Source organism: Armigeres subalbatus, chromosome 2 (assembly GCF_024139115.2).
Source record: "Armigeres subalbatus isolate Guangzhou_Male chromosome 2, GZ_Asu_2, whole genome shotgun sequence".
NCBI lineage: Eukaryota > Metazoa > Arthropoda > Insecta > Diptera > Culicidae > Armigeres > Armigeres subalbatus.
In genome coordinates, this window is record NC_085140.1 from 1,418,010 (window position 1) to 1,562,188 (window position 144,179).

Sequence of the window (144,179 nt, forward strand, 5' to 3'; positions counted from 1 at the left end):
GAGAGAAGGGTGTATGTCATCTAGCTTTCTCCATTCAAAATTGGCTACAACTTTCCATAATTTTGCTAGCAGAAGTTATAACATTTGGCACTGTCATCCTACTGACCATCTGTAATTTAAGAGATTAATGATCAGTACTCCTGCTGGAAGAAGAAAATTATAACTATACAACACAGCTCACGCTAATCACTTACGAAACTCGTTTTTTGCTGGAAGCGAACTCATCTACTAACATTGACGTTTGCATCGATGTTTACATATTGTTATAAAAAAACAATGAAAACGCAATGCTTACTTGATCGTTTTTTTGAAAATTAGTTTGACTTTACATCACAAGTTGGCGCTTCTGTTGAAACAGTCTGTTCGCCAAAAGATTGTATGGGATACTGAAGAGTGGACTATCTTGTACTTAAATATCTTTGCTTCTACGTGAGAGATCGGATATCAGTTGTAAAATCAAATATTTCATCGATTTTTGTATGATGAGCCACGGAAAAGCACCATTGGAATTACGACTTGATGGAGTGGAACTATTGGTAAATGTTGGTTTGAAGCGGTATTTGAGAAATGAAGGCGTACTTCAAGATAAAATTTGCAAAACGACTTATCTGCTTTTGTAAACAAAGATTGAAACGACGATTTGACGAATCTGACAACTCTCCCACGCAAACCAACACCATCAATAGGTAGGTAAAGGATGCCACTTTACAAAATCTTTGTTTACAAAAGCAGATAAGTCGTTTTGAAAATTTTGTCTTGACTTGTAACATATTCTGAGAAACTCGATAGACTGGTGGAAATATAGTGCAATCAGTTGACAGAGAGAGCGAAGTATATGTTAATTGATGCGGGACTCGATAAGAAATATTGGCCCGAAGCGATATCGACGAATTGTGACGACAAAACTCCTTTCGAAAATGGAACGGGTTCAAGCCGGATACAGGATACTTCAGAAGATTCGGTTCAATGGCGTGGGTTCGAGCACCAGATGCAAGGAAGGGGTAAGCTCGTGAAATGATGTTTGTAGGCTACACAAATCAGAACCTATCGTATCGCTTTCTGGATTTGAAGAATGATTGTGTTGTAGGGTAAAATGCCCAATAGTGGACCCTCAACCAATAGTGGACCCTCCAGACATTTTTTCATTATTACAGCACAATGGAAACATTTTGCTATGAAATTCCATCGGGAGAAGCTACCTTACCGTCCTATGATTTGATTACATGCATTGAAAATGCTATGGAAAGTAAAATTAAATGATTTTTACCATTCTATAAAAATTAACACGAGAATGTTCATTAGAGGAATATTTTGGGGGTCAATAATAGGGAAGAAGAACGTTTCGAAACGAAACATGAAAGTCAAATGAAGTATCGACTATACGGAAGCAACTTCTATTATGGACCCCCAGGGGTCTACTATAGGGCAAATTCAGTCCGACTTTACAATGTTAATTTCAAAGAATAATGTCGAGTATTTGAGTGTTTTATGTATGTATCGTGAAGAGGAGATGCAGAGCTTGATATTAGATATCACGCAAATTAATATTTTGAAAATTTCCACTTCTTATGCCAGGAAGAGCAAAATTTCGCTACTAGGGGGTCCACTATTGGGTATTTTACCCTAATTAGCAGTTATGCTAGATACTCTACAATACCATCATCCTAAAATTACTGATCAGCAGGAATCAATTATCATATTGGAGCCACTAGTACCTAGTTTGAAGATATTTACAGGTCAGGAGGAGCTTCTACCTATGACAGTTCGAAACAAGCCGATGATGACAGTGTGCGATCAGAAGGTAGTACGGAACGTCAAGATGACACGTTGGGTTTTGAATCGCTTGAAGCTCTGCCAACACTGCAGCCAATTTCTTCAATAAAGAACAACACATGAAAAGGAAGAAATGGTTTATCCCGGTAAAATTTTACATACCGCTATTTATTGTGTTCACATAACATGATAATATAATTCAATAAATGAAGCAATTGCTTTTCATAATCTATCATTGATTTGCATATATTATTGATAACAAATGTAAAATGCATTCAAAATTTGTTCATTTATAAATGTATTTATAATATTTAAATCGAATTTAGCCGTTTTCAGTATTTGAGTCGATGTTTTGGCTGCTTGACAGGTCTCTTGCTCGATTGGCTGCCTTTTTTGACAGTTCTATTGGCGGCACATGCCAATCCGCGTTTCTCTTATCAAGGCCTCTAGTTTTTATATTCTTATTATGCTTCAATTGTCATTTTATAATGCATGTCTGAAGCGAATAAATAAGACAAGTTACTCCGCACTAATATTTTACATTATTGTGCTCCGATACGCAACGTTTTATGTATTCACGGTTCCACAGTCTGCCGACAAATACTTCCGCCTTACCAACAAGCATTGGCCAAGATGGAAGCGAGAAAACAAAATGGAGCCCGGGTGATGCTTTTTATTTCACCCGGCAAGGGATATAGGACTTCAATTTTAAAATGCTTATAAAGCGTTAAAACACATTTTAACCGAAAATATTTTGGTTTTACGGGTTAGAAATTTAAGTTACTTTAATATGTCATCACAAAAATTGATTTTTTTTATTAAAAAACATGTGCAGATAAGTAGCCTAACATATAACTCTATGTATTTGAAAGTTTTCAACATATCCCTGTAAATAACATTTTAGAAGAATTGTAAATTATACTTCCTATATTTCACCATGTTGAAAAACAGTGATTTCACGCACACGTCCGTTGTCACTAGATGGCAGCAGCGCGGCGTCAAAGCGAATTTGTTTACTTTGTTCGATAGGTAGACGGATTGACTGTTCAATAGGTAGATTTAGCTTCACTCTTTGCGCAACTATTGTCTATCCGGATAAAAGCTAGACCGCTTTTTATACCGAAGTTGGATTTTTCTCCAGATACAGGCAACTTTCCCAACTTCGGAAACAGTGCGCTAGATTCGCCTAAAGATGCGCTAAACAACGCATCAATTAGTTTGACAGATAAAACTTCGGAAGAAAGTTCGGTCCGGAAGTCCCGACTTCCGAATTCTAAGTTGGTGCTACGCCGACAATATATATAATATAGCAACATTATAACCAGAGACCGGCGGAGTGAAAAACGGTTGAAATGGCAACGAATGAAAATGCATGAAATCGTGATAATGATACTCGCAGCACTTGAAATTTTTGCTTGCTTCTTATGAATGCAAAAAGTAAACAAGCCGAAATGGAACCGGTTCGATTGGAAACAAGATGGCGTCTTCGCCGATCTCTTATTCTAGTATTCCTAATTCTGGGATGATCGACCCTCAAACTGAAGTTATCATACACCCAAAAAAAATCTGCACATTGTTTCCACTCGAAAAAATACTTAGATTTTTTTTTTCAACTGAAATTCACGTAACTTTTATAGTCGTGCCCTTCTAAAATTATTATCATAAAATAATGTGATAAATATAATGCATTTATTAAGTAATAATGAGTAAAGTACAGTGAAATCCCGATTCTAAAGCCCCAAGGGTGAATTTTGGGGTGATAAAATAGGAAATTGTCACATTTTCGAGATTTTTTTTTATTTTTTAAATTTGTTTCACAAATAGTTTATGCCTTGAAAAGGCAAAATACGTAAACGGAACCCGTAATTTCTTGTCGAAAAGGCTTAAAAAATCTTGACAGGCACTCAGAAATGATTCATACCACAGGCGGCAAAAGTTATTTCACGAAAATCATTGCTGTTCGCGGTATTATTTTCAAAAATATTTTTTTTTATAAGTGTGGGGGGTTCCAAAATCGGGTCGGAAACGTGATAAAATCAGATCGAAAACGTAAAAAATCGGAGGTAGACAAAATCTGGTCAATACTGTATAATATATTTGATGAATACAGGCATACTTCGATAGTACGTACGTACGTGTAATCTAAGCATATTTGGATTTGATTATAGTACACAACGGATCAACAAGACTCAGATTTTCCTTGTAAATGTGTGGCTATTTTTTACGATAATGGCATTTGTAGGAACAATGTTTTAAAGATATGTTACACATTGTAGGGGAACTGTTCCGATCTCACTGAACATATATTCATCTCATCGCGAAACAAAGAAATACCGCACCAATTTCGTCCCTTCTTTTGTCAACATGTGTGCTCACTGCTGAAAAAATTCACATACAATTAAGTGGTGGAATTAAATGGGACTGTACAAACTCGTCTTATGACAAGTGAAATCAAATTGCTTTACATTGCATTGTTTTTGATGAGATGAATATAGGAACCATGAGATGAAGTCCAGGAGCAGTTCCCCTACATAATTATGCATGCTACTACAAAAAACGTCGATTGGGGGTGATTGATAGATGACTACATTTTCACGTCACGCATTTTATGGTTTTCCCCTATAGATTTTATAAAAAAGAAAAACTTTAAGGTTGCCCTGAACTGTCACTGTCGTTGCGACTCTATTGGCTCCATTGATGCTTTCTCACCAAAGCGATAAACTGCCAGTAGTAGCAACAGCCGTATCGCGTTGTTTTGGAGGAATCTTCATTATGTTTCGTAATTATATGAGTACATAACACTAAGATGAATACAAAGATAACAAGAAAACTTGTTTCAAACATTAACTAAAGTTATGAAAATTATTTTAACTAAAGAATAACTTGGTAAATTATTTTAATTGTTTCGTCTTTAGAATCGTTTTTGCCTTTCTCGTACACCAAGGTGTAACGAAAAGTCTATAATATTATATTATGTTCACTCCAAAAGGGAATTTTTGATAATCGACTCGACTAAATGGAAAGTACTAAACTCGTCTTAGACAGAAATTCCACTAAAGAGCTTAGATAATTTTTCTGAAAAAAATACTTTTTTTCTGAAAATGTGGGTATTCATCTTTATGAAACTAAAGAATTGCTCCTAAGCCCCCTAAACTTATTTTAGAATTTCTCCTAGATTTATTTCAGATACTCTTCTAGGAATTCCTCCGAGAATTTCTCCAAAAAATCCATTGGAAAATCCATCAAAAAATCCTCCTGGGACTCAAACCAGGAACTCCATCGTGAATTTCTTCTGCAATTACTTTAGAAAATTCTCTAAGAAGCCCTTTAGAAACGTTTTCGGATACTCCCACAAAAATAATTTCGTAAATTCTTCCTGAAAAAGGAACTTCCCAGGAGCAGTTCTTGGAGGAATTTTCTGCAGAATAACTTAAAAAAAACGAATTTCCTGGAAATTCTAGATGAGATTTTTAGGGCAACTTATAAAGGGATTTCTAGAGGAATTGTTGAAGTAATTTCCGGGATTATTCTTGACGGAATTTTTGGGAGAATTCATGGAGTTTTTTTTTTGTAAGAGAAAGTGGGAGAGTTTCTGGAAGAATTCCAGAGTTATTGTATTAAGACATTGTCGCGAATTTCTGGAAAAATTTCGAATTTCTGGAAAATCCTGAAAGACTTTTTGGATGATTTTTTTTTGTTTAAATTTGCGGATTGAATATCTCATGTTAATATAGCAAAAATATAAAATACATATGTACCATGATAAATGTCAAATTTTGTACAAGCAATTGCCGGCGTAGTCTTTCTGGGCATTTGTAAACACTAGGATTTCTAAAGTTCCACAATTGATGACACTAAAATATAGCCGCAATAAAGCAAAATGTCTTATTAGTATCGGGAAACAAATATCAGGTGATTGTGGTAATTCATCGAATGATGAGCAACTCAGCAAAAAAGTTTTATATGGAAGATGCGATTTGAACCTTCAATGGCTAATATCTCAGTATGCGAAAAAATGGCATGGAACTAATATGCCAATGGGGGCAGTGTATTGCAAACAATAGTGTTTATGGGATGTTAATAGCCCGCTGTTTAATATACCTTCTGTAAAATATGAGGTTTGTGGTCTCGATATCTATCTCAAGGTGACTTTTTTAAAGCATTGGTCCAGTCACAAAATCCCTGCTCATAATATATAGCCCGTAGTAGATTGCATGATTCCAAATAGGGTAATTTGATCGTAGTTAATAATAGCTTATTCAGATAACGAGTATTTACGAGGTATTTGACGTAACATCATCTTTCGTTTTAATAAAAATGAAGTGGCCTGTGTTTTGTATCTGCATAACATGAAAATAACTGGATGGATTTTCTTCATTCTTCAGTTAATATTTTCGTTGTAATTTCCCAACTCACCCTACTATTGTATTTCAACAATTTTACAACTTTCCTGTTAAATTTGCTAACTTTTTGTAACACAGCTTACCTCAAGAAGAATCGATTAGTGATAAAATCTTGCAAATCGGCCCTTGCGTTTGCAAGTTATATTGCCTCAAAGGAAGTGTGAACTCATTTTTATACACAGAAAAAGATTATGAAATACCAATGTAATGCAAATAGAATGTAATGCATTAATTTCAAACATGCCATGACCAACTGAATAACTTGTTGCAAAATCAAATAAATATAGAAACTAAATTGAAATAAGAGCTATAATAATATTGAAAACAAAGTTCACTGAATGTTTTTATAATTCAACATAAGTTAGACAGCACGATTTCTATTGGTCCAACAGGCCCCGCCCTTCATCAAGCATGACTGAGCAGTCATATCCAAAGAGTAGGGAAGTAGTACCGGCAATTGGGTTTGTTTTTGAAATCGAAGTAAGAATGAGAGAAATGGAAACTGAGTATGAACGGTGAAGATGAAGTGTGTGAGCGTGACAACTATATTCAACTTCCTAGCTTTTCCATTCGATACCTACCCTATGCACGCGTGTTCGGTGAATCTTATTCAGTTTCAAACGGAATGTTCGTATAGGAACAACTTCGCGTGCTTCCGTCGCAACTTTGCTCAGAAGATTGATGTGCGTTTTAAATTTAAAGTGTTATTGTTGAAGATCGTATCGTGAGAGGCTAATGAAAATGTTAATATTTTCTTTAGTTGTGCCTATGTGGAGATGATAGTTTCCTAAAAAGTGAACCGTGGCTGCATGTTTAGTGTATATCGTGGCTCAATATGATTGATGTGGGAGTGTATGGAAGCCATGCAATGCACGCAAGTGGTTTTCAGAGCAGCGATTTAGGATCGGATGGATATCCTTATTTACCATCAAATCATCACCATCATCACTACTACCATCAGCGACAAACATCATCAGCCGTTAGCTGCAGTAACCCGACGGAACCAACTGTCTTTACATCTCAATCAGTTAACAGTACAAATAATGCAGTTGTCAATAGTTCGACAAACTCGGTTCCACAGCAATATTCCCATTCTCATCTTTATAGTCCTTCTGCTAGCGAATATGGAATTACGACTTCAAATTCTCCATCAGATCTTTATTTTGATAGTGAAACACAGAACATGTTTTATAACAATAGTGCCCCCACTGGACCCTTTCAGCAGACAAGAATTATAAGTGCCGATAATGGTCTAAGCTACACTAATCTAGATTATATGTATAGTCAGCAAGACTGTGGAGAAAGCATGGCGGGTCAAGAAAATAAGTTACATTTACATCGCTATAGTTCGTTTAGTGGCATGTCAGCAATAAGTGATAATTCGAGTGATCACCAGTTACACCATTCGATTCCAAATAATTCCTGGCCTCATAATTTGTATCCAGGAAATAATTTACTTCATGGGCAGCAAAATTGTTCCGCTGGATATTCTACTAGTGCAAACTTAGATTCGCAAAGTTTGAATACTACTCGGTTGGAAATAGAGGCTAAAATAAGTACCGTCGGCAATAGTAATGTGACTGCAGCTTGCGAAAATAGCCATTCTGTATTATCAACACGACATGATTCAATACAGCAGCAAAATCAACCAAATGCACCGACATATAAATGGATGCAAGTCAAAAGAAATGTGCCAAAGCCCCAAAGTAAGTGACAACATAAGAATTGTAATAACTGCATGTTCAATGAGTAAACATTTACATTTAATATTTCTCTACGTGCTTATAAATTTTCAATAAGTTTCATTACTTTATCAACTAGCGAAGCAAACAGCTCATAAAACTAATTTTGCGGAAATGCTAATAGCCTACTCAGATTACGCCATTTATGATAATAAATATCTTTATGAAGAGTAACTTGATGGCAATTTCCATACATTCAATTTTCTTTCTCATATTTTACACGATAATTAATATGATAAACGGCGTAATCTGAATAGGTTATAAGGTCGTATTTTTCGGTTTCAATTTCTAAATGGAATACACACAACGTTTCAGTACAAACATATCAAAGCAATAAGCATCTACTTTTAATTGTTTTCTATACTATAGACTATAGGATCATTCCAAAACCGAACTTTTGATAGAAGGCCCGGAGACCCATAGTGTTATATTGTTATATACCAATCGACTCAGCTCGACGAATTGTGTGTGTGTACGTGTTTTTTTTTCTTCCTAAGCAATGGAGGGGGAATCTGCTCAACAGACATCCTGGGTTGTCCAGGAAGTGCGGGGTTAGGGACCACCTCCAACAGCAAATGAGGGAGGCAGGACTACATCCCCGACCCGCTAAACCGTTTCCATTGCCGCCAAGCCCATAGTCCCTTCGGTAAAACCAGAAAGTAATGCTTCAAAGGAGAGCGCCAGTGCACAACGCACCCTCGAGGTTAGCTGCGTGTCCTTGCAACACCGAACATCGTGACTCGCTTTTTTAGAAGAACACCATGGTATCGTACCAGCGCATTGCCGGCTTTCCAGGTGACCTTACTACGCCCTGTGTCCTCGGAAGGTGGGCAGGGTCGACTTCGAGCCTGCCTCCCTCTGCACGACTGGTATCAAGAATGATGATGCCGCGTGCACCCCAAATTGACCTCTCTGCGACAGGGCCTATTCGCCAACACACAGAGGGACTTGCCGACGCGGTGCCTACGCCTGCCCCAGCCTTGGCGAGGACCCCTTTCCGTCCTCGGGCTCGGAACCCGCCCGGTTGACCGACGCCGCGAAAGCGACGATACCATGTTGTTCTTCGCGCGGCCACTTGTTCGATAAAAGGATCGAGTTCGACCACAGGGAAAAACCACCGGTATGACCCATGAAGCCGACTCCGAACCCTTGGACCACCTCTTGTTTGCGCCTGAACTAGCCTTCCTTGAGTCCACGCGTCACCTTCTGCGTAGCTTCGAGACGATTTGGGCGATAGCCGATAAAACGGCGTTCCAGTCAACTTCATCTTTACACATCCTCCGAACTAGGTTGTCCGGGGTAGTGTCCAGACCACATGTGGCAAGCATGTGGTCACGTATTGCGCGAAAACGTGGGCACACGAACAACACGTGTTCCGCCGTTTCCTCTAAACCTGCGCACACCAAACACTCGGGCGAGGCCGAGCAAGCCAGCTGCGTTACCTGCACTGTGATTTTGCAGCACGCTTAAACGTCGGGCACATCGAACCCCCCATGGGGTGCTTGTTGTTCACAGCTTTGCTGGAACAATTCAAACAATTTGGAGGGTTCGTGCAGCATTGTGCCTTATGTCTCTCCAATCCGCATTCCCATTGCGTGTGCCCCGGTTCCAGGCACTTGAAGCAAACTTCGGGTTGCTCGTATATGCCCACAGGGCACACCGACCATCCCACCTTGACGCACCCTAACTTGACTACCTTGGATCCGTCCGCTGCAGATAGCCGAACCAATGCTACCTGTGTTCATGCCGGACCTTTCCGTAGCCGAACGGCTGCGGTGGGCGTCTCCACTTCACACTGTCGCCGCAGTGCCGTGACGAGCTCTTCAACTTCGGTGATCTCGTCCAGGTCGTTAACCCTTAGATTCACCTCCGTCGTGAGTGCCCTCACCTTGACCGTCACGCCTAGGACTTCCTCCGCCAACTTCTTGTTGGCGGCGGCCTTTTGCGAGACGCCCCGCTTCAGCTCGAGGATCATCTCGCCCATCCGGGTACGTCTTATTCGACGTACGTCGGCGCCGAGTGCACCGAGCTTGACGTCACTCCTCATCGCCTTCAAGACGTCCGAGTACTTGGCCTCGTCCGCCGTGATGACTAGGGCTTCGCCCCTGGGTCGATTGGCGCCTACCCTAGACTTCTTGCTACCCTCATTCGCCTGGGCCTTTGTTTCGGCCCTTGACGTCTTCGGTTTTCTCTTGTTCTTGACCAGGGTCCAGGAGGCGTCATCCCCCTCTATTTCCCTGGTCTGGTGCGGCTGAGAACTCTCAGCCTGCCGTAACCCCTTACCACCGTCTTTCCTGGGTGGACGGACCTTTCCAGGTCCTTCCTCCCCCGGTTTTGGAGGTACCTGGCCGGGGTTCAGCTTCCCAGCCCCACTACCCTTGTTCGGGGTAGTAACCCTCCGCGTTTTGGAGCGGCCCCAGGGAGCTCATCCCCTGGAGACTGTCTCCCCCGTTTTTGTGTCTGCTCCGTTGGAGCAGTCACCCCGACGTACCCGCAAATACTTGAGCCTCAGTCTGGGTAGACTTTGGTACCACCGTCTTCGCTGGCACGCCTTCGGTCGATTCGACCTTGCCCGAGTCCGCGAATCCTTGGGCCTCAGTCTGGGTAGACCTCGACTTCACCGATTACACGGGTTTACACTTGGCCGTCCCAACCGCCCTCTCCAGCTTGGCGTCCAGCATCGACTTACGAAGTTTCTGCAAGCTCCTCTTGAGTTCCTTGCTGATATTATGCTTCGATGACGCAAAGTCGATGATGGCGTCCAGCTGTTCCGTCGCCACCTCGACGGCCGAAAGCCCATCGGGTTTGCGGTTCATCGCCTCCACAAGCCATGGGCCGTCAATAACCTCTACCGGCGTTTTTTTAGCCGAGAGGAAGGTTGAGTGACCCACGCTGGCGCTGCGCACTGAGCTGCCGACTATTGCCTCTGGCCTCCTAGGCGGAGACCTGAACAACCCACCTCTTGCGAAGGGGTTGTCGCCTACTGACTTGGTTTTCCATTTTGGTCCCACGAGTTGCTCGGGAAAAGAGGTCCACCACGCCAGAGCCCAGCATGACGCGGTAAGGGACAATTACTGTGGAGGGTGCCCAGGTACCCCATAGGCTCCGTTAAAGGCCTAGCTTATTATTTCACCCCCCTGGCAATGCATCCCCTCGGCACGGGTCGCTTGACGCCTTGGGGTTAGGGGTTAGGAACGATGGTCCCGGTCTAACTCGCAGTGGCCATGGGAAGGGGTCGTCAAGCCCTTGGACAAAGTCCCTGCTGCCCCCGAGCGTGCGTGTGTGTGTGTGTGTGTGTGTGTGTGTGTGTGTGTGTGTGTGTGTGTGTGTGTTGTGTGTGTTGTGTGCGTGTGGATGTGTACAAAAATGTGAGCCACACTTTTTTGGTACTTAGCATTATCCGATTTGCAACAGGTTGCAATCAACGCGGATTGCGGTCTAGTTGTTCAAAAACCAAAAATTTTTTTTTAAGTTTGCTGCAATGCATTTAAATGACACAAGTTGAATGAACAAGTTGAATCTATCCCTCTAAAGTGCTATTTTCACCTATCTTATGTGTTTTTCTAATTCTTTTCAACGCGCGAGAAAGGCACCACCAACGCAACGCTAGGTGAATTGATCTGGATTTTATATATAAAACGGATGGACCGATTTGCAAGATTTTCTCACTAATCAGTTCGTCTTGAGATCAGCTGTGTATACATAAATGAAATGACGGAAAATTCCATCAAACTCGAGCTGAAACCGATCTAGAGTGTACCGTGTCTTTTCATCCGTAATGGACCGCTGTATGGGGTTGCTTTTAAGAACTTTCAAGATCTATTCTACTATGATATGACTTAACTGATCTATAATAGGTTGCGTATTCTTTGGTAGAATTATGCAAAATATACTTGGTGAGTAAAACCCCAAACCCAATTCAGTGGATCGGTAATTTACTATATTTTTGCCTTTCTCGTGCAACAAAGTTGTACCAGTAGGCTATAGTTTCACTCCAAAAGTCAAATTTTGATAGAAGGCTCGGAGACTCATAGTGTTATATACCAATCGACTCAGCTCGAAAAACTGAGCACATGTCGTCTGTGCGTGTGTATGCAGGTAGCCCATGATTTTTCTTGTTAAACACGTTACATATACAGTTGACTCTCTACATCTCGATAACCTCACTATCTCGATGTGATCTGATCATATTTCGTTCTGAATTCATTCTCCTTATGTCGATATGATCAAATTTTTAGGCTTCTTCTTCTTCTTCTTCTTGTTTGGCATTACATCCCCACACTGGGACAGAGCCGCCTCGCAGCTTAGTGTTCATTAAGCACTTCCACAGTTATTAACTGCGAGGTTTCTAAGCCAGGTTACCATTTTTGCATTCGTATGTCATGAGGCTAACACGATGATACTTTTATGCCCAGGGAAGTCGAGACAATTTCCAATCCGAAAATTGCCTAGACCGGCACCGGGAATCGAACCCAGCCACCCTCTGCATGGTCTTGCTTTGTAGCCGCGCGTCTTACCGCACGGCTAAGGAGGGACCCGAAATTTTTAGGCTACTAGACCTAAATTATCAATAACAATCACATCAACAACAAGAAATGACAATGAATTATTGGCAGTGGCTGATTTTCTACCCGCCGCTGTCACATCCAGGCGCAATTGTATATGCGCAAAATAGCCAGCATGAGTTAACCGCCAGAAATTTGTATGGCGAAAGACATCTAACGCAGGTTTTCTCAACAGCAGGAACTTTTCACGAAAATCTATTCGGTACCAGTTATGTAGGAAGGTGTCTGCTACTACGCCTACCAAATATTTTTTCGATTAAGTTGCTTATTTTCGAGATATTAAACCTTAGATGCTTTTCGCCATACTGATTTCCGAAAGTTAATTCCTCGTGTGCCGCTGTAAGCACGCTCAAAGCAGGCGATTCATTGTTTTGTTGTCGTTTTTCATACCCATTTCACGCCACGCCCGACGCCATAATTGGCTATTTCAATTTGAAGAAAATTCGTTCATCACCCAACCAGGGAATGGCAGATTTCAATACAGTTCTGCATAAGAACCTTACAGAAACTGTATAATAATTGAGCATATACAATTCTGTAAGCTTTTTATACAAATATTGTATTAAAATAATACAGATTTGTATTATTTTAATACAATACTTGTATAAAAAGCTTACAGAATTGTATATGCCCAGATTTTATACAATGATTGTCAGATTTGTTTTTTGGGTGTATGAACTATTTTCCGATCAAAATGGGGATCATGAAAGGAAGCGATATACGCGTCCTCATCCGCTTTTACAACCACTGACAGGAACCTAATTTATTGAAGAGAAAATTTCACTTTCTACCGCTAAATGCGCCGCATTATGCGGGTCTCCACTCTCCAGTAGCCTTGCTAGCAAAGACGTAGGATCGCCAATCGGGAGATGGCGAGTTCGATTCTCGGTCCAGTCGAGTTTTCGGGTTGGAAACTTTCTCGACACCCTGGGCATAGTGTATCTATTGTACTTGCCACACACGATACAGTCTAATGCAATAGAAATGCTAATAGAATAAGAAGCTAAGTGACTGCAGCAGCTACTCTGGCTAATAAATTGTCTATAGCAGTCGACGATGACCATCATTGATGTCGTTGGGATCGCTAACGAGGCAAGCAATTAAATTTTATTTCACTTTAAATAAATTTGTCTAAAACCAGCGCTTTTCCGTTTCAAATGAAGGTTTAGAGAAGAATCGATTTACGCTTGTTGAAACCTTGTTGAGAATTTACAACATTTCGAGAAACTTTCACTTTCAATAATTAACTGAGTGACTCGCGCTCGGAAAAGCAGCTTTCCCATATCCAAAAGAGTGAATTCATCAGTCAAAAGTTTGTTTTATTTTTAGTTATGTATCTTTACAATTATTATCAGCAACCAAACGATTATTCGAATCTAGCGAGAAAATTTAACTTTATACCGTTGACGCTACCGCGGCGAATAAATTGTCTGCAACCCTCACTGATGTTGTTGGGATCAATAACGACGCAATCATTGTAATTTAATTGTATGTCACTTTAAAAAAATGCAGTTCAAATTAGAGGCCTTGATAAGAGAAACGCGTATAGAAAATGTAACTATGTCAACACTGCAGTCAATCTTCTTCATTAAAGAACAACACATGAAAAGGAAGAAATGGTTTTTCCAAGTAAAATTTCACATACCGCTATTAAATATGTTCACATCACATGACAATAGAATCCAATAAACAAAGCAATTGCGTTTCATAATCTATCACTGATTTGCATATATTATTGAAATTGCATTCAAAATTTGTTCATTCGTAAATGGTTTTAAATTGAATTTAGCCGTTTTCAGTGTTTGAGCCGAAGTTTTGACTGCTTGACAGGTCTCTTGCTCGATTGGCTGCTGTTTTTTGACGGTTCGATTGGCGGCACATACCTATTCGCGTTTCTCTTATCAAGGCCTCTAGTTCAAATCAACTCTTCCGCTACTAACAGCAACCAACCGAATGATGTCCGAATCTTGTGAGAATATTTCACTTTTCATATCAGATTTTTCTTAACCCTTTCATATACAAAAGCAAGTTTAATTATTGAGAGAAATTTTCACCACACTTTGTAAGCAGAATCTAATGGTGACTGTCGAAAATTGGATGGCGTCGTTCTTGAACTCTGTGGCGCCTGACGGGAAGTAGATGCGACAGAAAATTATACACAAGGATGCGCTTTTCCAAATATTGAGCACAATCTAGCAATAAAATTTCACTTTACAATGTAAAACGGTTACAGACGCTACCGCGGCGATTAATTTATTACCACCAGCAACCAGCGCGCGAGCCCGTTAGTTCGATATTATTCGAAAAACGGTTCCAGTATCGAGATCAGTGGTGTTCTCTCGCGTAATTGGTTGTTGCTGAAGTTCAAGTTTGCTTAATTGTTTTGTAAAGTTTGCTAAAAAGTTTTTTAAATAATCGTTCGGTCAAAAGATATTTTAGGTTCTAGATAAAGATTGTCGCTTCGGTTCCCTTTGTTCTGCTGTCCGAAACATGTGTGGTACATACCTGTCAAATCGTATGGATTTTCCTTCTTTGACATTTAGCTCCCCTATCCTCGCCAGCAAAAGATGTTCCGGACAGCGACGACAGCGACAATCTTTATCTAGTAACTAAAATATCTTTTGTTCGGTCGGCCGCCGTCAGCAACATCATCAAGATTTTGAAATTCATCCAACAATGATGGCCGTCGGCGGTGGTTGCTGCAGAAATCTCGTCGTTGGTTGGGGCAGTACTAAGGCGAAAGTTTCCCGTATACTGATAGTGGATGGCTTAATCGGTTCTTTTTCACTGTTACCATTTTATGATGAAGAAGGTTTTGAAGGTTTTGAAAAAAATCCCCGTCAATAACAGCAGCAAAACGGAAGTAAGAATTTTTGGAGAACATTTCACTTATGCGACAACTTCCAATACAGCAAGGAAGCAATAGTGAAATGTTCTCCCAAAATTCTTACTTCCGTTTTGCTGCTGTTACACACAAAAAAAATTGTTGGTGAAATTAAAAGAATCGTTGGTAAAATTGAGAAAAATAGTTAGCGATTCTCAGTAGAAAGTATAACATTGTTATATCTACTAATGCAAAAATTGTCACTTTGGTGAAGACTTTGACAAGAGCAAACTTGTCAAAAGAACTTTTTCCTCTCAAATCTAAATCTCGGGTACTTGTTCAAAAGGACGTATGTGATTTAGTAAACAAAGATTCAAACGTCGATTTGTCCCAGGGGACTGAAGGGAGGCTCATACGCCTGCAGCATTCGTTCAGTATGGCGTACAATGTTTTATTTTTTATTTCGTTGATTTCATGATAACAAAGCTTCGGAAGTATCGACGGGCTTTATTTCGACATAAAAAGCCATACAAACACAAAAAGCTCGATATACTTCAATCAATTGCAAGTTTTCGCCAGGAAAAGTTAATTACCGACAATTAGCACTAACTGCGAACGAACCAATCACCCAAAATGAGCAGCTGAATTCGGGTATACCACCCAGAAACTGGGTACCAAAAACAAAAGTACTAAAAACGATGTTGGGTAGAGTGCCATTGTACCGCGGATGACAGGCGTTTCACCCTCCTGATTTGTCCAATCTGATGGCACTCGCACGCAAACCGACACCACCGGTAGCCGAAGGTGTGGGAGTGCTGTGAGATTGGACAAATACACGTTTGAATCTTTGTTTACAAAATCACATACGTCCTTTTGAATAAGTACCCGAGAAATGTGTATTTTGCTTTTCAAAATAACAGTTTCCTCTCAAGACTACATGTGAATTCTACTATTAAAATTACATTTTCCTCTCAAACCTAAAAGTATATTTTATATTAGAATCAACTGTGATATATTCAAAGCAACAAAATGCTGTTTGCCATCAATTTCATTTTTATTTATTTATTATATATTATCTTGCATAGTTGTGTAAATGATACAATTTTATAATATCTCCTCCGCTGCTTTGTAGTCCAACTTTCTCTTCTGCTATGTGGGGATGTCCTTGGTGATATCTCTCCCTAAGCTAGAACATCAAATATGCTGAAAAATATAATTTTAATGTGAACGAGTTATTTGATGCATTGAGAAGATCTTACCTTCAGGAAATTTCAAGGCCATCCGTTCGTCCTTCATCTCCATGTAAAGTTCTAATCAATGGAAAAAATTTAGTGGTGGAATTCAATGGGATTGTATGAACTCGTCTTATGACAAGTGAAGACATTCCACTAAAAAGCTCAAAATAATTTTCTTAGGAAAAAAATATTTTTTGCGGCGCTCAGCTCCGAATTGTGAAGTCAGTGACGTCTGCCATTACTTCCTCCTTCCGGTGACCTCCTCCATTCCGTAATCGCCGATAAGTTTCAGAGCCCCATCTACTTATTACTGGCACGGCGGATGATTTTTTCTTGCCGGGATTTGGAGCGTATCTGTAGCTGAAGGAACACTGCGGCCAAATCACTAAAAATGCCGAATCCCGGTCAGTAATTCGACAAGTGAAGACATTCCACTAAAAAGCTCAAAATAATTTTCTTAGGAAAAAAATATTTTTTGCGGCGCTCAGCTCCGAATTGTGAAGTCAGTGACGTCTGCCATTACTTCCTCCTTCCGGTGACCTCCTCCATTCCGTAATCGCCGATCAGTTTCAGAGCCCCATCTACTTATTATTGGCACGGCGGATGATTTTTTCTTGCCGGGATTTGGAGCATATCGGTAGCTGAAGGAACACTGCGGACAAATCACTAAAAATGCCGAATCCCGGTCAGTAATTCGAAACGCAATTTAGTTGTGAATAAATATTTTTGGATAGAAAGCGGGAATCATTTGACAGATCGGAAAGGTGCCAGATGGATTTAATTTTTGTCTAGTGTTGCCAAGCTTCAAGAAGATTTGGATACTATTTGAATTTTTTTGATTTGTCATTTGAAAAACTCTCGCATTCAAAATAACAATTTTTTGTTCAAAAAGAATCTTTTGTATTTAGAGTTTTATTGTCACAGTTAATGTTTCGTTACTCAAAATTACCAAAACTGATCAACTGTTAAAATCAAAGCGCTGTTCTCAGTAACACAATTTTTTTTCTTTCTGTGTACTGACGGGGATTTTTTTTTCCAGTGGCAGCCGTTGACGGGTGGTTGCTGTAGAATTTTTTTACAAAGACGACATCATTGACATCTGTAGCAAGTAAGCGGTAAATCATTGAGTGGCTATCGTGCAATCGCACAGCAGAATTGTGCAAGTGTAATTAATTTCTCTCTCATTTTTCACTCGCTGCCGACAAATCTGCTCTACTAATATTTTTGAACAAATTCTTTTGAACACTACCTATGCTGATGACAACCGCGCGATGATTTCCAGCAAAACCGTAAACGGGCGCGGGAGAGCAGATTTTTGAATTGACTTGAGATGATGTCTTCGCCGGTAGCGGTCCAAGTAACATCTGTAATATTTATGCTGAGAACAGATTATGAAAATTTTTGGTTGAAATTCGCGATTGTATCATGTATCCAGTTTTCCGCGAGCGGTAATGGCCGCCAGCTTGCCTGCGGGTCAGTCTCTGATTTGACGTTTGTGGAGGTCAACTGCACCCACCGCTCCGAGCATTCTGACCAATGTTGCATATAAGAAGGTGCTGATTCAGTGAATTCAAGGCTTCTTATATACCACATTGATCAAAATGCTCGAATGGTGGGTGCAGTTGACCTCCAGAAACGTCAAATCAGAGACTAACCCGTAGGCAAGCTGGCGGCCATTACCGCTCGCGGAAAACTGGATAGGTAGGTGAAGGTTTCCGCTACCTGTCGATGGTGTTTGTTTGCGTGGGAGAGCTATCACATTCGTCGAATCGTCGTTTGAATCTTTGTTTACAAAAGCAGATAAGTCGTTTTGAAAATTTTGTCTTGAATTCTTATTTGTTGTAATATATAGGATACACATGATTAGAAAATTGCGTAATCTTACCCCACCCGATGCGTACTCTTACCCCACCGGTGGGATAAGAGTGCGTTTTTCAGCTGTCTTGCAATACGGGTTCTCACACTTAATTCCCAAATTCCATCTCGGTAAAGATTTTTACCGATTCTATCCAGTAATAGTTAATTTATACCGGAAGGTCAGTAAAATGTTCAGCATTTACCGATTTCAGTAATAGTTTATACCGTTGTCCCTGCATTATAAATCAAAATACTGGACCTCAGTAATGTAAACTACCGAACAACTCGGTTTAGTTGAAACTTTCGATTCTGACAAGTAATTTTAACGAGAACTCGGTAAAAATAATAAGTTCTACTGGGCTTACGGTAATTTGGTGTGCGGCTTGGTGTGTCGCCATATTTCCTCTCTGAATTTTTCCTTGAAGCAAATGTGCTGCTATTAAAATGTTTGTGCTGTAGCCTAAATTTGTGGTGGAAAAATCGCGTTTAGTTCAACATTGCCGGTAAGTTTTAATGATAATATCAGTAGTTATAAAAAAACTGAATTCAAATTAACATTTTTGAATATTCGTTTTTTAGATGCCTCGCTTCCACTGCGCCTAACGATTCGTCGTCTTTTTTTTCAAATCTTCAGATTAAATATGGCTACATGCAATGCTACAAGTACTGAAGCGTTTTCAGGAATCTGCGGATCGCCCTTACTTTTCTGATAGAACCACTTAAACCTGTGGTGACCAATAAAATGAAACTTCAAATGAAAAAAATCCGATTAAAAATCATGAAAAAATTAAAATCTGTTGTTTTTGTTACTATAAGCAAGAAAACCAAATGTTCTATTACAATTTAAATCGGTAGATGTAATTACAGAAGTCCGCACTATTTTTACAGATATACCAGTAATGCTTTACCGAGTGCTCAGTAGCTGTTTACAGATTAGCTCGGTATTTTTTGACATTTAGCCATCGTGGATACATAACCGAACACTCGGTAAACTGTTGAAGTCGTTTACCGAGGTGCCTGCCGAGAGCTCAGCTGTTGAGAATTCGGTAATTCAGCAACCGAGCCCGGTAATCTAAATTAAGTGTGATACTAAAACAAATTTTAATCATTTAAATATTTGCTCCGTTGGGTATTTATCATATCCAGTTTTCCGCGAGCGGTAATGGTCGACACCTTGCCTGCGGGTTAGTCTCTGATATGACATTTGTGGAGGTCAACTGCACCCACCGTTCCGAGCATTTTGATCAATGTGGTATATAAGAAGGCTTGAATTCACTTCATCAGCACCTTCTTCCACATTGGTCAGAATGCTCGGAACGGTGGGTGCAGTTGACCTCCACAAATGTCAAATCAGAGACTTACCCGCAGGCAAGCTGGTGGCCATTACCGCTCGCGGAAAACTGGATAGGACGTTCCAGCAACGTACCTTCCTCAGCAAAGTTTTTCGGCATCCCTTGGATTATACTTTAACGCAATGTGCTACTTAGTTTACGATGAACTGAAACCTCTAGAAGTAAAAATATAGGGGGAGATCCTCCAGCGCGGGACACCTCCCAACACCGGACATTTCTCGCTTAACTTTTCAAAAGGACCTAAGTAACATTTTTTTTCATGAATTAATTTGAATAGCGCAATCAACATAACAACATGAAAGCTATTGATTGCGCTATTCAAATTAATTCATGAAAAAAATGTTACTTAGGTCCTTTTGAAAAGTTAAGCGAGATTTCTCAAAACGATACTTGCAGAGGTGCTTCCACCATCTAATGTAGTGCAAAGGATAGCTATTTCAAAGTCCTGTACCTGTAGGAAAATTGATCTTTAGGTTGAAAACTTTGTTTAGAATATAGGAAAAAAATGGCCAAATTTTTTTGTTTTATTTTACTTTAGAAGGTTTGAATCAACAATATAAAATTCGATCAGAAGCATTCTAATCACGTAGAGATGGTCAGTATCAGCCATATTTTGAATAACGATCATGATTTGTTAGACATGTTATGTAAGTGTAGTGCAATTTACATTTTTACATTTCCCTTACATTTGGGCATTCTACATCTCGATAACTTCCCTATCTCGATATCTCTCTATCTCGATGTGTTCTGATCATATTTTGTTCTTGAGTCACTCTCCTTATGTCGATATGTTCAAATTTTTAGGCTACTAGACCATCTTTGGATAATAACAAACACATCAAAAACAAGAAATGACATTTGTTTTGTTGTAGGTTTTTCATAGCAACGAGCTTTTTTGGATCTAGTAACCATTTCATTTTTCCTTCCATTCCTCGATCTCTCCCTATCTCGATGGTTCCTTCAATATCGAGATGTGGAGAGGCGACTGTATATCATCCGAAAGCTAGATAAGCACAATATTCATGCAAAGTAGCAAAAATTCTAGCGGGGGCTAATTTAGTTCTAGGTGGGGCTATAGCCCCCCCTAGCCCGCCTGTAGTTAAGCCAAAGATTAAAATTAGTCTCATCAACCGAACGCAATACAGAAAATTTAGTTACACTTGAATCCAACGCAATGGATGAGTAGGGGAGAACGGTCCAAAATGCACCCCTGGGCAAAATGGCCTCACTCATAAAATCACTCATATAGGGTTCATTCACAAATTACATAACGCTAAAATAGACCATTTTCAACCCCCACCCACCCCCTCGTAACGTGTTTTGTATGGAAGGGTTCTAAAATGTGTATGGACCGTAACGTTCGGACAGTCACCCTCCCACCCCCTAAAGCGTTATGTAATTTGTGAATGGGCCCATAATCTGTTGTAGTACATTTATGAACGAATATTACCATTACAATTCATAATTAGTTATCCATCATTGAGCTCCATTGGAAAAAATATGCAAAATTCCTTCATATTCACTCAAATTTAATGATTTGCTATTCTTCCACCACATCCGTAAGATTTCAGTTCAATACATTAAGAAAATACAAACAACCATGCGTTCACCATCATTTTACATGCAATTGAGTCATTTTAGACCACCATTCGGGCGTTTTGCCCCAGGCTTATTTTTACAACATTTTTTAAATGCGTTAGAAAGTCATGAAAACCTTATTGTTTTGAATAGGAGATCATTGTGAAATGTAGCTGGGTTTGTAAATTTTGCACCTATACGTTGAAATGGTTGGGTATTCTTGTTTATATGGGCGAAAACATCGAAAAAGCTTAAGAGGTGCATTTTGGACCGTTCTCCCCTAATGCAAAAAATGTGTGGATCTACAAACAAAAGCGTAAAACCTCTTCCCGCTACGTCAAATTCGTTTGATCCGCGTTTGACTCCTTTTTTATGGACGATTTTAAAGCAAAGGGAATCTGTAGAGCTCCTGGTTGATCTTTATGTCAATCATAATTGACACATTTTTTTTGTCGGAAACCCCGCAGTTTCAACTACGACATTGTTAGTGTCTAATAAAAATTAAACTTACTTACCAATATAAAACCATCGGTAAAATGCGGCTTGCGAAGCATATCTGTCGCGCAATTTCAACAACACACGACTACAGGATCCCCTAATGAAGGGAACACTTACCATATTGCACCTTTAAAGTGTTTTTAGCGTCAATTTACGCAAAGACTCGACGGCAGCAATCCTATTGGCCGAATGCCAATGCCTCAGTACTGCTGCCTCAGTAATGCTGCCGGAATTATGAGCGCTGATAAGGATCTCGTACTGCTCGGATGACAGGGAAGTGGAAGGTGGATTGTCGTTTTCTGATTTTCCTCGCTTAGATTAGGATTTTTTGAGACATTCTTGTAGATAGGGTTCCCGCTTGACGTACGCCCCGTGGAATTTTGGAAATTTAGGATCCTCTTACTTTTCTATGTTTCTAGGGATGGTTTGATAATGGTGGATTGATGTATCAATAGCTTTTGAAAATTGATCAATAATATCAATTTCTTGAAAATCCGAAAAAAACATCACCTTAAAAACGCTTTTTGTGTATGGATAAATTAATTCTACCTCTTGATTGTATCTTGACAGATACGTACATAATATCTTCCTAGCTTTTGGAAATTTCTAAAGGAAATGGTATATTTATTAATTACAGCCAAGATGATTTCTTGAATGACAATTGAATTGTCATTAAAGAAATCAGCTGAATTGTTGAATTTTTATTCGCACTATTTTTTATTTGCTTCGTAAAGCAATGCTATCTTATTAAATATTCGGTTGTTTTGAAGGCTATATGTATACTAATTTACGCAATGTAGACGTTATATTAGTTAGACTTCAGTTCAATACAACCACTTGAATTAAGGGTGAATGACATGGCGACTAGCATACAGTAGCTATGGTCTGGAACAAGCATACCTGTTTAGTGCACGTTTCAAGGCTAGCCTGAATTTTTCGAGCTAGTTAAAATACAGCACCCCAGCGTTAATTATTTTATTGATCCTGTGTAGCACCAACAAATATAATTCAAACAATGGGGTGACTGGACAGCGACGTCAGCAAAGCAATGGGCTAAAGGTTGCATGTTGGGTGACGTGGAAATATTATAATTATGCTTAGCGATAAAAATCTTATATTAATGTATACTTTGCTTTCTTCCCGTCTGTTAATTAGGACCAGGCAACACTTGAATTTATTGGCATCTGTGTATGTTACGCCAAGAATAAGTTTGTGATGCTATTAATATTAGATATCTGCACACAAATACTGCTGTGTTCACATATTAGTTCCTCCCAATTTCATGCAATCGTCATGTAGTATGTACAGCAAATTCAACGACGTGTAAAATGGCAACTAACCCCATCAAGCGAATTAATATTCGATATTCGATTAAATTTATTTCGATTTAAAAGTATAGTGAGATCGATTGAATGTTGCGTTTATTTGCATGCTCCAAATATGTGCATGAAAATACATTTTTAATCACAACATATTTTTATCTGTGTGTGTAGGTACTATTATTAACAAATAATGTTCTCATATTAGCCGAATTCGCAAACAAATCATACGACAGTGCAATTAACGATACTGCAAGTGTTTCTAAATAAAATTAATATGGTTATACGGCTCTAAACCTGATTACGTGATAAACTTATAATTCAAATAAAAAAAAACATGGAGATAAAGTAATAAAAAAATCCAACCCTGGAATCCTGTCTAGAATACACGCTTGAGTGCGTGATTCACTTTTAACAATACTGTTGAATAGAGTTACTGTAAGTATAATACCGACTATACTTCAGTGATGAACTCTGATTCTGTTATCGAGGTCGTCGCTCCTGCTCGGGTTGGTGCGATTTGATGTGGCGTTTGTCACACTGTGACCAAAAATAACATTGATTCATGAGAGGTGCCCCAGGCTCTGTAATAATCAATCGTAATTTTTATCGGAAGTAATGAAAGGGGGAATATCGTTTTAGCGAAGTCATTCTGAGGAGTGAACATCGTCTTTGGCTGCTTTGATGCGGTTGTATAGTTAACTGATCGCCAATTGGAGAAGACATTGAGTGCCAATTTGCTCTATTTGGATGGTGATGAGTATAGTTGAGACAACTTGAGATGTGGAATTTATACTGGATCCCATGAAAAAGTGGATAAAATGTGGAGTATGCGAAGTAAATGAGCCTTCTTTCAGAAACTGCACAAGTAACAGTTTTGGCCAAAACGAGATTTTTATATGTTCTGAATCCTGTGTATGTGTCCATTCTAATCCCCATTGGCTGGCAGTCCTGGCAGTGATGTTATGGAAAAACGCTGACTGTATTACAAACCGATTTAGTCCGGGAGTTAGAAGGTACGAGGTCTACTGCAGCTCGAGTGACCCTGGTATTTCATGACCTAATGCGCGGCACACTTCGATCCTCATTTTTATATATTCTGAATCCTCGTCTAAAAATACGTAATCTGGCAAAAAAAACGAAAACAAATTTTTTGTTCGGAAATGTATGATTTTTTTCTCTTTTGTTTGACGAACTATATACGTTCGGTACCTTAGTGCAAATATTTCGGGGCTGATAGATCATCATATTTGATGAAAAAACTGTTCTACGCATATACTGAAATCTCAAAGACAACTGAGTTATAGTATTTTTAATGTTTTAATGCCTTAGAGTGAAATCAGTAGTGATTCAGTTAGGTTGCAAATTTTCGAATACTATTCTAGTTTGAATATGAACCAAACGGTGTTGAACTTAATCTAGAATTAAAAAAACACCTAAATAAAGAATAAAAAAAATGAACCAAAATAGAACTAACTCACAGGCTTCCCCAGCAGTGTTCTATTCACGTTTGATTGTTTTTCTATTAAATGAAAGTCTGTTATAGGAGTTATATATATAGGAGTTGTGCAAAGAATGAAGCCAAATCTACCTATTGAACTGTCAAACCGTCTGTCTGACTAGCAAAGTATGAATTGAAATGTATTAAATTTGTTCTAGAAACAGCTTCAAAAAACCTTCAATACACACGTGTTTGCACTCTGTGGGTGACTTGGTTATCGAATTAAGAAGCTTTAGAAGTGATTCTAGCAATTTCAATATGACATCGATGCTAAATGATTCGATATCTGTCAAAAGTAATCTTGCTCTGCGAGCAGGGTTATTTGATAATTATTGAGATGTCACTTCTAAGTTTAATTTAATGTTAATTCTCCAAATGAGACAGACCCTAACTATTAAAAAACCTTAAGGTAGCTATACAACAAAACCGCAAACCTTGCAAACCACGTGCTTTTTCTAGTGATTTTTCAAGAGCACGAATTGAGAGAACCACAACGCTCATGGAGATGAAACATTCGTAGATCGTTTGCTTACTTATGCTAAACAATGACTTTAATTTCAGCATTGTACGAAAATTATTACGCTAGATTTGAACTTTTGATAACAGAAGTAGAAAACCGTGTAATGATTTTAAAATCACATTTTTTTGAAGGGTTCCGTCCACTTTCTTTGTAATTTGGTTCTAGATTCCTTAGATTGAATTTGTTTGAATAATATTTTGGAGCTCTTTGGAAGAATCAGTGAAAAAACGGGACAAATAGAGATTTTTTTAGATTACGACGGGACAGCCCAAAAAGGTCTGAAAAACGTGACTGTCCCGTTAAATACGGTACGTATGGTCAGCCTAGGTATAGGCTTCCGAATCAGTGCTTTATCATGACAGCTAGCAAAAAAAAGTCTATCACGGTATGCTACATATCGTAATATGTATACAGATATGATGGGTGAGAGACTTTTTCATTCTTATTTGAATCGAATCACTGCTCATGACCAAAACACTAGCTCATTTTTTTTTATAACGCACGAGGAAGGCACCAACACTAATGTTAACTCATCTTATAACATGTGTATCAAATTTATTGTTCAATATAAATGAATCGTTTTATCCACCTCGGCATCAATTCCCGTCCGCGGTAGCATCATTTCAAATAAATGACTAGATTTTTGTATATTATCAGATTTACAGATACTTATCATGCGCCAGTCATTAAGTTATTTTTTTTTGTGATGTTATCAAGTTATTAACGGGTTTTAAAAATTTAGTAAGATACAAATTAATGCTGTTATGCAGATAATTCAAATTGTATGACACTGACGTTATTCACTTTATTAATTAGTTTAGATAGACAGAATTTGGTGTATGCTTGAGAAATGCATTGTAAAAGATGTTCTAGTTCTCGTTATCGCATATTATTTTTGAATGTGTGAGTTGACATAATCGAGTCATTGCTGTAACAGATAAATCATTAGTAGTAATATCATCATTAATACACTTATGCACATTCTATACTACACAGTAGCAAACGCTTATCAGAAAGCAAATGTAAGCTTCGACTAGGCGAGTAACTTAACTCACCTCATACATGAAGGCATTTTACGCTCAAAAACATAATAAACCTTACCAAATATTGGATCAGTGTCTGATAACTGAAGGCACAACGAAAAAACTGCTCAAACGAAATAGGGACCATCGATCCGCTTTCATTTCAGATTGACACAGTGTCAAGATAACGTGAAACAGCTACCGAATACAGTTGAAGAATCAGAATTACTGTTGATTTTTATTGGACAAAAATGACCTTTGATTTTCTGATTGTATGAGTGTTAGCAAATTGAATTACGTAAACTTAGCTTAATTTGTACATCTACGCAAATTTTACAGAGCTTTCGTTATTTATTCGCACAGGTTATACAATTATACATAGTGTAATGAATAATACATGCAATTTTTTGCTCCCTCTTCTCTGTCTAACTGTCCTTTCAATATGTATATCCAGGGTTTTTTACGCGATCAAAATTGAATAATTTCTTGGTTAACCTGAATTTCCACAGCTTTGCAAATACCACATGATTTTTCTTAGATTTTTTTTTTCGTGGAGTCGACTCAACGTTTCAAGGTCTTAATCAGTATTTAATTGATGATGCTAGCACTGATTCTGCACGGGGATACGGCGACATGCCAAATTATTTTAAAACGAATAGTGAAAAGTTATCACAACATAGCGAGTATAGCTTCAACGTCTGTTCTCTGTGACTAAAATCAAACCGTGAAAAAAACCAGGTTGTATTAGATTGTCTTCGGTTACTAGAACTTTTACTCCTAACTTTTAACAAACCGAGAAGAGTGTCACTGTCACGTCTACCATACGGTAGTATACCATGCGGTAGGTAAATTTGCAATTTATCTCCAGGTTGGTGCTTCTACTTTTGGTGTCTGGGTGGCATATGCTTATTTACCTATTTGTTCATTTTGCACGAACGGATCATGTGTAGTTAGGGAAATCTGTATGAAATATGCTGGTTAGATACAACTCGGCATCATAATTTTTGTAGTTTATAATCAACATTTTGTCGCAAAATCGAAACGACTTGGTCAAAATTTCAGTAACAAACATTTGAAAAATTACATTGTTTCTTGGTGCTTTTTGTAGTAATTTTGGCAATTATCTTCTCATTCCTGTTAAGAAAATTATTATCGACTTGATGAAAATGAGTAGTAGAAAATTCTTCTTCATTAAAACATTTTTTTGTTCTTCAATTATTTTTAAACATGTACAGTAGACTGGCCCAGGAAACAAAAAGTTGGCTAATTCCACGGGGCACCCCCCAGGATTGTGTCTTTGGGTGAGAAAATCAATCTCTGAAAATTTCAGCTCAATCGCTTGTTGCATAAGCTGGCGCATTTGATTTGAAGTTTGTATGGGGATTTCAGCCAAAATGTATAGGAAAATACACCTCCGTCACTCATTCGATCTGGAAATTGGTTCTGATTGCTCGATTGACCTCAGAATTGCAAAAACGGCAGTTGGTATGCTACAGAACAATTTCACAGAACATTGCATGATGTTTAAATGAACTTTTATATAATTTTCGGCTGATTTATTAGGAGCTGATTTGTGTATTTTTGGGTTTTTTGATCGAATCGCATCAGCCGAAACCTATATAAAAGTTCATTTAATCACCATACAATGTTCTGTGAAATTGTTCTGTAGCATATCAACTGCCGTTTTTGCAATTCTGAGGTCAATCGAGCAATCAGAACCAATTTCCAGATCGAATGAGTGAATTGGAATTCGACAACATTTTTTTCTCCCCATAGTAATCTGGGCCAGTCTAATGTACAGTGATCGGCCGGCTTGGCCATCCAACTTCAATTTTAATTATTATTATTATTATTTTTATGTTGTTACTTAATTTTTTAAATATAATGTATCATGACGGCCTTCAGAAGGCGCTAGTGTGTTTTTTTTTAATTTGATAACCTAACTACTATGTACACAATAACAATAAGAATAACCTAGATTGGAACTAGCGCCCTAATTGGAGCCTGATCCGAATGCAAGCAACGGACCCTTAACTTTTCTTTACACTCACCAAAGCGTTCATGTAATGTTTTATCCCGGCTAGACGGTGGACCTCGGATGCTCTTGTCCTGGGAGGGGTGTTGAGGATCATCCTCAGGAATTTGTTTTGGACCCGTTGAAGTTTGATGTGGTGGGTTTTAGCGCAGCTCTCCCAGACCGGAATGCCATATTCGATCACAGGGAGGATGATTTGCTTGTAGACAGCAAGCTTATTTTTCAGGAACAATGACGACCGGCGGTTGATCAAAGGGTACAGTAGTTTCAACAAAACGTTACACTTTGTCACCGTTTTGTCAACCTGTTGCCTGAAAATAAGCTTGCTGTCGAGGGTCAAGCCAAGGTAGTCGGCCTCATTGGCTCATTCCACACTCGTGCCATTGAGGATGATTTTACAGTCCCCAGGCGGAACATGTTTAAGGGATTTGGAGTGGGGGAAAATGATGACCTGGGTCTTCGCCGCGTTGATACAGATCTTCCAGCTGGTGAGGTACTCTGTCAGGGCATCCAGGCCTCGTTGGAGTTTTGCCACTAGCGCTCTGATCACTCTACCTTTGTAGACGATGGAGGTGTCAGCTGTCATCATCAACAGAGACAGTATGCCGCCTTCTGGAGGTTCTGGCATGTCGGAGGTGATTGAAAAGATTGAAAAGCAGGGGCCCGAGGATACTGCCCTGGGGGACGCCTGCGACGATGTTGTGCGCATTGGAACTCGCTCCGCTGATTGAGACCCAGAATGTCCTTGCCGATAGGTAATTATTGATGATTTTCACCAGCTAGCTGGGAAGATTGTAGCGTTGTAGTTTGTACACCAGGCCATCATGCCATACATTGTCAAATGCCTTCTCGACATCGAGTAAGGCCATGGCGGATATTTTTGAGACAAACTTGTTTCGTCTGAAGACGTTGGTAATTCGAGTCAGTTGGTGTACAGTTGACCGACCGCGTCGGAAACCAAACTGATTTTCGGCAGACTCAAGTAACCGGTGATGAATAGCTTTTTCGAATAGCTTGGATAACCCTGAGAGAAGGCTGATGGGACGATAACTTCTGGGGGAGGAAGGATCCTTCCCAGGCTTCCGGATGGGATGACTTTCGCTGACTTCCAGGACGATGGGAAGTAGCTGAGCCGGAGAAACTGATTAAAGATCAGTGAGAGGTGCTCAAAGAACGGAGCACTCATATGTTTGAGCTCGAGCTCGTCAATTCACCAGCTGAGATCTCCAACTCCTCCGAGAAGTCGTTGGGAATCAAATGGATGTTATTAGCATGCTCGTTGACGATTGCTTCGTGTAGACTGACGATGTTCTGCCCAAGATTGTGTGAGCTGACGAAGTGACGACCTATTTCAGCGACCTTCTCTGCAGGAGTTATCAAGCGATCCTTAGAGCCATTATTGTCTAGTGGGATCAAATGTGGAATGGGCCGAGGCTTGGATTTTAGTATTTTGGCCATTTTCCAGAACGGCTTAGCATAACCTAGGAGAGTGCGGATCTTATTTGAGAAATCGTTATTTTTGAGGTCCACCATTCTGGCATGGATAATTTTTGTGATTCGATTGCAGCGTACCTTAAGCTCAGGCAGTCCAGTACGCTGGAACTGCCTGCGAGTGACATTCCACAATCGAATCAAATCTTTGGTGAGTGTATCGATGTTTAAGGAGTTACTTACCTGCCGAGCCGTCGGTACATGTTGCTCCCGGTCCGCCGTGATCGCCTCCTCGATAGCGCAAAGCCTGCGGTCGATACTTTCCGGCGTCTCCGGACGCACCTCGTAATCGACGGTGTTATCGACGCACTCCTGGAACCGCTGCCAGTTCACTCGGTGGTAGTTTCGCCGTAACTGCTGGTGCCGATTGACCGAGGAGCCCAGTTCCGCCACCACCGGATAGTGATCCGAACTGAGCTCCTGGTAGACGACCGGCTGCGAGACATGGTCGCTTAGGTTTGTTATGTACAGGTCGAGGGTTGCGTGGACACCGCACCGACTCAGCCGAGTGGGGGAATCCGGGCTCAAGATCGTGTAGTGGCCTTCCTCCATATCGTTGCTCCAGATGGTGCCGTTTCGATTGCCGCGACTGTTGCCCCAGGCTTGATGTTTGGCATTCAAGTCGCCGGAAATGATATACTGGCCTTGCCTCCGGGTCAGTTTGACGATGTCCCTCCGAAGGGCAACCGATGATCCATCGCCGGCTTTGGCTTGCGTTGGACAGTATGCCGCCATGAGCGCGATTGTGCCGACCGAAGTGGTGATTTCGGCCTCGATGACACTGAGCTGGAAGCTTGGAAGCAGACGACAGTTGATGCTGTAGCCTCCCCTGGTCGGCCGGTCGAGTCGCACGATGCGGAAGTCCGGGATGTTGACGTTCACCTCCGGTTTTAGGTGCGTTTCGGTGATGAACGCCACGTCTATTTCCTGCTCCTCAAGGAAATCCTTCAGCTCAATTATTTTGCTCTTTAGCGAGCAAGCGTTCCAATTGACCACCCTAGCAGCCATTTTCAATGATGAACATGCCAAGAGTGAAGACCTGGTCGAATCGGGTTTTGCAGCCGCGCAGTCGCGTGGCGAGCTGTGCGAAGATCGGCATCAGTTGCTCCGGAGTGTACAACTTCGTTCTCCGACTTCCGGTGGAACCCAGGAGGAGGGAGCGGGAGCCATTCGCTGGTGGATGGTGCCGACGATGTTGGAGCTTGGACCGATGCAGCTGCCGCTGCCGGTCGCTTGTGCGGCTGTAGCGGTGGGAGTATTGGAATCATACGACGGGGAGCCGGAATGGCTGGAAAGTTCACCTTGTTGATTACAGGAACACGGTTCTTCTTCGGAATAATCATGGTGGAAGCCTTCTTCCAGATTTCTAGGAACTCGGCTCGCTTTGGGCAGCCCTTTGTGGTGGCCCGATGTTTGTTGCCACAGTTGGCGCACTTGGGATCGGCCACCTCCATTTTGTCGCACTCGTCAGTCGGATGGGGTTCGCCACACTTGTTGCAGCGCGGCTTCATGCGGCAGTTCCTGGTTCCGTGCCCGAAATTGAAGCAGTTGGTGCATTGCATCGATATCGCTCCCAGTCAACGACGGTGTAATTTATAACGCCAACCAGCTTCAGGTCCTTCCAGGTAGTGGAGCCGTTCTCCAGATGGATCAGGTAAAGCTGGTCGCGATATCTCCTCGCCTTGTCGTGACGAGCGATCTTGTGCACGGCTACTGGCCTCAGGCTCTTCCTCCTTCATGTCGTGGAGTCCTCGCAGCAAAGCCTTGAGCAGCTTCGTGCCGGGGTGGTCATGAGTGTAGTACTCATACTTGTGGACCTCGAGGAACTCCACGACCGATTGATGATGGTCCTTGTTTGCCGGCATCACTTTAACGCCCTCGCTGCAGAGCCGAAAAGTACATTTCAGCCCCTTAGCGATCAGCTGGCGAATTTTTGGGCGTAATTCCGGCGGATCGCCCTTCACAAACACGGGCGGACACTTCTCCTTCCGCTCCGGTTGTACCTGCGGCAGCTGCGATTGGTGCTTCTTCCTCTTTTTCGGCGGAATCGGCCACCGCAGCTGTGATATGCAAAGAATGTTTATGCCAAATGCCAATTAATCAGTCATAAAAAAAAACCCTGACAATAATAGAACAAAACCTGCCAAAGCCGTCATTCCCCCTACCTCGAAAACTAATTTCTCGATTGCATTCGAATTATAATTCCCCGATTGAAACACTTCTCAGAATGTAACAGCTCCACGAACGGTGTTGAACTTAATCTAGAATTAAAAAAAAACACCTAAATAAAGAATTAAAAACCCAGATCAATCCACCTAGCGTTGGTGGTGCCTTTCTCGCGCATTAAAATAATAAGAAAAACACATAAGAGAGGTCGAAACAGCACTTTAGGGGGATAGATTTTACCTTTTCCATCAATTCATATGTATTTGCGGTCATTTGAATGCATTGCTGCAACCTCCGAAAAAAAAATTTTTTTTTCGTTTTTGAATTTTTTCCCAAGGGGAGACCCTTGGCAAAAAAACAATGTTTTCTTTGGAACGCAAAGACCGATCGGGCCAATTTTCAATAGAAAACAACTAGATCGCAATCCGCGTCGATTGCCACTTGTTGCGAGCAAATCGAATAATGCTTAGTACCTACCAAAAAGTGTGTCTCACATTTTTGTACACACACACATACAGACATCACATCAATTCGTCGAACTGAGTCGATTGGTATATAACACTATGGGTCTCCGAGCCTTCTATCAAAAGTTCGGTTTTGGAGTGATCCTATAGCCTTTACGTATACTTAGTATACGAGAAAGGCAAAAAAACAGCTCCCCGAACACACTTAAATCATTTTACAGATTTTGGTGAATTTCGCTTCAATACACCGAAATCTGAACAGCAGAATTTTTCGGTTTTTATTTCACCGATTTTCTGTTATTTTTCCTTTGTTCAACTGTCAAAACCACCAAAAACCTGTAAAATTATTTACCGGACGGTTCTGCTATTGAGATTTCGGTGAAATTTTACAGAATCTCTGCGATTTTATTTTAAATGTGAAAGCTTTCCTCGATGCATGCCTCCCCAGTTTCAATATGTACAAACAGATATAACTGATATGTTTGATGATCGTTGATCATCGTTAATATGTTGATCGTTGAACTATCGAAATTTGTGCCTAATGAATCTTTCGAATTCCGAATTCCATAAATATATGATCTGCTTCTGTATTTTGCTAATTCTGGTACAGAAATAGCATTATTCTATTCACACCCCGAGAAGCTATTACAAATGTGGCATGGAAACGTGTCGCCCTCGCCATGTAATCAAATTACCTGAAAACTTAGGAACAAGTTAAATCAAGAAAATTATTTAGCTCTTTTTTAGTGGAATGTTTTCACTTTCATAAAACGAGTTTAGCACAATTCCATTTAATTCCACCACTTCGTATTACTTTTACATATACCTATTTTGACCTCAACTGTAAGGTCGTTTTCAGTGTCTTCAGTGTCTCGTACTTTACTCGAAGTCGAGACACTGAAGACGACCTTACAGTTGAGGTCGAAATACGTATATGTAAAAGTAATACGAAGTGGTGGAATTAAATGGAATTGTGCTAAACTCGTCTTATGACAGTGAAGTTAAATCAATTAAACGTCAAAGGCATACGTTGTAGGGGAACGGTTCGGTACTTCATCCCATAGCTCCTATTCCCATCCCATTAAAAACAAAGCAATGAAAAGGAATTTGGTTGGTTTATTATTTTTGTGATTTTACCAGTGAGCACGCGTGTTAGCAAAAAGAAGCGACGAGATTGGTGCTGTATTTCTTTGTTTTGCGATGAGATGAATATATGTTTAGTGAGATGGTAAACGGAACAGTTGCCCTAATATAGAAATGAGAAGTATTTGAATTATCAATTACGGCACTACAGCATGCATTACGTTAGATGACCGGAAACTCCAAGCTCGAAACATATTTTACCTGTACCCGGCGATTTTTTCGTAAAACATCAACAAAATATCACGGATATAAAATCAGTACATACTATTTATTATCAAGGCACAATCATGCATATAAGTGTATACAGCTAACATAAATTCCATTAAATCCCATACTATATGTCAACATAGTTTACATTAAACTGGAGCAGGCCGTTGAGCAACAAATATTTGTTATCCAAATAACATTAATACAGAAAGCTGATTGCATAACGTGATGATCGGTTCTACGTCATACGATACTTTTCGGATGAAGCGGTCGGATGCAAAGAGCAACGATATTGGAAGCAAGCAAGGGGATAAGATAACATTCCATAGAGTATCATTGACAAATATCTGATTTCAAATTTTATGTCAATAATCGTATGATACAACGTATGTTGTTGGTATTCTGTTATGGCAACTGTTGATAGTTCATTAATTCATTCCATGCAGTCAATTCGATTAAAAATGCATTCTATAAGAATGCGTGTCGAGAAATAATCTTTATATACATCTATAAAAACCAATCTATGTATATATGTTCGTATGTATGTTCGCTAACTACTTCTGAACCACTTGGCCGATTTCAACCAAATTTGGTACACACATTCTCTATCCTCAGGGGAAGTGAACAGAGAGAGTGGGATGGTTATTTGAAAAAGGGGGACGGGTGGTGGGATGGGTTTTGTTAAGAAAACGGGCAATTTAGAGTGAATTATGAACCGCTGGACCGATTTGAACCAAATTTGATACACACATTCTCTATCCTAAGGAAAAGATAACAAAGAGGGTGGGATAGTCATTAGGAAAAGGGGGAGGGGTTGTCTTTGGAAAACGAGCCACTCAGTGTAACTCCTAGCCCCCAGGACCGATTTCAATCAAATTTTGTACACATATTTACTGTGAGGTGCCGATCATATGAGTGGGTAATTTGCGAAAGGGGGAGGGGTCTGGAGGGAAGGGTATTGTTAAATAAGGGGCAATTCAGTGTCTTCTGAATCCCTGTATCGATTTCAACCAAATTTGGTACACACATTCTAAGGAGAAGATCGAAGAGAAGATTGGTCCTGGGGGTGGAATAGTCATTGGGAAAAGAGGGAGGGTAAGAGGGGAGGGATTGTCTTTACAAAACGAGCGATTCAGTGTAACTCCAAGCTCCCAGAACCAATTCCAACCAGATTTGGTACACATATTCTATATTTTTGAAAGATGTTTATTGAAAAGGTAGAAGGGCCATAGAAATCTATATATTATATATATTATTTATAACTCAATGTTTGTATGTTTATGTGTATGTTCCAGCATAACTTCTAAACCCCTTGGCCGATTTCAAATAAATTTCGAATACTCATTCTTTATCTTAAGGAGACGACGATAGTGGTGTTAGGAATGCTCTTTGGAAAAGAGGGAGGGTGTGTGGGGAAGAGTATTGTTCAGTTAACGTTTGACTCGAAGTCCACTCCGGATGGCTTAATACCCGACATATAGGCAATTAACTTCGAATGTACTGATCTCGAGTGGCGATCTCTCTTCGCTTGTGTGGTCGTGTTGGGATCTGACGACCAAACTGGCACAACCTCACACAGCCCTACTTCATTGAGCGCCGTTGCTGATGAAGAAAGTGTGTAGGAGCCTGACAATACTAAATACTCATCCTACTTGGTTGAGATGTGTACAAAAATACATTTGAGAGAGTTAGTTCTGAAAATGTATTGCGAGAGATCGGCTGGTACCTGGTGCTTGGAATTTGGTTTCATCAGTACCCGCTAAGCTGCGGTGGACGACGGAGGTCCTTCGTAGCTTAGTAGGGAAAGCACCTGTCATGCGAACTGGGGTCGTGGGATCAAACCCCACCGAAGGGGCGGTTACCCTCCAATACCTTTTCCGAACTAAATCTATCACATGTTGTACATATGTTTGTATGTTCGCTAACTCATTTTGAACCACATGGCCGATTTCAACCAAATTTGGTACAAACAGGGGAAGTTAACAAAGGGGGTGGGAGGGTCATTTGGAAAAAGAGGAGGTGTGTGTTCTGTGTAACTTTGAACTCCCAGGACCGATTTCAACCATCTTTTGTACACATATTCACTATAAGGAAACTATCATGTGGGAAGATGATTTGGTGAAGGGGGAGGGGTTTGGAGGGTGGGGTATTGTTCAGAAAACGGGGAATTCAGAGTAAATTCTGAACCGCCGATTTCAACCAAATTTGGTACACACATTCTCTATCCTAAGAAGATAACAAAGGAAACATTCATAAATTACGTAACGCTCTGAGGGGGGAGGGGCTTGCCCGAAGTGTGACAATCCATACAAAAAAATTCAATGATTCATACAAAAAGTGTGCACACTTAGAATGGAATACCGAAGTCGGTTCATTGTTCCAACCGAACCGCATCGGTTTACACCAAAGTAACAACACTTCGTTTTAAATGTAGCTTTATGCCACATGAAACCGACTATTCTGTCGTAGTAAAAGGAAATTGACAGATGAGAAAGCAAATTGAACCGAAAAGTACGATTAATCATTTTTATTTCGTACATTCAAAGTTAATTGCCTATATGCCGGGTATTAAGCCACCCGGAGTGGAAATTAATTACTATGTCTGAAACTCGATTATGCATATACACAACGTGTGATAGATTTAGTTCGGAAAAGGTATTGGAAGGAAACCGCCCCTTCGGTGGGCTTTGATCCCACTACCCCAGTACGCTAGACAGGTGCTTTCCCTACTAAGCTACAAAGGACCTCCGTCGTCCTCCCCAACTTAGCGGGTACTGATGAAACCAAATTCACAGCACCAGGTACCAGCCGAACTCTCGCAATACATTTTCAGAACTAACTCTCTCATATGTATTGTTGTACACATGCCAACCAAGTAGGATGGGTATTTAGTATTGTCCGGCTCCTACACACTTGCTTCATCAGCAACGGTGCTCAATGAAGTAGGGTTGGTTGGTTTCACCTCAGAACGATAGAAAACAATACGAACTTGCATTCTGAGGTGATAAACTGCAAAGAAATCCTCTGCTTGTCACTTTTATTCAAAAGCGGGGAAGTCGACAAAGAGAACCCTCTCTTGTGACATTCGCCCTTTTACCAGATAGAGCTTGAAATTATTTTATATAAAGGCTGGACATGTTAATAATTCATTATAGTTCCCAAATCTTTTGGTAGATATTATGCATCTCGAGATAAAATAGAATACTGCGACTTCCAGCTGATTGCTTCTCAGGTAATCGCAACGGTCACTGAACACAACAGAGTCAATGAAAATCTCACCCGCCATATGCACTTGCCATGATAAACACTCTCCATGTACTCAGTGACTCCGGTTGCCTCTCACTAATACATGTCATATCGCAGAAAGCACGTGGTTTTATTTTGAGCGGGAAAATTCTGCCTATCTTTTAACACGGCGGCTATCTTGACGTTTACCTTCGCAGTCGAGCCTGCGAGTGTAAGACCGCCGCAGCATTCTAGAAAAAGATAAGCGCGACAATACTTCTGGAGGCTGTCATGGCGGTGGGAGGGACATTGCCTATGAATGGCAGTGGCGGCTGTGCTCGGGGCGGCAGTATGGTGAAAGCAGATTCGGGACAGTTGGGATTGTGTTTTCATACTTCTGAGAATATCTTGAATCTATCTATCTATCTATCTTCTATCTATATATATAAAACTCAATGTTTGTATGTTTGTGTGTATGTTTGTATGTATGTTTGTATGTATGTTTGTATGTATGTTCCAGCATAACATCTGAACCCATTGACCGATTTCAACCAAATTTGTAACACATTCTTTATCTTAAGGAGACGACGATAGGGAGGTTAGTGATGCTTTTTGGAATAGCGGGAGGGTGTGGGGGGAGGTGTATTGCTTAGTTATCGATCAACTCAGTGTAAATTCTGAACCCCATGGCCGATTAAAACCAAATTTAAAACACAAATTCTTTATCTTAAGGAAACGACGATAGGGGGTTAGTGATGCTCTTTGGAATAGGGGGAGTGTGGGGAGGTTATTGTTTGGTTATCGATCAACTCAGTGTGAATTCTAAACCTTATGGCCGATTTCAACCAAATTTGGCATAAAATTCTTTATCTTAAGGAAACGACGATAGGGGGGTTAGTGATGCTCTTTGGAAAAGGGGGAGGGTGTGGGGGAGGGGTATTGCTTAGTTATCGATCAACTCAGTTTAAATTCTGAACGCCTTGGCCGATTTTAAACAAATTCGGAACACAAATTCTTCATCATAAGGAGACGACGATAGAAGGTTAGGGAAGCTCTTTGGAAAAGAGGGGAGGTATGGGGGGAGGGGTATTATTTAGCAATCGATCAACTCAATATAAGTCTTCAACCCCATGACCGATTTGAACCAAATTTGTTTCCAATATTGTCTGTCCTAAGGAAGCGATTTTAGTGAATGTGGGTAGGTCATTTTAAAAGGGGGAGGGTGTAAGAGAGGGGTATTGTTTAGTTATCGATCAATTCAGCATAACTTCTGAACCCATTTATCGATGTTCACCAAATTTGGTACCCATATTCTATGTCTAAGGAAGACTATATCAGACTGGGTAGGAGTGTCATAGCTGAATAAGAGGGATTGTATACTTATAAAACGAACAGTTCGGGGCTTTTCTTGGCTTAGCGGTAAGATGCGCGCCTATAAAACGAGACCATGCTGAGGGTGGCTGGGTTCGATTCCCGGTGCCGGTCTAGGCAATTTTCGGTTTGGAAATTGTCTCGACTTCCCTGGACATAAATGTATCATCGTGTTAGCCTCATGATATACAAATGCAAAAATGGTAACTTGGCTTAGAAACCTCGCGGTTAATAACTGTGGAAGTGCTGAATGGACATTAAGCAGCGATGCGGCAATGTCACAGTGGGAAATGTAATGCCAAGAAGAAGAAGATGCATATAGACAACATCACGATCTCTCAAAACACCTCGAACTTCCCTGAAGGGTTGTTTACCTCGCCACAAAGGGTATCCAATAATTGCTCTCTGGAGGCGTCATTTTCCGAGCAGGACCAAACTACGTGATCGATGTCATCATAACCGGCTCCGCCCCTACATAAGTTGCTATCGACAAGGTTTATTCTGTACAGATGTGCGTTTAGTGAATAGTGATTAGACATAAGTCTCGACATCACGCGAATGAAGCCTCGACTTAAGTCCTCACCTCTGAACCACGCTCACCCAGAAACTTTTGGAACTATGGAAAATAGCCACCGTCTAATTGTGTGTCCAATTTCTTTGCCAACTTTGAAGAGTACTCTGACGGACTAATGGAAAAAACTCGTTGCTCGAGTATTGTCTATCATAAACTTCACCTTCCTGTGCGCCCACCTTTGCCAGCGAGTCTGCCTTCTCATTGCCGTAGATTGAGCAGTGAGATGGGACCCAAACAAAGGTAATCTTGAATGATCTTTCGAGCAAAACACGCATCTGCTCTCTTATGTTTGTAAGAAAGTAAGACGCGTGCTTAACAGGTTTCATCGACCGGAGTGCCTCGATAGAACTAAGACTATCCGAGAAGCTGAAATAATGGTCTACGGGCTGATTAGAAATTATCCCCAAGGCGAAGTTAATTGCTGCCAGCTCAGAAACATAAACAGAACACGGTTCCTGAAGTTTTCGGAAGGTGGTTGAAGTTACATTGAAAACACCGAAGCCAGTGTATCCGTTGATGCGAGAACCATCAGTGAAATATCTGTTGCTGCAATTGACATGTTCATATTTATCTGAAAAAATGGAGGGAATAGATATTTGTCGAAGATGATCTGGTGTTCCTTGAATAGCGTGTTTCATGGACAGATCGTATTCAATTGAGGAACTGTCGTTGGTGAAGTGAACTCGAGGTGGATTATAACACGGAAGACAAAGATCTGTTGATATGTAGTTGAGATAAACTCTGAGGAATCTTGAACAACAAGACAGTTCAAGCATTTTATCGAAGTTATCTAAGACAAGTGTATTACTTGTTCCACATTTGATGAATATTCTAAGTGAGAGCTCCCAGTAACGATGCTTAAAGGATGCGTTGAATGCATACAGCCAAGGGCAATACGCAAACAACGATACTGAATTCGTTCCAATTTGATCAGGTGTCAATCAGCTGCTGAGAGGAAGCAGAAGGAGCCATACTCTAAAACAGAGAGAATAGTCGTTCTAAAGAGTTTGATGAGATCTTCCGGGTGAGCACCCCACCATCTTCCGGAAATAGAACGTAGAAAATGGATCTTTTTCCAGCATTTTTGTATCAAATACTCAAAATGGAGTTTCCAGGTACATTTAGAATCAAACATGACCCCCAAGGTATTTAGAAGATAAAGATTGGCTTATGTCATCATTCAACAGTTTTAGTTTCAGTGGAGCTAGGTACCGCTTCCTAGTAAACACAACCAACTGAGTTTTGCGGTGAAAACTCGATTCCAAAATGTCTGGCCCAAACAGTCAGATTATTCAGGTTACTTGCAATGGTCCTTGCAAGACATCTGCACATGGACCTCTTAGAGAGACCACGGCATAATCTGCAAGTTGTCTGAACGTGCATTGTCCTTCCAAACAATTGTCAATATCTTTAACATAGAAATTATAAAGCAAGGGACTTAAACACGAACCTTGGGGAAGGCCCATGTAGCTATTTCTGGAAGTTGTCAGAGTGACGAGTGTGAAGTTTATTTGTTTTTCTGACAACAAATTGTACAAGAAATTATTCAAAATAACGGATAATCCACTACTGTGCAGATTGCCTGACAGTACTTCTACGGAAACTGAATAAACTGAATCAAAAGCGCCCTTAATGTCCAAGAATACTGAAGCCAATTGCTCCTTGTGCGCAAAGGCCAGTTGTCGAAACGCTAGACAATCGTTTGTTCCTTTCCCTTTTCTAAATCCAAACTGAGTATTTGAAAGCAATGCATTTTGCTCGATCCAATGGTCGACTCTTGAAAAGATCATTTTCTCCAATAATTTTCTCATGCATGATAGCATGGCAATCGGTCAGTATGAATTGTGATCAGACGCTTTGGTTTCCCAGGCTTTTGAATAGCTATTACTTTCACCTGTCGTCATTCAGGTGGCACAATGTTGTACTCCATGAAACAGTTGTACAGGTCAAGTAATCGTCTTTTGCGATATCTGGAAAGCCAGAGTTATTCGATGACAGAAGAGACATAGATAGTTCCAGCATTGAGAATGGTCCACCCAATGAACCGGAATCAGTGAATGATTCTCGAAATAGCGGTTCTGCTGGTACGGAATCAGGACAGACCTTTTTTGCGAAGTTGAATATCCATCGATTGGTGTATACTTCACTCTCGTTGGTGGAAATGCGGCTCCGCATGTTGCGGGTCGTTTTCCAAAGTGTTGTCATTGAGGTTTCTCGTGATAGTCCCTCGACAAAACGTCGCCAGTAGCTACGTTTTTTGCCTTGAGAAGATTTTTGAGTTTTCTTTCGAGCCTCAAAAACCTTGGGGTCATGTTTGATTCTAAATGTACCTGGAAATTCCATGTTGAGTATTTGATACAAAAATGCCGGAAAAGGATCCATTTTCTACGTTCTATCTCCGGAACTTCCGGATCCTTTTCCGGCATTTTTGTATCAAATACTCAACATGGAGTTTCCAGGTACATTTAGAATCAAACATGACCCCAAGGTATTTAGAAGATAAAGATTGGCTTATGTCATCATTCAACAGTTTTAGTTTCAGTGGAGCTGGGTACCGCTTCCTAGTAAACACAACCAACTGAGTTTTTTGCGGTGAAAACTCGATTCCAAAATGTCTGGCCCAAACAGTCAGATTATTCAGGGTACTTTGCAATGGTCCTTGCAAGACATCTGCACATGGACCTCTTAGAGAGACCACGGCATAATCTGCAAGTTGTCTGAACGTGCATTGTCCTTCCAAACAATTGTCAATATCTTTAACATAGAAATTATAAAGCAAGGGACTTAAACACGAACCTTGGGGAAGGCCCATGTAGCTATTTCTGGAAGTTGTCAGAGTGACGAGTGTGAAGTTTATTTGTTTTTCTGACAACAAATTGTACAAGAAATTATTCAAAATAACGGATAATCCACTACTGTGCAGATTGCCTGACAGTACTTCTACGGAAACTGAATAAACTGAATCAAAAGCGCCCTTAATGTCCAAGAATACTGAAGCCAATTGCTCCTTGTGCGCAAAGGCCAGTTGTCGAAACGCTAGACAATCGTTTGTTCCTTTCCCTTTTCTAAATCCAAACTGAGTATTTGAAAGCAATGCATTTTGCTCGATCCAATGGTCGACTCTTGAAAAGATCATTTTCTCCAATAATTTTCTCATGCATGATAGCATGGCAATCGGTCGGTATGAATTGTGATCAGACGCTGGTTTCCCAGGCTTTTGAATAGCTATTACTTTCACCTGTCGTCATTCAGGTGGCACAATGTTGTACTCCATGAAACAGTTGTACAGGTCAAGTAATCGTCTTTTTGCGATATCTGGAAAGCAGAGTTATTCGATGACAGAAGAGACATAGATAGTTCCAGCATTGAGAATGGTCCACCCAATGAACCGAGATCAGTGAATGATTCTCGAAATAGCGGTTCTGTTGGTACGGAATCTGGACAGACCTTTTTTTGCGAAGTTGAATATCCATCGATTGGAGTATTCTTCACTCTCGTTGGTGGAAATGCGGTTCCGCATGTTGCGGGCCGTTTTCCAAAGTGTTGTCATTGAGGTTTCTCGTGATAGTCCCTCGACAAAACGTCGCCAGTAGCTACGTTTTTTGCCTTGAGAAGATTTTTGAGTTTTCTTTCGAGCCTCAAAAACCTTGGGGTCATGTTTGATTCTAAATGTACCTGGAAATTCCATGTTGAGTATTTGATACAAAAATGCCGGAAAGGATCCATTTTCTACGTTCTATCTCCGGAACTTCCTCTCAGCAGTTGATTGACACCTGATCAAATTGGAACGAATTCAGTATCGTTGTTTGCGTATTCCCTTGGCTGTATGCATTCAACGCATAACATGAGCCTGGAGGTGCTTGCTGGAGTCACTCCTTTAAGCATCGTTACTGGGAGCTCTCACTTAGAATACTCTTCAAAAAGCTTGGACCTTCCGTGTTTACGGAAGGCCTTGAAGGCATCAGATTTCTCAGAATACAACTTAGTACATTCATCATCCCATCCAGGAGTGACAGATGTACTTGGAACGCGTCGTTTCTGAGACTGCGCTCCAAAAATGTCGACGATTAAAGGCTCCCCCAGACCTAAGCGATTTCATCGCCGCGACGACGACAGCTAGTCGCCGCGATTCTATCGTTCGGTCGCTGCAGGCATGGTACATTAGGCTTCCATACCAATGGCGACAGAATCGCAGTCGCCAAGCGATAGAATTGCGTCGCGATTGTCTCGTCGCGTGTGTTTGGGGGAACCTTAATAGAGGCATTTGGAGGAATGTACACTGAAGCTATGCAAAGATCTTTATTCTTCACATTTACTTGGCATGCGACGATTTCTAAGCCGGGAACAGTCGGAATGGGAATTCTGTAGAAGGAGTAGCATTTTTTATCCCAAAAGAACGCCACCATAATGATCATCCCGATCTTGGCGAATAATGTTAAAATCGTTGAAGTTGATTTCATCTTCAGAAGTAAGCCATGTTTCACAGAGTGCAAATATATCGCAATCGGAATTGCGAATCAAAAACTTGAACACGTCTAATTTATTTTTCAGACTATGACAGTTCCACTGCAGCACAGTGATTGTATCTTCGGTATTGGGCGTATTATCCATCGAAAGATACAATTTCTGCAAGAAGGGGCCATGAAACATGAAACTTTCAACTGTTGGAATAAAGAGCTCAATGAATTCGGAATATTGAACAAGTTCATAAAACGGTCCACAAGGTCCCTAAAAGAGATCAATCCTCGCTTGGACGGAATACTTTTTCTAGAAGTGCGAATTTTTTTTTTTTCGTTGATTCTCCTAGCCGGATGTTTCTTTGAAACATCGGATTTAAACAATGGCGAATGTCTTACTGCAACTAGGATCAAAAGAAGCAGTAGGGACAGATTGCTTCAGGTTTAAATAAACCCCATTGCCTTCAGATTTTGGCAAGCTTTATGGATGACTTTTGTTCTTTTAGGGCGCGATCCCGGGGAAGACGGTTGCTTCCTCTTTTCGGGCACGTGTACCTCCGCAGAATCATCCATATCGGCTGCGTCAGAGTCCAATTCGTCAATTGATATGGAATCATAATAATCACTTACACGAACGGTGGCTGAAATAGCAGTCGATGCAGTGGCTGTGGCGGATGTGTCTTGCGACCTAACCATTTCCGCATATGACTGCTTGGAGCGCTGTACCAACGAGCGCTTCACTTTTCGGGTGCGCTTTTTGTACACCAGGCATTCTTGCAAACCATGGGGAGGGTTCAAGCCACAATAAGCAAATTTTGTTGCCTGTTGCTGGCAGGACTCCTCCCGATGCCTTTCAGAACATTTGCCACAACGTAGTTTGTTGTCACAAAACTCGGCAGTGTGACCAAGTTGTTTGCAATTGGTACAATTAAATACCCTTGGCACAAAAAGACGCACCGCAAACAACAACAACTTGGAATAAACCTTTCTGCCATCTACTGTGGCTGCTGAATGCAATTCCTTGCAGTCCAGAATATCCATGGTAGATTGCAGGGCGTTCTTTAGGCGACCTTTCCCTGCAAGCACATATTTGCAAGTCAAGCTCGCTGCGTTGATTACGCCTTCTATCTCGACCTCCTGCGAGGGCACATAAACTAAATATTCAACATTGTCGCCAGCAATTTCATTCGCCACCTGGTATGTAGGTGCGGTTATGCTTAGTTTGTTCCTGTTGATCTGATTAAAATCAAGCTTCAGAAAACGACGCGTCAAATCTCGTTTAATGCCGAGAAAATCTAGGCTTTTTAATTTCTGCCGAAAGTAAACAACTCAAGGCCCAGGCGAAGCCGCATGGTACAATCGTGTGCGCCCTGCATCTTTTGGAGGCCCATTGCCTTCCACAGTCTCTGTCTCCATTCTCACCCCGCCAGGTGGAAGGATGATTTTGCTTATATTAACTTAAGACTAATAGCTAATCAGAAAAAAAAAACTAAAAAAAAACTAATTTTATTTATTCTATCAGTCCCACTCCGAATCAAGCAGATGGGATAACAATAAAAACGTTTCTACTTATCTGCCCCTGCTGCTGTAGGTAGCAGCAGTAACAATAGCCTGCTTCACTGGCGTCGCCAGAAGCAGCTACTTCACTCGCCGACAGCGATCGCCTTGGATCCGTAGGTAGGAATAGCACCACACAATACAACTCGCACTACCGAACACAATCTGCGATGAGACACAGCACACACGTCTGGCTCGTTCGAACTATCGGCACGGAATGATCGTGGGAGGTTGTCGACTGGTCTTTGGAAACTTGCCCAATTATTGTCGTCGACAATTCTACCGAAACGTTAAAGTTTTGATAGAGATTTAATGTGAGCACCTGTCATAGCATTCCTATAATCGAAACGCATGTTTCGCCACACTATCTCGAATTTGCGTCTTTCATGAATAGGGCGCGTCATCGATTGAAAAATCTTAAGAATATCGTGGAAATAATCCACGAACTTCTCTCCTCTAACCTGTTTTCGATTTATGGCTTGAATTGGAATCTAGTTCTGGATGGTGAAACTTTCGTTTCAGGTCCGATTTCTATTTTCTAGTCCTTCCATTAACCAATCTTTTGCTCTTCCAGCGAATAAATGAATAGCTCCTCTGAATAGTTTCCTATCTGAGATTTCTTCTGCCTTACTCCTCATTTTCACTTCCTTGAAAAATTCTCCTAACCTACGACCATTGTCCTTTCCGTCGTACTTCAATCTCCAATCTGAGATTGGAACCCTTTTCAGTGGCTTTCATATTGACGTTTTATAATGATTTTTAATTCCTATTGGATCAACTACCGAACAGCAATGCAATATGGTATTGAGCAGCTTTTTCGCTCGGCTGAGTTTTAGCTCCACTCTCTTACTGCTAGGGCTTCTCTCTTAGGGTAAAAGAACCTTAACTGTAACAGGATTTGACAGTCGGATTAATGAGAGAAACCTCGATAGTCCGACATTTGTCGGAACATACTATATAAGCAAAATTCTTCGACATGTCTATCGGAAATTCTTCGTAAATTTCACGGCAATATCTCCAGGAGTTCTAATGCAATATTTTTGGAATTGTTGATTTAAAATTTTCCGAATTGAATTTTCTTTCAATAACTCTGAGTCTCCACAAAAAAATATTTGCATTTTTTGTAAGAAAGCCTTTGTAATTTTCATGAAAATTTATTCGAATTTTTCACGAGAAATTCTTTAAATTTCAACTGAATATTCTTCATAATTTCCACCGAAAATTATTCGGAATGTTCTTTGGGAATGTCCATAGGATTTTTGAAAAAAAATCTTCAGGAAATTAAAAAAATTTCGTAGGAAACCATTTTAAAATCCCACAGGAAATATTTCGGAGTGTCCGTTTAAATCTAAAATTACCTCGGGAAATAATACCAAATTTTTACAGATAACTTTTGGACTTAAGAAGAAAATTCTTGGGATTTCAACGGATGATTATTCAGCGGGATATTGAATGGACTTTTCAAGAAAAGCATCGGTATTATCACGGAGAATTCTTTGGAGTATTACCTGGAAACTTTAAAGATTATCAATCGAAATTTCCACGAAAAACTTATTGGAATGTACTTGACATTCTCGGAATTTCAACTCGATATTTTTCGAAATCATGAAAATTATTCGATTTTCTAAAAATTTGAACCGGCATGGAGAACTATAGGTCAGATGCGTGACAGATTTTAAGCAGTGGCGCGCCGATGCAAAAGTGTCGGAGGAATCGAATTCAACAGAAATTAAATCAATTGGCTTTAAGATTTGGTTTCAAGAGCTATGACATGACATAGGATTAAATTTGATTTCGTTTTAAATTGATTTTCGGTTTGTTGGATTCTGTTTTGTTTGGTTTTGTTATGTTTGAATTTTGAATTTTACTGTAATGATTACATACTGAAATGGATTTGAATATCTGAATTGCTTAAAACATGGTTGATTTCTATGTTTTTCCAATCACATATGATACTTTGTAAAATTTGGAAAAGTCTATGTAGACTTGAATGGGGGTAAGTATTCGAAAGTCTACTAGGGGGAGAAGGGGTTTGCAAATGTGAAATTTCAGTCTACGTGTTTTGTGAACAGCTCCTAAATTAGGAATTGAATAAGCCAACTTTTATTTATAATTGAATGATATTTTATTCCATTCGTCCATTAGAGCTGCCTACAAGTGGTTCTTGTTCCGGATTTCATGTATACGGTCCATTTCTTCAGAACATCTCACAAATATTGGATTAAATTATGATCAGGAGACAATAATCGAGTGTTGGGACCATGGGGTACGTTGTAAAGCATCCATAACTTTAATAGGTAGTAAGCTTTGACTCATTGTTATGCCGGAAAAAGTTCCTAATTCCAATGATTAATATTTCAAAGCTATTTTGCTCTTTTTCAATCAAAGTTTTGAAGTAAAGTATCTCGTCCATAATGCCATTTTTTTCTAACTCCAGATGCCGCCATGAACCTTACCTTACCTTACACTACCACCTCTTTTTTTGAAAATAGGTTTTATCTCGTGCCATAAGAAAAGTTAATACTATTCAATCTAATTCCAACAATTTATTGTAACTTTACAGATTCGAATCCCTTTGAAACGCGCAGAGGGTTACGGTAAGGTGATGGTTGTTCGTGCCTGCTATTCAACATCGATTTGTAGGGTGTGATAGGAAGGGCAGGGATTGACACGAATGTCCGCATAATTACGAATTGTACATGGATATTTTCCTTTGCGGTCAGCAACAGTATACTTTACTGTTGCAACGCTTACCATTAAGGTTAACAGCTATAAACGAACGACCTCATCTACAGTTATTATTAGATAAATAACAATATGTTGAATGGGTTGATAAGTTATGTCACCATAAAAAGTCGTACTTTTTTCTAAATGATGCAAATTTAGCCTGTATATCGCAGTAATGCTACGTTTAGACAAGGCAAGTGAATTGAGATAGTCGCTTGAATCGAACGCGAATTCAACGAACGTTTAAGACATAGTTGGAAGAGTACCACGGTGGCAGTCAATATGGCACCGAACCTTCCACGGGACAATACCACACCTCCCGCACTACTTTCCCACCAACATTCGAATGCATCGAATAGCACCAAACAAAAGTTTTATATTCAAATTACTAACCTGCTTACAGCATATTTATTTACTTCCCGTTTCTTCAAAGGGTCCTATGCATTTCGGCACGAGTTATAGCATAAATCAGTAGTTTCGTGCCAATTTAATACCCGTTCGCGATTTGGTGGGCTTATCACTGCACTTCACTTCTTCTCAGAGGGCATTGAAAAATCAAGTTTTCACACACCTCTCCGCACATGAGCAGCCCGAAATGTTGATGGAATGCCAATTAAACATCACTTTTTGCCTGTCATAAGACGAGTTTGAACAATCCCATTGAATTCCACCACTTAATTGTATCCTGACAGATACGTATTTTCGACCTCAACAGTAAGGCCGTCTTCAGTGTCTTGTATACTTGACTCGACTTGAAAATGATCATAGCTTACACTATTTATACTATGCGTAGGTATAATAATTTATCTAGGTACTTATCTTACTACGGTGCTTATTTCTACTCGCTTGATGCGCTTAATGCTTAGGTATAAACTTGAAGCCAGAACTACCATTTCCTTGATCTTTATTCAACAACCGCGTTTGTGCTGTCAGTGAATTTCCAAGCTCTCAGCAACATCAAGTTTCCACGGAGAAACTTGATGTTGCTGAAAAATCAAGGTAACTCTTGACAAAGTCAAGAACATCCACTAAAAAGCTCAAAATAATTTTCTTATCACTTTTGAAATCAGTCACTTGTTTGAAGCGAAAACTTATTAAAAACTGCTATTTTTGACCGACAAAAACAACCAAAAACGGATCGTAGAGCGAATGTAAACACCGGAACCGGCAGCAAACTTATGTTTAGAATGGCCCAAAAATTATTTTGCTGCGCCACGCTCAGTCGAATATGTTTCATATTTTTGGTGTCTTCCGATGGTTTGGCTGGTATGAATAGGGGGTTACCGTGCACAGGTCGTTTCAGGTTTGTATGAGAGTTGATATGGCGAGGTTGAATTTTACATTATTCTGATTGTGGCGCTTCGTCATTGGGCCCTGGTGAGGGGGGAGCCCATATGACTGGATGAAATATTCAAGAGCTTTGACTCCAAAGACATTGCATATTGAATTGTCGTTCCGATAGCTGGGAGTCGATTCTAATCGAGGTTGCGAATCCTTAGCATGATAATTAGTCTTCTCAGAAAGCATAAGTGAAACGTGTAATTCAACAAAAAAGCCAGAATTTGTCTATGATATCCACCGCACCAGGAGGAGATACTTCATATAAAAAGTGTGACATTGGGGAGAGCGGGGTATACAATCCTATTTGTGCGTTACGTAATCAATGGATCTTTCCCAAGGTGCGGTTTTCATTCAGCTATGGGGGTTCTCTTTTCGCCAAACGTTTGGAGAAGAGGCACTGTAGCCAGTGTAATGAAAGGTTTAGTTTTCCATACTAGCTTTCATACAAATATTAACCGGCTTGTTCCTAATCAGTTTTTGTTCAAATCGGCTTTTGAAGGACACTCGGAGCATCGGTTGAGCGTGGTGGAGCTGGGTCGTTTTTTGAACCGCCCTACTAATACACAGAAAAAAATAATGAAAAGTAATCGACGCGTAAATAATAAAGACGTGGAAAATTACACTATTTTGGGCTTACATAGATCGTTTCCAACAAATTCGCCCTAAATGTATGCAATTTACATAGCATTATGACACTTATTCGTATAAAAAGTGACATAATGCAATACAAACTGCATACATTCAGGTAATAATATCGTTTAAATTTACGCTCTTTTTGGCATTCCCTTCATGTGCATTACTTTCGTGTTAATTTCAACAACTTTTTCTTTCTGTGTATTCTTTGTTTTATTTTTAATATAAATACGACCCCAATACTACTATAGTATATGACAGTTTTTATTGTACCAATACTGTCAAAGCTTTGCTTTGGTACTCAACCCACCTTCACCTTAATTCAATTCACTTGAACGAAAAGAAAGTTGAACATGTTCAACTTTTGGCAAGTCAATCGAATTCAACTGAGTTGTTCGATTCACTTGCCCTGTCAAAACAAATAAGAAGTAAAATAAATAAATATATAAAAACTAAGAGTTAAAAATCATTTCGCTGTGTCGGAACTTCATGAGTTTTAGTGTATAATGTCCAATAGTGGGCCCCTAACCAATAGTGCACCCTCCAGCCAAATATGCATTATTACAGCATAACATAAACATTTTTCCGCATAGTTCTATGAAATTCCATCGGGAGAATCTACCATACATTTTAATGATTTGATTACATTTATTAGAAATGCTATGAAAAACAAAAATATATGATTTTTTTTTCAATTTTGTAAAACGAGAGTGTCTCTTATTGGGATATATTGGGGGGTCCATAATAGGGAAGAAGAACATCCTGAACATGAAAATCAAATGAAGTTTCTGATTATAAAGTTGCGCAACGAGGATCTTCTTAAACTTACTCTGAGTGATATTCTTGTTATTATGTTATTATTCAGTCAGACTTTGAAATGTCAATTTCAACGAATAACGTCGTGTATTTGAGTGTTTTATGTATGTATCGTGAAAGGGAGATGCAGAACTTGATATTATATGTCACGGAAAGTTAATATGTCAAAATTAGTGTTGAACTGAATCTAGAATAAAAATAGTAGTTTGTGCAACTAGTTGCAAAAAGATAACTTTTTCAGCACGAGTTGTACATTTTTCGAAAGAAGCTTGCCAAGTTGGATAAATACTACGAGCGCTGAAAAATAGAGATTTGCAACGAGTTGCAAACGCTATTTTTTGCAATGACAAAAACAATACAAAATTTTCAAAACGACTTATCTGCTTTTGTAAACAAAGATTCAAACGACGATTTGACGAATCTGATAGAACTCCCACGCAAATCAACACCATCAATAGGTAGATGGAAGGATTCCGCTACCTATTGATTGTGTTAATTTACGATCAGAGCTATCAGATCGTCAAAACGTTAATCTTGTTCAAAAACAATAAATCATTTTGAACCCCAATAATAAAAATGGGCTTTGAAATGATAAATCTACCAAAATTATACAGTCTAATTTACTTCACGTAATCATTCTTGTCAATAAATTGTGTTGCTGGAGAGAATAACCACAACGACATGTGAAGGGGCCATTCACAAATAACGTAACGCTTCAAAGGGAGGGAAGGAGTTGTTACGGCCATTCGGTCCGTTACAGTCTTGTAAATATTTATAATAAAGTAATTTGATTTCATTTAATTATGGAAAATAGTTTAATTAGTATTTTCCTGTAAATAGTATATATCTATAAAATAATGCCAGTGCAGTACACCGCGTTTCAAAACTTTGAATTCTCCCACACTCGCAGAACGCTCAGAACGTTCTAGATCAACGTGCCATCCATGTGGCGAGCGCGTGTGATTACGTCACGGGTCGGGTAGTGACCATCCACCTGGGGAAAATCCCAACAATGATTCTTTATGCTTTTCAGGAAAGATCGGCAGATGAAATAAGTTGCAAGCCGAATAGATCAATTGCTTCCTGCACTTCGATCGTTAGGAGGGGGAATGCGATCTAGGGACTTCGTGAGGTCAAAACCGAAGGCCAAGACTTAAGACAATCTTGCATTTGATCTGAGGATTCTTGGCTTTGACTCGATCACTTTGATCTGGATTGTGGAAGAGGCAGGAGTAGTCCGGATAAGTTTCACGTCGTGAGGTGACTTTCAAGGTAGTAAAGTGACATGGTAGCCTTTTTGAAATTGCTTATTCAACTTCAACTCTCTCTTAGGTTCTAGCAAAGATAACTGTTCTGTATAGTTCTGTCTGAGCTGATTAGAACAACGTGCTTATAGTAGTAGGAAGTGTGCGAGTGTGGAGCGTAGAACAGGTAAATCACTTGCTTTATAATGTGCTGTTCCCCTGAAAGGTCTTAGGCCGGGCAACACTAAAACAGGTATAACCGTACGATCCGTCCGCGCCTTCCGAATGGATTAGCGGATGGCTTAAGCGCCACTCCTAATGGAGACCATCCATCTGTTTTAGGGTTGCCCGGCCTGAGACCTTTCAGGGGAAAGGGTTATTGTTTTCCAATAATGGAAGAAAAGCACGAAGATCGACAGGCTACAGGTATTCCAAATAAAAATTACTCCCTCTTCAAAACACACTCGATCATTAAAAAGAGCAAAGACAATCTAGTTGAAAGCAAGAATATCCGCTCACAGTTGTTATCATCATCGGTTGGCTATAACAGCACACCCCGATCTGATCTTGATAAAAGCGGTGTTGAACTTAATCTAAATTAAAAAAACACCTAAATAAAAATTAAAAAAAAAAAAATCTTGATAAAATGGAGAGTCGCCGTCGGACGGATTTAGGGCAAACCTCTCCAGTAAAATAATCCCAAAGAAAATGCTTCAAAGTAACGAACCCGGGTGACATGAAAATCTCCTCTACATTACCCTTTCTCGTTCCCTTAAAGCGACAAGTCGTTTTATCCGTGGTACCCTATAGCATTTTTTTGCTTTTATTTTATAGGCCTACATACACAGAAAAAATAAAGAACCTAACTTTCTTACTTACTTCTGCAATATGTTCTTTGAACCTTACATCTAACGATCTTTTTGTTTGGCCTACATACATAAAGTATCACACTGTGAACAATTAATTTGATAAACCCCTGCCTTATTTAGCATTTCCAATGGCTAGGCCAAGGCTAAGAGGGAAACTGATAAGGGATTAAATTATTAGTTTAGGTCTAAGGTAGCTGAACTTGTATATCAGGAAAATCATTCAATTACGACATCAAACATAAAAAATTTAAGAAATGTCTTTTCTCCGTGAAAACTTGATGTTGCTGAGAGCTTGGAAATCTACCGACAGGTACAAACACGGTTGGTGAATAAAGATCAAGGAAATGGTAGCTCCTGGCTCTTCAAGTTCATACCTAAGCATTAAGCGCAACAAGCGAAGATCATTTTTTTTTTATCTATTATTGTATTTATTTGACAGGCTCAGGCGTGTATAACACTTAACGGAGCCGAGACTATTAATGATATTTACAATCGATATCATCTTATTATCAACAGTTAGTAAGGGAATGGGACAAAGACCAAGATACTCGTGGCGACTCAAGGTTTGATTGCGTAATTTGGTGATGGACGGGGTTGGGATTTAGGTTTGAGGTATTTCAGCTGCTCATCCGGGTATTTGACGTCATGTCTGGTTTGGCGTAGCATCGTGCTCGGGTTTTGGTTCTTCAGGGAGCATCTTCCGGATGGCCAGAGCTTCATGGTACATGGAACAATAAGACAGAGACAAGAAAAAAACTGAGAAAGAAAAAATTGAAGTATTAGACTTTGATGCCAGACGAGCAAAGAAAGGCATAGATGGCCTGCAAATAAACCACATCGCGATCTCCCAAAACACCTCGAACTTCCCTGAAGGGTTGTTTACCTCGGGCCACAAGGGTATCCAATAATTGCTCTCTTGAGGCGCCATTTTCCGTGCAATACCAAACTACGTGATCGATGTCGTCGTAACCGGCTCCACACCTACATAGATTGCTATCGACCAGGTTAATTCTATAGAGATGTGCGTTTAGTGAATAGTGATTGGACATAAGCCTCGACATCAAAGTGAATGAAGCCTCGGCTTAAGTCCTCACCTCTGAACCACGCTCGCGCAGAAACTTTAGGAACTATGGAAAATAGCCACCGTCCAAGTTCATTGTGTGACCAAATCATTTGCCAATTTTGAAGAGTACTCTGACGGGCTAATGGGAAAACTCATTGTTCGAGATTTGTCTATCATAAACTTCACCTTCCTGTGCGCCCACCTTTGCTAGCGAGTCCGCCTTCTCATTGCCATAGATTAGGCAATGGGATGGGACCCATACAAAGGTAATCTTGAATGATCTTTCGACCAAATCACGCATCTGCTCTCTTATAGTTGTAAGAAAGTAAGATGCGTGCTTAACAGGTTTCATCGACCGGAGTGCCTCGATAGAACTAAGACTATCCGAGAAGATGAAATAATGGTCTACAGGCTGATCGGAAATTATCCCCAAAGCGAAATTAATTGCTGCCAGCTCAGCAACATAAACCGAACACAGTTCTTGAAGTTTTCGGAAGGTGGTTGAATTTACGTTGAAAACACCGAAGCAAGTGGATCCGTTAATGCGAGAACCATCAGTGAAATATCTGTTATTGCAATTGACATGTTCATATTTTTCAGAAAAAATGGAAGGGATAGATATTTGTCGAAGGTGATCTGGTATTCCTTGAATAGCGTGTTTTATGGACAGATCGTATTCAATTGAGGAACTGTCGTTGACGAAGTGAACTCGAGGTGGATTATAACATGGAAGACAGAGATCTGACGATATGTAGTTGAGATAGACTCGCAGGTATCTTGAACGATGAGCCAGTTCAAGCATATTATCGAAGTTTCCTAATACAAGTGTGTTACTTGTTCCACATTTGATCAGTATTCTAAGTGAGAGCTCCCAGTAACGGTGCTTTAAAGGAGTGACTCCAGCAAGCACCTCCAGGCTCATGTTATGCGTTGAATGCATACAGCCAAGAGCAATATGCAAACAACGATATCGAATTCGTTCCAATTTGATTAGGTGGCACTCAACTGCTGAGAGGAAGCAGAAGGAGCCATACTCTAAAACAGAGAGAATAGTCGTTTTATATAGTTTGATGAGGTCTTCCGGGTGAGCGCCCCACCAAGTTCCGGAGATAGAACGGAGAAAATATATCCTTTTTCGGCATTTCTCTAACAAATAATCAATATGGGTTTTCCAGGTACACTTGGAATCAAACCAGACCCCAAGGTATTTAGAAGATAAAGATTGGTTTATGTCATCTTTCAACAGCTTTAGTTTCAGTTGAGCTGGGTACCGCTTCTTAGTAAACACTACCAATTGAGTTTTTGCGGAGAGAACTCGATTCCTAAATGTCTGGCCTAAACAGTCAGGTTATTTAGGGAATTTTGCAATAGTCATTGCAGGACATTTGCACATGAACCTCTTAGGAGATCACGGCATCATCTGCAAGTTGTCTAAGCGTGCATTGTCCTTCCAAACAATTGTCAATATCTTTAACATAGAAATTGTAAAGCAAGGGACTTAAACATGAACCTTGGGGAAGGCCCATGTAGCTATTTCTGGAAGTTGTCAGGGTGCCGAGGGTAAAGTTCATATGTTTTACTGACAACAAATTGTACAAGAAATTATTCAAAATAACGGGTAATCCACTACTGTGCAAATTTTCCGACAGTACTTCTATGGAAACAGAATCAAAAGCGCCCTTAATATCCAAGAAAACTGAAGCCAGTTGCTCATTGTGCGCGTAGGTCAGCTGTATATAGGAAGAGAGCAACGCTAGACAATCATTTGTTCCTTTCCCTTTTCGAAAACCGAATTGAGTATTTGACAGTAATGCATTTTGCTCGACCCAATGGTCAATTCTCGAAAGGATCATTTTCTCCAATAATTTCCTCACGCACGATAGCATGGCAATCGGTCGGTATGAATTGTGATTAGACGCTGGTTTCCCAGGCTTTTGAATAGCTATTACTTTGACCTGTCGCCATTCTGGAGGTACGATGTTGTACTCCATGAAGCAGTTGTACAGGTCAAGTAATCGTCTGGAAGATTTTTAGGAAGATTGAATTTGATGTTATCGCATCCCGGAGCAGAGTTGTTCGATGAAAGAAGAGACATAGATAGTTCCAGCATTGAGAATGGTCCACCCAAAGAACCTGGATCAAGCGTAGATTCTCGAAATAGCGGTTCAGCTGGTACGGAATCTGGACAGACCTTTTTTGCGAAGTTGAATATCCATCGATTGGAGTATTCTTCACTCTCGTTGGTGGAAATGCGGTTCCGCATGTTGCCATAGCCTTGAGAAGATTTTTGAGCTTTCTTTCAAGCCTCAAATACTCTTCGAAAAGCTCAGACCTTCCGTGTTTACGGAAAGCCTTGAAGGCATCAGATTTCTCAGAATACAACTTAGTACATTCATCATCCCATCCAGGAGTGGCTGGTCTTCTCATGACAGATGTACTTGGAACGCGTTTCTGAGCTTCTAGTGCGCTTTTATGAATCAATTCGGTAAGGAATCGATACTCATCCAGTGGAGGAAGAATATCAGTTGCTTCAATACCAATTTTTACCGCCGATGCAAATTTTTGCCAGTCAATGTTTTTCGTGAGGTCGAAAGGAACATTAACTGGCACTGATCGTTGATAGCCGCTTTTGATTGTGGTGACTATCGGCATGTGGTCACTACCATGGGGATCTTGGATTACCTTCCACGTCCAATCTAATGATAGTGAATTAGAGCATAAAGACAGATCTATTCGACTTTCCTGACCTTGAGGTCCTATTCGAGTTACTTCGCCTGTGTTCAAAATATTCAAGTTGAAATCGTCGCACAAATCATAGAAAATAGGCGCTCTGTTATCGTCTCTAGTTTCGCCCCATGCAATACCATGTGCATTCATATCACCCAGTATTAAAACTGGGGATGATAAAAGAGAGACTGCGCTCCAAAGATGCCGACGATTAAGTGAGGCATGGAGATCATTTTCTTCATGTCGAGTAAAGTACGAGACACTGAAGACGACCTTACTGTTGAGACGACCTCTCAAGAATGATATTATAAACAAAGAGAGCTGCATAGACACAACGTGTGCTGTTCCGTGGAAGAAGCCAGAGTTGTTTTCACCATAGTCTCGGGTGAGTGAAAATAACATAATTTTGAGTTGGTGAAACTTCATAGTGGGTGAAAATTCAACACGAGAGTAAAGGCAAAGTACTCACTGGATTTTTTCGCTTTTTACTTATTTTTGGCTTCTTCCACGCAAGGGCGGATTTGAGTGAAAGGAACCATAAAGTGAGTTGTTCCGTGTACTATAATAAGTTTAAATTATTCAAACTCTCTCTTCTCATCTAATTCTGTTCGCTTCTGACTATCTTCAACTATCGTTCTATTCTCCCAACACGTGCTTTTGTGCTTCTTCCACGCAAGGGCGGATTTAAGTGAAAGGAACCATAAAGTGAGTTGTTCCGTGTACTATAATAAGTTTAAATTATTCAAACTCTCTCTTCTCATCTAATTCTGTTCGCTTCTGACTATCTTCAACTATCGTTCTATTCTCCCAACACGTGCTTTTGTGCTTCTTCCACGCAAGGGCGGATTTAAGTGAAAGGAACCATAAAGTGAGTTGTTCCGTGTACTATAATAAGTTTAAATTATTCAAACTCTTTCTTCTCATCTAATTCTGTTCGCTTCTGACTATCTTCAACTATCGTTCTATTCTCCCAACACGTGCTTTTGTGCTTCTTCCACGCAAGGGCGGATTTAAGTGAAAGGAACCATAAAGTGAGTTGTTCCGTGTACTTTAATAAGTTTAAATTATTCAAACTCTCTCTTCTCATCTAATTCTGTTCGCTTCTGACTATCTTCAACTATCGTTCTATTCTCCCAACACGTGCTTTTGTGCTTCTTCCACGCAAGGGCGGATTTAAGTGAAAGGAACCATAAAGTGAGTTGTTCCGTGTACTATAATAAGTTTAAATTATTCAAACTCTTTCTTCTCATCTAATTCTGTTCGCTTCTGACTATCTTCAACTATCGTTCTATTCTCCCAACACGTGCTTTTGAGCGGTGTGGCATACAATAGGGAGTTTCGTTTCACTCTGTCCACACACTGTGGGTGGCGTGACGTTTCACTCTGTCCACACACTGTGGGTGGCGATGTTTACATTATTTTTTCGACTAATACAGATTTAGAGGAGTTTGGGCCACACCTTCACTGAAGCACATCGGAATCGGGTAATAGAAATGTAGCCTCTCACAGCCACGCATCACCAACTAAAATTGGAAGCAGGCAATCCAAATATTCTTTTCACCAAGCTTGGGAAATGTACTTTGCGTGCATGTTTCTATACTCATGGACCAATGAATTATTGTTGCCGTTATAGCTCCACAACGGGTACGCTGCTGTTGTTCGATCGCCGGACAAAGCGGTTGGCCGAACGACGAACGCTGCGGTGCCTACGCACTATAAATAGCGGACGACGCCTACGCACTATAAATAGTGGAATATATAGATGAGCGAAGATAAATCCTCTGTCTCCAAACGAATTGTCAAACATGTCTCCAAACGAGCATGACGTCACGATTTCAATGGAAACGTTAAGGGCTGTGACGTCATATGCGCGTGTGCACGGGCAAAAAAACGGCTCAGCCATGCTTTCGCTCATCTATAGATTCTACTATCTATACTACGCACGTGCTCTACCGATGGAGATGGCGACGCACAGTGGTTCGCTCTAGGCCAAAACCTCAAAATGTCCCTAAAAGTACGTTTTATGTTTGTATCATGGTATTTTGAGGCTTTTTATCACATACAGACTTGATCGTGGGTGTTGGATTGTTGGAAGCACTGCTTTGGTAATATACAGCCATTTTGTTAAGAAAATTATTTTGAGCTTTTTAGTGGAATGTCTTCACTTGTCATAAGACGAGTTTGTACAATCCCATTGATTTCCATCACTTAATTGTATCTTGACAGATACGTATTTCGACCTCAACAGTAAAGTCGTCTTCAGTGTCTCGTACTTGACTCGACGGCCTTATCGCAAGTTGAGGTCGAAATACGTATCTGTCAAGATACAATTAAGTGGTGGAATTCAATGGGATTGTACAAACTCGTCTTATGACAAGTGAATATACAGTCATTTTTGGGCATCTCTGTGATTAGTAAATAAGGTACTCCGGGGCAAGTGAAAATACGGGGTAAGTGGGTACTATGGCTGCCGATTAATCCGTGAACGTTTTTAATGGTAACTATGTTCTAGAAAGATGAAGCAGAACTATCAACGAATTCACCTGACGCAAAAATATTTGGAATAAAGACCATTAGCGGCACCATACTAATGGTATTGTTTTATCATGAGTTTAAACTACAGGCAAAAGCTATTACTTTTATTTTAATTCAATGGATTTCCAACAAAATAGTCGTTTCTAAATTCATCATTGATGAGGAAAGTGAATATTTCGAGCAATTGAATAATTGTGTGATATCGAAAACGATTTAAAAGTTTTGATCAAAGCCAGAATCTGCAATTTTCACTTGCCCTTGAGTTTTAACATAGATGGGGCAAGTGGGACATATTTGAACAACATTCTCGATAGAGCCATTTTACCTGTTTTTAGATTGTTGTCTAGTTAAAAATAACTTCGACACTCATATATCATGTGGATCTGAATCAACTGCATTAGATATATTTATTTTCGTTGTTTAGAAGTAGTGTACAGTTGATTTACCAAATGTGTATTTTACTTTCTGAAAATTATCTCCCTCATGGAAAAGAGCAATGCTTAAACCTATGTGAAATTTTCCTTTTACAGGGCAAATAATCTATTTATTTTACAATAGATCTACAGGTTTTGTCTTGTGTTTTGTTATTTTTAAACTTCGCATCAGATTTTCAGATAAATAAAGTGCTTAGGACATAAATTGGCCATTTTGTTCTATTACAAATTTACAACACAGCGCATCGCCTGAATAAAAACGTTTCTTTCGAGATTCTAATTTATGTAATAATTTGTGTTCTAAACAGATAAACATTCATTCGAAAGGTAAACAAAGATTTGCTTATCTTTTCCATCTAACACATTTGGTAAGAAAGTAAGCTAATAGCTAATGGAAAGCCAGTCAATAGCCAAATAAACAGTGAACCGACTTTTTTAATATCTGCTAACATTGTAAACCCTTTCTTTTTGCAAAAACAAAAGTCTGACAAGCAATAAACCTCCATCCATGATCTGAAATACTACGACTCAGAAACTACATGAACATTTTATCTACATTCTTCATATTAGTTTCGTTCGACAGTATAAAGCAGAATAGGTCCCACTTGCCCCGTTTGAAGGGGTAAGTGGGTCCCACAGGTAAATTTATTTCTGTCACTACCAATATTTTTTCTAACTGAATAAATGGCTTACAACACGTCCACACTTCAACAACGGAAGCATATAATGATGTATCCGTGGTTAATGTCCTGAAATACCCTCTTTTCTTGATATGCGTAAACAATTTTGTTGAACTAGCGTTTTTTTAGGTCCCACTTGCCCCGGGGTACCTTACTTTCATTTCACAGCTAAATTCGGTTTTTGAAAACTGATCGTGTCGCAACAAAGACGATCTCACATACCACAAAACTAGTTAGTACTATTCCATTTAATTCCACCATTTGATTGTTATTTTACAGATACGTATTTCGACTCCAACAGTAACGCCGTCTTCAGTGTTTCGTACTTGACTCAGTGGTGAAATTAAATAGGCTAGTACTAACTAACTAACCAAATTTGGAACACACCTTCTTCATCTTAAGGAGACGACGATAGGGGGTTAAGGATGCTGTTTGGAAAAGGGAGAGGGTGTGGGGGAGGGGTATTGCTTAGTTATTGATTAACTCAGTGTTTCTTCTGAACCCTTTGGCCGATTTCATCCAAATTTGGAAGACACATTCTTTATCTTAAGGAGACGACGATAGGGGGGTTAAGCAAGTTCTTCGGAAAAAGGGGGTGTGTGAGGGGAGGAGTATTGCTTAGATGTTGATCAACTCAGTGTAACTTCTGAACCCATTGGACGTTTTCAACCAAATTTTGAACACACATTCTTCATATTAAGGAGACGACGATAGTGTGGTAAGGGATGCTCTTTGATGGGGGGAGGGGTATTGTTCAGCAATGGATCAACTCAATGTGTAAGTCTTGAACCCAATGACCGATTTGAACCAAATTTGTATCAAATATTGTATTTCCTAAGGAAACAATTTTAGTGGATATGGGTAGGTCATTTTAAAAGGGAGGGGGTGTGAGTTATAGATCAATTCAGTATAACTTCTTAGCCCATTTACCGATGTCCACCAAATTTGGAATCCATATTCTCTGTCTATGGAAGACTATATCAGACTGGATAGGAGTGCCATAGCTGAGTGAGAGAGTGGGTATATTTATTAAACAAACAGTTTAGTATACCTTTTACCCATTCAAACCAAATTTGAAAACACGTATTCTCTGCCCAAAGGAAACTAAATAGCGAAGAAGATTCCCGTTTATGCCCTTACACATATCGGGCTGTGGCACGTGATCTTACGTGAAGTCCACCTTTCTTCACTTGTCAGCTCACTTCCAGACGCATTCATAGTCGGCAGGGTTTGCAGAAATCGCTTTCAATAGATAACGAACAACGATAAAAGAGACTACTTAATTGTACCTTGACGAATACGTATTTCGACCTCAACAGTAAGTCCGTCTTCAGTGTCTCGTATTTGACTCGACTTCGAGTCGTATACGTAATACGTATCTGTCAAGGTACAATTAAGTGGTGGAATTAAATGGGATTGTACAAACTCGTCTTATGACAAGTGAAGACATTCCACTAAAGAGCTCAAAATAATTTTCTTGATAAAAGAGAGACAAAAACCTCCTCGAATCATAACAAGCCATGAAAACAAAACAATCGCACTTGTGTACAAGTTGGAAAAACTGATTCGGATAGGCGGCCCCCCACCGATGGGGTTTGATAAAACGCTTTGTTCTCGCTTATTTCATGTTGGGGATCATATTTTTTCGCATTAACTGTGTAAAACAAGTTGAAATGCATCATCGAAACCGGTGCCCCCCGCAAATGGGGCTTATTGAAAGAAATTTTATGGGATGTTCATTATCGTAACAGCTACCGAAAAACGTCTCTCACGGTATGCTACCTACCCGAGCAAAGTTCATGATGTCAATTATTTGATTACTCCAGTTGATCTCGTTTTGTATGGATTAACGGTTAACACAGCAGAATTGAGAGCATATTTTTACACAGGAAATCATACTGAAAACAAATTTTGATGTCAATGAAATCAATATCATTACTAAATTTGATATTTGATATAGATTCTTAATTTGAAATCAAAATGAGTATTCAATTAGATTATTTATAAGAGCATTCATAACAACAATAGCATATTTTGTTTGCAGATTGTTTTTAATTTTCGTAAATAATACACTTTAGATAATTGACAGAATAATTTGATATAAAGCTTCTATCATTATGATAACTGAGGAAAGCATATTGAAAACATTTTGCGATATCAATTTGTAATTAGGACAGCTTTGATCACTGCGTGACTTTATCGAAATTAATATATTAGCTTTTATCGGTGATAATTATACTACTCAAAGCGAAAGGGAGTAGATGAAAGTATTGAAGATACAGATTCGATTGACACCGAAAGCGAGCGGCAAGTGTGAAATGAATAGGAGTGTCTTGGAGTAAAGCACATTTGGCGATTGGACAAATCAAGCATCCGAAAGATACCTATTCAATTTTCAAAAAAAAAAAGCTAACCGCGTTGGAGGTTGGTACTCTGCTGGCTTTCCCGCAAACGTGACCTTTAAGTGGTTTTGTTGTGTAGGGGTTATCACGCCTATCTAGAGAGTAGGAGGTTGAGAGTTCGTGTCCCTCCAAGACACGTGGATTCTTTTTCGCAAATTTCATATCAATTTGTCAATTTCGAAACATGTGCTGTGCATATGTACAGCCAAAATATTTAACAAAAACAATGGTTTTCGTACGGCCGAGATGCCGAATAAAATGCAATTAATAATAATAATTGTAATATGTGCAAGAACTTCCACTAGAAATATTTAATAATTATGATTTCACTATTCTTATTTTTTCAGCTCAAAAAGTTACGCCACATGCCGTCACAGAATATCACATAACTCAGCACGTAATGGATCCTTTGCGAGGATTAGCAGAGCAAAGTTTATGTAAGTAAACATATCTGATTTTAAATTTGAAATATTCTTCGTTTTGTGTTGAACTTAATACTATGTTAAAAAAACACAATAATAAATTAAAAAAAAAAAAACTTCGTTTAACTACGTTCTTACTAGGGTGACTGTTCCCGTTATGTCAAAATCTCCTATTCCCGAGCAGGAGCGACGACCTCGATACCAGAAATTAGTATGAACTAGCCTTGTATGAAAGGTAAAATACCAAAAAATAATACCAAAACGTATATGCAGTATACTTGAGGCATAACATGCTTAGGTATTTCAATGCCTAACAAATAATGATTTTTAAAAAAAATATTTTGAACTTTTTAGTGGAATGTCTTCACTTGTCATATGACACGAGTTTGTACCATCCCATTTAATTCCACCACTTGATTGTACCCTGACAGATACGTATTTCGACCTCAACAGTAAGGGCGTCTTCAGTGTGACCTTACTGTTGAGGTCGAAATACGTATCTCTGAAAGTACAATCAAGTGATGGAATTAAATGGGATGATACAAACTCGTCTTATGACAATAAGGGAGTAATGATTTGTTATGCATTAGAATTTAATAACAGAGTATGTTATGACTCAAGTATTGTGCATATATTTTTTTGGTTTTATTCCTTTGGTATTTTACAAAAACGGCCCTTCAAAAATTATTGTTCAAAAATTGCCAAAACCAAAAAAATGCAATAACTTTGGCAATGACTGACCGATTTTGTTTAAATTCTGCACGCTTTTTCTACTCAACTAGTACTTTATACCAAGTGGTTAATATGGTTATAAAGTTGTTTACTTTAGCAGAAAAAGGACTTTTTCGATAAAAAATGATCGTTTTTCCAAAGGGAATATTTTTCATCAACAGATCTAGGATAAAAAACTAAACCCGTAAGGCAATTAATTAGTTCCTTAAGAGCTTTCATCTCATATATAATTCAGAAGCGCCAACTCAAGAATTTCTAAGAAAATCGCAATTTTCTGCAACACTGTTTAATCAAAAGAAAGTTCGCATAAATTTCGATCCTACTTATGTTGATGTTTTCCGATCTGGTGAAAACTGTTCAAACTTTTTTGTCTAAGTAGAAATTAAAAATCAGGATTGTTCATTAGGGGAGTGTAGGGTGAAATAGCCCTTTAAAAATAAATGTAAAAAAATACATCAATTTTTTTATGTGAGTTCTAGCAGAAAATACATAAGTTTAAAACCACTATTTCTTCTTCCTTTCAATTCATCAATATATTTCTTCTCAATAGATACGTATATCTTTCGCTGATCTATATTAGATAGCAAACTATTTGTAGAACAATTTTCAACAGATGTAAAATAGGACCAAAATAAGTGCCTTAAACATTAGCACGTCTTTCGCACACTGAAACAAAAATAAACGGATTCGGCGAAAGTGCTTGTTGATATTTTTTTAATCAGCTACAATTACTGTGGGTACCGGTACTGATGTTGATTTTACAGCTATGCGAAAAAAAATTTAACGGCAAATGAGCAATTTCGGTAAATTGGGTAAAATAGTCTTGTTAAAATAAAATGTCAAAAATTCATAAATTTTTATATGTGAGCTCAAGCAGAATATACATTAGGATAAAAACATGACGTATTTCCTTTATTGAAACTTATTTCAGTGCGCCAACTTGAGAACAATCAATCAAATTATAAGTTTCCGCACACTGCACTGTTTGTTTGCAAGCCAATTTGTGAGAATTGCAACTCCATTTTTATCGATGTTTCTGCATCTGGCTGAAACTTACAAGGTTTATTTCTATATGTAGATGAAACTATTTGGTATAATATTATGATGGGGAGAGAGGCCTAAAAAAGATCTCCAAATATAAATAATGTAACGAAACCAGATGATCGTAACCACACTTCTTAGATTTGATTATTCCGACCCAAATGGCAACTAATCTAGCGATTTTGCTAGTTTCAAGGTTTCGACTTTTCGTTTCAATGAGACCAAAGGAAGCGTTTTTCGGGCCAAGGGAGAATATTTTTTCGTTGTTTATGTTGAGGATCATTTTTCACCCATCAATCTTTTCTCTAGAATCAGCATTGGAAGATAAATGAAAATCTTGCTAATTAGATGAAAATCCTTTTTCGTTTCATTACTATTACCGCTCACTCACTTTTCGCGAGAATTATCGCAGAACAATAAAATTGTATGGCCGCGCCGGGATTCGAATCCAGAATAGTAACAGTAATAGCTGTGGGGATGCGCTTACTATAGCCATACCACCACGCTATCTGTATGGAAGTGATAAGTTATTTGTTCCACATAAGTTACTACCATTTGCATTTATGATGCTACGAAAAGACTCGAATGTGGAAGAAAAAGAGCAAACCAACGTTTGGCGGCAATCGAAGTGAGCGATAAATGGTTATCACTCTCTAGGCAGTTTTTCTTACCCAAAAAGCGATTTCTTCCCGAAAATTTTCGTGAGGGAGCATCCTGTGCTCCCGAGATTGAGTGAGCATTACGAACTCTGGCTAGTTTGCTTCGATTTTTTTCCAAGCGTAGTATTTTTATGGTTTTTTATCTGTCAACAATTAAATACTTCACAATCTCTCAATCTCAAAAAATAACGTGAACTGGTTATCTAGTCATGTCATTTATATAATATTCCGGCAGAGGTATTGTAAATTTAGCGCCGTCTTAAACTCCCGTTCAAAAATATTGTCCCACCAAAATATATTTCCACCAGTTCCTCCATACATGAGTGACGTCTTAACTGCAAGAACGATGGTTCAAGAACGACGTAAAGCAAAATCCAATGCTCTTGCTAGTTTCCATCCATTCGGTAGTGTGAACATTTGTTTTGGTACTACAACACGGTAGTCTATTCCTCAGTGAAAAAGCAATAGATAGATTTCTCAAAAAGTATTGCAAGCTGTTACTATCCAAGTACTACTTCTTAGCAAACCACACCTTGGATGGTTGGTTGGAAATATGTTCATATAAGGTTAGAAAAGATTTTAAGAGAAAAAGGCTGGTATTCAAAGCATCCTTTTGCACATCAACTACACAGTCTTATTAAGGTACTCAAGCACTTTCAGGTGGTGTAAATTAAGCCAAGAATAAAACAGTTTTGCTTGGTAATCTTTTAATTAATTGATTAAGCGATCTACAATTTATATACTTTATCTATGAGTGTAGAAACGTGTATCCTGAAATTTAAAGTACTCTCATGAGGGGTGTGCTTCAATATCTTCAGACAATAGTATACTCTATCCTATTCAATAGTATACACATAACATTGTTACGCTCTCCGTGTAAAAAAAAATTAGCTCGTTGTAGAAAAAAAAAGTTTTTTGTCGTATCGTGCAAAATGAATGCAACTTTGTTAAACTTTGAAATTTTTTTCACACAGTTGTGTAAACATAGAATCGAGAGTATTCCATTACCTATGAGATAAAATTGGCCAACCCTTGAAAATATATACACCCGATTAGAACTGGTATGTATTTTCTGCTAGAACTCGTATAAAAAATTAATGTATTTTTGGACATTTATTTTTAAAGGGCTATTTTACCCTACCCTAATAAAAAATCCTGATTTTTAATTTCTACTTAGACAAAAAAGTTTGAAAAGTTTTCATCAGATCGGAAAACATCAACATAAGAAGGGTCGAAATTTATGCGAACTTTCTTTTGAATAAACAGTGTTGCAGAAAATTGCGATTTTCTTGGAAATTCTTGAGTTGGCGCTTCTGAATTATATATAAGATGAAAGCTCTTTAGTTCCTTAATTGCCTTACGGGTTTAGTTTTTTATCCTAGATCTGTTGGTGAAAAATATTCCCTTTGGAAAAACGACAATTTTTTAACGAAAAAGTTCATTTTCTCCTAAAGTAAACAATTTTATAACCATATTAACCACTTGGTATAAGGTACTAGTTGAGTAGAAAAAGCGTGCAAAATTCAAACAAAATCGGTCAGTCATTGCCAAAGTTATTGCATTTTTTTGGTTTTGGCGATTTTTGAACAATAATTTTTGAAGGGCCATTCTACCCCACTTCCCCTGATTGAAAAAACCTGAAAATTTGCAAAATGTTTTCTCTTACATATATGAACAAACCCTGAAAATTTCGTCCAAATCGGAGAATATCGATACAAGAGGGGGTCGCGCTTCTCGCGAACTGGCTCTTAACAATGCATTTGCTTAAAAACTTCATTGAACTAGGATCAATCATTCGAAAATCCTCCTCTCTATTACACAATAAATCATTACCACTAGACTAGGTAGCTTGTCTGGCCAATTCCAAATCTACACTAACTAATTTAACTATCTGGAAATCTTCCAAAACGTTTTTTTAAACACGTTTATCAATATTCGCAACAGGTGTCCATCTTCAAATGCATTATTACCTTCAGAACTATCATAAGCTTGTTATCTGCTTTTCCCTTGAATAAAGTGCAATTTCTGTTATACTAGCCAACTATAACAGGAGAGCATTCGATTGAAATATCATATACGTTATATATACGTTTTGGGGAAACCCGACTTTTTGTATTTTTTTGCCTTTCTCGTATACTAAGTATACGTAAAAGCTATATGATCACTCCAAAACCAATCTTTTGATAGAAGGCTCGGAGACCCATAGTTTTATATACCAATCGACTCAGTTCGACGAATTGAGGTGATGTCTGTTTGTGTGTATTTATGTATGTGTGTATGTGTACAAAATTTTGTAGACATACTTTTTGGAACTTAGCATTGGCCAATTTACTCGCAACAAGTTCCATTCGACTGAGAATCCTGTCCGATTGTTTGCTATTGAAAATTGGCTAGATTGGACTATGGGATCACAAGTTATGGCCAAAATATTATTTTCTTTTTTTGCACGAGAAAGGCACCAAAACCGCTAGGTGGATGATTCAGGGTTTTTAGTTTTAGTTTTTGCCCACCTTGACCTACTGTGCAACGATTTATGCTAGTTTTTTGTTTTAAAATTTATCAAAAATTAGTATAGGGGAAAGATTGTTTCCCAAGATGGTTCACTTCAAGGTTGTATTTCGAAAAACAAATAATTTGTTTCTTTCTATGTAAAGTATTTTTTCCACAATCTCATACCATTAAAATGGCCAACCTCTGCTCCATTACTAGCATTTGTTAATAAATTAAATGACTCGTAAAATTCTATTCTAGGTTGAATCGAATAGAAAAACATTCAAAAATAACGAAAATTAAAAAAAAAAAACGGTACATTTTGTCTTATAATCGCTGTATCTCAGAAACGGTGGCACTTAGAAAAAAATACTGTTCACTTTTGTTAAATATCTTGGCTGTGTATATGCACAGCACATGTTTCGAAATGGACAAATTGATATGAAATTTGCGAAAAAGAATCCACGTGTCTTGGAGGGACACGAACCCTCAACCTCCTACTCTCTAGATAGGCGTGATAACCCCTACAAAACAAGAGCACTTAAAGGTCACGTTTGCGGAAAAGCCATCAGAATTCGAGTACCAACCTCCACCGCGGTTTGCTCTTTTTTGCAAATTGAATATCTTTCGGATCCCTCCAAGACCCATGGATTCTTTTTCGCAAATTTCATATCAATTTGTCCATTTCGAAACATGTGCTGTGCATATGCACAGCCAAGATATTTAACAAAAAAACGGTTTTCGTACGGCCGAGTTGCCGAATAATATGCAATTAACTGTACACTTTTTCCAATGGAAATTTTACGTAACTTTCATAAAATCGAGCCGATAAAAACAAAAAAAAAAATTTCGACCATTCTTCAAAAACCAACATTTTTAAAAACATTATAACTTTTTAGTCCACATAGTGCAAAAAAGTACATATCTAGACCAACATTTGAAAAGGGCGTAACAACCAAAATTTATTCCTTCTGATTCTTCGCCTACATATATAGCTGTATGTGTGGGCAAAAAATCAGAAGGAATAAATTTTGGCTGTTACGTCCTTTTCAAATGTTGGTCTAGATATATTATCTGCTACAACATATCAAAAAATGAAAAATATTGAAAAATTCGTTTTTGAAAAAATCGATTTTTAAGTTTTATTTTCTGTGATAGAATTTTTTTTCACAGTGTTTATTTTTTTCACATAGCCCCAATGATTACCTAAATCATTGCCAATGACACCAAAACAATTGGTCAAGCCTTTTCAGGTTATTTTTTTTTAATTGTTCAAGTTGTTTTGGCTTAGGCCCTTGTCAAAAGTTCGGCTAGAGTCAAAATGGCAAACCAATGATGCAGATTATGTTTTTCGATCTCAAAGAATTTAGGGGAACGGTTCGGCACTTCATCTCATAGCTCCCATTTCTATCCCATAAAAAACAAAGCAATGAAAAAGATTGATTATTTTTGTGATTTTTTTCAGCAGTGAGCACGTATGTTATCAAAAAATACAAAATTGATATCTCGAAAAAAAATCATGACCTCACAGAGAATTGCTCATCTACAAAAAGGATGATAAGTTGGATTGCAGGTACTAGTTCGCAATCACATTGCTAAACGCCACCTACAAGGTACTCTCCCAAATTTTATGGTGCAGACTAACACCAATTCCAAGATAGTTCGTGGGGCAGCGCCAGGCGGGATTTATGGGCGAACGCTGTACCACCGACCAGGTGTTCGTCGTACGTCATTTATTGAAGAAATGCCGTGAATACAACGTGCCCACACATCATCTATTCATCGATTTTAAAGCCGCATGTAATACAATCAAGGCAGAAGTTTGAGTGTGGACTGTGCATGCCGAAGAAGTGTTGTAGCGTAGTATCGTTTATTGGTCCCTACATACCGCTATTGACACTTCGAGGCATGCCAGTGGAGTATTAGGGTGAGCACCCAAATAACACTCACATGGGGCAAGTTACATTTGGAAAAGCTGCTTCGGCGGCAGGGTGGTAGTCACCCAAAGTGAGGCACAAGTGGCACATGGGAGTGCCCCTACTTCGATATGGTAGCGCGTGGTCTGCTTCGGCGGAAAAGCTAGTGATCGGCCTGTGCTGAGGAAGGAGTATCGTAGCGGGTAACCACTATGTTCACCCCGAGGCATGGCGGAAGTTTGTGTATAGCAGTGGCTCCCAACCTTTTCGGGATAGCGACCCTTTTCATGATCAGCCAAGTGGCCCACGGACCCCTGGATATGTTATGCTGAAATCAAGAACAAACCTATATTTTCAAGTCATTTTATTTCAATATCTTTTATCTTTCTAATATGACATTCCTTAGCAGTAATTCATTCAGTGTGATTCTTGTAGTTGCTTTTTTCATACCAGCTACGACATACGATTTTGCGTGTCAAATTGTAATTAAGGTCTGAGGGAAGGGTTTTCCGTTAAAAAAGCACGTGGTAGCACTCTCTGCGAGAGAAAATTGCCCAATTCAGCCTGCCAGAATGACGCTGTCAGTGTCGCCAAAATTATTTCATCATTATGCAGTTTACAATTACTTGAGAATTTGCCGTAAACGGAGAACAAAAAGAAATTGGCAACAATGGGGAAGAAATTTATCACTCATGCAGTGGTTCGGCGAGAGCACAGCAACAGTGCCTACCGGTTTGCCGAGTGATTGCTCAGTTCTTTTTTTCTTTATTAAGGTGTTTTTTTAATTCTAGATTAAGTTCAACACTGCATTGCTCAGTTCGATAGGAGAAGAATTATTTCCGATATTAGAGTTAGAAGGAATATCTAAGCCTCCAGCTTCCTTCTATTTTTTCCGCGCTTTGGCAGGACGGTCTTGAAACCTTGTTTCTTAGAAGGAAGTGGAGAATTCAGATATTCCCCCTTCCTCTTGTTTTTATTAATGCTCATTGCTGAGCCTGAAGACGTGACCTTCTAAGAGTTTTTTTCCCAGAACGGTGTCCCTGCAGGATTACCACCGCTTGTCGGAATTTTACTTCCGCAAACGGATAAAACGTAAAACAAAGGCACGAGTCCTTGCAAAGATCGTAACGGAATCAGTGGGTACAAATAGCGCTGAGAAGCACTGTTGAAATTAAAATAGCTTCGGGTAGTATTAAAACTTCCTTCAGCAAAGAGAGAAAATAGAACCGCACAGCACGAAAGCACGATGCGGTCTGATTCCCTCAGACCATAAAGTTTCCATCAGCTTCTCGCTTTGGTCTTCAACTGAAGATGTGTTGAAAATCCACTCTCGCATAAATAAGCAGAAGCCAAAGCTTCTGTGGAATACGCTTCGTATTAATTGAAAGCTTGTCGCTTCGATATGGAGTAAGCTTCGTATATTCCACAAAAAAAACTTTTTTTTTCAATGGTCACGACAGGACGAACCATTACCCCAAACAATCTAAATCCAAATATTCATTCTGGCCTCCAATGTAAACAGAAGCGGACTGCGAACTTAGGGCCGATGCCCACGTAGCGGTTTTTCAACTCCACGTGCACGCAGCGTTAAAATAACGCTGGTGTGCATCGGCGTGGTGACGCTGCGTTACCGCTTGTTCCCGGTGCACACCTGCGTCTTTTTGACGCCTCTGCGTTGAAATGACGCTACGTGGGCATCGACCCTTAGGAAGCATCTTTTTAAAACAGATCGAGAAAATATCGATCATACTGTTGCTTCAGTGAGTCAAGATAAGACTTAATTTCCAATTTGAGATTGGAAACTAAATTAGTTAACTCTTTTTTTATCCAAATGCACAGTTCATCAAACATTGTAATATTTCCAATACATACTTTGCGCTCCCATTTTTTAACCTTTGCTTGCAAATTGTCTCTGAACTGAATCAGATTGGTTTTCTTGCCAAAGTTTAGCGAGTTTAGCTGATGTCTGATAGGTGAGCGAGAAGTTTCTGCCTTTCATCTTCATTGAGTTTGACCAGAAAAAAATTTCTATTCAGGCTTTTCAAGAAAATTGATTTCTTCCCTCAATTCAAAAACGTTAAAAATATTGCCTTTTGATAACCAACAAAACGGCAGTGTAGAAAAAAGAACCTCGTGATCTGCATTTATTCATTTGCATAGTTTTTCGTACAAACATGTGTTGAGAGCTCCAGAGAGTTCAGTGCGTGATCTCTCTTGTTTCGGACAGCAGAACGATCGCGCGATCGGCCGAAATATTATGTTCTGCATTGCGCGGCCGGTATACTCGGTCTCTAGTAGCAACGAGAGTCGGACTAATAATCCTTCCATTCCTATATGACCGTAAGGACGTGGCCGGCGCCGTTATTGACCTTAAATATTTGAGCTCCCGAAACGTGTACATTGAGAATGGGTAGGAAATCCCAAGCCCTATTCATTGTGTTCTCTGTACAATTTTGCAAGTTCAGTCAATCACGGAGTAGCAACTACGAATTGTGCGGTCATAATGCTCATGCTCATGCTCAAACATGTGTTGAGGGCTTCAGATTTGATTCACAATCATGATAAGAGTATTTTTGTAATTGCTACAAAAGTGTCTGTCTTACAAACAAGGCATATCGGTCAATCATGCATTGAACATGAACGCTCTTGACATGAGGAGCAAACTATTTTCTCTTCGCTGAAATCTTTATTTTGATCCAAGCATGATGCACCATCAGTACGAACTCCACCAACTTTTATCCACTGTTTGCCATCAGATTCAAAAAAGGTATTTATTGCAGAATGTCAGAGTCTTTAGCTGTAGTTTTCGAATCACTACAGAAAAGAAACTCTTTTTCCAATTCTGAATAAACATAATAAATAGATATTTGTACAAAAGAAATTATATAATTATACCATGAAAACGAGTTCATGATAGTCAAACCTCGAAAAGGGTGAGTTCTTTGCAAGGGTCTCACGGCCCCCTTGGTACGGTTTCGCAGCCCCTAGGGGGTCGCGGACCACCGGTTGGGAAACACTAGTGCATAGACTACACATGCTGGAGTAAATTAGCGTAGTATCTGTAGGCCTAGGCAGTTACCGCTAGACTCCTCAAGGCAAGGCAGTGGAGTGTTAGAGTGCGAATCCAAGGAAGTCTCAAATCGTGTGAGTTCTTGTGTGAATGTTTACATTAAGTACAGCCTATCCTCCAGAAGTAATGCTGGAAAGCTGTCCCGGGGGGAAATTAGGGTTGGAGCCCAAGGAGGGTTTAGTGGGTGAGAGACCCACACTCCAGTACACTGCCATATGGTAGCTTGACAACTACTACGGGTCAGTGCATAAACATTACTCCTTGTATAAAAAAAGACGCTCCGATTGAATAGAATCGCCGCGGTACCAAACTGACTATCTACAAAACGCTCATTAGACCGATAGTTCTATACGGACACGAAACCTGGATGATGCTCGTGGAGGACCAACGCGCACTTGGAGTTTTCGAAAGGGAAGTGCTGCATACCATCTATGGTGGAGTGCAGATGACGGACTTTTAGTTGAAGGAGCGAATCAACCACGAGTTGCATTAGCTGTTGGGAGAACCATCCATCGTCCACACCGCGAAAATCGGACGACTGCGATGGTTTGGGCACGTAGCAAGGATGTCAGATAGTAATCCGGTAAAAATTGTTCTCGACAACGATCCGACGGTAACAAGAAGGCGAGGTGCACAGCGAGCAAGGTGGATCGATCAAGTGGATTGGGTTTGAATGGGATTAATATTGGATTTTCGTTGGATTTGGATTGGATTTAGATTGGATTTGGATTAGATTGAGAGTGGATTTACATTGGATTTGCATTGGATTTGATTTAGGTTGGATTTGATTAAAGGTTGGATTCGATTAGGATTGGATTTGGACATGAATTAGATTTGTATTGAATTTGAATTGGATTTAAATTGGAGATGGATTGAATTTGGATTGGATTTAAATTTGATTTAATTTAGATTGGATTTTAATTGGATTAGGATTGAGTTTGGATACATATGATGAACTAGATTTGGATTGGAATCGAATTTGATTTAGCTTGGAGATGTATTGAATTTGGATTGGGTTTGCACATGATTTGGATTGGATTTGAATGATATTTGGATTGTATATGAATTGGATTTGGATTAAGTTTGGATTGAATTTGAATTAGATTCGGATTTGAATTAGATCTGAATCAGGTTTGAATTAGATTTGGATTTTATTTAGATAAGATTTGAGTTGGAGTTGGATTGGATTTGAATATGAACTGATTTGAATTGTTTTCAAATTAAATTTGGATTGTTGATTAGTGATGAACTTAATATTATAATTAAAAAATCACTTTAATAAAGACTTTAAAAAATGGAATGGCATTTGAATTGGATTTAGTTTTGATTAGATTTGGGTTAGATTTGAATTTAATTTGATTTGGATTAGTTTTGGATTTGGATTGGATTTGGGTTGTATCGGACTTCAATCTATTTGCCCAAATATCGTATAACAAAACAAGCACATTGAACTCGTCAAGTTTGTTCTTCTCAAATTATCTAATCATTATTTAAATCCTAATCTGAAAGCTCCTATAAATTTGTGGTACAAAATAGTGACAAAAGTATGAATCAAGATTTGTGTTTCGCGACCCACCATTGATCAGTCTCCTTAAAGTGTCTCACACGTCTGAGACTGCCAAATAATTTTACTTAATCTAAAACATAATTAGGGGCCCTCCTTAGCCGTGCGGTAAGACGCGCGGCTACAAAGCAAGACCATGCTGAGGGTGACTGGGTTCGATTCCCGGTCCCGGTCTAGGCAATTTTCGGATTGGAAATTGTCTCGAATTCCCTGGGCATAAAAGTATCATCGTGCTAGCCTCATGATATACGAATGCAAAAATGGTAACCTGGCTTAGAAACCTCGCAGTTAATAACTGTGGAAGTGCTTAATGAACACTAAGCTGCGAGGCGGCTCTGTCCCAGTGTGGGGATGTAATGCCAATAAGAAGGAAGAAGAAGAAAACATAATTAACCTAGGTTTTGCTAGCTTGTTAGGTACTTTCTTCCATACCGTATTCATATGTTGTTTTGAATTTTTGTACAATATATATGTGCCAAGTTCATAAATACTTACTTTGTAAAGTTCTCATACATGATTATAAAAAAGAGGAAACCAAAGGTTATTAATAGCGGATTACACAGTAATAATATTAATAACAATCGATTGTTCATTTTTTCATTCCAGCAACACCTTTAACTCAACACCAACCCAGCTTTTTATTAAGTGGCCCTAGTACAGGACGAACGAATTTCACCAATAAACAACTCACGGAGCTGGAAAAGGAATTTCATTTCAATAAATACTTAACTCGAGCTAGGAGAATTGAGATTGCTAATTCACTACACCTTAACGAAACACAGGTAAAAAATAATGTATCCAATGCTTTCTAACAGCAAACTGTGAAAGTTAAAGCCCATTAGGTACCGATGTCTGTCATACAATTTCGAACTTCTTATAAAAATTCAACTTAATTCACCGAGTGGTGATACTGTTTTTCTCGCATTTGGCCAAGATACCAAAATTATATGGCGCTTATATAGTTCGATTCCATTTTCTTAATAACTTTTAAACGCAGTGCTCGACGGTTATCAAATTCAATAGAGATCAACAAGGGTTTGTCCTCCTTGGTTAAGAATTACTATATGAAAAAGTGGCTAATGTTTTTCGGTTTTCGTGTGCACACACATACATACACACGGACAGACAGACATTTGTTCAGCTCGACGAGCCAAGTCGATTTGTATATAACATCATGGGTCTCCAAGACTTATATAAAAAGTTCGATTTTGGAGTGAAATGATAGCCTTTCGGTACAACTTTGTTGTACGAGAAAGGCAAAACCTATATTTTTTTTCTCAGTGGTACCGTCGATCTTTGAGGGGTAAAATTTTCAAGAATGAGCCCTTCATCAATAGTGTCCTTCATGCAGTCCAGAAAATAAACCAAATCATGGGCATTTTTAACCTTCCTAATGCATTAGAAAAAAAGTTACACATTGTGCATTGGGCTCCATGTGGACCCAAGATTTCATCACGATCACAAAAACTCAAATTTCAACCGATTTTAGATCTTCAGGCACCAAACGAAAGCTGAAGGTTGCTGATTCATCCAAATTGACCACTCTAGTCCCCGGGGAACCTGTACTAAAGAGGTACTGTTTGAGCTTCTTAATTTGGCACCAAATTTTCGAGCTTCGTGTTATGAAATATAAAATTACTTGCAAATATGTGCTCCAATGATCCCAACTGTATTTGCTATTTTGTATATGCTATTTCTGAGGGAATTTATCCCTCTAACGGTCATCGGAGAGCCCTCTGGAAGATCCGGAACATCCGTAAAAGTGGCCAATTGTAAAAGTTCATCCTGGAGCTCCGCGTTTTTTCGTATCCATTCATTCTGGCAAATTGTGGGTGCAATCAATAGTAAATGTCCTCTGTCACCTCCAAATACCCCAGAAATGGTTCTCCGGAAGATTCGGAACATCCGTAAAATGGCCAATTCCAAAAGTTCATCCTAGAGCTCCACGATTTTTTGATAACCATTCATTCTGGAAAATTGTGGGTGCATTCAATAATAAATGTCTTCTGTGACCTCCCAATGCCCCAGCAACGGTCCCTCGGAAGATCCGAAACATTCGTAAAAGTGGCCAATTCCAAAAGTTCACCCTAGAGCTTCGTGATTTTTTGAAGATCATTAATTCTGGCCAATTGTGGGTGCAATAAATAGTTAAAGCCTTCTGTGATCTACAAATGTCCCAGAAACGGTCCCCCGGAAGATCAGTAACATCCGTTAAATGGCCAATTCCAAAAGTCCCCTTACGCCAAATGCCCGGATGAGCAACCGAAATTCCTTGATCCCGAATCCTAAGCCCCGTCTATCCTTGAATATTGTAAACTAACTTCGAGTCACCACGAGTACGCTGGCTCCTATCCCTCTCTTACTAACTGAAAAAAAATGATATTGATTGTATACATATATCTCAAAGAAACATGGCTCCGTAAAGTGATATATACGCCTGAGCCTACCAAATAAAGCGGTGTTGAACTTAATCTAGAATTAAAAAAACACCTAAATAAAGATTAAAAAAATAAAAAATACCAAATAAACGAACTTGGAAAAAAATTCCAAAAGTTAATCCCAGAACTTCGCGACGTTTGGTTAACCATTCATTCTGGCAAATTGTGGGTGCAATCAATACTGAAGTCTTCAGTGATCTACAAATGCCTCAGATATTCCGGAAAATCCGTAAAAATCGTTAGTTCCAAAAATTCATCCCAGCGATTTTTTCGAAACCATTCATACCGGCGAATTGTGTATGTAAATAATAGTGAAAGTGGTCAGATACCAAATGCTCCCAAAACGGTTCTTCGGAAGATTCGGAACATCCATAAAAATGGTCAATTCCAAAAGTTCATCCCAGAGATTCGCATTATTTCGTAATCATTTATCCTGACGAATAATGAATGCAATCAGTATTGAAAGTCTTCCGTGATCTCAAAAACCTGCCGAAACGGTCATCCGAAAGATTCGGACCATATGTAAAAGTGGCCAATTTCAAAAATACATCTCAGAGCTTCGCAATTTATTCATAACCGAATTGCCTGTGCAATCAATTGTGCAAGTCTTCTGCGACCCGCAAACGCTTAACCTTTCCAGAGCATTGCTATTTTATTCGTAACCATCCATATGGGCAAATTGTGTACGCAATATATTGTTTAAGTCTTCTGCCGCCGGGAAATCCTAAACATCCGTTAAAGTGGCCAATACCAAAAGTTCATCTCAAAGCAAATTTTCGAAACTGTTTATATCAGCGAATTGATTATGCAATCAATAGCGAAAGTCTATTGTGACCCGACCCGAAACATTCGTAATATAGGTTAATCCTAAAAGTTTATCCCAGAACCTTTTTGTTAGCATTCATGTAGTAACGGTATATTTTATGTGGAGTCAATAGTGAAAGTCCTCTGTGACCTACTAAAAGTTAATCACATTCGATTTTTTAGAAAACTCCGGTTCTCCGGGAAATTTGGGACATCTGCTAAAATTATTAATTCCTGAAGTTTATCCAAGAGCTCCACATTTTATTTCCAGGGTTGTTACGACTACGCGGATTTCGCGATTTTCGCGGATTTCGCGGTTTTCGCGGATTTGGCGCGGATTTACATAACGATTTGAAGACTTCGCGCGGATTTGGCGCGGATTTAGTTTTAGGTGAAAATTAACTTTAAAAAATCTGGATGTAGTACATGGAGCTTCCTTCCTATAGTAAAATAATGTTGACAATAAACTTTACGTTTGAAGTCCATACATCCACAACTTTTCGGACACTTCCAAGTCCTTATTGGATGTCATGCATTACACTTTTGTTCAATCGTTCAACAAGCCCGTCACTTTTGGTCATTAATTATTGATTCCTTAAATCCATTCTTTTATATCGTCAAATCTTCCCGTCGGGATTAAGTTTCTTCTCTTATAGTATTGGAGGTTTTATATTGCTTGCATAGAATTTCTCTAGAATGAATCAGAGTATTAGAACAATTGAAAAAAAAATATGATTGAAGAGGAATTTTGATCAGCAATTTTGATCAGGTCAATTTCCACAGATATTTTCGGTAAAAATCCATAGGACTTGTTAAGAATTTTTTGCGTTATTTTCGGATAACTATTATAAAAGTTTTGCCTTCGAAATTCCGAAATTCCGAAAATTACGAAGGAATTTCCTCGAGGATTCTATGAGTAATTTAATAAATATACAGCTTGGAGAGGATATCTGCAGAATTTTGCTGTGATAAATTGTAAATTTTTTTTGGAGGCATTCATAGAGGATTTTTCACGGTAATTCCTGTAGCGATAACAACAGAAAAAGAATTGAAGAATTCTGCCTTGAATTAGGAAAAGAATTGATTTTTAGTAGGAATTTATCAAAAAAGGTCTTCAGGAATTCCCAAAGCGATTTATTATGAAGTTTCCACATGCATTTCAAAGGAATTTGTGCAGGACTTCTGGAGCAGTTTTCTCATAAATTCACGTGTCATTTTCCTCGGAAATTCCTGAAGCTATGACAGCAGAAATGCCTGTAAAAAATCCGCAGAAATTTCGCTTTTAATTTACGGGAGAATTCCCGGGAGTTCTTGTGTTTTTACCAACGTATTTATGTAAAAAAAATCCAAAGGGATTTCAACAGGAATTCTTGGATGGGTTCTCGCATGTATTGTCGTAAAAAATCCTGCGGATTATTCTGGATAAATTCCTCCAGATTGAATTTATGAAAAAGTATTCCAATGAATGCATAAATTCTCGGAGGATCTACCGCAGCAATTTCCAGACAAATTTCCACAAGAATCCCTGAGAAAACTTTTGCATATACCCTTGGAGATTTCTTATGAAATTCAAGTAATACTAACACAGGAGTTCCTGTTAAAATTTTAAGTAGATTTACTGTAAATAACTCTTAGAGAAATTTCTGCAAAAAATCTTGTTGGAATTTTTGCATGACAACTTTCTTCAGGAGAGTTTTATGTTTTAGAAAATAGAACATTCAATGAAACCTGAGCAAGTATGTTAGTTTTAAATTATTTCTATTTGGATATAAATTCAAATAATTTTTACTCGGAAGTTTTGTTCAAAAACAAATTTACATGATCTTTTTACCTTATCTCTACGAAAGTTTGTGTTATGAACAAAAATTACAACAAAATTGCAACCATCCATGTTTCTATAAAACGGTGAATATAGAAAATGTTTAACAGCTTAATTTTGGTTCTTAATCTCCGAGGCTTCTATAAAAAGTTCCTCTTTTGAGTGAAATGTTGTACGAGAAAAGCAAAAAATGATATTTCGCGTGTATTGGGCTTGAATTTAGCTCTGAGTCGCGCGGATTTGGCGCGGATTGAATTTCATGCCGCGCGGATATGGCGCGGATTTGATTTTGGTCGGCGCGGATTTGGCGCGGAAAATATTTCAGGATCCCCGGAACAACCCTGTATTTCGAAAACATCCATAGCGGGGAAGTGATTGTGCAATCATAGTTGGAATTTTCTATTACGTCTGAATGTCCACAAAACCGTCCTCCGGGAGATCAGGAATATCAGTCAAAATGATCAATTCCAAAAGTTCATTCCTAATTTTTCCTTGATTTTTTGTAGTTTTTTTTCGAGCGATAAACGTAAAGCTTTATAAGCTTCAAATGCCAAAAACAACCAAAAATAAATTGCGAAAAACGCGACCCCAGTGCACCGTTTAATAAATATAAGACTGTATGTAGAATCCGATAAAAATGCAAGTTGATGAGAGTGCATATTTCCCACGTGCGTGGGTGAGTGAGTAGGTGAGTAATTGAGTTTTTTTTTCTTCCTAAACAAAGAAGGGGGAATCTGTTCAACAGACATCCTGGGTTGTCCAGGAAGTGCGGGGTTAGGGATCACCACCAACAGCAAACGAGGGAGGCAGGACTACATCCCCGACCCGCTAAAACTGCGTTTCGGCCATTGCCGCCAAGCCCATAGTCCCTTCGGTATAACCAGAAAGTAATGCTTCAAAGGGGGGCCAGTGCACAACGCACCCTCGAGGTTAGCTGCGTGTCCTTGCAGCACCGAACATCGTAACTCGCTTTTTTTGAAGAACACCATGGAATCGTGCCAGCGCGTTGCCGGCTTTCCAGGTGGCCTTACCACGCCCTATGTCCTCGGAAGGTGGGAAGGGTCGACTTCGCGCCTGCTTCCCTCTGCACGACTGGTATCAAGAATGATGATGCCGCGTGCACCCCAAATTGACCTTTCTGCGATAGGGCCTATTCGCCAGCACACAAAGGGACTTGCCGACGCGGTGCCTACGCCTGCCCCAGCCTTGACGAGGACCCCTTTCCGTCCTCGGGCTCGGAACCCGCCCGGTTGACTGACGCCGCGAAAGCGACGATACCATGTTGTTCTTCGCGCGGCCACTTGTTCGATAAAAGGATCGATTTCGACCACAGAGCATGACCACCGGTATGACCCATGAAGCCGACTCCGATCCCTTGGACCACCTCTTATTTGCGCCTGAACTAGCCATCCTTGAGTCCACGCACCACCTTCTGTGTAGCTCCGAGACGGTTTGGGCGATAGCCGATAAAACGGCGTTCCAGCCAACTTCATCTTGGCACATCCTCCGAACTAGGTTGTCCGGGGTAGTGTTCAGACCACATGTGGCAAGCATGTGGTCACGCATTGCGCGAAAATGTGAGCACACGGACAACACGTGTTCCGCCGTTTCCTCTAAATCTGCGCACACCAAACACTCGGACGAGGCCGAGCAAGCCAGCTGCATTACCTGCACTGTGATTTGCAGCACACTTAAACGCCGGGCCCTTCGAACCCCCCATGGGGTGCTTGTTGTGCACAGCTTTGCTGGAACAAATCAAACAATTGGGAGGGTGCATTGTATTTATGTCCCTCCAATCCGCAGCGTCGGCAGAGATTGCTTCTGTCAGGGCCTTTGCAGTCCCATTGCTTGTGCCCCGGTTCCAGGCACTTGAAGCAAACTTCGGGTTGCTCGTATATGCCCACAGGGCATACCGACCATACCACCTTGACGCTCCCTAACTTGACTACCTTGGAGGCGTCCGCTGCAGATAGCCGAACCAATGCTACCTGCGTCCCTACCGGACCTTTCCGTAGCCGAACGGCTGCGGTGGGCGTCTCCACTTCACACTGTCGCCGCAGTGCCGTGACGAGCTCTTCGAGTTCGGTGATCTCGTCCAGGTCTTTAACCCTTAGACTCACCTCCGTCATGAGTGCCCTCACCTTGACCGTCTCGCCTAGGACTTCCTCCGCCAACTTCTTGTAAGCGGCGCCCTTTTGCGAGACGCCCCGCTTCAGCTCGAGGATCATCTCGCCCATCCAGGTACGTCTTATTCGACGTACGTCGGCGCCGAGTTCACCGAGCTTGACGTCACTCCTCATCGCCTTCAAGACGTCCGAGTACTTAGCCTCGTCCGCCGTAATGACTAGGGCATCGCCCCTGGAGCGATTGGTGCCTACCCTAGACTTCTTGCTACCCTCATTCGCCTGGGCCTTCTTTTCGGCCCTTGACGTCTTTGGTTTCCTCTTGTTCTTGACCAGGGTCCAGGAGGCGTCATCTATTTCCCTGGTCTGGTGCGGCTGAGAGCTCTGCTGCCGTAACCCCCTTACCACCGTCTTTCCAAGGTGAACGGACCTTTCCAGGTCCTTCCTCCCCGGTTTTGGAGGTACCTGGCCGGGGTTCAGCTTCCCAGCCCCACTACCCTTGTTCGGGATAGTAACCCTTCACGTTTTGGAGCGGCCCCCATCGCCTGGAGACTGTCTTCCCCGTTTTGTGTCTGCTCCGTTGGAGCAGTCACCCCCGACGTACCCGCAAATACTTGAGCCTCAGTCTGGGTAGACTTTGGTACCACCGTCTTCGCTGGCACGCCTTCGGTCGATTCGTCCTTGCCCGAGTCCGCGAATCCTTAGGCCTCAGTCTGGGTAGACCTTGACTCCACGGATTTCACGGGTTTACACTTGGCCGTCCCGACCGCCCTCTCCAGCTTGGCGTCCAGCATTGACTTTCGAAGTTTTTGCAAGCTCCTCTTGAGGTCATTCATTTCATTTCATTTCATTTATTTAGTTAACATCTAAACAGATAACACTGAATAAACAATTTGACGCCACAATGCACGGTTCGAGGCCGCATCTCTCCATCCTCGGATACGCCCCACGCTCGCCAAGTCGTTTTGCACCTTGTCTGCCCATCTCGCTCGCTGCGCTCCACGCCGTCTCGTACCTGCCGGATCGGAAGCGAACACCATCTTTGCAGGGTTGCTGTCCGGCATTCTTCATGTCCTGCCCATCGTACCCTTCCGGCTTTAGCTACCTTCTGGATACTGGGTTCGCCGTAGAGTTGGGCGAGCTCATGGTTCATTCTTCGCCGCCACACACCGTCTTCTTGCACACCGCCAAAAATGGTCCTAAGCACCCGTCTTTCGAATACTCCGAGTGCTTGCAAGTCCTCCTCGAGCATTGTCCATGTTTCATGTCCGTAGAGGACAACCGGTCTTATAAGCGTCTTGTACATGACACATTTGGTGCGGTGGCGAATCTTTTTCGACCGTAGTTTCTTCTGGAGCCCGTAGTAGGCCCGACTTCCACAGATGATGCGCCTTCACGACTAACGTTGTTGTCAGCCGTTAGCAAGGATCCGAGGTAGACGAATTCCTCGACCACCTCGAAGGTATCCCCGTCTATCGGTACACTACTTCCCAGGCGGGCCCTGTTGCGCTCGGTTCCGCCCACAAGCATGTACTTTGTCTTTGACGCATTTACAACCAGTCCACGTTGTTGCTTCACGTTTCAGGCGGGTGTACAGTTCTGCCACCTTTGCAAATGTTCGGCCGACAATGTCCATGTCATCCGCGAAGCAAATAAATTGACTGGATCTGTTGAAAATCGTACCCCGGCTGTTACACCCGGCTCTCCGCATGACACCTTCTAGAGCAATGTTGAACAACAGGCACGAAAGTCTTGAAAACCTTGTCTTAGTCCCCGGCGCGATTCGAACGAACTGGAGTGTTCGCCCGAAATCTTCACACAGTTTTGCACACCATCCACCGTTGCTTTGATCAGTCTGGTAAGCTTCCCAGGGAAGCTGTTCTCGTCCATAATTTCCATAGCTCTACGCGGTCTATACTGTCGTATGCCGCCTTGAAATCAACGAACAGATGGTGCGTTGGGACCTGGTATTCACGGCATTTTTGAAGGATTTGCCGTACTGCGTGCTGTGTGATCTGGTCCGTTGTCGAGCGGCCGTCAACGAAGCCGGCTTGATAACTTCCCACGAACTCGTTCACTAATGGTGACAGACGACGGAAGATGATCTGGGATATCACTTTGTAGGCGGCATTAAGGATGGTGATCGCTCGAAAGTTCTCACACTCCAGTTTGTCGCCTTTCTTGTAGATGGGGCATATAACCCCTTCCTTCCACTCCTCCGGTAGCTGTTCGGTTTCCCAGATTCTGACTATCAGTTTGTGCAGGCATTTTTTTATTATTATGTCTTTATTTGTGTGTTTTTTTTAATTTTACATTAAGTTTAACACAAAGGCAAAAGTGCAGGCAAGTGGCCAGCTTTTCCGGGCCCATCTTGATGAGCTCAGGTACCCATCCTTACCAGCTGCTTTATTGGTCTTTAGCTGTTGAATGGCATCCATAACTTCCCTCAAGGTGGGGCCTGGTTGGCTTCCATCATCCGCTGAACTGACGTAGTCATCTCCTCCGCTGCCTTGACTTTCACTGCCTGTACTCTCCGCGCCATTCAGATGTTCCTCGTAGTGCTCCTCTTGAGGTCCTTACTGATATTATGCTTCGATGACGCAAAGTCGATGATGGCGTCCAGCTGTTCCGTCGCCACCTCGAAGGCCGAAAGCCCATCGCGTTTGCGGTTCATCGCCTCCACAAGCCATGGGCCGTCAATAACCTCTACCGGCGTTTCTTTAGCCGAGAGAAAGGTTGAGTGACCCACGCTGGCGCTGCGCACTGAGCTGCCGACTATTGCCTCCGGCCTCCTAGGCGGATACCTGAACAACCCACCTCTTGCGAAGGGGTTGTCGCCTACACTACTACCACTTCTTCTTCTTCTTCTTCTTCTTCTTATTAGCATTACATCTCACACTGGGACAGAGCCGCCTCGCAGCTTAGTGTTCATTAAGCACTTATTAACTGCGAGGTTTCTAAGCCAAGTTACCATTTTTGCATTCGTATATCATGAGGCTAACATGATGATACTTTTAAGCCCAGGGAAGTCGAGACAATTTCCAATCCGAAAATTGCCTAGACCGGGAATCGAACCCAGCCACCCTCAGCATGGTCTTGCTTTGTAGCCGCGCGTCTTACCGCACGGCTAAGGAGGGCCCTACTACCACTAATTGAAGAATTGGCTTGGTTTCCCATTTTGGTCCCACGAGTTGCTCGGGAAAAGAGGTCCACCACGCCAGAGCCCAGCATGACGCGGTAATGGACAATTACTGTGGAGGGTGCCCAGGTACCCCACAGGCTCCGTTAAAGGCCTAGCTTATTATTTCACCCCCCTGGCCATGCATCCTCGGCACGGGTCGCTTGACGCCTTGGGATTAGGGGTTAGGGACGATGGTCCCGGTCTAACTCGCAGTGGCCATGGGGAGGGGCCGTCAAGCCCTTGGACAAAGTCCCTGCTGCCCCCGAGTAATTGCGTGAGTAAGGGAGTTATTGAGCAAGTGAGTGAGTGAGTGAATAAGTGAGTGAGCAAGTAAGTGAGTAAGCGAACAAGCGAATGAAAGATTATCGTTCATTAGAGTATGAATAAATGAGTAAACGAACGCGGTAAACCAATAAATGAAAATATAATCGTATGAGAGAATGAGTGACTGCTTAAGTGAGTGAGTGAGTAAGCGAGTAAATGAGTGAGTGAGTAAATGGGCGAATGAGTAAATGAGAGAGTGAGTAAGTGGGTGAATGTGCAAGTAATTAGGAGTGAGTGAGTGAGTAAATGATTGAGCCAGTAAGTGAGCGAGTAAGTTAATGAATAAGTGAGTAAGTGAGTGAATAAGTAAGTTAGTAAGAGAGTAAGTGAGTTAGTAATTAAGTCAGTGAATAAGTTAGTGAGTGAAGATTTAATCAGATGATGAGGGAAGCTTGAAAGTGAGAAAATTTAATTAAGGAGGAACGATTGATTTAGTGAGTTAGTTAATCAATTAGTGTGGAAGTAAGCATGTGAATAGCCGTGAGTGTCTGATTGGGTGAGTGAGCAAATGAATAAGTGAGTAAGTGAGTGAATGAGTGGGAAGTGAGTAAGCGGGAGAACAAATTAATGATTATTTGAGTAAGAATAAAAAAACAGACGAATTATTCAATAGGTGAAAAAGAGAGTGAGTTAGTGACTAAGTGAGTATGCGAGATAGTGAGTGAAGTGATTCAGTTGGTGAGTAAGCAAATGTAAAAGTATAATATTGGGTAAGGAAGTTAGTTAATGAGATAACGAGCCAATATGTGTGTAAGTTCGTAACTGAGTGAATGAGTGAGAATGTGATTGAGTGGAAAAGTGAAAGAGATAGTGGTTATATAAGTGAATGTATAAGAGAATCAGTTTGTGAGTAGATGAGAAAAAAATATTGAGCGAATATGTGCATGTGTGATACTGTGAGTGAGTTAATGTTTAAGATTGAAACAAATATGAATGAGTTAGTCTTAAAACCATTTAAACATCGCAATGAATTAAATTTTTTGTTCCAAGGCATCATTATTCTTCGTGATTTGTCTACCAGTGACCATCATTTATTTCTTCTATGAAGTGTTTTGATGTTCTCCGTGGTGACAACTTGAAATCATTTTGTTCACACAATTTCCATATAAGTTTTCTTAGTGCGATTTAAAAAATAAAAACCCCATACAATCCGTTGAAAACGCTTCTTGATGAAGTACTTTTACGCGGTTTTTAGAGTTTTTACGACTTTTGGAATTTACGTGGTTTTGATTTACATGAAAGTATCCCTCGTGTAAAAACCGACTTCAGTGTACTTTTTTATTCAGGTCAATCATTTTTAGCTTAACGTCTCAGTACATTGTATGATAATTTTCTTGTTTATCCTATCATTACATTATTATTGTTTTGGAGTCATTCACAAATCACAACCTTCCTGGACGCCCTTTATCAACTTTCCAAATAATAACAGAGAGACTTGTATTGTATTGGATTTATAAAATGAATATAACATTAAAGTTGTGAATAATCGACAGTCACAGATACATGCCTTCCAGTCGTTATAAATTATGAGTCGTTTTACCCCATGTTCCCCAAGTGTAACACATTGACACGGCTGATCAGAATCTCGTAAATATGAATAATCTCTTGTTATATACAGTGGACGTATCTTATAATTAGTCGACATCTATACGCCTAGAAAGTAAGATGGTAAGTTCATTGCACCTGGAAATACTTGCATTTAATCATTGGTCACGAAAAATCATTGGTCTGGTATTACGTTATTCGGCGATATTCGGTAATATTTCAGTACCTAGCCGTTAGCCATATTTTGTAATCCCGAAATAAAATCTTGCGCAAATTTGCGCCATTTTAAAATCTCGGGTCTCGACATTTGGAGGTCACAGGAGACATTTACTATTGATTGCACCCACAATTTACCAGAATTAATAATTACGAAAAATCGCGAAGCTCTGGGATTAACTTTAAAAATTGTCAATTTTAGGGATGTTCCGGATCTTCCGAAGAACCATTTCTGGGGCATTTGGAGATCACAGAATATATTTACTGTTGATTGTACCCACAATTTGCCAGACTAAATGGTTATCAAAAATCGCAAAGCTGAATGAATGAACTTTTGGAATTGGTCATTTTACGGATGTTCCGGATCTTCCGGAGCCATTTTACGGATATTCCGGATCTTCCGGAAAACCATTTCTGGGACATTTGTAGGTCACAGAAGACTTTAACTATTGATTGCACCCACAATTTGCCAGAATGAATGGTTCCGAAAAAATCGCGGAGCTCTGGGATTAACTTTTAAAAATGGCCATTTTACGGATTTTCCGGATATTCCGGAGGACCGTTTCTGGGACATTTGTAGACCACAGAATTTGCCAGAATGAATAGTAATCAAAAATCACGAAGCTCTGGGATGAACTTTTGAATTGGCCATTTTACGGATGTTCCGGATCTTCCGGGGAATCATTTATGGGGCATTTGGAGTTCACAGAAGACACTTACTATTGATTGCACCCACAATTTTCCAGAATTAATGGTTACCAAAAAATCGCGGAGCTCTGGGATTTACTTTTAGAATTGGCCACTTCTACGAATGTTCCGGATCTTCCGGAGCACCGTTTCTGGAACATTGGGGGTCATAGAAGACTTTAACTATTGATTGCACCCACAATTTGCCAGAATTAATGGTTATCAAAAAATCGCGAAACTCTGGGGTGAACTTTTGGAGTTGGCCATTTTACAGTTGGTCATCACAGAAGACTTTAACTATTAATTGCACTTACTATTAAAACTATTAAAAAATCGCGAAGTTCTGGGGATCAACTTCTAAAATTGTCCACTTTTCGGAAGTTCCGGATCTTCCAGAGGGCTCTTCGATGACCGCTAGAGGGATAAATTTCCCCAGAAATAGCATATACAATATGGCAAATACAGTTGGGATGTTCAGAGCACATATTTGCAAGCAATTTTATATTTCATATCACGAAACTCGGAAATTTGGTGCCAAATTGAGAAGCTTAAACAGTACCTCTTTAGTACAGGTTCCCAGTTCCCAGTACATGAGCTTGTTATTGGAACCTACAGCTTTCATTTGATGCCTAAAAATCGAAAATCGGTTGAGATTTGAGTTTTTGTGATCGTGATGAAATCTTGGGTACAAATGGACCCCAATGCACAATGTGTCAATTTTTTTTGTGGCGCCTCTCCTAGATGTCGCTGGAAGTTGATTTTCACAGTCACTTTCGGTGCAATTATATCCGACACGCGACGAAATGGCGCCTGAAACTTTGCGTTTTCTGGGTGGCGATTTGTTTTCAACTGTGATATTTTAGTTTCGGAACATATTTTGCATTTCAACGGCCAGAAAGCTTACTGTCAAGTATGAGATCAGGATAAGATAGGGTAAATCACTACTTGGGCCTATGGACCCCATTCCCGGCTCACTGCACAGAAAACTAATGATTTATACTGTTTGGTAGCTGTAGGCTTATGATTGATAATTTTTAAAAAGTCTCCTATTTATCGCGCACGATACTCAATATTTTTCAACCATTTATTTCACTCCTAATCGATCCAATTATAGAAAATAAAATGTAGATTTTAAACTTTTTGCTCTTTGTTGCAACACCACTGGAGCCGGAGTGATTCTTTCCACTTTTACAAAACGGTATCATCAAATAAACACCTACCTGAAAATCATCACAGTGCTCGATACAACCATTGCTTCAGGCTGGTTACCACCACACAATAATGCTAAAATCACGCATTTCAATCTTTTCTAATTGTTCTTATCACTAGATCTTATATAAACATATTAGAATACATTTAAAAATGTATCCTCAAACCGAACAAAAAATCACCTCGGCCCAAGAACTTCTAGCTGTACAGTGCTGCCAAAAGCCATGAGTCTTATTTTAGTATGAAGATAATTCTTCGTCGTTAATAGGAAAACTGTCTAAAACGTTTATGCTTTTATGTTATTTATAATTATCTCAATTTCAAAGACTAAAAACAATATTTTTTCAAGTATTTGGAAGTAATTTGGATGAGTGCATATATCTTCTCAACCAAATAAAAATTATTAAAATAATTATTATTAATAATACCATCAGGCATCACGTTATCGTGGAACGTGCATATTTTTGTTTACGTCGCATTTTCTACCGTCCCGAGAGAGAGAATGAGAGTAAGATGTTGAGAGATTGAGTAAAATATTGCGTATGCCGAAGAGACTTGCGTATGCCGGATAAGCAATCGCCTATGACAGAAATGAGTGCTGGACCATGTTAATTTAAATCAAATAAAAGCTTTTTCGAGCGATTTTTAGCAAGAATAACTATTTTTTAAGCAGAGGTGAACCCCATCGCAATATTACACGGCCCACAAAATTCAGGAAAAGTAGCTCCTAGTCATAAATATCAATTAAATAATGCAGTCGTGCGCATGTTAGGCCGGGAATGGGGTAAGATCTCGGTCCCACACGGTACAAAAAGTGAGACAAAGGGGGGAGGGGGGTTGATAATCGCCAAGTTTTACGTGACGTACTTTGATCTTTCATATTATATTCCTTGAAACTTACACTATACCTAGACAATCGCGGGATGTGCATGGGGTTCTCGGTCTAGTAGCGTATTTATGCTAGGCTTAGGTACTATCTAGGTATATTATTTTATTCTACTGCTGTGCTTACCTCTACTCGCTTGTTAAACTCAGGGCCGATTTCTTTACCTCCGCTTAACTCTTAAGCGGTGTTTACCCATACGTTTAAACTTGGTTTAAGGTCTAAGCGGGGGTGGAGAATGCTTAGGTATACATGTGAAGAGCCAGGAGCTACTATTTCCTTGATCTTTATTCAACCGCATTTGTACCTGTCGGTAGATTTCCAAACTCTAAATAATATACCTATATAGTACCTAAGCCTAGTATAAATTGCGTATAGGTTGCGATCATTTTCTTCAAGTTGAGTCAAGTACGAGACACTGAAGATCGTCTTCAGTTGAGGTCGACTGTTGAGGTCGAAATACGTATATAACAAGGTGGAATTAAACGGGATGGTACAAACTCGTCTTATGACAAGTGAAGACATTCCACTAATAAGATCAAATTAATTTTCCGATTAAATTTGTTATGATTTACTCAATGATAAAAGATCACACATGGGGAACAAAATTTAACCTTTTGCGGGTCCTTAGAACCAGTGTTGTAAAATGTCATTTGCATTCGTTTGTATAATTTTCCCAGAACTTGTTTCAGAAGGTAGCTATCAATTCATGTTGTATGACGAACTTATAGCGGTCCCCACACTGGAACAGAGCCGCCTCGCAGCTTAGTGTTCATTATGCACTTCCTTAGTTATTAAATGCAAGGTTTCTATGCCAAGTTACCATTTCTGGATTTGTATATCATGAGGCTAACATGATGATACTTTTAAGCCCAGGGAAGTCGAGACAATTTCCAATCCGAAAATTGCCTAGACCGGTACCGGGAATCGAACCCAGCCACCCTCAGCATGGTCTTGCTTTGTAGCCGCGCGTCTTACCGCACGGCTAAGGAGGGCCCTACTACCACTAATTGAAGAATTGGCTTGGTTTCCCATTTTGGTCCCACGAGTTGCTCGGGAAAAGAGGTCCACCACGCCAGAGCCCAGCATGACGCGGTAAGGGACAATTACTGTGGAGGGTGCCCAGGTACCCCACAGGCTCCGTTAAAGGCCTAGCTTATTATTTCACCCCCCTGGCCATGCATCCTACGCCTTGGGATTAGGGGTTAGGGACGATGGTCCCGGTCTAACTCGCAGTGGCCATGGGGAGGAGTTGTCAAGCCCTTGGACAAAGTCCCTGCTGCCCTGAGTAATTGCGTGAGTAAGGGAGTTATTGAGCAAGTGAGTGAGTGAGTGAATAAGGAGGTGAGCAAGTAAGGAGTAAGCGAACAAGCGAATGAAAGATTATCGTTCATTAGAGTACGAATAAATGAGTAAACGTACGTGATAAACCAATAAATGAAAAATTATTCGTATGAGAGAATGCGTGACTGCGTGATTGAGTGAGTGAGTAAGCGAGTAAATGAGTGAGTGAGTAAACAAGGAATGAGTAAATGAGAGAGTGAGTAAGTGGGTGAATGTGCAAGTAATTAGGGAGGAGTGAGTGAGTAAATGATTGAGCCAGTAAGTGAGCGAGTAAGTTAATGAATAAGTGAGTAAGTGAGTGAATAAGTAAGTTAGTAAGATAGTAAGTGAGTGGGTAATTAAGTCAGTGAATAAGTTAGTGAGTGAAGATTTAATCAGATGATGAGGGAAGCTTGAAAGTGAGAAAAATTTAATGAAGGAGGGAACGATTGATTTAGTGAGTTAGTTAATCAATTAGTGAGGAAGTAAGCATGTGAATAGCCGTGAGTGGCTGATTGGGTGAGTGAGCAAATGAATAAGTGGGTAAGTGAATCAATGAGTAGGAAGTGGGTAAGCGAGAGAAGAAATTAATGATAATTGAGTAAGAATAAAACAACGGACGAATTATTCAATAGGTGAGTAAGTGAGTGAGTTAGTGACTAAGTGAGTATGCGAGATAGTGGGTAGGCGTAATTCAGTGGGTGAGTAAGCAAATGTAAAAGTATAATGGTGGGTAAGGAAGTTGGGTAATGAGATAACGAGCCAATATGTGTGTAAGATAGTGACTGAGTGAATGAGTGAGCATGTGATTGAGTGAAAAAGTGAAAAAGTAGAGGTTATGTAAGTGAATGTATAAGAGAATCAGTTTGTGAGTATATGAGAAAAATATTGAGCGAATATGTGCATGTGTGATACTGTGAGTGAGTTAATGTTTAAGATTGAAACAAATATGAATGAGTTAGTCTTAAAACCATTTAAACATCGCAATGAATTAAATTTTTTGTTCCAAGGCATCATTATTCTTCGTGATTTGTCTACCAGTGACCATCATTTATTTCTTCTATGAAGTGTTTTGATGTTCTCCGTGGTGACAACTTGAAATCATTTTGTTCACACAATTTCCATATAAGTTTTCTTAGTGCGATTTAAAAACGAAAACCCCATACAATCCGTTGAAAACGCTTCTTGATGAAGTACTTTTACGCGGTTTTAGAGTTTTTACGACTTTTGGAATTTACGTGGTTTTGATTTACATGAAAGTATCCTCGTGTAAAAACCGACTTCAGTGTACTCTTTTATTCAGGTCAATCATTTTAGCTTAACGTCTCAGTACATTGTATGATAATTTTCTTGTTTATCCTATCATTACATTATTATTGTTTTGAGTCATTCACAAATCACAACCTTCATGGACGCCCTTTATCAACTTTCCAAATAATAACAGAAAGACTTGTATTGTATTTGATTTATAAAATGAATTTAACATTAAAATTGTGAATAATCGACAGTCACTGATACATTCCTTCCAGTCGTTATAAATTATGAGTCGTTTCACCCCTTATTCCCCAAGTGTAACATACATTGACACGGCTGATTAGAATCTCGTAAATATGAATAATCTCTTGTTATATACAGTGGACGTATCTTATAATTAGTCGACATCTATACGCCTAGAAAGTAAGATGGTAAGTTCATTGCACCTGGAAATACTTGCATTTAATCATTGGTCACGAAAAATCATTGGTCTGGTATTACGTTATTCGGCGATATTCGGTAATATTTCAGTACCTAGCCGCTAGCCATATTTTGTAATCCTGAATAAAATCTTGCGCAAATTTGCGCCATTTTAAAATCTCGGTCTCGACATTTGGAGGTCACAGGAGACATTTACTATTGATTGCACCCACACCTATCAGAATTAATAATTACGAAAATCGCGAAGCTCTGGGATTAACTTTAAAATTGTCAATTTTAGGATGTTCCGGATCTTCCGGAGAACCATTTCTAAGGGAATTTGGAGATCACAGAATACATTTACTATTGATTGTACCCCCACAATTTGCCAGACTAAATGGTTATCAAAAAATCGCAAAGCTGAATGAATGAACTTTTGAATTGGTCATTTTACGGATGTTCCGGATCTTTCCGGAGCCATTTTTATGGATGTTCCGGAATCTTCCGGAAAACCATTTCTGGGACATTTGAAAGTCACATAAGACATTAATTATTGATTGCACCCACAATTTGCCAGAATGAATGGTTCCGAAAAAATCGCGGAGCTCTGGGATTAACTTTTAAAAATGGCCATTTTACGGATTTTCCGGATATTCCGGAGGACCGTTTCTGGGACATTTGTAGACCACAGAATTTGCCAGAATGAATAGTAATCAAAAAATCACGAAGCTCTGGGATGAACTTTTGGAATTGGCCATTTTACGGATGTTCCGGATCTTCCGGGGAATCATTTATGGGGCATTTGGAGTTCACAGAAGACACTTACTATTGATTGCACCCACAATTTTCCAGAATTAATGGTTACCAAAAAATCGCGGAGCTCTGGGATTTACTTTAGAATTGGCCACTTCTACGAATGTTCCGGATCTTCCGGAGCACCGTTTCTGGAACATTGGGGTCATAGAAGACTTTAACTATTGATTGCACCCACAATTTGCCAGAATTAATGGTTATCAAAAAATCGCGAAACTCTGGGGTGAACTTTTGGAGTTGGCCATTTTACAGTTGGTCATCACAGAAGACTTTAACTATTAATTGCACTTACTATTAAAACTATTAAAAATCGCGAAGTTCTGGGATCAACTTCTAAAATTGTCCACTTTTTTCGGAAGTTCCGAATCTTCCAGAGGGCTCTTCGATGACCGCTGGAGGAATAAATTTCCCCAGAAATAGCATATACAATATGGCAAATACAGTTGGGATGTTCAGAGCACATATTTGTAAGCAATTTTAGGTTTCGTATCACTAACTCGAACATTAGGTGCCAAATTGAGAAGCTTAAACAGTACCTCATCAGTACAGGTTCCCAGTTCCCAGTACATGAGCTTGTTATTGGAACCTACAGCTTTCATTTGATGCCTAAAAATCGAAAATCGGTTGAGATTTGAGTTTTTGTGATCGTGATGAAATCTTGGGTACAAATGGACCCCAATGCACAATGTGTCAATTTTTTTTGTGGCGCCTCTCCTAGATGTCGCTGGAAGTTGATTTTCACAGTCACTTTCGGTGCAATTATATCCGACACGCGACGAAATGGCGCCTGAAACTTTGCGTTTTCTGGGTGGCGATTTGTTTTTCAACTGTGATATTTTAGTTTCAGAACATATTTTGCATTTCAACGGCCAGAAAGCTTACTGTCAAGTATGAGATCAGGATAAGATAGGGTAAATCACTACTTGGGCCTATGGACCCCATTCCCGGCTCACTGCACAGAAAACTAATGATTTATACTGTTTGGTAGCTGTAGGCTTATGATTGATAATTTTTTAAAGTCTCCTATTTATCGCGCACGATACTCAAATATTTTCAACCATTTATTTCACCCTAATCGATCCAATTATAGAAAATAAAATGTAGATTTTAAACTTTTGCTCTTGTTGCAACACCACTGAGCCGGAATGTTTCTTTCCACTATACAAAACGGTATCATCAAATAAACACCTACCTAAAAATCACTACAGTGCTCGATACAACCACTGCTTCCAGGCTGGTTACCACCACACAATAATGCTAAAATCACGCATTTCAATCTTTTCTAATTGTTCTTATCACTAGAGCTTATATAAACCTATTAGAATACATTTAAAATTGTATCCTCAAAACGAACAAAAAATCACCTCGGCCCAAGAACTTCTAGCTGTACAGTGCTGCCAAAAGCCATGAGTCTTATTTTAGTATGAAGATAATTCTTCGTCGTTAATAGGAAAACTGTCTAAAACGTTTATGCTTTTATGTTATTTATAATTATCTCAATTTCAAAGACTAAAAACAATATTTTTTCAAGTATTTGGAAGTAATTTGGATGAGTGCATATATCTTCTCAACCAAATAAAAATTATTAAAATAATTATTATTAATAATACCATCAGGCATCACGTTATCGTGGAACGTGCATATTTTTGTTTACGTCGCATTTTCTACCGTCCCGAGAGAGAGAATGAGAGTAAGATGTTGAGAGATTGAGTAAAATATTGCGTATGCCGAAGAGACTTGCGTATGCCGGATAAGCAAGTGAATAAGTTAGTGAGTGAAGATTTAATCAGATGATGAGGGAAGCTTGAAAGTGAGAAAAATTTAATGAAGGAGGGAACGATTGATTTAGTGAGTTAGTTAATCAATTAGTGAGGAAGTAAGCATGTGAATAGCCGTGAGTGGCTGATTGGGTGAGTGAGCAAATGAATAAGTGGGTAAGTGAATCAATGAGTAGGAAGTGGGTAAGCGAGAGAAGAAATTAATGATAATTCGAGTAAGAATAAAACAACGGACGAATTATTCAATAGGTGAGTAAGTGAGTGAGTTAGTGACTAAGTGAGTATGCGAGATAGTGGGTAGGCGTAATTCAGTGGGTGAGTAAGCAAATGTAAAAGTATAATGGTGGGTAAGGAAGTTGGGTAATGAGATAACGAGCCAATATGTGTGTAAGATAGTGACTGAGTGAATGAGTGAGCATGTGATTGAGTGAAAAAGTGAAAAAGTAGAGGTTATGTAAGTGAATGTATAAGAGAATCAGTTTGTGAGTATATGAGAAAAAAATATTGAGCGAATATGTGCATGTGTGATACTGTGAGTGAGTTAATGTTTAAGATTGAAACAAATATGAATGAGTTAGTCTTAAAACCATTTAAACATCGCAATGAATTAAATTTTTTGTTCCAAGGCATCATTATTCTTCGTGATTTGTCTACCAGTGACCATCATTTATTTCTTCTATGAAGTGTTTTGATGTTCTCCGTGGTGACAACTTGAAATCATTTTGTTCACACAATTTCCATATAAGTTTTCTTAGTGCGATTTAAAAAACGAAAACCCCATACAATCCGTTGAAAACGCTTCTTGATGAAGTACTTTTACGCGGTTTTAGAGTTTTACGACTTTTGGAATTTACGTGGTTTTGATTTACATGAAAGTATCCCTCGTGTAAAAACCGACTTCAGTGTACTTTTTTATTCAGGTCAATCATTTTTAGCTTAACGTCTCAGTACATTGTATGATAATTTTCTTGTTTATCCTATCATTACATTATTATTGTTTTGGAGTCATTCACAAATCACAACCTTCCTGGACGCCCTTTATCAACTTTCCAAATAATAACAGAGAGACTTGTATTGTATTGGATTTATAAAATGAATATAACATTAAAGTTGTGAATAATCGACAGTCACAGATACATGCCTTCCAGTCGTTATAAATTATGAGTCGTTTTACCCCATGTTCCCCAAGTGTAACACATTGACACGGCTGATCAGAATCGTAAATATGAATAATCTCTTGTTATATACAGTGGACGTATCTTATAATTAGTCGACATCTATACGCCTAGAAAGTAAGATGGTAAGTTCATTGCACCTGGAAATACTTGCATTTAATCATTGGTCACGAAAAATCATTGGTCTGGTATTACGTTATTCGGCGATATTCGGTAATATTTCAGTACCTAGCCGCTAGCCATATTTTGTAATCCCGAAATAAAATCTTGCGCAAATTTGCGCCATTTTAAAATCTCGGGTCTCGACATTTGGAGGTCACAGGAGACATTTACTATTGATTGCACCCACAATTTTCCAGAATTAATAATTACGAAAAATCGCGAAGCTCTGGGATTAACTTTAAAAATTGTCAATTTTAGGGATGTTCCGGATCTTCCGAAGAACCATTTCTGGGGCATTTGGAGATCACAGAATATATTTACTGTTGATTGTACCCACAATTTGCCAGACTAAATGGTTATCAAAAAATCGCAAAGCTGAATGAATGAACTTTTGGAATTGGTCATTTTACGGATGTTCCGGATCTTCCGGAGCCATTTTACGGATGTTCCGAATCTTCCGGAGAACCATTTCTGGGACATTTGTAGGTCACAGAAGACTTTAACTATTGATTGCACCCACAATTTGCCAGAATGAATGGTTATTGAAAAATCGCAAAGCTCTGGGATGAACTTTTGGAATTGGCCATTTTACGGATATTCCGGAACTTCTGGAGGACCATTTCTGGGACATTTGTAGGTCACAGAATTTGCCAGAATGAATAGTAATCAAAAAATCACGAAGCTCTGGGATGAACTTTTGGAATTGGCCATTTTACGGATGTTCCGGATCTTCCGGGAATCATTTATGGGCATTTGGAGTTCTAGAAGACACTTACTATTGATTGCACCCACAATTTTCCAGAATTAATGGTTACCAAAAAAATCGCGGAGCTCTGGGATTTACTTTTGGAATTGGCCACTTCTACGAATGTTCCGGATCTTCCGGAGCACCGTTTCTGGAACATTGGGGTCATAGAAGACTTTAACTATTGATTGCACCTACAATTTGCCAGAATTAATGGTTATCAAAAAATCGCGAAACTCTGGGGTGAACTTTTGGAGTTGGCCATTTTACAGTTGGTCATCACAGAAGACTTTAACTATTAATTGCACTTACTATTAAAACTATTAAAAAATCGCGAAGTTCTGGGATCAACTTCTAAAATTGTCCACTTTTTCGGAAGTTCCGGATCTTCCAGAGGGCTCTTCGATGACCGCTAGAGGGATAAATTTCCCCAGAAATAGCATATACAATATGGCAAATACAGTTGGGATGTTCAGAGCACATATTTGCAAGCAATTTTATATTTCATATCACGAAACTCGGAAATTTGGTGCCAAATTGAGAAGCTTAAACAGTACCTCTTTAGTACAGGTTCCCAGTTCCCAGTACATGAGCTTGTTATTGAACCCACAGCTTTCATTTGATGCCTAAAAATCGAAAATCGGTTGAGATTTGAGTTTTGTGATCGTGATGAAATCTTGGGTACAAATGGACCCCAATGCACAATGTGTCAATTTTTTTGTGGCGCCTCTCCTAGATGTCGCTGAAGTTGATTTTCACAGTCACTTTCGGTGCAATTATATCCGACACGCGACGAAATGGCGCCTGAAACTTTGCGTTTTCTGGTGGCGATTTGTTTTTCAACTGTGATATTTTAGTTTCAGAACATATTTTGCATTTCAACGGCCAGAAAGCTACTGTCAAGTATGAGATCAGGATAAGATAGGGTAAATCACTACTTGAGCCTATGGAACCCATTCTCGGCTCACTGCACAGAAAACTAATGATTTATACTGTTTGGTAGCTGTAGGCTTAAGATTGAATTTTTTTCAAAAAGTCTCCTATTTATCGCGCACGATACTCAATATTTTTCAACCATTTATTTCACTCCTAATCGATCCAATTATAGAAAATGAAAATGTAGATTTCAAACTTTTGCTCTTTGTTGCAACACCACTGAGCCGGAGTGATTCTTTCCACTTTTACAAAACGGTATCATCAAATAAACACCTACCTGAAAATCATCACAGTGCTCGATACAACCATTGCTTCAGGCTGGTTACCACCACACAATAATGCTAAAATCACGCATTTCAATCTTTTTCTAATTGTTCTTATCACTAGAGCTTATATAAACCTATTAGAATACATTTAAAATTGTATCCTCAAATCGAACAAAAAAATCACCTCGGCCCAAGAACTTCTAGCTGTACAGTGCTGCCAAAAGCCATGAGTCTTATTTTAGTATGAAGATAATTCTTCGTCGTTAATAGGAAAAACTGTCTAAAAACGTTTATGCTTTTATGTTATTTATAATTATCTCAATTTCAAAGACTAAAACAATATTTTTCAAGTATTTGAAGTAATTTGGATGAGTGTATATATCTTCTCAACCAAATAAAATTATTAAAATAATTATTATGAATAATACCATCTGGCATCACGTTATCGTGGAACGTGCATATTTTTGTTTACGTCGCATGAGAGTAAGATGTTGAGAGATTGAGTAAAATATTGCGTATGCCGAAGAGACTTGCGTATGCCGGATAAGCAATCGCCAATGACAGAAATGAGTGTTGACCATGTTAATTTAAATCAAATAAAAGCTTTTTTCGAGCGATTTTTAGCAAGAATAACTATTTTTAAGCAGAGGTGAACCCCATCGCAATATTACACGGCCCACAAAATTCAGGAAAAGTAGCTCCTAGTCATAAATATCAACCAAATAATGCAGTCGTGCGCATGTTAGGCCGAGAATGGGGTAAGATCTCGGTCCCACACGGTACAAAAGTGAGACAAAGAGGGAGGGGGGTTGATAATCGCCAAGTTTTACGTGACGTACTTTGATCTTTCATATTATATTCCTTGAAACTTACACTATACCCAGACAATCGCGTGATGTGCATGGGGTTCTCGGTCTAGTAGCGTATTTATGCTAGGCTTAGGTACTATCTAGGTATATTATTTTATTCTACTGCTGTGCTTACCTCTACTCGCTTGTTAAACTCAGGGCCGATTTCTTTACCTCCGCTTAACTCTTAAGCGGTGTTTACCCATACGTTTAAACTTGGTTTAAGGTCTAAGCGGGGGTGGAGAATGCTTAGGTATACATGTGAAGAGCCAGGAGCTACTATTTCCTTGATCTTTATTCAACCGCATTTGTACTTGTCGGTAGATTTCAAACTCTAAATAATATACCTATATAGTACCTAAGCCTGAAGTATAAATTGCGTATAGGTTGCGATCATTTTCTTCAAGTTGAGTCAAGTACGAGACACTGAAGATCGTCTTCAGTTGAGGTCGACTGTTGAGGTCGAAATACGTATATAACAAGGTGGAATTAAACGGGATGGTACAAACTCGTCTTATGACAAGTGAAGACATTCCACTAATAAGATCAAATTAATTTTCTGATTAAATTTGTTATGATTTACTCAATGATAAAAGATCACACATGGGAACAAAATTTAACCTTTTGCGGGTCCTTCAGAACCAGTGTTGTAAAATGTCATTTGCATTCGTTTGTATAATTTTCCCCAGAACTTGTTTCAGAAGGTAGCTATCAATTCATGTTGTATGACGAACTTATAGCGGTTAAATGGGCCTACAACTTTGTCTAACGAGACTTTGCTGTAAATATGTAATCTGGGCGTGGAGGCAAAATGTCATTCAAATGACATTATGTCAAATGACGATGTGACATTTTGGAGAGTTTTCACCTCCAGCCTTTGATGTTATACTTAGAACAATGTACCTTGGACAAAATATAACCCTTACTCAAGCGTTATGAGTACATTCGAAATTATGGAAGAAATTTTGCTTCTAAAGAAAGTTATGAGCAAATTAGTCAAATGACATGCAGATGACATTTTACAAGCCTGCTCAGAACCAATTAATGTGTCTTCAGTAGATTTTAGCTCGCTGAATCCGAATCTGTCCTCAGATGTGCTCTAACACGTCCAAATTTTGAGATATAGCTAGATTAATATCGCTAATTTGAAGAAATTGGCATTTTCCAAAGGACTTTCATGAAGTATATAAACATAATTTTAGGTCAATCAATTTCCGAAACATTATAAGCACATCTGATCTAATGAATTTCCATTAGATTTGCACGTTGCAATTGTTTTCTATTCGGTTTTGCTTGAATTTAAGTTCAGTGAATTTAATTTAAAAATATTCCATGCAAGTCCGTTTCAAAAACTTGCACGCAAACGCCACCAGCCACCAAAAATTCAACAACATGCGGCCAGAGGAACTGGGATATGAAAATGTTGAATGAAGTATAGAGATACTCAGGCTATAGACATCCCTATCAAACTCCCTTAGCCAAAAAAATAGCCACTATGTCCTGGGCACAGTGTGCAGATAGACCGTTGCTGTCAGTTGCATGAGATGTCAACAATCGTCAACAACACCAATGATTGTAGCTTGATAATTAAAAAATATCCATTAATGAACAAAAGAGCAGAATTTATTTTTAAATTCTGCTCAAGCTTTTCATGGTGAAATAAAAGACAAATTGTTGTTCTCCATGCGTAAGTAAAATCAAAATTGATCATGTAGATAAGTTTTGAATTAATTAGAAGTGAGTTTATCCGATTCTGTGAATTAAAATCGAATTAAACTTAAAAGTGACAGTTCGAACTTATTAAATTCCCCTGCTCATAAGAATGGCTGGTGCTACCCAGCAAGACCAACAAAACATCTATCAAAAATAATTCAATATCTTTAAAAAGTAATCTTGCTATGCGAGCAGGGTTATTTGGAAATTTTTGAACTGTCACTTCTAAGTTTAATTCGATTTTAATTCACGAATCGGACCAAAGCTTAAACTAATGAAGTCATATTTAATGAATATGCCCGATTAAAGTTGCATATTGAAGTAAGCTGAATTTGGATGTTTTATGATGTTACGCTTTTTTAGATTTGACGTACGTTGCTATGTTGGTGTTGGTGTTGGCTACGCTAAACATAAGCTCTTAGTATAGGCCTGAGATACTATTCAGTTTGTAAATATGTATGTGTTTCATTCGACTCTTTAATAAAATATCCATTTTTTTTCTTTTTGTGCTCAACATTTATCCTCCTCCTAAAATGTTATTCTGCTCGATTTCTGGTTGTTTTTTCGATCGATCAACTTCCAATAACCACACTGTTATCCTGTTGCAATTGTGTTGTGCTAGATTAGAGAAATATCAGAGTGCAGAATAGGCGGACCATCCAACCATATGCTCGGGTAACTGTAACATGTTGAACAGCACACAAGTGGAGCCCAAGTTTTTTTTCTGGCGCATAACCTTGCGTCATATCACATAACAAAGCTTGATAAAACTAGTGAACTTTTTCCCGTTTCACTGTTATAAGCTGGCCAGAGATAAAAGAAATTGCATTGGGATTATTGCAACATTTTCAACGCGAATCAAATTAAAAGTCCCCCACGCACAAGTAGGCTGTTGACGTTTCCCGTTTTTTTTTTGCGTAGCCGTCGATGTCGCTTCAGCTTGTATGCAATCATACACAAGAACGATCGAATGCTACTTATCGATTCGTTGATTGATTTAGCCAATTGATAGTTTTCCGCCCAAATTTCTATCATAGGAATATTGAATGACTGGCATAAATAGCAGGAATAATCAAAATATATAGAACTGCGTACAGTTCTCGTACTTGCTATATTCGAATGAACATAATAAAGGAGCTTTAATTGACAGTAAATACACCATATCACTTGAGCATTTATTGAAAATTTATCGTGCCAGAGAAAATACAATATCATATTTACATTCAATAGAACTTACTTCAATGAAAACATATTATTTTTTTGCTTGGACAAACTATTATATTGAATTCTTGTTACTTTCCTCCCAAAACCGTTCTCAGCAAATAACCAGGGGTGGCATTGTGCATCTCGAATCGAATCACTCGATACGTACGTTTTTGCATTCGTTTCGAAAAAATTGGGGTATTATGTATTTCGTTCGACTTCATTCAGTCGCAGTACAAGATTTCGAATGGTGCTGTACTAGCTCAATCGAGTATGTTCTGTCAAACGAAATGTAAACAGAGAGAATAAGAGATAGCTGTCTCCGTGTTTAGTATACCGCCCGCTGGAGAGACAACCTTCAGCGCATGACGAATGTGAGTAAACAGAGAGAATAAGAGTAATTCTCGCTTAACTTTTCAAAAGGACCTAAGTAACATTTTTTTCATGAATTAATTTGAATAGCGCAATCAACAGAACAAGATGAAAGCTATTGATTACAGTATTCAAATTAATTCATGAAAAAATGTTACTTAGGTCCTTTTGAAAAATTAAGCGAGAATTTCATCTGCGTGTAGCATGTTGCCTGTTGGAAAGGCATCCTTCAGGGCATGAATTGACAGTTAATTTATAAACAAGCAAATTGTGCTCGATGACTATAAAAAGGAATATTATTTATTGAGCAGTTGCAACCGATTAAAACATTATGCCGATAAGATATGTTTTGTAAATTGAGATATTCTTACGACACAAATTATAAGTTTTATGTTTACTCGAGTTTATGCCACAGATCCAATTTTGAGCTAAATAATTTAAAGCTAAAGAAGAATTTGATAATAAATTACTTTGATGTTTCCATGTGTTTTAGTTAAATGCACTTGGGTTATCTCTTGGACGTTTTTTTTTATTAAACTCAACTATTTTTACGTAGATTTTGGAATATACATGTTTTTACGCAGATTTTCGTCATCGATTTTTCAGGCTGTGTATCGAAATTGTCATGAAATACGTGAAACAGCAAAAAAAAATCAACCAACCAAGATTTTAATTGAAGTCGTTTTAACGCGGATTTCGGGATAATTAGAGATTGCGTATTGTCTGTAAACTATAAAAGTATGTATACTAATGACATTCGTTCCTTCAAGATACAATAATGAAACATTTATTATCTTCCCGTAAAACAAATGTAATTAAAAACTTTCAGCAAGAAATGACTCTCGAACAACATTCGAAAGCTATAAAGGTGACGAGTGTTTTTCATTCGACTTGAGTCGTTTTCGATAGAGTCGATAGCACACTATCGAGTATCTATAATGCCAAAACATCTCGTTATTCTTGTACTTCCTCGAGCATACTCGAACGATGAGTCGTTTTCGAGATCGAATCGAAAGCCGTAATGCCAAACATGTTCGACTCGATAGAATTACGTTCGAATCGAGATGCGCAATGCCGCCCCAGGATTGTATACAAGTCTTCGAAGGTGGCTTGCATAAAACATATTTTTAAATAACTTTCACTTATTAAAATCTTAGATAAATCACACTTATTATGTTTAACTTGTTCAAAATGCACTACATTTCGAAAGATTAGATGTTTGTGATCCATTTTGGACCTTGATTGACTAGCAATTCTTTTTATAGGAATAACGATGGCTGTTCCAAAATGCTCAAAATCATTGATTTTACGACATCTATTGAGGTATATCTCAAAATCAGTGTTAGAGCAAATCTGAAGTCAGATTCGGATTCAGCGAGCAAAAATCTACTTGGGACACATTATTTGGTGTTAGGGACAAAATCTTGTTGAGCTGTGTTATGATTAATAATTAATTTATTTTTGACAATGATTTACAATGACAATGAATTATGATTAGTGAATAATATTCAAAAATTTGCCCAAAAGCACACGCGGCGCTCCCCAGAGGAAACGACGTACCGCGCTTTTTGCTGCCCGTATACTTGATTCTTATGGGGAGAAAACATTGCGGCGTTCCCTATGGTGCGGTTGTTCCTTTCGAATGGGAAACGCCGCGTGGAATCTTGTGCAAATGCGCTTTTGGAAACATTACAACAGTCGCGCGGTATATCGTATTGACAGCACTCTACAATAATTAAATAGTGTTTTGCATGATTATGATTAATGATTACATAGCCCATTATTCAATAATCATGATTAAGGGTCTGTCTCATTTGGAGAATTAAACTTAAAAGTGACAGTTCGAAAATTAAAAAATCACCCCGTTATAAGAATGGCTGGTGCTACCCAGCAATTCCAATAGGACATCGACGGAAAATGATTCGATATCTGTCAAAAGTAATCTTGCTCTGCGAGCAGGGTTATTTGATAATTATTGAAATGTCACTTTTAAGTTTAATTTCAGTTTAATTATCCAATTGAGACAGACCCTAAACCTATGATTAATCTCTAATGCTCGGCTAGATGATCTATACTAAAAATATGCTATAACAAGCTTCTTTGGATCTCAATAAAACAGGGGGTCTCAAGGGATCAATTCTCCCCACCTTCCCTTATACAATGTATTACGTATAATAAATAAAATTGTTTTTAATTTTCAGGTCAAAATATGGTTTCAAAACCGACGAATGAAGCAGAAAAAAAGGATAAAAGAAGGCTTAGTACCACACGATTCTCAATGCTCCTCACCAAAGCATGTTACAAATGTTCCAATGGATGGTAATAGCATGAAATCAGCCGGTGATAGCAACGACAACAGCCGGGAGTCATCAACACTTTAGCCTAAATTTAGTTGTGAGGGCCAAATCCCAAAGGGTGTAAGTAAAAAACTTCAACTGCGCAAAACTACTGTATCCGAATTTAGGTTCTCTCTTCTTTAGTAATTGCTACCGGCAATTGATTTCTGTGTTTGATTTTTTTCTCAAGCCATGAAACATAATTATTTGCATTCAACTCAAGTTTAATTTTTTTTTAAGTAAACGGTCCTCTAACTTATATTCTTAGGTACACTGGGGTTGCTTTTACGTAGGTCGTTTTTTATGCAACCATGATTATAAATTTTTTGACCACTCGTTTATTTTACGCGGATTTTGGAATTCGCGCGAATATTTTACTATGTTGTTGACCGTTGACCTTTTTTTGAAGGTCCGGAAACACGTGGAAAGCACGAAAAAAAAGTTTCAATGAAGTCGTTTTTTACAAATTTTAGGATTTACGCGGAACTTATCTCCCGCGTTAAAACTAATTTCAGTGTATACATTTATGAGAATATGTTGGAAAACAGTAAGATGCAAATAACGATTGCTTTTGTTTTTTTTGCTTTCTCGTATACTGAATAAACGGGAAGGCTTTAGGATCACTCCGAAAATGAGCTATGGTATAGAGCTCGGAAAGCCTTTAGTGTTGTATACCAATCGACTCAGCTCGACGAATTGACTTTTCGACGCGGAAATAATGGAATCTATCTCCCTAAAGTACTATTTTGACCTCTCTAATGTGTTGGCATCATCACATTTTATAATTCACGAGAAGGCACCGCCTTCGCTAGGATTATTAACCTGAGTTTTATATAATCAGATTTAATCGACATCCAACAATTATTAATTTGATGCATTTAGGCCGTTACAAATATTTAATTAACTTTTTGTCCTACTGGTCTCCGAAAGGTCAAGGCGGAATATTAAAAAATAAATATTAAAATGAAAAAAACAAAAAAACTCGTCGGATTTGTTAAAGAATGTTTTCAAAATCTTCAAAATTATCCGAATTTTATTTTGTTGCCCCCTCAAAATATTATTTTTTGGCAAAAAAATCCGAGGGGGGAGGGGGGACAAAATAGATTTTAAATATTTGTATCGGCCTTATTTTAACGAATTATTTTACCACATTTTACGAATCACCATCTGATCAAATGCCGTTGAAACGAAGATGATTTGATCGAATGACCCTTTTCACCGTATAGTTGAAAATTTTACCCTTACTATAAGATTTTTTTGTTCAACCACATGGCGGTAGCTTCACATACCGACCTTAACAGTAGAACCGTCTTCAGTGTCTCACAGTGAGTAGTGAGAGGTGAGATGTAGGACACAAAAAGCGAGCATATAAGAGGTAACAAGTTAGAAGTGCAAAAAAAAAGTTAAATAAAACTTGGAGCGAGAAAAAAATTAAGAAGAATAACAAACAAAACAGAGGAATGATGATTGATGTTTAGAAGAAAGATTGCAGACATTCAGTACAAGAAGTGTTCAACCTAAAAATATTTAAAGTATTCTGCATATTTATATTTGTCCGTCAGCCAAACGGCATTCAAGCAAATGGCGTTTGGCCATGTCTTAATTTTTTAAGGTGTTGGTGAACTTTCTTCCATACAACGCGATACGGAAAGTGGGGATGTAGCTAGTCGTAAAATCTCGATTAAGAGCACCTCCACGGGAGTCCCCATCTGGGTCCCTATCGCTATTTCCGGGCCCTTTATAGGGACTCACTTGTACACCGGAGGTATCTAAACGGGAATGTAAAATAAGAACGCAACTCAAAATTAGCCGTGAGTTTCCAAATTTAGCGCCCCATACTAGGTTGCTAAATTTCCATACAGGGTAGCTATTTTGTGATACGTCACTTTGGTATATTGATAAAAAATTGCAGAAAATTTGTTTTTCTTTTCCAGAACAATTTCGACGTAAATTAAATAGCAAGGGGAATATTATTTTTTTGGATCTAGTGCCCCAGTTCAACTTCGCGACGTAATTACAGTAATTAATCAACTATAATGAGAAGCGTTTTGCACCAGCGCCCGCTAGAGCCCGAAATATTCATAGATTTTTCGCGAATGATAATTCTACTGGAGGTCTTCCAGGATTCCGTCAGAAAATTCCTTTAGTAATTGTTCTGTATGTCCTTCAAGCAGAAGTAGCTCCTCCAGAAAGTTTTGTTTATGTAGTTCGTTTAAAAATTATTGTATTGAAAATTCATCTAGGATTCCTAGAAGATTTTTCCGGGAGCTCCCCAGCAATCTTTGTGGTCTTTCAAGAATCTTTAGTTCTCCCAGAATAGTTTTAAGCTTTCTTCCAGATTCTTTCGGGTTTTTTTTTGGTTTTGGTTTTTGGCCCTATAATTTTTTGTGGTTCGTTTGAAAACATAATTTTTTCAAGAGAATTCTCCGGATTCTTCCGGATGCTGTTACAAATGTTTTCCTTCAAAAACTCTGGAAGAATTCCTGCATTTTGTCAAGAGATTCCTGTAGGAAAACTGGTGGAAATTTCAGAAGGACTTTCTTCGACTGGATGTATAAATTCACGAAGGAAAATGCCAAGATGAAGGAAATCCAGAAGGAATAATGGTGAGTTAATTTACTATGACAGGTCCCCAGTCTGCCTTACGGGCAAAAGCGTAGAATTGCCCTCCGGAGATGGCGAGCTTTATTCTCGATTTGGCCAAGGATGTTTTCGAGTGGGCTCCTTGGGCATAGTTGTTACACAAAATACATACTCAAGCAATGGCGGGCACCGGAAAGCTTTCAATTAATAACTGAGGAAATGCTAATAGAATACTAAGTTGAGCAGCTAGCCAAGTTCCAGTTGGAATAAAGAACCATTGAAGAAGATGATGACTACTTTTAGCAACGCCCGGTGAGAACTTGATATGTTTACGAAGTCGCTATACCTAAAACAGAAACCACCGGTGGGAAGATGGGGCGCTATCCTAAAATAGCACTCGGGAAGGAGCGCTATTATAAGAATAGCGATGAGGCCTCCCGTGGAGGTGCTCTAATAACTAAAAGTTTACTATCGATTCGAAAATTACGGTCAAGGTTTGAGGAGGGAGGGAGGTCCAAGTTCTGTGACAGTTTGTGACAATGGGAGTGAGTGGGGTTTGTCTTATGAGACGTCCATCCACAAGAAAAATCGTGAAAGCATTTGAGTAACAATTTACATTTTAGAAACATATTCAAACTGTTAGTAAGGGACATAACTAACTATGGGAGGTCAATGATTTGTGACAGTTTATAACATGAGGGGGGAGAGGAAATGCTGAAAAACGAAGGACGTAATTTTTTAACGATCGCATATATCAATATGTTCCTTCTTTCTTATACATAGAAAAACATCTGATTAATCCATTCATTGGTGTTGGTACCTTTCTCTTTACCCAGATGAGAGATATATTGACAATATGCTCTCATCAAACCTTCCATCAAACTTTACTTCAATATATTCACTGATTAGCCGGCAGGGTCGTAGCTAAAGAAAAATTCATTTTTTGTCTTGAACTATTATGAATCAACACAACACACTCAACCGTCGTCGATTCCTGTTGGCAAACGCCGGGGGGGGGGTGCTCGCAACAAGTTGCATTCGACAGGAAATCCTGTCTCATTGTTTTCTATTGAAAATTAGTCTGATTTAAAATCATGGCCAAAATTCATATTTTACACCAAAAAACATAATAAAAGCTCGGACATTTTTTAGGCGCTTACCCTTAATGAATTTGCTTGTAGCAAGCTGCATAAGACGAGAAATTCTATATCCTAATTCTCTCCTATTGTAAAATAACAAGAATGGAACATGGGACCTGAAATTATGGTCAAAATTCATTTTTCACGCAAAACACGCATACAAAAATTATCCATTAATCGATATGCTTGCAACAAGTTAAATTTAACGGGAATCTTGTCCCATAACCTCATATTGAATATGGACGAGATTGGACAATGGACTCAGAAGTAATGACGAAAATACTAACATCGGTAATAGTACAAATGACTTTTCGGTACTTATACTCAGTATAATCATATGTTAATTGGGCTATCCACTTAGCAATACTATTTATACTTTTCTTATTGCAATTCACCTTTTATATCGCACGAGAAAAGCACTTACACCGCTAGGCGGATTAATCAGGGTTTTTTTTATATATAATTAAACTTTTATCAGAAAAATATATTAAGCTCTTTTAGTGGAATGAATTCAACCTCCATTTAATTCCACCAATTATTTTCGATATCTTTGCAGATAGGGGAGACTGGGTAGACTTGATCCCCTTTTCTGATTTCCGATGTATAACAACCAAAAATAAATAAACATACGCGATTTCCTCACAGACTCTCTAAGAAATATAGTATTCAGGCTTCGGAATTCTCACTCATATGAATAAAAACCTGCGATTAATTCATTAAGCGGAGTGCGATTTTTCATGGTCCCCCTGTGAGGAAGTATTTTCACACAACATTTTTATCCGGATAGAATGGCGGGTGATAAATTCGTGAGCACCGGATCGCCGGATATTTAAATTTTAATCCACAAATTTTCCTTCTTGTCGCCTCACCAGATAAATTTTACAAGCATATTCCCAAAAAATTTAGGACCGCAACGGGATTCGAACCTAAAACAATTTTAAAATATTTAGAGCGCTCACTATAACCACGCCACCACATAATTTGATTGAAATCGAAAGGAAAAACTGCTGTATTGAACCTTCTGCTTATCGTGGCGCATCGTCAGATTCAATCAGCTTGGAGAGGCAAAGCAAGCAGCATTTGATTTTCGCGAAACATGGGAAGAAGGATAACAATTTTTCGCACTATCGCTTGTGCCGGAGTTTATCGCACTGTAATTTTTCCGGATAAAATGCATGGTGGAGTGATCAGTTGTCGCGTGAGTGAGTGAGAAATCCGAACCCTGATAGTATTTAACTTTACTGATGTGTGACAGTCCTTAAATTGTTGTTGTTATTGATACACAATCGATTTTTTGGAGTGCTGTCAAAAATCGACTTTAAAAATATTCAGGGGGAATCGATCCCTCTCCAAGAACTTGCTTTGATAAAATTTGAAAGGTGCCCTCAGATTTTTTAAATATTTTCCCTTCAAAATACGCGGAATTATCGAATTGCTGTGCGTATACATGAGCGATTTTTATTATTGAATTCGACAGCACATGCAATTTTAAAATTTGGGGAGACTTGATCCCCTTTCTATGAGATCTACGCAATAAATATTTTTTCCTGCCAACCCTTCATCAAATCCGTCAAATCTACAAAAAATTAGAAGCCTAAGAACAGATTTATATTTTTTTTGAATTTTTTCGCCAAATTTTTGTATGGGTGACTAACGGGGGATCAAGTGTCCCCATATTGAGGCAATAACTTCAAATCCAAATATCCTAAAACTTTGATGGAATGTTGACATTTTCATCAGTACAGATCATTCATCATATTTATGGCTTTGTGCTGTGAAAAAACGAAAGCATTTGGTCATTGTAATGGAAAGTTGTTCAAATTTTGCGTGGCCAATAAAATTTTTTTTGAGAAGGTCAAAACATACAAACCGCCCTGCAGAATAAATAAGGTTGTCAATCCAAAAAATAACTCACCACATAAAGGTCATTTGTTTAGAGGATCAATACTAAAAAATACGCTAGAACAAAACTACTTTAGTTCTCGATAAAACAGGGGGTGATCAAATCTCCCCGGGGATCAAGTCTACCCACCTTCCCCTACGTATTTCGACCACAACTGTGTGGTCGTCTTCAGTGTCTCGTACTTGACTCGACTTAGTACTTAATTCGTCTTAGACGGTTAAACTTTTATATCGCACAAGAAAGGCACCAACACCGCTGAGTAGACTAAACAAGGATTATTTCACACAATAGCGCCAAATCATATATAGATAGATATGTATATACAAATAAGGTGTTCCGATTTATTTTCGTCTTTCATGAAAAGCTAATTTTCTTTTTTTTATGTTTTCATGGCTTGACCAAATACCAAAAAGTAAATTTAATATGTATTTATATGTGTACAAATATGTCAGATCAAAGGTTTAACAAACCTACGCCCATGTGAACGTAGTCTATGTGTAAATATTTTTAACGTCAAGATATTATGTAGTTATCAACCAAAGTCTCTCCAATTGAAAGCAAATTAATTATCATTACATATGTAAATATCCTATGAAAACACTTGCTTCGATAATAAAATACAAGCAAATGGTACTTCACAAATAGTATAGGTCTCAAATCTACAAAAAGATACATCGAATGTTCCTCTATAGTAAATAAATACTAGGATTACCATAAGTAATGAAGACTATCTGATGATTATTGTTATATTAATAATTTCTTTGATATGTAAACATATTTGAAAATTATATTAAAAACTGTTATTTTTTTTCTAATCCGAAACAAAAATGAAAGAAAGGCCTAAAATTATAAAAATAATCACTCCCGTAAACAAGCAAATATGTTTTAAATGTAAGTAATAATTCGAAGACCTCTATTCAGCTATAAAGACAACGCTATATTTTTCTTGGTATTCATTTATTTATTTAGCTCACTGAATCAACCAATTGACGGCGCAAGACACGGTTCGAGGCTTTATCTTTCCTTCCTCGGTAGCGCTTACGCTTGTCAAAATCTTGTTTTCCAACCTAGATGGTTAGGAAAAAGTACTTAATATTAGGTACTTTTCACTCAAATTGGGGGTTTAGTGTCAGAACCCAAAATTAGGTAGATTTTTCTTGAAAATCAGTTAGATTTACCTAATATTAAATAAAATATACTTTTGAATAGAAACTAACCAAAAGTTAGGTAAATTTTATCAACCTCTTGTAAACATGAGATAACTTTACGTTGGGTTCCCGCACTTTACTGCCCTTGTTGAGGAGATTCGCTCTTCATTTTATGACAACAAATGATGATGAGAGAAAAAAAAAGTACCAAAAATTAAGTACTTTTTTCTAAAAGTGTAGCTCCATGTGCTTCCCGCCTCATTGTACCTGCCGAATCGGAAGCAAACACCATGTTTGGGCGTCTCGTGGTTTATCCTAGACGTGGTTCGCGTCTCGCGAACTCGTGGTTTATCCTTCGCCGCCAAACCGTTCTCTTGCACACCACCAAAGATGGTCTTAAGCACGTGTCTCTCGGATACCCCGAACACAGATAAACAGAGATTCTCACTTTGAACATAATGCAACCAAAACCATAACCATGGGAACATTATCGCCCAACACTAAATGCACTGTGAGGCAAAGTACATACTACCCAGGTAACCAATAAGCATTAAAGTAAGCACTATAGTAGCATTATACTGGCATTGCATATGCTCTATGCTGTAAATAAGCATTTCGAAAACCTGCATGTTCTAAATAAGCATTCTCAAAGCAATCATGAGAGGCATAGTCTTATAATAGCATTTTGAATGCACAATGCTGTTTTTCGTTAAGTGCAATGGAACAGCTACAATAATGCCACTTTAAGGTCTGTAGTGTTCATACGTCAAACGTTTTTCAATATGGAACCATATATCGGGGACTATTTGTCCAATGAACTAACATTTGAGAATAGAAATCGGTACGTGCAGAATATTTTTTCCATTCTGACCATTGACAGGAGTACTTGTCGTTAACCTAACCCTATCACTAATTAAATAGTTTAGCTGCATTTCCATTGCACTATTTTCGATGGATGCATTAAAGCAGCACTACTGTAGCTGTCTCATTGCAACTGGGTATGACGTTGGTGACGGTTGCATTCTGAGATGAGTTAGATTAAGTTTCAATGTTCCCAAAAGGGGTTTTTGTTTATGTTGGGCAAAATTATTCCCACTACCATCTCTCTATTATGGTCCAGCTGGTAAGAGCAATGACAACTACAGCGTCGGGTTTCAAGAGCGCGAGTTCGAATCCCGCTCGAAGAAAGTAAAAAATATTATGTTCCATTTTCAAATATGAAAATTCAATAACGAGTAATATGAAAAAAAACTCTGTAAAAAAAGAATTAGAAAAAAATGTCATTAAAAAAATCTTTTTTATTATGTTATGAAAACTCATATGTGAATATGTACGTTATGTGGAAGATATTGGTTTGAAAAATGTATTGGAGGTAACCACTTTCCCTTCGATGGGACTCGAACCCATGACCCTACAGTACGCTAGACTGGTGCTTTAACCAACTAAGCTACGAAGGACCTCCGTCGGCCTTCGCAACCTAGCGGCTACTGAACGAGCTCGAGATTCCCAAATTGGACGCATAGTCAAATCACTCGCAATCCATTTGTCAAGCCAATACTTCCACATGTGTATGGTACACGTCCACATTATGCAACGTACACACCAGTCAAACAGTTTGACGAACATTGACTCCACCCCCAAGAAAACGCTTCGGTTGCTGCTTTGTTGGAACGTGTGTGAAGTTGTTCGAACAACCATTTGACAGTTGGCAGCTCGGTTGGAAAAAATTAAAACGGTTTGATTTTGGTTTGAGTTGTCGGGGTGGAGTCAAGGTTCGCCGAACATGTTTGAGCATTTGTATTGAAGTTGCACAAACCCCCATATATTTTTTGATTATTGGTGCTAGTGTTGTGCTGAATCATTTTCAGACGATAATGATTGCAATTTTCATGTGAAAACTTTTCACGTGAAAACTGTAGGCGAGTTGTCGCCGGCGACAACTTCTCAAATTATGTACTCAATCGATAATAAACACAGAATTTTCATTCAAACATTAATCTTTACTATGATCAGTTAATTGTCAACAGTCCCGTTATATCTTCTATTTGGCGTTATGGTTTTATGGTAGTAAGGAAAAAGTGTTCAAAATGTAACGGTAAGTGCTTCAAATCAAGATACGATTTCCAAACGAATGTTAATCGCCTGCTAGTTTTTATCACTTGATAATTTAAAAGTAAGATCGCGGGTGAGTTTTGATCATCCTCGATTTTTTGAAAATTTGATTTTTCCCAACCCTGGTTGGTGCTCAAGTTGGCGCTTCGGTCGTTCGTGTGTGATATTGTTGGTCGAATATATTGATTGTTCGTGTCGCTGTTGCTAAAACTTGATGGATGTTTGAATAAACGAGAGGTGGAGTCAATGTTGGTCAAACTGCTTGACCGTGTGTACGTTCCATTAGAGGAGTGTGAGTATTTAGAATGTCTGGCGGCTGTACACATTCTTCATCAGCAACTGTACTGATCAAGTGAGGTTGTGTAAGCTATTTGCCAGTCGGTCGTCAAGCTCAGACCCGACCGCATTGCGTAGGCAAGAACACGCAACTCAGGTTCAGTTCAATCAAAGTTAATTGCCTATTTCAGGGTTGTTACGGAGATCCTGAAATATTTTCCGCGCCAAATCCGCGCCGACTAAAATCAAATCCGCGCCATTTCCGCGCGACGTGAAATCCATTCCGCGCCAAATCCGCGCGATCCAGATCTAAATTCTAAGCAAATACACGTTAAATGTCAATTTTTGTATAACAATTTATTGAACGTCTTCTCTTCAAGTTCTTTTTAAAATTTTACTGATTTCAAATATGATTTTAAACTGCAACATATGTTTGTATCAAAATGCTAATAGGACTAATAAAACCGCAGTAAGTATTACAACCCTACTAAATGGCCTTATTCACCACTAGAAGTACTGAATCTAAGGGAACAAGAACTAAACAGTCAAAACTATTTGCATAAGCACCGCTTTTTGGATTAGATTATGGCTTTGGCATGTTTTGTTCCGTTATTGTCAGAGTTTTTATTTGTTAATAGAACTTTAAAAAGTTCCGCACAAGGTACGTTGATATACAAATGAATGTTAAGGTGACTCGGGGAAGCACTACACACCGTGTTGTTTTTCCTATCTTTTATCTCTTTCTAGCGTTATCACCTCGTAACTTTGGAGCGGCGTATTACGGTTTTTAGTTGTTTGATGTAACTGTAAATGTATCAGCATGTAGATGGCGAGTAAGCACGCGTCGCTGATGCTTTTTCAAAATCATATTTGTTGTAGAAATAAAATTAAGCATTCAATGATGAAAATGATGACGGTTTAATGATTGTTCGTGCTTCCCGTATCCCCTTAAGGCCAGATTTGATCATAATTGATTAAAGATAAACGTGGCAAATATTTAAAAAATCTGTCAAAACCGCAATTTCTTTTGAAGTAATTAATTAAGCTTTGTTGTGGTTATTGACAAGACAAACTTGTGTAGATATTAAGAAATTAGACAATGAAGCTAAGTTTTTTAAACAAAACTTCTGTAAAACAAATATTTGAATTCATATCAAGAAACAAATGAAAACTAAAATAGTTGCTCAAGCTCCGTTAATTTTAAGTCAGAATCAAGCGTAAATTCCTTAAAAAATTCCAGAGGAATATTTTTAGATATTTCAGAAGAAATTCCTTTGGAAATACGGCAGAATAATTTGCGTAAATTCCAACAGAAATTAGTCCGTCATTTCTCCTTCAATTCTTGTAACAAGCTTTTTTTAAAGTTCATGCAGAAATTTGTTTGACCATTCTTACTGGAATTTATCTTTGGTGCGCAGATTCATCCCAGAAATTTCTGCGAGTCATCCTCCGGAAATTTTCATAGAAATGTTTGCAGAAATCCAACTGCCCTTGAATCTGCTGAAGTACAGAAGTCGCTCCAAATTATCTGTGGGAATTCCTCCGAGTATTCTCACAAAAAATCCCTGGGAAATTATTTTGTAATTCATTTGAGAATTTTATCATGAGTTCAAGTAAATTCTTCACAAATAACCTGCGGAAAATCTTCAGAGCTTACTTGCAGAAATCCCTTCATGAATTCCTACGGAAATCGCTTTAGAAATTCTTGCTGAAATTGATTGGTGACTTCCTGCGGAAAAACTCCCGGTTCTATTTTTGAGAAATTATTAAAGAAATTTCTGTGATCATCGCTATAACTCTTGTAAATTCAAGGCGGCATTCTTCTTGATTTTTTATAGTCATTCCTGAGGTCACCGCTCCCGGAAATTCCTCCAAAATGTATTTATAATTTTCGGGTTTTAATGCTGCAGAAATCCTTCACATCCGTCCACATTAGAAGGGCGTGAGTATTTAGAATGTCTGGCAGCTGTACACATTCTTCATCAGCAACTGTACTGATCAAGTGAGGTTGTGTAAGCTATTTGTCAGTCGGTCGTCAAGCTCAGACCCGACCGCATTGCGTAGGCAAGAGCACACAACTTTACTTAACTTTGAATGAACTGAACCAGAGTTGCCACAATTGTCACCACAATTGTCAATTAGGACGTTGCCATGAAACCTGGAAATGTAAATGAAATTGAATAATGAAATAAATGTAGTTACAATGTTACTTGAGTGAAATGACAGAAATTCAATTCAACTCATGAATCCAAAATAACAACAGACAAAATATCGTATTTCACTTGATTTTGGAATTTCTGGAAGAACTTTCGGTGGAATTCCTAGAGGAACTTTAGGACGAATTCCTGGAGAAACTTCAGGAGAAATTTCTGGAGGAGCTTCCGGAGGAATTTCTGAAGGAGCTTCCGGAGGAATTCCTGGAGATACTTCCGTAGGAATTTTTGAATGAACTTCCGGAGGTATTCAGAAGGAACTTCCGAAGAATTTCCTGGAGGAGCTTCCGGAGGAAATACCGGAACAGCCGGTGAAATTTCTGGAGGAACTTCCTTAGAAATTCCTGGAGGAAGTTCTAAAGGAATTTCTGGAGGACCTTATGCAGTAATCTCTGGAGGAATGTTTGGAGGAACTACCGCAGGAATTCCTGGAAGAACTTCAAAAGGAAATCCTGAAGAAACTTCCAGAGAAAATTCTGGAGCTTCCGGATGAATTCCTGATGGTACTTCTGGAGGAATTCCTGAAAAAATTTGAGTAGGATTTTGGATGAATTTCCAAATGATTTACTGAAGGAACTTCCGGAAGAATTTTTGGGAGGAATTCCTGAAGAAATTTTCAAAGGAATGTTTCAAGGATTTTCTGAAGGAACTTCGGCCCTTCCCTAACGAATTCCCGAGCTTCGAACGTAACTTCAGGAAGAAGATGATCTTCTGAATGGATTCCTGAAAAAGCTTCCGGGGCAATTCCTGAAGAAATTTCTGAAAGAATACCTGCAGAAACTTCCGGGGGAATTCCGGAAAAAAAAACTTCGAGTAAATGCCGGCAAGAACTTGCGGAGGAATTCCAAAAGGAAACTTTGAGCTCACTGCTAGGTGGATCAATCTGAGTTTTTTTTATTCAGGGTTCGGGTTGGCACTGACCCAGGTTTAAAAACGAATTCGACATAAGAGTACGCCCACGCAAACCAACACCATCAATACGTAGGTGGACGCTTCTGTTACCTGTTGATGGCGTTGGTTTTCAATGGTGTGCTCTCATATTCGTCAAATCGACGTTTGATTCTTTGTTTATAAAAGCAGTCCTTTTTTGAAAATTTTGTATTCAATGGATTGGGGTACTATATTCTATATGTGTAGCCAATATTGCAGATACCTGCGATGCTGCGAGATAGTAAATCTCTTCTCTTGTACGCTCAGAAAAAGACCAATCCTGTAATAATATACAAACAAATCATTTTTCATATTTTCAAAGTATATACTAAGCTAGAGTTAAAAAGTAATCTATGCAAGATTAAATCGTTACACGGCGAGGATACGGAGGTTATACTAATCGAGTATAAACTGCACGTAAACGAACGTGGGGTCAACCAGGAGAAACGCAGTTAGCATAGATTTTCCTCAGAGTGTAGTCATCTGTTGAGCAGATAACCGTTGGAGAGTGGGTCAACAAGCGTAATGTTTTACGGTTTTAAAAACACGGTAGTGGAAAAATAGTGGAAGTAAAAGGAAGATGTTTTCTTTAAACCGTGTAACATTTTTCCCTAAAACGCTCGCAAATAATTATTAGGTAATGTTTTAGGTAATTGCAAACTGTTATACTAGTTTATACAACATCTTTCAACATTTTTAGTATTTTTCAATGAATGCATGTTTATTTTCACTGAATTCAAATATAGTATTTTCTAAAACATATTCATTTTATTTTTTAATAGAATTAAATAATTCTCCCCTGATTTTTTGAAAACGGTCAATGTTCAAAGGGAGGCTTAAAAACAAAGAAACTTTTTTGATTTTAACATACAGCCATACAGGTTGTAACATACAGACATATACTGCCGCTAACCGCAAGCCAGACTTATCTGGATATGGCGTCCATATACAGATAAGTCTGACTTGCGGTTAGCGGCAGTATAGCCATACACACATTTACATCGGGTTTTCAGATCTGAAGATCTCTAGGATCTAAAGAAAGAAACTTTGTTTAGCATTCTGAGGTTAAAATATTGCATCTACAGGATGCGGCAGAAAATAATGCGAAAATTGGTTTTGTTTCTTATAAATCCCATTTGAACTGCTCCAAGCAATAATCTCAACATTTTCGAGTTCAAATTTACTGAATGTGTGCTTTGTTTTTATTAATATTATCCTCAAGACGACTCCGGAGCTAGAACACGTCTTCTGAACCTAGTCCTCTGACATCATCTGCAATGTGCATGTTATGGCTGACGTTAGGATCTTCTCACAAGGGTGGTATGGATTGCAGACTCGTGCTTCAATATGCGCCCCAATAGTATAACCCCAAGGATTGAGATCCGTAGGACTGCTAGGGGACCACAAATCTTTCGACCAAAATTTCACGTTGTTCTTCAGACATTGTTGGGTCGATTGGACGTGCGACACGGAGTGCCACATCATGTCGTAGGACAACGTTTTGATCCTCGGATAATTTGGCCTTTCCCTAGTGAAGCACTTGGTCCTTTAAAATACCAATAAATAATTCGGTATTGATTTTAACCCTCAATGAAAACAGGCGACAGTTTAAAACCGTTTGACGCCCCCAAACATCATAACACCAGTTGGATTAGTTAGGAATTTAAACTTCACTTTCTTCAGAACTTCCACAGTTTTCTTCGGTGAAATGAACCGGTCCGTGCGGCCGTTGGCGTCACCATAGATGCTGAAAAGCTTTTCGCGTCGGGAAAAAGGATTATAATTTTTTTCTTTCTTCAACAAAGAAAACAATCTTTTTGAACGAGTCACTCGTAGTTCATATACCCGGTCCGTAATCAAGTGGCGTTTCACTGAAGCTTAAAGAGGTACGTGCAAGCTTTAGGAGGTACATGCAAGTGTTCTTTGAAGGTTTTCGCATGGATTTCTCAGAAAAATTGACATCATTGGCAAGTTTTCTGATGGAACGCACCAGGCTGCGACTAATCTTTCCACGAGCCGATTTGATCGCGTTCTAGGCTTCCGCTACTTAGACTCATCATGCAGAGACATTTTAAGGCGATAAACTATGGCCAAAAGACATCCTACCACCATAGTAATCTCATTCGGCGTTTTCTGGGCGAGCAACAAACTAGTATTCACTTATTTTGCGTTCATTTTTACAAATTTACAATACAAAAATTACAATCTCTCGGTGCGACTTTTAAAAGTAAACATAAACAAATATACATTCAACAGAAATCAGTCACTAGCTACTCGAATTAACCTAATATTCAAGTTTGAACATTTTCGCATTATTTTCCTCCGCACCCTGTAACGCAATAATAGCTTAGATATTCAAAAGAGAGCGTAATTAAAGAGAGTCTCTCATTTGGACAGACGACGTTTTCAAAAATCTTGCAAGAATTATCTCAATTATAACTAATCCTAAATGCATTTGGTCTAAATGCGGGCAGCAGGGACTATGTCCAAGGGCTTGACGATCCCTCCCCAGGCCATCTGCGAGTTGTGGGGCTTGCTTAGGATGTGGTGGGGTTTGACAGTGGGCCCTGTTAAATTCCTATAAAAAGCTGCATGTATCCGCAAGTAGACCCCACCAAAGCGACCGTGTGCCGCTCAAAGCGCACAAGCCCAAGTCCTGGTGTTAGGTGGGACGCTAAACAGCCCTGACACGACGGCCCTCCGACGAGACAGGAGGTTGGCGCTGGCCCAATAAGCCGCCTGGAAAACCAATAATTGCGAACAATATAAGAGATAATGCGTCTCGATATAATCGGCAAAGACATAGGCGACGAATAAAGGATAACGATTGGAAGCTTGGAACATGGAACTGTAAGTCGCTAGGTTTCGCAGGTTGCGACAGGATGATCTACGATGAATTACATCCCCGCAACTTCGACGTCGTGGCGCTGCAGAAAATTTGCTGGACAGGACAGAAAGTGTGGAAAAGCGGGCATCGAGCGGCTACCTTCTACCAAAGCTGTGGCACCAACGGGCTGGGAATCGGCTTCATAGTGCTGGGTAAGATGCGCCATCGTGTGATTGGGTGGCAGCCAATCAATGCAAGCTGAGGATTAACGGCCGTTTCTTCAACTATAGCATCATCAACGTGCACTGCCCACACGAAGGGAGACCCGACGACGAGAAAGAAGCGTTCTACGCACAGCTGGAGCAGACATACGATGGATGCCCACTGTGGGACGTCAAAATCGTTATCGGTGACATGAACGCACAGGTAGGAAGGGAGGAAATGTATAGACCGGTCATCGAACCGGATAGTCTGAACACCGTAACGAATGACAACGGCCAACGATGCATAAACTTCGCAGTCTCCCGAGAAATAGTAGTCCAAAAGCACCTTCTTTCCCCGCAAAAATAGCCACAAGGCCACATGGAGATCACCTAACCAAGAAACGGAAAACCAAATCGACCACGTTCTAATCGAAGGTAAATTCTCCTCCGACATCACGAACGTCCGCACTTACCGCAGTGCGAATATTGAATCCGACCACTACCTCGTTGCAGTATGCCTGCGCTCAAAACTCTCGACGGTGTACAACACGCGTCGAAGTCGGATACCGCGGCTTAACATTGGGCGGCTACAAGACGGTAGACTAGCCCAAGAATACGCGCAGCTGCTGGAAAAGGCACTCCCAACGGAAGAGCAGCTAGGCAGCGTCTCTTGAAGGTGGCTGGAGAGATATTCGATCCGCCATTGGTAACACCGCAACCGCTGCACTTGACACGGTGCCCCCGGATCAGAGAAACGACTGGTATGATGGCGAATGTGAGCAGTTAGTGGAAGAGAAGAATGCAGCATGGGCGAGATTGCTGCAATACCGCACGAGGTCGAACGAGGCACGATATAAACGGGCGAGGAACAGGCAAAACTCGATTTTCCGGATGAAAAAGCGCCAGCAGGAAGATAGAGACCGTGAAGAGGCGGAGCAACTGTACCGCGCTAATAACACACGAAAGTTCTATGAGAAGTTAAACCGTTCAGGTAAGGGCCACGTGCCACAGCCTGATATGTGTAAGGACATAAACGGGAACCTTCTTACCAACGAGCGTAAGACCTGGACGATGGACGATGGACCGGCTCCGGATCTCCAGGAAATCCAGGAGGAGATTGGCCGGTTGAAGAACAACAAAGCCAAAGGTTGACCAACTATCAGGAGAGCAATGCAAACACGGTGGTGAGGCACTGCCTAGAGCGCTGCACTGGGTCATTACCAATATTTGGGAGGAGGAAGTTTTGCCGCAGGAGTGGACGGAAGGTGTCGTGCGTCCCATCTACAAAAAGGGCGATAAGCTGGATTGTAGCAACTACACTAGCCGTTCGATAACTGCAGCATGTTTACGTTGCAGTTATCGAATGCCGTTCGATAACTGCAATGCATTCTAGACGTCAAACGGTTGTCAGTCGACATCACGACATCAGATGCAACAAAAGTGCATCGTATTGTGCAGTGCAGTACATTTTTTTTTTATTCTTTATTAAGGTGTTTTTTTAATCTACAGACTAAGTTCAACACCGGCAGTGCAGTACAGCTGTCATTAACTTTGACACCGTTTTGAAGTTTAGCGGTCCGATAACTGCAAAACCGTTGCAACTATCGAATTGCAATTAAAAAGCATTACAGTTAAATGACTTGCAGTTATCGAACGTCTACTGTTCAACTTATAAATTTATAAAAAATCACAATAATAAAGAAAAAAAACATCTACTGTACCGCGCAATCACATTGCTGAACGCCGCCTACAAGGTACTCTGCCAAATTTTATGCTGTCGACTAGCACCAATTGCAATTGATTTTATGGGCAAACGCTCCACCACGGACCACGAGTTTGCATCGGTTATTCGAGGTGGTAGAAGAATTTATGTACTTGGGCGCATTGATGACTGCCGAAAATGATACCAGCAGAGAAATTCAGAGACGCATAGTGGCTGGAAATCGTACGTACTTTGGACTCCGCAAGACGTTCCGATCGAATAGAGTACGCCGCCGTACCAAACTGACAATCTACAAAACGCTCATTAGACCGGTAGTCCTCTACGGACACGGAACCTGGACGATGCTCGTGGAGGACCAACGCGCACTGCGAGTTTTCGAGAGGAAAGTGCTGCGTACCATTTGTGGTGGGGTGCAGACCCTAGAAGCACATTTCAATCAAATCTGGTTACAACAACTTGATTGTGACCAAAATCGGTCACATATAAGTTCCGGCAACTGATTTCAGACATGTGTGCTACTCGGGGATGGCAGACGGTACGTGGAGAAGGCGAATGCACCACGAGTTGCATGAGCTGCTGGGAGAACCATCCATCGTTCACACCGTGAAAATCGGAAGACTGCGGTGGGCCGGGAACGTAGCCAGAATGTCGGACAGTAACCCGATGAAAATGGTTCTCGACAACGATCTGACAGGCACAAGAAGGCGAGGTGCGCAGCGGGCAAGGTGGATCGATCAGGTGGAAGACGACTTGCGAACCCTTCGTAAATTGCATTTATTTGACACGCCTGAGCCTGTCAAATAAATGCAATAGATAAAAAAAATGTGCAAATGCATATGTTAAAAAACGAATTATTTGTTTTCAAAAGCAGATAAGTTGTTCTGAAGGTGTGGTATTGTCTTATTGCAGGCTTCGGAATTCTCACTCATATGAATAAAAACCTGCGATTAATTCATTAAGCGGAGTGCGATTTTTCATGGTCCCCCTGTGAGGAAGTATTTTCACACAACATTTTTATCCGGATAGAATGGCGGGTGATAAATTCGTGAGCACCGGATCGCCGGATATTTAAATTTTAATCCACAAATTTTCCTTCTTGTCGCCTCACCAGATAAATTTTACAAGCATATTTACAAAAATTTAGGACCGCAACGGGATTCGAACCTAAAACAATTTTAAAATATTTAGAGCGCCCACTATAACCACGCCACCACATAATTTGATTGAAATCGAAAGGAAAAACTGCTGTATTGAACCTTCTGCTTATCGTGGCGCATCGTCAGATTCAATCAGCTTGGAGAGGCAAAGCAAGCAGCATTTGATTTTCGCGAAACATGGGAAGAAGGATAACAATTTTTCGCACTATCGCTTGTGCCGGAGTTTATCGCACTGTAATTTATCCGGATAAAATGCATGGTGGAGTGATCAGTTGTCGCGTGAGTGAGTGAGAAATCCGAACCCTGGTCTTATTGTATTAGCTGACTGGAATGATTCTAGTTCTGATTAACAAATGAATAGAACATTATTCAATTATAGAACATACATGAAAGTACATGAATAGCACATTACAATTACTCATATGGCTGTTGATACACCAGAAAGAAATTTAAAAAAATAACTTATATTTTTCGATTTTTCGTCAAAAATTGTATCTCGTTCTATTGTCTCAGTCGATTCTTTGGCTTATTTAAGGTCAACTTTCTCAAAGAACCAGAAAGTCTCTGCACGTGTGAACCGGCCTGAAAAATTTACCCAATGTTCGTTGAAAATTGGGCCAATCTAAAAAAACATCACTTTTTCGAATTTTGTTTTAAATTTTAAGAACACTTAGAGAACAATTTTGACGGGATCAATTGTTGAATTCGAGTAGGTAAATGCGTTTTGGATATTTGTCATTCGGGTCCTTAGTTTTCGGGAGTTTGTTATAGAATCCCTTCCCGACCAGGCTCTCTTAAGTGCTAAGAGTCGTTTGTATAATACCGTCGTTCGGGGTGACATTGGGCCGAGGGGGTAAGATTGGGCCAAAAACGAAAAATGTTTCAACTTCTAATATCTCAGAAACTGTTACGAATTTTGATGAAAACTTCAAATGGTTCGAAATTACATTAAAATTCACGTCTAGAAATCACAAAACAAATTCCAAGAACTAATTGTGCTCGTACGATAATGCTTGGAATTTGAATGTAAACTATTGAGTGAATGAACCCGTATTAAAATAGTGTCAGTAATGCCCCACAAATCTATTACACAACTAGTTTTTAGATCGATGGATACTTGGTTATCATGTTACGATAATCTGTTGTTGTTTTATCGAATTTTATTAATATTTATATAACGGTTCTAGTTTTTCGTAGCAACGAGCAATGCACGCAAAAAAGGGGTGAGATTGGGCCAAGCCTTCAGTTGATTTGCCATACATAGTTGGTAAGAGCCATAATGTAGGCAATTATTTTGAATGAACGATTGAATCGTTTCATCGTCACCACTGAACTATTTCATTTGGCCCAATGTCACCTCCTGTGCGGGGTGAGAATGGGCCAATTTTGAACAACATATAACTTTTTAGAATTTTCATAATTTATAAATTTTTTCCCATACAGCGGTAAATTTATTATTCAAGCTTGTACCAAACTAATTAAAACTTGATTCCAATGTTAACTACTAGAGCTTTATAACATTTACTTGGAGCATGACTTGATTGTGTCTTTTACAGATACGTATTTCGACCTCAATAGTAAGGCCGTCTTTAGTGTCTCGTACTTGAGTGTCTGACTTCAGTGTCTCATACTTGACACTGAAGACGGCCTTACCGTTGAGGTCAAATTACGTATCTGTCAAAGATACAATCAAGTGGTGGAAACAATAATTTTCTTATCTCTGAAGTAGTTCAACTTGTGATATTGATACCAAGCTGTTCCATCGTTGGCAAATTATGTTTCGAATCCAAAATTACGGAAAAAACGTCCTACGATTGTGTGACATTTGCCAGAAAACTATTTGCCAGAATCAATTATCCAGAAACCCATTTGCCAGAATTGATCATATGCCAGAAAACCTTTCCCCAGAATAGACCATTTGCCAGAATGTACCATTCGCCAGAAATAGTAAAACTGGAAATTCCAATTGTTATTGGTGGCTAAAGAATAGAAAAAAAATATATAAAGAAGATAATTTTACATAACGTGGATTTGGCATTATTTAGTAATGAAGGGATTTGCGGTATAGGGTAAATCACTACTTGGGCCTATGGACCCGGTTCCCGGCTCACTGCACAGAAAACTAATGATTTAAACTGTTTGGATATCGTAGGTTTATGGTTGATAATTTTAAAAAAGTCTACCATTTATTTTTCACAATACTCAATATTTTTCTATCACTTGTTTTACTCCTAATTGATTCAATTGTAGAAAATAAAAATGTAGAATTCAAAATTTCACTCTCCGATGCCACACCACTGAGCCGGAGTGATTCTTTCCACTTCTTACAAAACGGTATTAGCGAATAAACACCTACCTGAAAATCGTCACAGTGCTTGATACAACCATTGCATGAAGCTGTTAATCACCACACCATAATTCTAAACACCCGCACTACAATTATTCTTATTTGTTCGTTTCACTAGAACTTATTTAAACATACTAGAATACATTTTAAAATGTATTCACAAACCGAACAAAAATTCACCTCGGCCCCAGAACTTCTAGCTGCACCGTGCTGCCAAAAGGCCAGGATTATACAAATGATACTTCATCGTTAATAGGAAAATTGTCTAATATGTTGACGTTATCATGTTATTTATAGTTCTCTCGATTTTAAAAGGTGAAATAAATATTGTTTTAAAGTATTTGGAAGAAATTTGGATGAGTTTATATATCTTCGCAACCAAATAAAAATGATTATGAATAATACCATCTGGCATCTTGTTGTCGTGGAACGTGCATATTTTTGTTTACATCGCATTTTCTACCGTCCCGAGAGAGAATGAGAGTAAAATGTTGAGAGATTGAGTGAAATTTTGCTTAGGCCGGGAACTGGTTTATGATATGCCGGAATGGAAATCGCTATGACTGAAATGAGTGCTGCACCTCGTTAATTTAAATCAAATAAAAGCTTCTTTGAACGATATTTAGCACGAATAGCTATTTTTAAGCAGAAGTGAACCCCAATGCAGTATTATACAGCCTACAAATTTCAGAAAAAGTTGCTTCCTGTCATAAATATCAATTAAATAATGCAGTCGTACGCATGTTAGGCCGAAAATGGGGTAAGAAACTATTTATCAACGAAAAAAAAATCATGTTTGTCTAATACCAAACAAACTGTTTACGAATGGATATCATATTTCTTTGTCTCATTCCAGACGCAGACTTCAATTCAAAAATTAAATCATATCTACAATTGGATAATATCGTTTTAAGTTATACTAGACGACATTTGCTTTCGTTAAAGAAGTTATATCTACAAGTCTAGGCAAAATGTCTATTTCTAAAGAAGGAATCATATCCACAATTGACATTACATCATTGGAATTACATCCCACACTGGAACATTGCCGCCTCGCTGCTTATGTGTTCATTAAGCACTTCCACAGTTATTAACGCGAGATTTCCTAAGCCAAGTTACCATTTTTGCATTCGTATATAATAAGGCTAACACGATGATACTATTATGCCCAGGGAAGTCGAGACAATTTCAAACTGGAAACTGTTTAAACCGGCACCGGGAATCGAACCCAGTAACCCTCAGCATAGTCTTGCTTTGTAGCCGCGCATCTTACCGCTAGGCTAAAGAGGACCCCGGGATAACACCTATTCTTGCCTTAATCGGAGCAAACACCTTCTTTTAAAGAAATGGATCATATCCACCATGGTTGTATGACATTCGCCAGAAAGTCATTTGCCAGAAGGCCTTTTGCCAGAATCAATTTGCCAGAATGGACCATTCCCCAGAAAGTCGTTTGTCAGAATGCACCATTCCCAGAAAACCATTCGCCAGAATGTACCAATCCCCAGAATGCACCATTCCCCAGAATTGGTCGTCACCTATTTGCCATGCGCGCGTTTGCCCAGTATGCGCAATAATTCTTAACGCCATGAACTTTAGGCATAACTATGAACAGCTTTAAAAGAGAGGGTCATTTGGCATAAGGGACATTTTTTATAATTTTGATTTGTTGTTGTTGTATAGTTGTTTTCTACTGAGGAATAAAACACCGCACCGGGATAATAAAATTGAAAATACCTAATCTGTACATAAGACGTATGCATACATAAGCCGAGTATAGCAGCTTGCCTGAATTAAGGCAAAAATGGCGGATGCTATCCTTTCTTTCAAAATAGGTGCTTATTCGGATCAAGGTGGTGGATGTGACCCCTTCTTTAAAAATAGGCGCTTGCCCGTATTAACGCAATGGTTGATGTAATTCATTCTTTAAAAGAAGGCGCTTGCTCGGATTAAGGCAATGGTGGATGTGGTCCCTTCTTTAAAAGTAGGCGTTTGCCTCAAATGAAGCAATGGTGGATGTGATTCCTTCTATTAAAGTAGGCGCTTGTCCAAATTAAAGCAAAAGTGGATGTGATCCCTTCTTTGAAAATAGGCGTTTGTCAGAAATGAAGCAATGGTGGATATGATCCATTTCTTTAAAAAAAAAGGTGCTTGCTCCGATTAAGGCAAGGATAGATGTTATCCCGTTGTCCTCCTTAGCATAGCGATAAGATGGCGGCTATACAGCAAGATCATGCTGATGGTGACTGGGTTCGATTCCTGGTGCCGGTCTAGGCAATTTTCGGTTTGGAAATTGTCTGGACTTCCCTGGGCATAAAAGTATCATCGTGTTAGCCTCATGATATTCGAATGCAAAAATGGTAACTTGACTTAGAAACCTCACGGTTAATAACTGTGGAAGTACTAAACGAACACTAAGCAGCGAGGCGGCTATGTCCCAGTGGGTATGTAATGCCAATGAAGAAGAAGATGTCATCCCTTTTTTAAACGTAGGTGGTTGCCCGTGTCCGTGTTTGAATATGTCAATTGTGGATATGATTCCTTCTTTAGAAATAGACATTTTGCCTAGACTTGTAGATATAACAATATATAACTTCTTCAATGAAAACAAATGGCGTATAGTATGACTTGAAATGATATTATCCAATTGTAGATATGATTTAATTTTGAAAATAAGTCTGCGTCTGGAATGAGACGAAAAAATATGATATCCATTCGTAAACAGTTTTTTTTGGTATTAGACAAATATGATTTTTTTTTGATAAATAGTATCCATCTTTTGAAAATCGCCTAATATGTTGAATAATCCCTTTTATGAAAATGAATTATACTGCAAATCCCTTCATTATTAAATAGTGTCCAAACCACCAAATAATGCAAAATTACCTTCCTTATATATATTTTTTTCTATTCTTTAGCCATCAATAATTATAGGAATTTCCAGTTTTACAATTTCTGGGGAATGGTACATTCTGGCAAATTACATTCTGGCAAATGGTCTATTCTGGGGAATGGCTTTCTGGCATATGGTCCATTCTGGCAAATGGGTTTCTGGCAAAAATCATTCTGGCAAATTGATTCTGGCAAATGGTTTTCTGGCAAATGTCATACAATCATCCACCATTGCTTCATTTCTGAAAACGCCTATTTTTAAAGAAAGGATCACACCGATCACTGGCTTAATCCGGACAAGCGCCTACTTTTAAAGAAGGAATCACATCTTCCATTGCTTTATTTGTGGCAAACTCCTACTTTTAAAGAAGGGACCACATCCACCATTGCCTTAGTTCGAGCAAGCGCCTTCTTTTAAAGAATGAATTACACCCACCATTGCCCTTATCCGGACAAGCGCCTTTTTTTGAAGAAGGGATCATATTCACCATTGCTTTAATCCTGGCAAACGCCTATTTTTAAAGAAGGGTTCACATCCACCATTGCGTTAATCAGGGCAAGCGCCTACTTTTAAAGCATGTATCACATCTTCCATTACATTAATCCCGGAAAGCGCCTGCTTTGAAAAAAAGGATCACATTCACCATCGCCTTAATCCGGGCAAGCGCCTTCTTTTGAAGAAGGGATCACACCCACAATTTCCTTAATCCGGGCAAACACCTATTTGAAAGAAAGGATCACATTTTTGACTTAATCCGGGCAAACTGCTGTACTGCCCTTCTACGCATAGTTGTCCCATGTTAGTTTTTGTGGATTTTGAATTTTCACCATAGAGCAGTCTATTTTGATGTATACTTTAAAAAAACTCTAACAGATTTCGAACTTTGTTCGGAAAATCATTGAAAACAACATCAAGTCTATTTGTCCCATTGCTTAATTTCTACGCATAATTGTCTCGCCGTGATTAAATTCATCATTGTGGCGGATTCTGTTATTTTATGGAGCAACACACATTGAAATAGCATTTTCTGTTTAGATCTTGCACTCTTAGCCTGGCAATTTGTACAATACTCATTCTAAGCGACATAATCACTTCAACCACGTGACAGGTTCACTTCCACAGATAAAGCATGTCGAGACATATGTCAATCGCAGTAGTCATTCACAAAATCATGCATTGAACGGGGCTGATATGCGTAGAAACCACAAAATAAGTGCTCTATTTCTCGGCATAACTGTCCCGCCAATCTATTTTCTAAGTGAAAAATCTATTCTAATCTATTTGTAAGTGAAAAATAAGAATGATTTCAATGAAATTAAGTCTTCTGAATGGTTCTGTGATGTAATAATCTTATATTGCATTATGGTTATACGCCAGCAATGAAAATTAGTGTTCAATTTCAAATGTCATTTTCTCATTTGTCGTTTTTTGAATTTGGTACAAGCATGCGTAGAACGGCAGTATACTCGGCTTATGTATGCTTACGTCTTATGTACAGATTAGGTATTTTCAATATTATCATCAACCGGTGCGGTAGAAAACGACTATAAAATACCAACAAAGCAAAATTATTAAAAAATGTCTCTTATGCCAAATGACCATCCTTTTTGACACTGTCCATAGTTATGCCAAAAAGTCATGGCGTTATAAATTATTGCGCATACCGTCGTCCGGGGTGACAATGGGTCAAATGGGGGTGAGAATGGGTCACTGTTTCAACCACTTAGAATGCTTGTAGAACATATTGAATGTATCTGAGGGCAAGAAGACTATATTATAAGAGATCTTTTTGAACGATTTTGTTCTACGATTTCTCACGACCAGTGGCGCCGGGAGTGGGTGGGACAGGTAGCACATGTCCTACGCATGAATTTTCCTGGGTGGGACAGTCAAAGCATTGTCCTACCCATGATTCTGGTAAGAAAATATGAAGTCATTGGATGCCAAGAATTTGTGTGTTAGCAGAAGATGATTTTAAAGTTAATCAGAGTCCAAACAATAATCATAGATGTTTTTGGTATCCTATTTTTTTTTTTTTAATCTTTATTAATTTGGTTAGGATAGCAAAAGACTGATTGATTGTTGTTTAGGACTTCAGGCACTTTAAAATCCCTAAATCGCTCAAAGATGTCTGTGTTTTACAGAGGTGAAATAGAAGTTGCTGAAATCTGGAAATGCGATTAATTAAATATTTTAGACGTTATGATTAAGCACGATTGAATGGATTATTCAAAGCCCACGGAAAAGTCTTCTTCAAACATCAAAAGGTCTATTAAAATCTGAGGAACCAGAAACATACCGAAGACCGCTCTTAAAGGGTTCTGAGCTCCGAAAACAGATTCTTCGAAACGAGCCAGCCTCGGGCTGAAAGTCTCGGCGGTTCTATATCAGCGGTTCTCAACCTGGGTACATGTACCCCTGGGGATACCTTCGCTGGCCCCAGGGGGTATCTTGGACAAGAATGAGTAGTGGCGGCTCTACAGTCGCATCTCCACATCTCGATAATGAAGAGACCATATAAGGAGAGGAAGAAAAATTGAAAGAGGTACTAGATCGATAAAAGCTCGTTGCAATGAAAAACGATAACAAAACAAATGTCATCTCTCGACATAGGAAGTGAGAATCCTGAACAAAATATGACCAGAAGATATCGAGATAGAGAAGTTAGCGATATGTAGAAAGCCCAAATGTATGTAGATTGAAGGGACCGATAAAACCATCGGCATAGGGAGAGACATCGAGAAATAGAACATCGTGATGTAGAGAGTCGACTGTATTACAATTCCAATCAAACTTATTGATAAAGTTTGAAATTGTGAATTTTTTTATTTCAAGTCTTGTACATAATCAATCAATCTATTCGCTTCTGAACTAAAATCTAGAGTCTGATGGTACGAAAGTCTCCATTTGAGAGGCATGTTTTTTGGGATGTTGGGATGTTTTTTTTTTCGAAAAGTTCAGTTGTTCCGTTGCAAGAGAATTAGAAGAATCGTTCTACGCTTCTCGGAAGCCTCCTTTCAAGAGACTGGGAAGCCCCTTCAAGAGGCTCCGGAGCCTTTTTCAAGAGGCTTGGAGACTACTTTCAAGAGGTTCAGTAGCTTAGAAACGTACTTTCAAGATACTTAGAAGCCTTTAAAGAGGCTCGAAATCCGCTTTCAAGAGACTCTGAAGCCTCCCTTCAAGAGGCTGGGAAGCCTTATCTCAAGAGGATCAGAAGCCTCCTATTAAGAGGCTCTGAATTCCCCTTTTCAGGGCTCGAAAGCCGGCTTCAAAGAGGCTCGGAGGCCTCCCTTTAACATGCTTGGTAGCTTCCCTTTAAGAGGCTTGGAATCCTTCCTTAAAGAGGCTCGGAAGCCTCCATTCAAGAGGCTCGGAAGCTTATCTTGAAGAGGCTAGGAATTCTTTTTCCAGAACTGTTTCCCAAATTGGCATTTCCTATTTGTCCTACCCACGACTCGGAACGTGGATGCGCCTCTGCTCACGACAGACTGCTGGTGAGAGCGATGACCCATTATCACCCCCTATACCCATTGTCACCACCGATGGCGGTACTGGGCAAACGCGCGCATGGCAAATAGGTAATGACCAATTCTGCACACTTAACTCATTTCACAGTATTCGGTAAATTTTACCGAATTCTCAACAGCAGAACTGTTCGGTAATTATTTTACAGATTTTCTGTGATTTTTTCCATTGCTCAACTGTCAAAATCACCGAAAATCAGTAAAATTATTTACCGAACAGTTCTGCTGTTGAGATTTCGGTAAAATTTCACCGAATTCGGTGATTTATTTTAAGTGTGTGGGGAATGGTGCATTCTGGCGAATGGCTTTCTGGGGAATGCACTATGGGGAAAGTGGTGGCCAAAAATCGAAAAATGGACTTGCTTTGAATGACGTGTCATGTATAGCATTTGAAAGACGAATAGTTCAAACTTAGATTCCCAAAAGTTCAGCTCTCTGTGATGAAAACTCATTGCGCCACAGACATCAGACTTAGGGAAATTGTAGAAAAAATGCATTTCAAAATAATGCAATTTTGTATTAAAAAAATAACATAAGAAAGGTCAAAAACGCACTTAAGGGGAATAGATCGCATTTTTCAATCATTTTGCATGTTTTTGTATTAATTACTATGCATTTCCACCACACTTAAAAAAAATTTCGATTTTGATTTTTTGGGAAAAACAATGATTTTTCAATAATTCCGAAATGCAATTTTGGATTGGACCAATTTTCAATAGCAAAAAGTGGGACCGCATTCCCCGTCGAATGCAGCTTGTTGCGAATAAAACGGGTAATGCTAAGTTCCAAAAAGTGTGTCTACAAAATTTGTACACATACACACACACACTTACAGACATCATCTCGGTTTGTCGAGCTGAGTTGATCGGTATATAACACTATAGGTCTCCGAGCCTTCTATCATAAGTTCATTTTTATAGTAATTCTATATAGCCTTTCGGTATAGCTTTGTACGCGAAAAGCTAAACGTTGAAATTAAACACTGCTTGGAAGTAGTGATCCTATAATGGGAGATATGCGAAAGCGGCCATTGTAAGCCAATCGAGCATTGAGAACTGTCAAAACGTGAGCCAAATGAACGTTGCTATTGTTGCAGATTGAGAGGTATTGAAATAGATTTTAAGAAAAATTTCATCGAATAAACAATTTGTTTCACTTTCGCGAATAGAAGTTATCTAGTTTATGTATCGTGTTTCACTTATTTGTGTTGCACTTTTATGTTATTGATAATGCTTATTTAAATACTGTTAGTAGACATACAAACATATTCCAAATTTTAGTGGAATGTCTTACAAAGCAATTGTCAAGATATAATTAAGGGGTGGAATTCAATGGGATTGTACAAACTCGTCTTATGACAAGCAAAAAATATTATTGGCCACCACTTTGTATGGAACCGCCACATAGTGCGAATGATCCATTCCGGCAAATTGATTCTGGAAAAAGGCCTTCTGGCAAATGACTTTCTGGCGTCATACAACCCGTCCTACATACCCATACATTCCACAAAATCTCTAAAGTACACAAACATTAACTTAATCCAACAGACATCTTTTCCGTTGATCTGCAAGCGAAATATTTTTTTTTATATCTTTATTATAGAGGTTTGCAGCCCTAGGTTGGCTCACCTTTTAAAGCGAAATATACCAATCTGCTGAATTCAAACAATCTCCAAATATCTCAGAAAACAATCCTCAAAACACATCGAACAAGCCCTCCGATGCGAACCCGCATTATGACCTTTTGTTAGAATCAACAGTCCCTTATCAGCTTTTGAACCAAAGCAACAAATCGAGAAACACTCTCGATGATTTGTATACACTAAGACGCAGTAAATGTCGTTGACTTTCGTATCTAGAAATTAGATGGTATAAGAAAGACACCGTATAAGAAAGACCGCGTCCAAATTAGATTATTAGTTTAAATAATATAGTTATTAAATATCCTGCTGGTAGAAGTTCCACTGTGTTCATATTATTATTTCTTTAGATGTCACCCTATTTGTGCTGTACAGAATTTAAACCGCAAACGTTCATACAACCGACAAAAAATATGCAAAAAAAATTATATGATTTTGACCTTTTAAAATGATTGCATAGGTTAAAAACGCACCAAATTAGTGTACACTCCATTAACAATAAACAGACTATGCAGCAAACTGGCCCTTCGCATTCCTTTGTTTGAAACCGATGAATAAATCACAATCACCACCAGGCAATTCCATTGAAATTTTGTTTTTGGGGACGTCCGATTATTACGTCATGGTTAAATGAGAAGGAATTGTTTCGTGAAGTGTAACGATGTATACAACATGTTTAGATGCTACATACAACATACATTAGGGGCCATCCTTAGCGGTGCGGTGAGAGACGCGGCTACAAAGCAAGGCCATGCTTAAGATGGCTGGGTCCGATTTACCGGTCTGGTTTAAGAAATTTTCGGGTTGGAAATTATCTCGACTTCCCTGGGCACAAAAGTGCCATCTTGTTATCCTCAAGATATACAAATGCAAAAATGGTAATTTGGCTTAGAAACCTCGCAGTTAATAACTATGGAAGTGCTAAATGAACACTAGGCTGTAATGTAATGCCAATAATAATAAGAAGAAGAAGCCATACAATATACATCCGAGAAGTTTAAAAGGGGGGAAACATGGAACAAATTATCGCGTTACATAATTATTAATGAATGTTTCCTTTTAAATTTTTATTTGAAAAGGTAATAGCAAAAAAAGGTTACAATCATCATTTGAATCTCATTCAAAATATATCGAAATACGTTATTACTAAATATTAGTTGATTGTAAACGAGACAATTGAGTACTCTATATTTAAAGGGAGAACGTAAACAAAAGAAACATGTGCTCTAAGAGAGTAATCATCATCTTACACAAAACGTTTTGTGCCAAATTTTACTCTCATACTTTTATTGAGAACTCGTATTATATGTACAAGTTGTACTGTCTAGTATTGAGGAGAACGCTGCTGCAAGAAGGTGACCTGAAATATAACACGGAAAAACATACGAAACTAGTGAATACAGGTTTCTACTACCAATCTTCATATCACAGAAGTAATCTGGTTATAGAAGGTGTAGATATTCAAAGTCAATCGTTGATAGACAAAGTGAAAGTGCCTTCTATATGGAATATTTGAGTAGCTGAAAAACATTCTTCGATTTGCTGTCAGATTGGTGTAATATTTGGAAGCGCGCATGTTCTGTGAGAACGTGAGCATAAGTTATTCATGATTATATGTATTACATGTTAACCAACCTCGTGTGTTTGTGCGCAATCAATGTTCATTGATAAGAATTATCGTTTATCGCTCAAAACTTCGGCATTCTTTAATTTGTGGTATGTGTAATTAAGTTACTGTCTACATAGAACTCCGGTGATTATTTTCTAAACAGATGGAAGCCAAACATAAGTACATAGATCAGTTTGTACTAAATCACAGAAGTGATACATTTAAACATTGTGAACACCATAACATTGACGAAAATCTGTAGCAGCCAGTATCATAAGATTAACAACTGGAATATTTCTAATAGAACGACATTCTTGTTAAAATATTATTGCTTCAGTTTAAACATAACGAAAATAGTATTCGATATCCCTTCAAAATAAATATGATTTTTCGTTTATAAATCGTTCGGTACCTAGGTGTATAAAATTGGCATAACCTTATGGTATAAGTAAAGGTTTCCGCTACATGTTGGTGGTGTTGGTTTGCGTGGGAGAACTATCAGATTCGTCATATCGTCGTTTGAATATTTGTTTACAAAAGCAGATCAGTCGTTTTGATGTCTTGAATTGTAAATTGAATGTTGGTGCCGGAAATGATTTTTTCTCGACGCTACTCGATACCACTCACGACGGCGGCGATGAGATTGACCGTAGAATACTGAGATCCACGTTTTCACTTAATTGACTTTGACATATTTTGATCCCTGATCTGTGGTTAGCTGTGTATTCGAAGAATCGAAAGATCTTAATTCAATTACAGCAGAGCCAAATTAATCAAATACTCAGGAAACAATTTAGTTCAAAACATCGAATTAATCCCGAAAATATGTACAAAAAGCTTCGCTGAAGCTAAGCACAATATAACATTTTGTATATTAAAGCAAATATGTTTTTGCCTTTCTCGTACAACGAAGTTGTACCAAAAGGTTATCATTTCACTGCTAAAACGAAACTTTTTACAGAAGCATCGGAGACCCAAAGTATTATATACTAATCGACTCAGCTCGACTAGCTGAGCACATGTCTGTCTGCCCGTGTGGAAAGGATCGATTTCGACCACAGAGCATGACAACCGGTATGACCCATGAAGCCGACTCCGATCCCTTGGACCACCTCTTATTTGCGCCTGAACTAGCCATCCTTGAGTCCACGCGCCACCTTCTGTGTAGCTCCGAGACGATTTGAGCGATAGCCAATAAAACGGCGTTCCAGCCAACTTCATCTTTACACATCCTCCGAACTAGGTTGTCCGGGGTAGTGTCCAGACCACATGTGGCAAGCATGTGGTCACGCATTGCGCGAAAACGTGAGCACACGAACAACACGTGTTCCGCCGTTTCCTCTAAACCTGTGCACACCAAACACTCGGGCGAGGCCGAGCAAGTCAGCTGCGTTACCTGCACTGTGATTTTGCAGCACGCTTAAACGCCGGGCACATCGAACCACCCATGGGGTGCTTGCTGTTCATAGCTTTGCTGGAACAAATCAAACAATTGGGAGGGTTCGTGCAGCATTGTGCCTTATGTCCCTCCAATCCGCAGCGTCGGCAGAGATTGCTTCTGTCAGGGCCTTTGTAGTCCCATTGCTTGTGCCCCGGTTCCAGGCACTTGAAGCAAACTTCGGGTTGCTCGTATATGCCCACAGGGCATACCGACCATCCCACCTTGACGCTCCCTAACTTGACTACCTTGGAGGCGTCCGCTGCAGATAGCTGAACCAATGCTACCTGTGTCCCTGCCGGACCTTTCCGTAGCCGAACGGCTGCGGTGGGCGTCTCCACTTCACACTGTCGCCGCAGTGCCGTGACGAGCTCTTCGACTTCGGTGATCTCGTCCAGGTCTTTAACCCTTAGATTCACCTCCGTCGTGAGTGCCCGTCTCGCCTAGGACTTCATCCGCCAACTTATTTTAGGCGGCGCCCTTTCGCGAGACGCCCCGCTTCAGCTCGAGGATCATCTCGCCCATCCGGGTACGTCTTATCCGACGTACGTCGGCGCCGAGTGCACCGAGCTTGACGTTACTCCTCATCCTCTTCAAGACGTCCGAGTTCTTAGCCTCATCCGCCGTATTGACTAGGGCATCGCCCCTGGAGCGATTGGCGCCTACCCTAGACTTCTTGCTACCCTCATTCGCCTGGGCCGTCTTTTCGGCCCTTGACGTCTTCGGTTTCCTCTTGTTCTTGACCAGGGTCCAGGAGGCGTCATCCCCCTCTATTTCCCTGGTCTGTTGCGGCTGAGAGCTCTCAGCCTGCCGTAACCCCTTATCACCGTCTTTCCTGGGTGGACGGACCTTTCCAGGTCCTTCCTCCCCCGGTTTTGGAGGTACCTGGCCGGGGTTCAGCTTCCCAGCCCCACTACCCTTGTTCGGGGTAGTAACCCTCCTCGAAGGCCGAGAGCCCATCGCGTTTGCGGTTCATCGCCTCTACAAACCAAGGGCCGTCAATAACCTCTACCGGCGTTTTTTTAGCCGAGAGGAAGGTTAAGTGACCCACGCTGGCGCTGCGCACTGAGCTGCCGACTATTGCCTCTGGCCTCCTAGGCGGAGACCTGAACAACCCACCTATTGCGAAGGGGTTGTCGCCTACCCTACTATCACTAATTGAAGAATTGACTTGGTTTTCCATTTTGGTCCCACGAGTTGCTCGGGAAAAGAGGTCCACCACGCCAGAGCCCAGCATGACGCGGTATTACTGTAGATTACTGTGGAGGGTGCCCAGGTACCCCCAAGCTCCGTTAAAGGTCTAGCTTATTATTTCACCCCCCTGGCCATGGGGAGGGGTCGTCAAGCCCTTGGACAAAGTCCTTGGTGCCCCAGCCTGCAGTGTGTGTGTGTGTGTGTGTGTGTGTGTGTGTGTGTGTGTGTGTGTGTTTTCTCTTCCTAAGCAATGGAGGGGGAATCTGCTCAACAGACATCCTGGGTTGTCCAGGAAGTGCGGGGTTAGGGACCACCTCCTACAGCAAACGAGGGAGGCAGGACTACATCCCCGACCCGCTAAACCGTTTGTATGTGCGTGTGTATGTGGGTGCACAAAAACTAAGAAAAACATTCAACAACTTTTCATATAGTAATCTTTAACCGATTTTCCGTGTGTGTGTGTGTGTGTGTTTTCTCTTCCTAAGCAATGGAGGGGGAATCTGCTCAACAGACATCCTGGGTTGTCCAGGAAGTGCGGGGTTAGGGACCACCTCCAACAGCAAACGAGGGAGGCAGGACTACATCCCCGACCCGCTAAACCGTTTGTATGTGCGTTTGTATGTGGGTGCACAAAAACTAAGAAAACATCCAACAACTTTTCATATAGTAATCTTTAACCGATTTTCTTGCAACAAGTTTCGTTCGATAGGGAACAACGCCTTGTTGATCACTATTGAACTTCATAACGATCGACCGCTGCGTTTGAAAGTTATGAAGAAAATGGTACATCGAACCATTTAAGCCCAATAAGGTTTTTTTTAAACTTTATTAAAGTGTTTGTTTTAAACTACAGATGCCAATAAGGTTGGTATTTTGACTAAATGCGAGAAAGGCAGCATCACTACTCGGTAAATTAAAATGGTTTTTGTCTTTCTCGTACAGCCAAGTTTTACCGAAAGGCTATCATTTCACTACGAATACGAACTTTTTATATCCGTCTCGGAGACCCATAGTATTATATACCAATCGCACAGCACATGTCTGTCTGTCCGTGTTTTTTTTCCTTCCTAAGCAATGGAGGGGGAATCTGCTCAACAGACATCCTGGGTTGACCAGGAAGTGCGGGGTTAGGGCCCCCTCCAACGAGGCAGGACTGCATCCCCGACCCGCTAAACCGTTTCCATTGCCGCCAAGCCCATCGTCCCTTCGGTACAACCAGAAAGTAATGCTTCAAAGGGGGGCCAGTGCATAACGCACCCTCGAGGTTAGCTGCGTGTCCTTGCAGCATTGAACATCGTGACTCGCTTTTTTAGAAGAACACCATGGTATCGTGCCAGCGCATTGCCGGCTTTCCAGGTGGCCTTACCACGCCCTATGTCCTCGGAAGGTGGGAAGGGTCGACTTCGCGCCTGCTTCCCTCTGCACGACTGGTATCAAGAATTATGATGCCGCGTGCACCCCAAATTGACCTTTCTGCGATAGGGCCTATTCGCCAGCATCGAACATCGTGACTCGCTTTTTAGAAGACCACCATGGTATCGTGCCAGCGCATTGCCGGCTTTCCAGGAGGCCTTACCACGCCCTATGTCCTCGGAAGGTGGGAAGGGTCGACTTTGCGCCTGCTTCCCTCTGCACGACTGGTATCAAGAATGATGATGCCGCGTGCACCCCAAATTGACCTCTCTGCGATAGGGCCTATTCGCCAACACACAGAGGGACTTGCCGACGCGGTGCCTACGCCTGCCCCAGTCTCCTTGACGAGGACCCCTTTCCGTCCTCGGGCTCGGAACCCGGCTGGTTGACCGACGCCGCAAAAGCGACGATACCATGTTGTTCTTCACGCGGCCACTTGTTCGATAAAAGGATCGAGTTCGACCACAGAGCACCGGTATGACCCATGAAGCCGACTCCGAACCCTTGGACCACCTCTTATTTGCGCCTGAACTAGCCATTCCTCGAGTCCACGCGCCACCTTCTGTGTAGCTCCGAGACGATTTGGACGATAGCCGATAAAACGGCGTTCCAGCCAACTTCATCTTTACACATCCTCCGGACTAGGGTTATCCGGTAGTGTCCAGACCACATGTGGCAAGCATGTGGTCACGCATTGTGCGAAAACGCGGGCACACGAACAACACGTGTTCCGCCGTTTCCTCTAAATTTACGCACACCGGACACTCGGGCGAGGCCGAGTGTCCGAACCGGTGTAGGTACTGTCTGAAGCAACCATGGCCTGTAAGGACCTGGGTCAGGTGGAAAGTGATTTTCCCATGACGCCTCTTGACCCACGTACCTATCTTCGGTATCAACCTATGTGTCCATCTACCCTTAGTGGAACTGTCCCACGCACGCTGTCATTTGACCATTGAGGCCAACCTGACAGTCCTACGGATGCCTCTCGTGCCGCGCATTTCGAAGCACTCTATGTCTTCACCGATAACGATGTCAATAGGCATCATACCGGTGATGACACAAAGTGCATCGTGCGACACGGTACGGTACGCGCTCGCAACTCTTAGGCACATGAGCCTATACGTACTTTCTAACTTCGTTCTGTAGCAGTTAATACGCAGGGCCGTGCCCCAAGCTGGCCCCCCATACCTCAGTATGGACAGAGCAACGCTAGCCAGAAGCTGTCTGTCCGTGTGTATGTGTGTGCACAAAAGCTAAGAAAAACATTAGTCATCTTTTCTTATAGCAATTTTTAACCGATTTTCTCGCAACAAGTTGCATTTGACAAATTCTAGTTGATCACTATTTTATAAAAGTACGTTAAATTTCAAATAGAAAAGGAATATGGTATTTTTTTTCTAATTGCTACCGTTTCTGAGATATAGCGGTTGTAAGATAAAATATACCGATTTTTTCAATTTTCAGTCGTTTTTGAATGTTTTTCGATTCCATTCAACCTAGAATCAAATTTTACGGAGTCATTGATATTTATTGACAAATACTAGTGATGGGGCAGTGGTTGGTCATTTTCATGGTTGAGATTGTGGAATAATACTTTACATATAAAAAAAAACTAATAATTTCCTTTTCGAAATTCAATCTTAAAGTAAAACATAACGGGAAAGAATCTTTCATCTTTACTAATTATTGATATGGGAGCATCCATAAATTGCGTAGCGCTTTTAGGGGAACCGCCCTTTTCCTGAAGTGTGCAACAAAATTTTCAGATGCTTCATACAAAAAGTGTGTCATAGGGGTGGGGGGAGGGGGGTTTTAAAATGGACAATTTTTGAGTTACGTAATGAATGGATCTTCCCTTCTTATAGCAAAAGCTAGTACGTCAAGGTGGCCAAAATTGAAACCCAAAAAAATAATACAAAAAGACGGGCTATCTTCGAAACATATATATCATATAATGATAAATGATATTTCAATCAAACGCTCTCCTGTTATAGTTGGCAAGTACATATAACATAAATTATATTTTATTCAAGTGACAATGACAAACAGATAACAAGCTTAAGATAGTTCAGAGGGTAATAATGCATTTGATGATGGACACCTGTTCCAAGGATTAATAAACGTGATTAAAAATAACAGTTTTGGAAATCTTTCTGATTGCTAAATTTGTTGGTGTAGATTTGGAACTGGCCAGGCAAAGTACCCAACAGGCTTTGCAGAAATCGCTCTCAATAGATAACGAACAGCGATAAAAGAGATACACAAACCTCTTCGAATCATAACAAGCCGTGAAAACAAAAATATCGCACTTGTTATATTTATTTATTTATTCAGACTAAGGCCGAAGTGGCCTGTGCGGTATATAAGAGTCTTCTCCATTCGGCTCGGTCCATGGCTACACGTCGCCAACCACGCAGTCTACGGAGGGTCCGCAAGTCATCTTCCACCTGATCGATCCACCTTGCCCGCTGCGCACCTCGCCTTCTTGTGCGCGTCGGATCGTTGTCGAGAACCATTTTCACCGGGTTACTGTCCGACATTCTGGCTACGTGCCCGGCCCATCGCAGTCGTCCGATTTTCGCGGTGTGAACGATGGATGGTTCTCCCAACAGCTGATGCAATTCGTGGTTCATTCGCCTCCTCCACGTACCGTCCGCCATCTGCACCCCACCATAGATGGTACGCAACACTTTCCTTTCAAAAACTCCAAGTGTGCTTTGGTTCTCCACGAGCATCGTCCAGGTCTCGTGTCCGTAGAGGACTACCGGTCCAATGAGCGGTAGATTGTCAGTTTGATACGGCGGCGAACTCTATTCGATCGGAGCGTCTTGCGGAGTCCAAAGTACGTACGATTTCCAGCCACTATGCGTCTCCGAATTTCTCTGCTGGTGTCATTTTCGGCAGTCACCAGTGAGCCCAAGTACACAAATTCTTCTACCACCTCGATTTCGTCGCCACCGATGCAAACTCGCGGTGGGTGGCTCATATTGTCTTCTCTTAAACCGCTTCCTATCATGTACTTCGTCTTTGACGTGTCGATGACTAGTCCGATCCGCTTGACTTCCCTCTTCAGTCTGATGTAGGCTTTCTCCATCTTTTCAAAGTTACATGCCATAATATCTATGTCGTTAGCGAAGCCAAATAGCTGGACGGACTTATTGAAAATTGTACCACTCGTGTCAATCCCTGCTCTTCGTGTTACCCCTTCCAAAGCGATGTTGAATAGCAGACACGAAAGACCATCACCTTGCCGTAACTCTCTGCGGGTTTCGAAGGAACTCGAGAATGCCCCTGAAACTCGAACTACGCACATCACCCGATCCATCGTCGCTTTGATCAACCTTGTCAGTTTATCCGGAAAGCCGTGTTCGTGCATTAGCTGCCATAGCTGGTCCCGATCGATTGTATCATATGCGGCTTTTAAGTCGATGAATAGATGATGTGTGGGCACGTTGTATTCACGGCATTTCTGCAGTACTTGGCGAATGGCGAACATCTGGTCCGTGGTAATACCCCACGAACTCCCTTGCAGTTGGTGCTAGTCGACGGCATAAAATTTGGGAGAGTACCTTGTAGGCGGCGTTCAGCAATGTGATTGCGCGGTAGTTGCTACAATCTAGCTTATCGCCCTTTTTGTAGATGGGACACACGACACCTTCCATCCACTCCTGAGGCAAAAACTTCCTCCTCCCAAATCTTGGTAATGAACCAGTGCAGCGCTCCAGCCAGTGCGTCACCACCGTGTTTAAATAGCTCTCCTGGTAGTTGGTCAACCCCAGGGGCTTTGTTGTTTTTCAGCCGGCCAACCTCCTCCTGGATTTCCTGGAGATCCGGAGACGGTAGAATTATGTCCTGCGCGCGTTCTCCCAGGTCCATCACCATACCGCCATTTTCGTCTACCACATCGTCATTCAGGTGTTCTTCGTAGTGCTGTCGCCACCTTTGGATCACCTCACGCTCGTTCGTAAGAAGGTTCCCGTTTATGTCCTTACACATATCAGGCTGTGGCACGTGGCCCTTACGTGAACGGTTTAACTTCTCGCCAGAACTTTCGTGTGTTATTAGCGCGGTACAGTTGCTCCGTTTCTTCACGGTCTCGATCTTCCTGCATAGCGCTTTTTCCTCCGGAAAATCGAGTTTTGTCTGTTCCGCGCCTGTTTATATCGTGCCTCGTTCGCCCTGGCGCGGTGTTGCAACAATCTCGCCCATGCTGCATTCTTCTCTTCCACTAACTGCTCACATTCGCCGTCATACCAGTCGTTTCTCTCTGATCCGGGGCACCGTGCCAAGTGCAGCGGTTGCGGTGCTACCAATGGCGGATCGAATATCTCTCCTGCCATCTTCAAGAGACGCTGCGCTTAGTTGCTCTTCCGTTGGAAGTGCCACTTCCAGCTGCTGCGCGTATTCTTGGGCTAGTCTACCGTCTCGTAGCCGCCCAATGTTAAGCCGCGGCGTCCGACTTCGACGCGTGTTGTACACCGTCGAGAGTTTTGAGCGCAGGCATACTGCAACGAGGTAGTGGTCGGATTCAATATTCGCACTGCGGTAAGTGCGGACGTTCGTGATGTCGGAGAAGAATTTGCCGTCGATTAGAACGTGGTCGATTTGGTTTTCTGTTTCTTGGTTAGGTGATCTCTATGTGGCCTTGTGGATATTTTTGCGGGGAAAGAAGGTGCTTCTGACTACCATTCCGCGGATCCGCGAGAGGCTGCGAAGTTTATGCATCGTTGGCCGTTGTCATTCGATACGGTGTGCAGACTATCCGGACCGATGACCAGTCTATACATTTCCTCCCTTCCTACCTGTGCGTTCATGTCACCGATGACGATTTTAACGTCTCGCAGTGGGCATCCATCGTATGTCTGCTCCAGCTGTGCGTAGAACGCTTCTTTCTCGTCGTCGGGTCTCCCTTCGTGTGGGCAGTGCACGTTGATGATGCTATAGTTGAAGAAACGGCCTTTAATCGTCAACTTGCACATCCTTGCGTTGATTGGCTGCCACCCAATCACGCGTTGGCGCATCTTACCCAGCACTATGAAGTTGGTTCCCAGCTCGTTGGTGGTGCCACAGCTTTGGTAGAAGGTAGCCGCT

The 144,179-nt window shown here is 39.8% G+C and overlaps 2 protein-coding genes across 3 annotated transcripts in view; both read left to right on the forward strand.

The window, feature by feature from the left end:
- The first annotated feature begins 23,922 nt into the window (after window positions 1-23,922).
- On the forward strand, window positions 23,923-106,866 carry LOC134217432 (homeobox protein Hox-A1a-like). The gene is made up of 4 exons (XM_062696197.1): window positions 23,923-23,983; window positions 62,698-62,787; window positions 74,851-75,026; window positions 104,683-106,866. The coding sequence occupies exons 1-4, from the start codon at window positions 23,968-23,970 to the stop codon at window positions 104,860-104,862; spliced, it is 462 nt and encodes a 153-aa protein (XP_062552181.1). The 5' UTR covers window positions 23,923-23,967; the 3' UTR covers window positions 104,863-106,866.
- A 27,922-nt stretch (window positions 106,867-134,788) lies between these two features.
- The window catches only part of LOC134217424 (neprilysin-1), a 71,565-nt gene continuing 62,174 nt past the window's right edge, over window positions 134,789-144,179 (forward strand). For both annotated transcript variants that reach the window (XM_062696184.1, XM_062696190.1), the window contains exon 1: window positions 134,789-135,023. The gene's annotated coding sequence lies outside the window, so the exon portion shown is untranslated. The remainder of the gene's footprint in view (window positions 135,024-144,179) is intronic.

Coding starts and splice junctions, on each gene's coding strand:
- LOC134217432 (XM_062696197.1), top strand. Junction 62,788..74,850: donor ATTAGCAGAGCAAAGTTTAT/GTAAGTAAACAT, acceptor TTTTCATTCCAG/CAACACCTTTAACTCAACAC. Junction 75,027..104,682: donor TACACCTTAACGAAACACAG/GTAAAAAATAAT, acceptor TTTAATTTTCAG/GTCAAAATATGGTTTCAAAA.